This window comes from Rhinoderma darwinii, chromosome 7 (genome assembly GCF_050947455.1).
Source record: "Rhinoderma darwinii isolate aRhiDar2 chromosome 7, aRhiDar2.hap1, whole genome shotgun sequence".
Lineage (NCBI taxonomy): Eukaryota > Metazoa > Chordata > Amphibia > Anura > Rhinodermatidae > Rhinoderma > Rhinoderma darwinii.
Window position 1 is genome coordinate 106,454,626 of NC_134693.1, and position 144,179 is coordinate 106,598,804.

The 144,179-nt window shown below is 42.2% G+C and overlaps 2 protein-coding genes across 3 annotated transcripts; both read right to left on the reverse strand.

The window, feature by feature from the left end:
• Positions 1 to 10,014: 10,014 nt before the first annotated feature.
• Positions 10,015 to 16,938, reverse strand: SSTR3 (somatostatin receptor 3). Its single transcript, XM_075832335.1, has 2 exons — positions 16,667 to 16,938; positions 10,015 to 12,528 (listed from the first exon to the last, which is right to left on the reverse strand). Exon 2 carries the CDS (start codon positions 12,021 to 12,023, stop codon positions 10,809 to 10,811), a length of 1,215 nt encoding a protein of 404 aa, XP_075688450.1. The 5' UTR covers positions 12,024 to 12,528; positions 16,667 to 16,938; the 3' UTR covers positions 10,015 to 10,808.
• Positions 16,939 to 17,580: 642 nt separating this feature from the next.
• On the reverse strand, positions 17,581 to 102,815 carry RAC2 (Rac family small GTPase 2). 2 transcript variants are annotated; one of them, XM_075832336.1, is made up of 7 exons: positions 102,731 to 102,815; positions 66,257 to 66,328; positions 52,594 to 52,711; positions 43,259 to 43,321; positions 35,587 to 35,746; positions 27,956 to 28,089; positions 17,581 to 17,926 (listed from the first exon to the last, which is right to left on the reverse strand). In XM_075832336.1, exons 1-6 carry the CDS (start codon positions 102,763 to 102,765, stop codon positions 27,959 to 27,961), a joined length of 579 nt encoding a protein of 192 aa, XP_075688451.1. In that variant the 5' UTR covers positions 102,766 to 102,815; the 3' UTR covers positions 17,581 to 17,926; positions 27,956 to 27,958. The 2 variants fall into 2 exon arrangements, with proteins under 2 accessions (XP_075688451.1, XP_075688452.1); XM_075832337.1 differs by lacking the exon at positions 17,581 to 17,926 and adding an exon at positions 26,073 to 26,155.
• Positions 102,816 to 144,179: the final 41,364 nt, after the last annotated feature.

Here is a 144,179-nt window from a genome sequence, read left to right on the forward strand (position 1 = left end):
AATGCCTCCCTGCCTAGAGCGATGTCGCTTATGGATACGTTTGGTAGATTCTCTGGACTGTATATAAATTGGAGCAAATCATTTCTCATGCCTCTTCGCACAGATAACTGTGGGTGGGACGCATTTTTCCAGGGACTGCAGGTGGTCCCGTGTTTTAAATATCTGGGTGTCCTGGTTGCCAGTGACGGTGCACAATCTTATGATCTCAATATATACCGTTTGTTGATGTATTTGAAAGATAAATTTGCTATTTGGAGAGTGCTCCCCCTCTTGGTTGCGGGTAGAATTAACTTAATTAAAATGATAGTGCTTCCTAAGATGTTATACTTATTAGAACATGCAGACTCTTTGGTCCCCAAACGTTTCTTTAATTTGGTTGGTTCTTTATTCTCCTCCTTTGTATGGGGTTCGGGACGACTCAAGCTCAAAATCAGTACACTCCAGAGACCTAAAGATAAGGCTGGAGCCGCTCTACCCGACATGTTCCTTTACTATCTTGCGGGTTAGCTTAGGTATATTAAACTATGGGTATCAGAGGGTCCATTGCCTAACGCAGAACATCATTTAGCTCACTTTCTACGGATCCCTAATTTGTGACCAATACTTGAGCCTCATGGTTACAGCTCTAGGCACTCCTTACCATTACAAAAGCAGGCAAGACAGGTTTGGTCTCATGCAAAGAAAGTTTTAACATATTCGCACACTGTTGCTGAACTGCCTCTGTGGTCTCATTCTGGTTTGTCTCATTTTCTGGGCCTCAATGATTCAGCTTTTTGGACAGCCCTGGGAGTGACTAACTTGCAGAATCTGATCGATGAAGAGGGCCATACGCTAACTGCCAGAGAGATTCAGGATACGTGCCAGGTACCTGATAGAGATAAATTCAGATGTGTACAACTTCGGCATGCTTTGCATTCTCAGTTTAGGGAAGATCAGGGTCCTATTTCTTCGTTATCTCTTATAGGAATTCTCAGAACTCAGGGACCGCGGGGGTTAGTGTCGGTCATCTATACTTACCTTTTGTCTCTGAGGGTCGTTCACGCTGAGTTTACGGCTGAGGTCAAATGGAGAGGTCTTATTCCTTCATTATCCAAAGAGGATTGGGAGGAGGCTATGAAGTCACATCTCTTGGTCTCGCCTGCTGCAAATAATAAAATGACGCAACTGTACATTATACACAGATGTTATATTACACCAACTAGGCTATTCCATATGGGTAGGGCATCCAGCTCACGTTGCCATAGATGCTCCCAAGACCAGGCTGATTTTGATCACATGATGTGGTTGTGTCCAGTCATAGCACTCTTTTGGAGAGAGGTAACACACCTGCTTTCCTCGATTTTGTGCCGATTGGTTCCATGTGAACCCGGACTTTGTTTATTAGGTCTGATTTCCTAGGATGTCTGGTCGCACTATGAGGGAGTCTTCTTACGTGAAGTCTTGTTCTTAGCCAGAAAAGCGATAGCCATTCGGTGGATGGGGGATAACTCTCCGGAGATTTCCAAATGGAAAAAGATAGTCAATTCTATACTCCCATATGAGAATGTGGTATATAAACACAGAGGATGTCAACATAAGTTTCTGAGTGTTTGGGGGGGATGGCGCTCATCTCCTTGTGCCTCCTTTAGCGTGGGCGACCTTCGAGCTTCCTTACCACAAAGCGCATTGGGGGATTGATTGGCTTCCAACTGGGTAATATATCCTGTACTTCCTCTGACCTATGTAATGTTGCATGCTGGAGTCTATCGTCTTCTGTAGAGATGAGCGAACTTATGAAAAGTTCGGTTCGGCTAGTTCGCCGAATTTCACGAAAAAGTTCGATTCGGACCGAACTAGTTCTGACCGAACCTGTAATTTCCGTGCGCCGAGCATGGTACTGTCCAGGGTGCTGAAAGAGTTAATGGGCTGCACTAACTCTTTCAGCAACCTTGACAGTACCATGCTCGGCGTGCGGAAAATAAAATTTTAATGTAATAAAAAAAAAAATACGTTCATACTTACATTCCTCCTGTCCGGCCTCCAGCGATGACGTTTCATCCATGTCGCCGCTGCAGCCAATCACAGGCTGCCGCGGCCTCTCAGCGTCATACACTCCTCAACATCTGCACACTCCTCTCCTGAAATATTCTGTTCTGCTGTGAACTCTGCTCTTACCATTACGTAGCTCTCAGTCTGTTACCTCTCCTCCACTCCTGTCCTCAATAACACCTTCACATGATTGGCAAGTCACCACGTAATGGTAAGAGCAGAGTTCACAGCAGCACAGAGTATTTCAGGAGATTAGCGTGCAGATCTTGTGCGGGGTGGTGACTTGCCAATCATGTGAAGGTGTTATTGAGGACAGGAGTGGAGGAGAGGTAACAGACTGAGAGCTATGTGATGGTAAGAGCAGAGTTCACAGCAGTACAGAATATTTCAGGAGAGGAGCGTGCAGATTCTGTGCTGCTGTGAACTCTGCTATTACCATTACGTAACTCTCAGTCTGTTACCTCTCCTCCACTCCTGTCCTCAATAACACCTTCACATGATTGGCAAGTCACCACCCCGCACAAGATCTGTACGCTCATCTCCTGAAATACTCTGTGCTGCCTTAAACTCTGTGGACAGGTCAGGATCCTGTTTCTTTTAAATGCTGCTGCGGAACCCGCTCGATCCACTATATAAGGCTGCGCCTCCATCCTCTTCTGCCCCAGTCACTTATTCCCAAAAGTGTGAAAGTCAGGAAAATTAATCTATCCCTTGTATACAGCTTGAACAGTCCCTGTCAGTGTAGGAACAATATCAGGCAGTAAAAGTTTGTAATATTCTGCAGATAAGCCGTCAGGGCCTGGGGTTTTATTATTGGCTAAATTGGAAATGGCAGAGGTGACTTCACCTTCTGCGATATCATTATCTAGTAACCATCTACAGTCTTCCGACAATTTGGGTAAATTAAGTTTAGATAAAAAGGATGCAGTCTCTTCCGAGTCGTAAGACGACCACCGATAAAAGTTTGCGAAACAGTCCACAAACTCCCATCATATAAGGTCAGGATCCAAGATGTCAGATCGAGATCCAGGATTCACCAGTTTCATAATAGAATGATTGGCGTGTCTAGGTCTATGTACCTTTGCTAGTAGTGAACCAATGCGATTGCCCTATCTAAAGTATTTATTGCAGATTGCATGCACCCCCCCCATCTAGCCTGTCCTTTTACATAGGTCTCTAGTATGGATTTGGCCGGCACATAGGCAGTTTTGGAGTCTGGGGTGCGTGTCTTTACAAATGATCTGTGTGCCTTGATGAGATCCGAATTCAGAGTGTTACATTTCTTCTGGTATTCTTTTCTTTTGAAGTTGAGGTATGAGATTAAGTGTCCCTGCACAACTGCCTTGGACGTGGACCAAAAAAGGGCCACCTTATCCAAGTGGGCCAGGTTATCATCTATATAATTTGACCAATGAATGGATAAAAACTTACGAAAATCATTAGAGGCTGACAGATAAGAAGAGAAGCGCCAATTTCGACTACAAGACATAGGTGCACCTATGGTTAATTGTCCACTTTAGTGAGTGATAGGAAAAGTGAGTTTGGCAGCAGGAACAAGTCAATCCCAGTGTGAGTACTATGGACATGGGAGTAATATGTGTATTCTCTTGAGTTGGCGCGGATAATACGCCAGGGGTCACATAGTGTAAAATGTTCCATAAGTGTAAGCAGTGTAGAGGCCCTGTCTATGTCAGGGTTTAGTGTAAGATTAAAGTCACCTCACAAAATTAGGGTTTGCAATTGTCCCTGGAAAAGAAAGTTGAAAAGAGAGGAAGAAAATTCAACATTGATTGTAGGTGGCTGCATATATGTTAAGAAGACTGTATATATAAGTATTTATGGTAACATCAATGTATAGGAATCTCTCATCCGGGTCTGAGTGAGTGTCGTGTACATCAAGTGTTTGGGGTTTGTGAAAAAGGGTCGCCACCCCTCTAGATTTTGAGGTGTATGAGGCTGTGTAAGGCTGGGTTCACACTACCTATTTTCAGGCGTAAACGAGGCGTTTTACGCCTCGAATTACGCCTGAAAATACGGCTCAAATACGTCGGCAAACATCTGCCCTTTCATTTCAATGGGTTTGCCGACGTACTGTGCCGACGACCTGTAATTTTACGCGTCGCTGTCAAAAGACGGCGCGTAAAGTAACAGCGTCGTCAAAGAAGTGCAGGACACTTCTTGGGACGTAATTTGAGACGTTTTTCATTGACTTCAATGAAGAACAGCTCCAAATTACGGCCGTAATTGACGCCTCGCAAAACGCGAGTACGAGACATTACGTCTGAAATGCAGAAGCTGTTTTCTCCTGAAAACAGCTCTGTAATTTCAGCCGTAATTGTCGATATCGTGTGCACATACCCTTACAGTCTCCCAACCAAGGAGCCCTTAGAGAGCCAACCACCCCCTCGCCATTGTGTCTCTTGTAGGAATATTATGTCAGGGTGTAGACATTTCAAATGAGAGACAACTTTCTTGCGTTTGACTGCTGTGTTGAGGCCAGCAATGTTCCAACTAACCTGTAGTGTAGGTAGTGTAGCAAGAGGTGTTTCATTAGCGTTATAAGAGGTACTCATCCTATCCCTGAACGAATGGTCTCAAAGCAGGAGAGTAAAGGTGTAGAGTTTTGGGGTCCGCTGTCGCAGCAAGCAAAGGGTCCGACGACATAGTACTGGAAGGAAGGCACGCATGTCCGGGAAGAATGGGGGAAGGAAAAGTCTGGGTTAGGAGAGAGACATAAACAGTTAAGTAGAACAATCTTTGAGTTACATGATAGCAAAAGTCAGCAATGTAAAACAGTGAGAATACCAGAGGCATTCTTATGAAACGATGACAAATTTAAAGAAAAATAAATAAATAAGAGGAAGGGGGTAAGTATGGAAGTTTTCTTCTTGCCCGCTTTTCGGAAGGACGGTGCTGTGGGTTCCAGGTCGGATACGCTGTGCAGTTTTTTCCGTGGGAACCCAGCCTAAAGCAATCCTTTATGCATTGACCAGGTTTTTTGGGGCAGATGTCGGACTGATACATGGTGTCCTACCTTATGCCCTTTTTGAAACACACTCTGCACCTTTTTTGAGTACTTTCCTAGTTTGCAGTTCGGGAATTTCGTATTGCCCTGCTACAATACGGGCGGCCTCGCTTCCAGCAGAGATGAGGTTTCGGTGTAGATGTACTTGGGCCCTCCCCTTCGTGGTTCCTAAATATTACAGCCTTGATAACCACCTATTAAAACCAAAGGAATGTTCCCACACATCAGGATAGCATGTAAGTTTTATACAATTCCATCCAGACGATATGCGCAGCCTGCTTTTTCTACCATTGGACATGGCTATGCGGTAAATCAGGATATTGTACAAAATATCCACTCTCCAGTATTGCTAAGGTCCCATGCACACGACCGTGCCCGTAATCACGGTCCGTAATTACATTTGCGGGCCGTGCTCCCATTATAAAGTATGGGAGCATGGTCCGAAAAATAAAAAAATAGGACATGTCCTATTTCTTACGGAAGGTTTCTATGGCACGGACACCTTTCCGTAAATATATGGGAAGGTGTTCGTCGATCACAGAAAAGAATGGGTCCGTAATTACGAACGATTTTTACGGTCATGTGCATGGGCCTTAATCTTTGGCTTTTTTACTAGCCCCATTTGGCTCCAAAATGTCATCACCACTGCTGCATCTACGGTGTCCACCTGTGGGGTCTAGCAAAGAACGATGTGTGGTTTTAGGCAAAAAAAAACAGTTGACACCTGGGCCTTTGTTTTGCATCATTGCCTCCTGAGAGTCATACGTTTTGTTTTTTTTTACTGTTTTTTTGCGGGACAAGCTGTAGTTTTTATTGGTACCATTTTGGGGTACATGTGATTTTTGAATCACTTTTTATTCCATTTTTTGAGAGGCAAGGAGACCAAAAAACAGCAGTTCTGAAATAAAAAAAATTTAACGGCGTTCACTGTGCGCTATATATGACATGTTATTTTTATTCTGTGGGTCAATGCAATTAAAACAATACTGAATGTAGATACAGTAGTTTTTTTTATGTTTCTCTAATTTTACACAATAAAAAACTTTTTTTCTAAAAAAAAAATATCATGTTTTGGTGTTGTCATGTACTGAGAGTCAACTTTGCTGTGTCATTTTGGGGTATATGTGACTTTTTGATCTTTTAAGTCAAGGAGACCAAGAATAAGCGATTCTGACATTTTTTATGGCTATTTCAGGTTGTTACAAACACTGCGATTCCAATTATGTATAGTTTTTTGGAGGGTTTTTTTTTTTTTTTTTTCAATAATAAAAGATTTAGGGTAAAAAATATGCTTTTTGTTTATTATTACTTTTTTTGTTCTCTAAAAATTTTTTTTACCTTTATTTTATTTTTATTTTTTTATTAGGAGAATTGAAAGCATGTTCTGCTGATCACATGTATAATTGATGCACTACTTATGTAGAGGATTATATTATATTTGTCAGTTTTAGCCTATGTTCACACTGGGCAGATACGCTACGTAAAAGCAGCGCATCCACCCTGTGTGACGCAGGGAATTCCGGCTGAAAAACCACATCAAATTGTGGTGCAGTTTTCCGGCTGGAAAGTCCACTGTGGAGAAATGCACAGAAAAAAAAATACTTACCGTGGCCACACGTCCCCCCAACGTCCTGATATCAGTTGCGTTGCAGCACTGGGACCCAGTGATGGCTGCAGCCTGTAATTTACTTCAGCGGTCAAATGGGATGAAACATCATCCCAGGGAGCCGGCGTGGAAGAAGAAACACAGACATCTGGGTAAGTATAAGATTTTTTTTCTGAGTTGTGTTTTTTGCAGCCGAATCACTGCGATTCAACCGCAAAAAATGCAACATCTGCTTTTGTTGCGGGTTTTAACTCCCCATTGTATTCAAAGGGGAAAACCCACAACAGATAAGCAGCGTTTACGCGAATTCAAATAAAATCCCGCACTGCACGTCAATTTCTGTGCTGTTGTTCCGCTCAGCATTTACGCAGCGTTTAAATAAGATTTGCTCAAATCTCATCCACTTTGCTGCTACTGTATTATGCTGCAGATTATTTGCAATGAAATCGCAGTATTTACGCTATGTGTGATTTGACCCTTACACTGACAGGCAGCCTAATAGGCTCTCATAGATGGCAGACCAGGAGACCACTGTCAGGCCTTCAGTTGCCATAGAAACCCATCGGCTCCCAATGATCACTCGCGGGGGGGTGGAATACAGAGGTAGCCTCCTCCCTCCATCAACCTCTTATATTCCGCAATCGCTATTGACTGTGGCATCTAAGGGGTTAAACAGCTGGGGTTAGAGTTACCTCCGCGTCCGGCCATTGCAGCAGGGGTGCGGCTGTATGTTACAGCCGGCTCTGGCTGTTGATAATGCGGGCTCAAGTCCGGAGCTTACTACACTTGCGTGCCATAACTGAACGGCTTTTCATGGGAACCACTTCCCACCAATGACGTAAATGGACATCATGGGGCAGGAAGAGATTAAAATATTATGTTAGGGAGTTGTATGCTAACTTGGTATGCTTAGAAGAAATCTTAAACTAATACTTTATTGTCCTTTAAGGTGGAGTTCCACCATTGAATCCACTTTAAAGGGGCTGTCTTGGTTAGAAAACCCTATTTTCAATTATTCTTAGGAATTCTACATTATTAGAGGAGCTTCATCTTTAACCAAGATGAAGAGAAGTGTAGAAATTTTTTACTTTCCCTTTCCCCCCTTGGTTGAACTTGATGGACATGTGTCTTTTTTTCAACCGTACAAACTATGTAACTATGTAAGAAGTGACAAAGAGTATCTCTTGCACTGAAAGACCTGACAACTCCATGCAGTACATGGACAGCCCATTGATTTAAATGTGAACGGTGTAATGCATTATTTTCCACGTGGGGAGACTGCAGGGATGTTGAGTACTTGCTGCCAAGTTGCTCCATAGATTACAGTTGATGGTTAGGAGTCCAAGCAGCAGGGCACCCTGTTAGCAACTTATCATCAGGGGAACCTTCTAACAAAAAGCAATTGTCCAAATCCGAGAACCCCTTTAACCGGTTCAGGACCGGGCTATTTTGATCCTTCAGGACCAGACACCGTTTAGCCCTTTTTAGCACCTGTTAGTTAAACGGCTATAACTTTTTTATTTTTTTGGGCTAGCGATGTGATTTTTGTGTTGTTTTTTCCATAGACAATGCAGGTTTCTTTTTTTATCATTTTTATACACATCATTTTTGCTATTTTAGAATTTTTAGGCTTAAAGTTTGAAAATAATAGTAAAAAAATAAGCTTTTTTACTTTTTAGCTATTTTTTTCTGGTAATAACATAGTTTTACCCTAAAATAGACCTTTTACTTGTGATCGTCATTGTCTACCATAAATGTTAATATTTTAGTGTAATTGGCTCAGGGCTAGCGTTACGACAATGACTGGCGGGGAGACGTTTTATTAGGGTGGGTATTTTATGTGTATTATTATTATTCTTTTTTGCACTTTACTTTAATTTTTTTATTACTATAGTCTGTCCCTCAAAGGTCAGAAAAGACCTTTGGGGGACTTTATATTTTTTTCTTTCTTCTTTTACATCATGTTTTTTTCACTGCAACTGGGGAAGTCAGCCCTGTTATAGTGACTATTGTCAATAATAGGGCTGTGCTGGGTCTAGTAAGACCCAGCAGCAGTCTGCCACTAACGGCATCCCGGCGATCATGTGACCAGTCACATGATCACTGGGACCAAAAGAGAAAGCGACGCTGCCGCTGCCTCTATTCATATGCACAGCGTTCATTGAGCGCTGTGTAGAAGAGATCAGAGAAGATAGAAGCAACGAAAGCTGCTTCTATCTACTCCTCAGGGTCCCCAGCAGTGATTGACTGCCGGAGACACGACATTCAGCTGCCCGATCGCTTGGGCAGCAAGCCAAAACCCGCGCTGTAAATAGTCTATGGCGCGGGTTTTAAGGACCCTGACTGCCGGCCGTAAATACACAGCCAGCGGTCGGGAACCGGTTAAAGAATATATAAAAGAATTGCTTACAATGAAGCTAAAACCCTTAAACTTGTTAGCGTTGACTACTGAGTGAGTACACAGAAAACGAAAAATACATAAGCTTAAAGGGGTTGTCTGAAATTAGAGAAAAAGGTATTTTTTATTTCCCAGAAAAAGTGTCTTTCTTCTCAATGGATTGTATTTGGTATTGCAGCTTGAGCTCCACTACCAGACACAGCCCATAGACAAGAGTATTGCTGTTTCTGGGGGGAAAAAAGCAGATCCGTTTTTCTAATCTCACGCAACTCCTTTAACATAGAAAATAAAAAAAATTCATGGGTCTGCAAGCTAAGCAAAATCTAATAGTATTTGGGTAGCTTAAGACTTTTCTACTAGAGATGAACAATTCTTTAAAAAATATTATTCTCCAATATTTTCCAAAACGCAAATCATTCTGATTCGCTCCAAATCTTGAACTGGAGAATCAATTCTACCACCCATTATAGTCCTCAAGTCTTCCTTCCTCTTATCCTTCATTTCTCCTTAGTTTCTGTCCTTTGCTCGTGTAATGTTATTTTAATATTTGCCTACTTAATGCATTGATGGTCAGCTGCATTTAAAAGGGTCTGAACAAACTGGGATAATATAATAAACTCTCGTTTGATTTTCTATAGAAAGAATTTTAATAATTAGTGAAAATCTGATTAGAACACAATAAACTATTTGTCTGGGCTTTAAAAGCGATATTTACTTTTCCAGGCACAAGGAAAAATACTGGCTGCTCAAGGCCAAAGGGAAATGTCACAGGCCCTTATATTGATAAGTTGCATTTATGCACCACAGTAATTCTTTCCTGTTTTGCTGCTAACTCATAGATTTCAGTCATGTTCGGTGGTGGATATAAAAATCTTTTTGAAGAGTACAAAATAATTATCGATTTTTACAACTCCAGTCCATCAATGTGAGAAAAATGAATTCATGTCATTGCTTGGAATTTTTTTTAATTAATGACAACTTTCTGTTTTTTTACAGTGGATCTCATTGTTCAGAATATTCTACCGGCAGTCAGTGCGAAATTACAAGTGGAAAAAACACAGGATAAAAGAACATATGAGAGGACAGAGTGTGAATGGAACTGGAGATTTCTGCTAATAAAAAGTATTTTGGTCTGGCACCTTCTGAAGCAACAGTTCAAGATGTATTATTATTTTTTTGCATATTACCTTTATAAATGCAGCATAAAAAAAACAGAACAAAATCTTATTTTAGCATGTTAAATGTTATTATGTTTTTTATAGATAAGAATAATACAATAGTACTGAATTGTATGTGAAAGTTCTTTGGCTCTATACATCTCTGGCCTGCAGAGGTATCAATCTAATTTCTCGCTATAAACTTTGTTTGCCGCAAGAAATGTGAAAGCGTAATCTTCTCATTTTGTAGGCTTCTCAATCTTTTTCATCCCTTTAGTTGAAATACTTGAATGTTCTTTTAAACGCTTAAGAATAAGATGAAAGAGGTTTATACTTCAAGATGATTTACAAAGACCAGTCTGGAGTTTAAATATAAACTTTGGAAATTATTCCCAAATTGAATTTTCCAACTTTTGCTCATACAATTACCAATTTATAATTTTAAATGTTCTTTCTGCAGTCCTGAATTAAATTTAACTCTTCCAGTTTCAAGTGATTGTAATTGGTGCAGTAGGTCGAGTTATAATTGAAGACTATAGAACTCGCTTATTCCACTTCAATTTCCAAGAAATATTGGTTGTCCAGAGTGGACTTTTACAAATAACTAATTCCTAACATATTTTCTTTTTCAGAAGCACTTATCTCCTCTGGGAGAGTATTTTGTGAAGAAGAACCAACATCTTGCTGCAGTGGTTCTTCACATGTAGATATCTGCCCGTTCTCACCTACTCCAACCACTTTTGGACTTTTTCTTTCTTCAGAGATGCCACTAACTCTGCTCTGTTCCCTTTGTGCTCTATCATCTCCTCCATGCAAAACTCCATCTGCTACCCTCACAGAGGTCCTGCAGAGGACACGTCGCAAGCCGCGCTGGAATGGACGAGCAAGTAGGGCATAAATAATGGGATTCAGACAACTGTTAGCATATGAAAGAGCTACAACAAAAGAGTAAAGTCCATAAAGTCTTGGACCTGCAGGCAGAGGCCACAGAAGATTGATTATGTTTAAAGCATAAAATGGTAGCCAACATAGTATAAAGGCAGTCACTGCAAGGGCGACCATCTTGGTAACTTTACGTTCAGGTCCCTGGCGTCGAGCTGGAGCCACCCTAACGCGATTACCAGATGATCTTAGCTGAGCCACAATAAGTATGTGGCATATACAGATAACTAGCAATGGGCAGAAAAATCCAAGTGCAGAAGTGTATAAAATAAAACCAGTCCTCCATGCTTGTTGCGGCTCAGGCCAAGCAATATGACACATTCCAGAATCCTTGGGAACGCCAGCGAAGAAAACTACGGGAAGCACAACCAAAAAGGACATAATCCATACTGTGACATTGACACATTTTGCTACTTTGGGTCTTCTCCACTTTGCCGATTGTATAGGGCGAACAACAGCACAGTACCTGTCCAAGCTGAGCACTGTTAAGCAAAAAATGCTTGTAAACTGGTTTACAGCATCTAGAGTCATTACTATCGTACAGACAGGTGACCCAAAAGGCCAATAGGACAGGGCACTTTGGGCAGCCAGAAAAGGTAGGCCCAGCATAAAAAGATCATCAGCCAAAGCCAAATTTAAAATATAAAGAGCTGTGACTGAATTCTGCCCAGTAGGACTTTTCCATGCTAGGTAAATCACCAAGGTGTTACCCCACAATCCTACAGCACATACAACTAAGTACACTAAAGGGATGAGTAGCCCAGGAGCAGTCACATTGGGTGTAGAAGAGAAATTGGCATACAGTGTTGTGTTAATGTCAGTATAAGAACTTGAATAGAAGCTTGTAGGAGAAGTTGGCGTCATCATGCAGGGAGATCAAAACATGGTTCTTTTAAGTGATCCTCTTGTCATCTTATGCACACTTTAACATCTTTCCGTATCTCTGAGAAATATTTACATATCCTAATGCCAGCTGCCGCTTCATATTTTTAGAATAGGGAAATTATTGTTCTGAATAAAACTATGATGAAATTAGAAAAGGCTTTTGGTAGTTGTGTTATGCTACTTATCTTCTTGAGATGTATATTTTATATAGTGAAGAATATGTCTCTTTGGTTGAGTTTTGACATCATGTTTCTTATTAGGTTGGTAAAATTTACTCTTTAATCCCCTAGCTGAACATTAAGGATGCATTTGGTGCCTTTCGTTCCCCTAGTGGTTGGATTTTTAGCAAACTATCTAATATAATATATATAACAGGAGTTGTTACTACGTTGAAGGTCGTCACACGTTATATTTTGACATCTAGCGAATAGATTTCTTCATTTAGGTCTCTTTGCCAGGTCCAAAGCTTGTCCTTCACATCTACACTCTGACAAAAAAAAAAAAAAGATACAATTATTTATTTTATAGTGTTCGTCTCCAAATTTAAGTTTCTCACCCATACTTTTCGCCTTTCTGATATACTGTATGCATAAACAAAAAGTACTACTATAGTCCCACATTCCACATGTGTATGGGCCCTTTGGTAAGAGTTTATCCCCTGAGTTTAACTAGCATAGACTATGTTTATCCAGATCACTATGAGCCCGCCAAAACCAGTGGGCCCTGTTATCTGTGAAGGTTTGGCTGGTTCTGATGTTAGCCCTGCATGTCCTATACTGTAGAAATTCAAAATATAGACTTTGTTTTTGGTGGAATGTAAATTAAAAAAAAGTTCATTCTGCTTCAACTTAATGCAGTTGTTTTTAGTGTTTGAGTTACAAAAATTACACCCTTTGCTATTATTTGACGTGGCATACAGACATGCCAGGCAGATAACAATAAAAATGCTATGTGAGCTGAAACCCTAATTTCTAGATCACAGTTCCTGCAACACTTGGTAAATTATTCAGATCCTTTTGTAGCTTGTCCGAGATTTTCATAACTAAGAATCTCCTACAGTTTAATGATAAATGTATAAGAGCAAAAACGGGAACATACAGGCGCTGCTTGGTTATAAATGAACAAATAGATTTATTTTGGTAAATGAAGTACAGATGCTACGTGTTTCAACGCCAGACTGGCATCTGATGAAGACGCCAGTCCGGCGTTGAAACGCGTAGCATCTGTACTTCATTTACCGAAATAAATCTATTCGTCCATTTATAACCAAGCAGCGCCTGTATGTTCCCGTTTTTGCTCTTATACATTTACTATTTCTGGCAACCCCTCCGAGTGTTTGCGTTTGGGATTGGCAGCAGCTTCTTTTACATTGCAAATACCTGCCAGTACTTGCAACTACAAGGTGAGCAATTTGTTCATGAACTTGCTCTTCTACATTAATATCTGAACTGCACTATGTGGCGCCATGTCCTTTTTACTTTGTTTTACTACAGTTTAATGGTCATGTATGATGTCTTTGTTCTGGGAATCGGTGAGGGTCCCAGCTCAAGGACAACCACCAATGTTATTTTTTGGCATATCTTTGAGACATGTAGGATAGAAACAAAAGGTAGAGTTCCTCTTTAAATTCACATCATAACAGATATAATTATACCACCATGCTTGAAAAAGGCTCTGTGCAGCTGAAATTTGGAGTTGCCTTTACATGTCCTCCCTTACCAATCCTTATCTTGGAGACAGTTGAGTTTGGATATAGCTGCCAGATGTTCAGGGCTTCTGAAGACCAGCTATTTCAAATACTGATAGGACTAGTGTCATGTACTGACTTTACGACTGTCGTAGAAGCTCACATTGTGACCAATCCGGTGTGGGATTTATATTTCATATTACACCAATATTGGTGTAATTTTGTCTTTAAATTGTACACATTAAATCTATTACTTACATGTAGAGAGAGTAAAATCTTTTATGGTAATATTTAAAAAAAAAAAAAGGGTTAACATAATATAAGATGTCCATCCACTTAATGGGATTTGACAGCTCAATGGGCCAAAGTTTGACTCCTAAAATATGTTTCTCCTCTTGGGTTTTTGTTGCTATAGAGATGATGTTAGTAGTTGAATCGAGGCCTTGTTAATTTCACTGGTAAATAATTAAAAAGACAGTGTAGTGTTCTGAACAATAGCATTTATAGAGGATATGGCTGCCAATAGTTCACAAATCAATTCCATGGATTGTATTTTTAACAGTGATTTTCAAAATCACATATAGAAAATCTATTCTCCTCTACGTCTTTTTAGCTCAAATGGAAAATTGTGTCACAAAGGAGAAAGGAAACATTCCATAATATTTGATCCACTCCTCTCTTTGCTCTAAAGAACGTGGATCTCCCATACGTGATGTAAAAGGGGGTAAAGTAAGTGTTTTTGTCTTTTTTTTTTTTTTTTTTTTTTTAAAGCGTAAGGCCAAATTTGGGTGATAATATGCTAAAATAAGAAAATGAAAATATGAAATACGAAAATAATCTTTAGACCTCATGCACATGGCCATTGCCTTGATTGGGTCACAAACTACAGATCCTAGTGTCCGTATTTGGGTTCATAATGCCGCCGAGTGACCTCTGCAACCATTCCGTATGGTCATATATTACGGCCGTGTTATTTCCATATGTCATCTGTATTTCATGTTACGCAAAAAAAAAAAACAAAGGAGGAAATTGGCACTATCTTGTGCCAACCCCCTTGAAAACACCCATAAGAAGGTCACGTGATGGGATTTCCCAGGCGTTTCCTAGCAACTTATTTGCAAAATGCGAACAGCACATGGATGCCATCCATGCACTGTCCATTACTTTTTCGGACCCATAGACTTGAATGGGCGGCATAGGTCTGCAAAAACAGACAGAAATAGGACATGTTCTATTATTTGCAGAACTGAACAACGGATCCTCAAAAACCATTAGAAATGAATGGGTCAGTGTGCTATCTGCAATAAATGCGGATAGCACACAGAAGAAAAACACGGTCGTGTGCATGAGGTCTAATCCAGCATTTGATTTATATGTAATATGTGAAATTTTACAAGAGCAGAAGCAGAAAAATGTCATATAGATAACCAATATGCCATTTTCTCTGGTTAATAAAACAATTCTAGAAGCATATTTTGTCTTTACACTTAATCTTGATTTTTTTTGTTCTCTACCCCTACAAGTAAATCCTTTATACTTCTCTATGAGCATCCAATAATCCACAACTGAAAGATCCAGCTCACCTAACTCAGGTCCCAATGATGCAGGATTAAAAGGTCATACACACACATATATATATATATATATATATATATATATATATATATATAAAATTCACGTTTACTAAAATCATTCTAGGCTAAGAAAACGACAATGCTGTTTCCTATTACAGATTAAGGTTAAATTCAATTGTATTTTTTTATATATATATAGATGTGTTTGGATAAATCGTCACCTTTGGCCTTTAAAGCCTAGATATGTGCAGTTATAACCATTCCAACCACTAAAGTGCCTGATTATAATTATAGTTTTACAGCTTTTGCATCAAAGTCTGGTTTCCGGAGCAGATGTCATCAGGGACATTGATGTGGTGTAATGCTGAAAGGGTTAATATTTTATTTTCTCCTTTCTAATCTTTATCAGTAAGTTCACATGTATTGCAGTGTCCTATGGTCTATGCCACTGTGTGACTTAACTTCCTGACGTGTATTAACTGTTCTAGACAGAACATAATGTAATGTACTTGTAAGTATATATATATATATATATATATATATATAGACGCACAGAGAAGAGAATGAGATACAATGTCATATAAACTGACGCAGGCAAATAGATACAAAACACACTGTCACAGGGAAATATAAAGGGCACAAAAATATACTATATAAACAAGAAAAGAAAAAAAAAAGATCAAGGACAGCGGTGACGCAGGCACACTGAGCTATGTATGCAAAGGCACAAAGTAACACATAATGAACCACTGAATTTCAAGAGAAAGCATCGTAGTAATACAAAGCTGTTCATATAAAACTTCATAATCCGTACAAAAGCCTATACACAGTTATTATGGACTGTCTAAGACACAGGTGTATTGGCAGAGATGAAGTGTATTCCACAGTTACACAATTAAGACATGAAGGCGACTTAGACAGATGCAGATAATAGGTTGCCAATAAACATGTATACTATATATACAAACAATTAACACATAGCCTGATGCTATGTAGAGGATGCGACGCAACCTTTTGTGAAAAACAATGATACACAGTGATACAAGTTGCAAAAGGGAAATAGAGATAGAAGCACCTAAATGTCATAGCTACCCCTGGACTTTCCAATGTAGGTGCATTATGGGAAACTGGATAGGTAATAATAGCTATATATATATATATATATATATACACACAAACATATCATACCATGGTGAAGAGCTTGTGTGCAGATACAGAAACAATATAGTTCTTTATATAATTACTTAACATGAAGAGTTACATTACTCCCAGGTGTTTCTATGGCAGACAGGTAAATCTCTAACGTTCAGTCACCAGGTAAATATCTACCAGAGCAGGTCAATGTCTGCTTCATAAGTACCTACCTGATCTAGCACATTGGTCTATATACAGGACAAGCAGCCGGTTGTAGTCTCGACAGGTAGAGTAGATCTAGGTGTTGCTTGCTGCTTGGAGTGACTTGGATGAGTCAGTCTCACAGGTACAAGTGCGGATCTCAGGTGCTGCTGCCTCTTTTTCTCTGTTATCATTCATACGCCTTTTCCCCCTCTTTTAACCTGTTCAGTCTTCCTATCTTTCTATCTCTATCTCTCCGTATCAAGAATTTGTCTGTCAGTGGCACACAGGTTGCAAACCAATCAGGGGCTGAGAAGGTGGAGAGAGGGGGAGTGAGTGGGAGTGAGGGAGAGAGAGAGAGCTATAAATACATAAGGGGAGAGAGGGATGGACAGAGAAAAAGAATAAGAATTTAAAAAGGAAATTTAGAAATTGTACAGAAATAGCGAAGAAAGCTATGGAGAAAAATATTAACCCTTTTCTTAGAAATGCTGCACATTGTAATATTCATTGCCTTAATATATAGACACAATATTTGCAAGAGTTAATAATACGTGCCGCAAAAAGACTATTTACCCAAAGGGACTTATGTCTGTTACCCTTTAAGCACTGGAAATTCTCTAACATACAGCATTATATGCCTTTTGGAGTATCTTGTTAAGCAGCAAACAATGGGTTAATGGAAGTCACACAGTGACCTCCCCCCCTTTACTGCGTCATTCCTCACACTCATTCTCCCCCTCTCTGCCTCATTCATTTTTCCGCATGCATCCATCGTACCCCATTCATTCCCTCTCCTCTGCTAACCCCTGTGCACAGACACTTACATACCAATGCACCCATATTATACAGTCACATCCAACATCTCTGTGGACTGCAGACATATCACATATATTATTATCTATTCATCACAAGGTCCAGCAAGCAAAATAATAGAAATCTGTTCAGAATAATATAAGCAGACTTTATTACAAGATGTGCACCCTTAAAAGTCTTACCAAGTATTTAATCCAAGGAATCTCATGTACAGGTATATATAAAGCAAACACCATAACACATATTTATTTCAATTCTTAACATACAAGATGACAAATTCGGAAAGATTCAAGTAGGACGACCGTGGAAAGAATAGCAATGATTAATATTAAACAATGTGTTTCACAGAAGCTGGGGCTACATCAGTATTTGGAGGGGGGGGGGGTCATAGTCAATAGAAAGAGCAAGCAAACACAACTGTTTGGTGTACGGGCTACGTCATTGTGTTCTGAGACAAGTCGGGGATTCCTCTTCTGTGGAAAACAAAAGAAAGACAATTAGAAAAAGCGTAGCTGAAGCAGTATGCATATAGAGAGCCGTGTACAGGATCCACCTTGCCCTGCTAACCCGATGTCACACGAGAAATGATGCCAGTGATGTTTTCAGGATCATTAGCATTTTGATAGCATGTGCTTGTATATCTGAATAAGAAGGGAAGGGAAAGTATCGGTGGAAACCACATGTAGAAAAATAACCAACATTTGAAGTTAATAGTATAGTAGCTACAAATATATCGTGTGATCAACCATTTTGCTTTGTTAAAAAATATATTAGGCAATAGAAATTGCGCCATGAAGTGAGGTTTAAGGCTGGAGACTACTTTACTTCGCAATGTCTACAGGCGATGACAGCATGGGATGCCTCTCAGCACTTCAGCAGCGCATTGATAGACACATTGACATGGAACCTGTACAGCGCTGACGTCTGCAGGGCAGCGGCAGGGGTCTGCATCGCAGGGTTATTATCCAATCACTCCCATTGTAAAGGCGAAGATTGCAATAATGATGTTATTTAAGGAAATTGCTAGTTTTACAGTTCCGTAATATAACTGTTATATTGGCTAAAGATGTTAGAAATGCATTCAGTGGCATTTTAATAAGAATGAAGCATCAATATATGGATCAAATATATACTCAGTTACTCTACTAATGCCTTATTAGAGCATTCTGAATTATTATTGGGTTGGGACCGCTATCTATTAACCTGAGTTTAGACCACTTTAAACAGCACTTATTGCTCTTGAGTACTGGACACGACCATGCATTATATAGATAGGCCCATTTATTTCAATGGGTGCTATGTAATGCTTCATTTCTCCAGCAGGGGAACTTAATAGGGAACATAAATGGTTCGGATTTCTAACACTGCTGAGCTAACAGTCTACAGAAACATATTCTAATCCGATGATACAGATGGACATCATGTATTAATAGGTGGAATAGTTGCCCATACGACAGTGCGTGTTGGGCTCTTGGCTCACTGCGCCACCATTGAATACAACTATATCTGTATCCTGAGGACCCATATACAGGTGAAAGGTGCACAAGGGGGATGGTTTTAACAGTGTAACCCCCTTCCTTGTATGTATTTCCAATAACTCCTATTTATGTCATGATGATGTTGGTGTATTTTTACATCATGCTTCTCATGCCATACACATGGTGTATATAAATGACATTTTACACTTAATCACAGTGCAGAAGGAAACTAATGTGGGCCAAAGTGGTGTTGGTGGCCCTGCGTCCATAGCAGAGTCAAACAGAAGTCGAGCTGAGGATAAACTCTGAGCTGTCTGGTTAATACGACTAGTAAATTGAGCAAAATGAATGTATAATATTTTGTCAGCATTATATTAAAGAATAATAAATATTTTTGAGAGCATTGAGTTGTTTGAATGATTTTTAAAGGGGGATGGTAGAGGCTGTGTCCTGGTCCAGTGATGGGGGTCCCATAGCAATTGTCCTATGTGACCTTTCTCTAGAATCCAGCCGTGGATGCCCATAAGAACCAATCAGTGTCTAAAATAAACTTTTAACAGTGAAAAAAATAAAAGTTGCCCTCTGAATGAGCGATGTTGGCAGCAAGATCCAATTTTCTGACAAAATTTTGATACATCAAATCCTGTAACTCCAGCCTAATACAGGTACAAGTTCATCATAAGCATCTCAGAAATCAGACGCAAGTCCCAATGAGAAAATGTATGTGGCCACCGAAAGAACTCTCACCATCAATATGTAGAAGGGTATTTGTGAATATATTGTGCAGAGGAATAGAAATACTTACAATCAAAGAGCTATGTTAAAGTCCTGCATGGGATCAGAAAAATTACGTTTGGCAAGTGCTCTTGGTTTCCAATGCAGATGGAGAATCAGTACAATAAATGGAACCGCAGTTGAATATCAGGACTGGACCAGAAGAACCACGGGCATTTCTAGTCTAATTGTAAACATTGGTTATGTTCGGAGAATCGTCTATAGATAATCCAAGTAATAATCTCTGGGATGTCAACCCTTATGACACTTGTCAGATTTGTCAAATGTATCATTTGGGCCCAGTACCTTCTGATCTTCTAACAGCCACATCATATAAACAATAATCTTCGTAAAACAGCTATTTTCTATATCTGAACCACAGACATAGAGACTGTGTCAAGTGGAGACTATCGATGGAAGATAACACCAGTTATAATGACATAAAGGACAGTACATATTTTGTCGTAACACAACAACAATTCCCTTCCAAAATGTATTATGTGACATGTAACATCTTAGATGATAACGAAACATAAGATTTCTTCCACGTGCATCCTATAAATGCCTAGATAAGTCATTCTGTACATAAATAATGTTGATAATAATCAGAGAATTCCCCAGTTATGTCAAGATTTGCTTCATAAAATTAGTCAAGATTGCTGTCAACAAATGTGTCTTAAATTTTTTGTTGTAAATTCTTTATTTTTAAAATTTTATATACAATGGACAAAGGGAGAATAAAGTGCGCCATACAATATAAATCTATACATAATGGAGGTAGGGTTGTGATAAGGGGGTTAATGGTAATATGAGGAGTGGATGAGACTGAACTCTGAGAATGGTCATTATTAGAATTTACAATATATAATAAGATAATTATTATAAAGAGTTTGAACCTTAAACATTTCACACAAAAGGGAAAACTCCTGTTTCTGCTTCTTTATCTTATAATAAGCTCTGAGCTGCTGTGGTTTAGTTGTAAACTGTGTAATAAGAATTGTTTAAAGGATAACTTACCTTTTTAAAAACTTCTTACATGTCATAGTGACAGGTTACAGGTTTTGATCGGTGGCGGTCTGTGCACTGAGACCCCCATCGATCGCTAAGACAAAGCAGCAGAAGCACTTTGGCGAGCGCTTTGCCACTTTGTTTTTGATCTGCTTTCCTCGAAAAGCCGAGCGAGCGGTATTTGGGTGCAATACAAAGTCTATGAGTCCGTACACCACTTGTTCATTCGATTAAAACTGCTCATGTTACTATGACCTGCTGGAAGTTTTTAAAAAGTTTATTTACCCTTTAAGAATCTTGCTAATATTGTAGCGTCTCAATGGAATAAAAACTCATCTGTTTAAAAATAAAAATAATTTTTTTTTTTTGGGTGGGATCTGGACTGCAATGGGGATTACAATACGAAACTGTATTGGGGTCCGTGCAGTGCTTTTAGGGGAGAATAGGTTTTAGCATGATAATTTCTTTCTTAGATACGATTAGATATGATTATAAGGAGGCACATGGAGTTACAGCATGGGCACATAGGCTGCGTATTTGAGTTACAACAAACAAGAATCCCAAATATGCTTGTGTGCATGAGCCTCAATCTGGCAAATAATATAATCCAATGGCAAGGTTTTGACAGGAAGACATAATGCATATTCCCAAATTGCAATTATAATATGTCTTTTTGCAGCAACTTTTGCAAAACCGTGACTTTTCGCCCCGATTTAAGGCAAAATCACAACAACAAAAATTAGCAAATACACCCATGTAGTCGAGCTAAACAGTTTCGGAACAAAAAACTAGAAAATTATCAGACTTGGTACTAGTTGATAATAGAAAGGTAGCTGAGCTGCATCTAAGGTACTCGCTCAGAAGTATTGCTATCTAGAAGAAGGGAGGTGCTGGCATCAAATCCTAAAAATAAAGTTTTTATCTGTGTCTATAATTTAATGCTCATTCATTACCCTTTAGTATGTATGAAGGAAACACCTCATACACGTGAATTCCACCCATAACCTGGTCTGTCCTCTATTATAATCTCAACTATGTCTATTTTCATCTAGACCTTTAGAAACTGAAATTGCCCGTCATTTGTCCTTGAGTTTTAAAAAAATATAAAAACAATGAACGTCTTTATGAAAGTTTGTATTAGAAATGCTAATTCATGGCAAGACCTTTAACTCTAATACTTGCATCCCCAGAATGCAAAGCTGTAGTCCTAGTCTATCTCCTTAGTAGTCTTTTCTAGGTCATCTCAGCAGGCTTAAAGCAGGTAAACGCATATACCAAGTAGGATGAATAATATGCAAAGATTGAAATATTTTTGAATATTTACATGTATTTAAGCCTAGTGTACACAATCATAATGCATATGTAATGACAGGGATAGGGAAACAGACAAGTGAGCCCTAATCTACCCGCCACTCAGTCCCTGCCTACTTGCAACGACCCGCCCTAGGCGACGGGGTACAACTGGGCGACGGTCCCTACACTCAATAAGTGCACGACAGACAAGGAAACACAGAACAACAAGAGTAGTAAATGAGCCGAGTCAAACCAGGAGAGAAACAAGGTGCTAAACGTAGAGCAGGAGAGTAGTGAACAAGCCGAGTCAAAACAGGAGTGAACGAGGTACCAAATGCAGAGCAGAAGAGTAGTCAGTAAGCCAGGGTCAATACGAAGCAGGGACAAGTAGTTCAAGAAGCTGCAGCAGGGCCAGGAAACCAACAGAGAAGAATCACAAGCAAGGAGGAACAGGAAAGACAGGTATAAATAGACAGAGGGCGGGAGCTAGCTCCGTCTGGCCAGGCTGTGATAGGCTCTCCCACTCCTAAGCCTGCCATCCTGAGTGGTGGAAGATGGAGTCAGTCTCACAGACATAAAAGCAGGTTCAGACTGATTACCTATGGGCGTGGATACAGAAGCTGTGCCTGGCAGATCCTTAACAGCATATTACCAAGGACATGTCCTGTACAGATCTATAGTCTCAATCATTACAGGTTTCATACTGTATGTACATATATTTTCAATTTAGGATCATCCTTTATGAAAATTTTGTCCTGAAAAGAATGTGTTAATCATAGAAAAAAGTCAGATAAACGAATAGATACTTCTTGTATTACGAGTGCAGCAGTAATATTCATATGTTAAGAAAGGAAATGGATGAAGCCCAATACTAATAATGGCATATCTGAGAACAAGTGCATCAGTCGAAACAAGCAGTGTACCATGCACTATATCCTTCCACAACACACACGCCTGTTAGAGAATATGCCAAAATCAGCCTTACTCGGCTATTATGACTGGAAGCTTGCTCCCTTTTTTACCGGGAGAAACAAAAAATGTGGTGGCCTTCCAGCATATGGTGTTTGGAATGAATATCATTCCTATCACTGCATTTATGCATATAGCTTTGATTGCTATAGACATATTGATTATTAATACTTTTGGGCATGTGACCTCTTCTATATATTTTGTATAAATAGGAAAGTATTGTATCAGCACTACTCTCTCATCTATTGTGCACAGAGAGGTGGGGACCAAGAAGAGAAAATCAAAATTTGCCCCTGCATGTTGCTATCGAATGGAAACTCAACTACCCATCCTGAGCCTGGACACCTTGGCTCGTTCTCGCTTTTACTCACTCGGATATGGAGGTCATAGAGGGAATAAGAGCGGCCCCCGCTCTGGTGGAAATAGATTGTCTATGGCTGGCAGAGGCTTCCCCTTGCGTTAGCAGGGATTTAAAAAAAAAGCCAGACCCTCGGCGATCAGCTAATTGCCGAACCGGCTTCTTTTTGAAGGGGGTGTTTACTTCATGATAACCTTTTTGAGGGCATGATCTATGGGACCCTTTAACTTTCCATGTTTGCTAAACACGGAGACCTTTTTTCGCCAACAGATGTTTATTCCAACACCCTCATAAGCATGCATGCTTGGATCCGCAGAGCATGCATGTTTATTTCACAATGAAAACAAGCAGCTACCCGTCAACATTGTTAGCAGCTTATCTCCCAAGGATAAGGATCTGGCAATTAAACTGGCTGATAAGCTGCCCTCATACATATTAGATCATCAGCTGATCTCACCAATATTGGCATCCGGTGCCTCGGAGATGAATAAAGAAGTCTGAATTGGATATCAGGGTGTATGAAAAGTGAAGGAGATGGAGAGAATCATGACTAAACAACCTAGATCCCGCTTTGTGGTGAGAATCCAGTGATATCAGGTATATGCTCACTTCACAAAATCTATAGAGAATTAAAAATTCCACAAACAAAATTATTCGGCTATTATACAAGAAAATGTATACATTTCCTTAATATATCATAACAGCGTTCCAAAGGTAAAGCTTAAAGAATTCTACCGTAAAATAAAGATTAGAAAAGTCACCGGTTCATATAGATCTTTGATATTTTCCATATATATCTGTTTATGGGCATGCATTGTGCCAAGCAATATGGCCGTGAGCATCCAAATGGGTTATTACCCAGATATCCTGAAAGGCCAATCTGATTAGCTATGTAACAAGACATCTCCTTTTCTCATATTACTGTATAACTACCTATGATTAGTATTTGGGAGTCTGAAAAAGCTTGGTGAATACTCGTGTGGAAATTATAATGCCGATCACAATGTCAACCAGAAAGACATATAACAGAGACCATTGAATAGATTTTTTTTTTATAATTTGAAGGTTTCTAAACGTACAGATTTTTGGTTGAATATTGTTTCAAAATATAATATTAACGGGAGATTAAACAGGATGAAGCAATCACACCTAAGCTGTGCAAGCGTCTGTGTAGCCTGTCGTTTGAGTCACTATTTCATCTAAACAGCAATAAGCTGTACGGTGTACTACACAACACGCATACTAAGCCAGACATCTCAGGAAGACCGTGACTATGGAAAGAAAATAGTCTCTGCATGTTATCTGCTGCCGTATTGGGAACACAATTTATGAAAACGAACGCAGATATGAAGTGGAGTATAAAGAATGTATCTGTATGCTTTATGACATTATTTATCTGGATGCTATATACACTATTTATCTGGACACTATGTTATATGAGCATTATCTAAGTGTATGGATGATCTATACAGGTGGATATATTGTTTACGTACAAGATGGCAGATATTCAGAGTCCACATGAAAACACAGTCCATATTATAGTCTTTACTTCATATTTTCTATTAATAGGCATAAATTATATGACATTATTGGCAATGATTGACAGTAAACATATAGATAGAGATAAAAGAGCTGTATATACCTAAACGCATATGTAATATGTATTCACACGAACTCATTTGCTGACAGACGTATACAATTGTACACACAAACAACAACGAACACAGCGGACAAAACAGTATAATACTCCAGCGTTATATCAATCAGTAACCAGGTAACGGCTTCACATTGCTCAATGTCAGATTCACTTATAAAGTGTCCTTCTACTTAATTGCAAAAATCTTGTATCATGGTCTGCAGAACGAATGTTACCCTCAATGAAGGGTAACATTTATCCTGGGTATATGTGTAGTAGCAGAGAATCCTCCAGTGGGCTCAGGCTCTGACATGCTGAGCAGTAGACAAGCCCATTTGGAGTTGACTTTGGAGCCAATCACTTGAAATGGGGTTTACTGCATGTTCAATGATAACAAAAAGATTGTGATGAAATTAAAAGTGGGTCTGCAGCCTCCATCTGTATTGATGGGTGGTGGGACATAAGAATCATTCCTTTGGTGGAGCCCCAGTCCAATGCTGGCTAGGAGGGCTAAAAGGTAACAGCCACAGCAATGAAGACCAAATATAAGAAGAGATGGCGTCCCTTTTATTCCCTTAATTTCAAATGTCCTGGTCAAAGATCACCTTTAATCATTTCCCGCACTCCACCAAACTATTATGGCACGGACTCAGGAGCTGTGCCCGCGCCATCAGCAGCAGCTGTTAACTGTAACTTATACCAGACACCTTGGATTAGATTTGACTCTGATACCGGGTGTCTGATCCCCTCAGATGCCGCAGGCAATAATTTACAGGGAAAAAAAATCCTAAGAAGAGAAAATTAAAATAAACTTTTTTCCTTTTACACAATGTTTTATTGAAAAACATAAATAGAAGAAAAACTATGCATAATTGGTATTGCTGAATCCATAACAAGCCGTAATATATATATATTTTATTTATCCTGCAAAAAACAAGTCATCATGAAGCTACAATGACAGAAAAATAAAATGTTATGGCTTTTGTAATGTGGCGACACAAAAACAAATTATTTTGTAAAAAAAAAAAAAATTTATTGTTCAAAAGTAGTTAAACAGTAAAAAACTATATAAAGTTGGTATCAATATAATGCTTTGAACCGCAAATGAAAGTTAGCATATTATTTACAGATGCGTCTTTCTTTACCTTATATCTCAACAAATCCTGAGATGTGTGGTGCGAGAGAACTATTTTAAAAAAAAAACAAACATGATTTTGCGATACTCTGTCACGAGATGCCCATGCTATATGTGTCTATGTGTGGCCACCCAGTGGTCGTAATGTAAGTTGCAGCCTGTCAAGGGTTCTGCTATCATGTCACAAAATTGTATTGAATTGGCTTTATTAGAAATTGGAATCCTTAATCAAATTTAAGCAAATGTAATGGTGAACACATCTGTATAACGCATTAAATCCCAAAAATTATATGTACCCCAAAATGGTGCCAAAAAAACGAATTCTGCAAAAAACAAGCTCTTCATGTGGCTATGTCAATGGGAAAAAAAATAAAGTTGCAGAAGGCTGCACACTTTTTGTGTGACTTTTTTTGGGGGGGAAAAACGCATCTAAAAAAATTTTTGGGTAAAATAGTACATTCATTTTTTATGGTGTTTTATGTGGGATTTTTTGTAAATAGTGTGTTTGACTGATTGGGTTTCTTTCATTGAAAATCATGTGATTCCTCTTTGCAACATATTATTTATTCAGAGGAAATGCTACAAAAAAAAACGCTATAAAAAAAAACTTTTACACTTTGCATTTTTTTTAAAGAAGAAAAACAAAACCTATGGTAGTCTATGGGAGAAAAACGGCAATAACTGCTTGAAAACACATCAAACCAACCGTTGTATCGATTTTGAAAAACACTGAGCCAAAAATTGCTACCTAAAAAAACGCCATGTTTGTAGTGCGTACTTTATCTAAGGTTTGACAGCTAACATCTGGCCGCAGTGTTTCTCCCCCCAAAAAAAACCAGAACAAGAAACTCCAAGAGAAAGGCCACAAAAATCGTAAAAAGGTGTGAAGCCATCCTAACAGGGAATTACAATTAATGCTAAATTGAGTAATGTATTGGAAAAAAAAGTGCCACAATTGTATACTGAGGGTCTACAAAATGGTAAAAGTCAGAGTAATAGATTATTGGTTTTATTATTATGTTCATTATCACCATATGGACGCCATGACCCCTCTCTATGAGCCAGAGCGGAGAGCTGCTCACAAAAGAGAAGTTCTTGCTCTGGTGGACGTGGTCCATCGATGTGTTACAGGGTCAGCCATTAATGTGAATGGCCGCCATGTAATACATATCCCTGCAGTGGCTGTTGCATAGGAAATGGCTTGCCAGATTTTCCTGGGATATTTGCTAGGGGATCAGAGAAGCTGGACTTGTGTCAATCAGCTGATCACTGGGTCATCTTCTATTGAGATAACCCCTTTAAATTTGTTTGTAACCCTATAAACCTCTACGACCCCCCCAAAAGGGGTTTCCGGTCATTTGCAAATGAAAAGTTATGTAACCTTTGTGTATACTTGCAATTCTACACATTCTCTGCTTGCTATCAGTAAATGGAAAGTGATACATTTAGTGGCTGAAAAGTGTCCATGGTGCTGAAAGGCAGCTGAGCATTTGTTACAATGTATCAATCTAGGAAATCTTTCAAAACAGTCAACTGCAGCACAAATCTATCTCCCGTCCTGGTCTCCAGTTTGATAGTTTTAACCTACATAAGACTGGACAACTCTGTTTAAGAGACATGTCCTATCTTTCCACGGATCTGAGAATTGGGTCCGTTTTCACAGACCCGATTCACCCGCTAAAGTGAATGGGTCCGTGAAAACTGTCGGGTGCGACTCGGATGCCGTTAAACACGGCCCGAGTGGCACTCTGTCGTATGCTACTGCACTTAGTTTACTGATTTTTACAGTAACATAGAAAATAAAATATTAACTGACACTTTAGACATGAACAAGATATCGTTCTAGCTCACCTTTTACAGCAAGACGCATCCATGTTTCTTAGGGCGGGAGGGTGGCGGACATAACACTGCTCTAATAGCCTCATCAAACACTGTCTTAAGACCACGCTGTGTAAGAGCGGAGCACTCGAGATACTTCACAGACTCTGTAAAACACAAAAGCTTAAGAAAACGAGAAAAATAAAGTATTCTGATAATAAACGGAACGCAGGGAGGCACAAAAACGGATAAAGAAAAGAAAGAGATCGAAGGACAGTCTAGGTAAATAGTGTAAGTGAGCAGGATAGACAGCGGGCTGATGTATTATTTAGGGACCGTGGCTCTTTAGAGAGTTTACATTCAGACCTTGTCTTTGCTCAACCAAAAACAAGATCATTATCCATTCTTCTCAACAGCATCATTAGTCTTCTTTTTCAGTTTCCCACAGCTTGCTTTCATTAATCTTTTCTCCATGTGCCGATATCAAGAAGACATATAGGATTTATTTAACCCTGCTACAACCAAGATTCTTAACGTATGGCACATTCACCCCAAGAGGCATTACTAATACATTTAAAGGCGTATTGCGGTTTCAGCAAATAAAGTTTATCCATGGTATAGTGTAAATACACTTTCCGATATACTTTCTGTAACAATTCTACATGTGTTTTAAGATCTCTGCTTGGTTTCTATTGAATGAATGCAAGCAGAGATAAAAATCTGCAATGCTCATGTGATGATGTCACCAGATTCTCAAATCCCTATCTCCTATTGCATGTGATCGGTGCTGCAATGTAGATAACAGTAACGTTTTTTTTAATAAAAACTTTCATTTTTGGCCAAGTTATGAGCTATTTTATATATATATGCAAATGAGGTTTGAAATGGACAACTGTGCGTTTTGTTTTTCATTATGTCCAACTGGGCGTGTATTGTGTTTTTAACTGGGCGTGTTTACGTGTATGACGCTGACCAATCAGTGACCAGTCAGCATCATACACTCTACAGTACATTCATTTACACAGCAGCGATGTGCAGCCACATAAACAGAGATTAACGTTAATCAAGTGTCCTGATAATGAATATACATGACCTCCAGCCTGGACGTCATGTGTATTCAGAATCCTGACACTTCTGAATCTTTTCTTTGAGATTTCTAGCAAGGTAAACGAGATTTCGTTTTACTTGCTGGAAATCTCACAGAAAAGAGTCAGAAGTGTCAGGATTCTGAATACACATGACGTCCAGGCTGGATGATCATGTGTATTCATTATCAGGACACTTGATTAACGTTAATCTCTGTTTATGTGGCTGCACATCGCTGCTGTGTAAATGAATGTACTGTAGAGTGTATGATGCTGACTGGTCACTGATTGGTCAGTGTCATACACGTAAACACGCCCAGTTAAAAACACAATACACGCCCAGTTGGACATAACGAAAAAAAAACGCCCAGTTGTCCATTTCAAACCTCATTTGCATATATATAAAATAGCTCATAACTTGGCCAAAAATGAAAGTTTTTAAAAAAACAAAACGTTACTGTTATCTATATTGCAGCGCCGATCACATGCAATAGGAGATAGGGATTTGAGAATCTGGTGACAGAGCCTCTTTAATGCTTTCCAAACAAGGTAGTGTTAAAAATAGTTACGGCGCGGCAGGGCGGCGGTGCGCAAGGGGGGCCCCAGTTTGGGTAACAGCCCAGGGCCCATCTTCTACTTAATCCGCCACTGCACCGGGGTCCAGGGGCATTTCGCGTATTTGGCATTTAAACCTCCTGGCATCAATCAGGTGACTCTAAAGCAGTTGACAGACAGAATTTATGCTAGCCTGCATACACCCAAGTTTCAACCACCTTATGCAGGACATACCTGCTCCATCTCAATGGCCCTTTAGATGCTACTGATAAGAATAGATACTACGTGATTCGCTACGTGTTGTGAGTCAAGATTCCCTCCTTTGGTCTGTACTCTTTCCTCCTTTCTTTATGTGCCTGTTTTTGTGTGCTAATTAAATGTATTTTAGGGCTGCTAGTTTTCACAAATTGGCACTAGTACTTTAAGGCCTCATGCAGACGGCGGTGCCAGGAATCACGTCCGGCCGCAGCCCGCATTTTCGGGCCATTCTCCTGTACAAAATATGGGAGCACGGCCCCTAAAATACAAAAAGTAGGACATGCTCCATAATTCACGCCACAGTTCTATGGCCACGGACACCCTACCGTAGTGATACGGAAAGGTGTCTGCGGCCAATAGAACTGAACAGGTCTGTATTTGCGGACAGTATTGCGATCCGCAATTACGGAGATGTTTTACGGTCGTGTGCATGGGGTATTATTGATTGTTTCATGTTTATATGTATGTAGGAGGGTTAGGCCCTGTTCACACAGAGTTGTTTGCAGGCGGAAAAATCTGCCGCAAATTTTCTTCAGGAATTTTGAGGCAGATTTTGACCTGCCTGCACGCTGTTTGCAGCGTTTCTCGCATAGTTTTTCGGCTGTGACAATTGAGCGCCACGGGCAAAAAACGCAGCGAAAAACGCTTTCTCTGCCTCCCATTGATGTCAATGGGAAGTCAGAGACGTAAACGCCCAAAGATAGGGCAAATCAATTGGAGGCGATTTCTGCCGTTTTTTGGTGCGGTTTCTACATCAAAAACAGCGCCACAATACTCTATGTGAACTACCCCTTTTGTACTTTCCTGGAGGGATTTTATTTATCATCGGCTTGTCGTTTTCTCTTATGTTTTATTTTATTACATTTTTGATCAATAATAAAGATTTACACTATTTTATATCACATCCATTTTCCTGCCTGTTTGTTCATGGTAGGTTCACCAGGCAGGAAATTACATTGTTGTCCCTTGTCTATAGGAGAAGACACTTAAGCTTAGTCAAAAGGCAGAAAAGTGGAAATTTGAAGTGCCAAGACCCCTAAGTACTTGCTGGAGATTTCTGCAAAGTGCTAGATCAGGAAACCATTACAGGTCATGTGTGACTATTACATAAGATCTCAAGATATCCCACATGTTACAATTTCTTCTGGTTTCCATCTTCTGCTCTATTTTCCCTCCAGTCTTATAGTATGTCATGACAGTGATAAAATAGATTTTTAAACATTCAACTGTAAATTTGCATCTCCCATGTGAGTGCTATGTATAATTAATAAGAGATGTCAAAACTGTGAAATTGGGAAAGGATAAGCAGATGTCTTAAGTCATATAAATCCAGTTTCCATTAATTATCATAAATTCATTCAATTAGGCAAAATGCCAATAGAACACCAATTATAACCGATGTGTCTCAATTGGTTCCCAGGAAAATACGATTACTTTGAGCTCTTTGGGATGTGAATATTATTTATAGGACACAGGATATTTATGGCAGATCCATTATTATGCATGTAATTCAGTATTCTACATTGTATCTATTTTCCAATGTACATAACATCATTAATATAAAACTTTTTGATGTTATTTGTATTTACAGTAATGCATGGGCATGTTGCATTTCCTTCTACTGACATATTTAGAATGATTTTTACTACTTCTTAGACTCTGTTCACACTTGTGTAAGTTCTCTTCTGTCATGTGACTATTGTTTTTTGCGCAGAATGACATTCAAAGCATTCTGTGGTATTTTATCCAGTAAATAAATGGTTACCTAAAACCCTTTTAAGTCAATAGTGGTAAAAAAAACAACACAAAAAAAAACCTTTAAAATGATGCTGGTGTGACCAGTGCCTACCTGTGAATTATTGGAAATTAAAACTTATGTATGAGGCTGTAGAGAAAAAGCCTTTACTTACCCTAAATTTATAGTACGGATGTAGCGAAGTTTATCTTGATTGATAACTTGCTGCAGCGTGATATCAGACAACAAAAGCCATTCAAAAAGTCAAGTTAAAGTTTCTTGCCACTGTGTATTTAACGCGTTAAGACAAAAATGGCTACATCTGTGTATCCTATAACCTTTTATATAAGGGTATCTAGCAGTCCCCAATGAATATGTACAGTGATGACCAAACGGCAGATTGCAATCTACCAATAAAATTTCTTGGTCACCTGTTGACTTCAACACATAAGTGGGAAAACGACATCCTCAGTCCTCATTCAGACTAGCATGTGTCACATCAGTGTGCTGTCCGTTGAAATAACTGAGTGCTTACAGAGGAGAAACACGAATGAGAAAAACGTATGGTGCACGGAAACCTCACTTACAGTGATATCCATCAAAAATGGTAGAAGCAAATCTGACATGCTCATGTGAATACGGCCTCACAAGTTAGCATTTCGGAGTGCAAGTCCCTGAGAAATGCTCCGTGGAAAATAATAATATGAGGACTTGACGTTGGTGTGGAACAGTCCTTTTAGCTGGTGGGGGGTCTCCCTTACAGTAAGGGCAAAGCCACACGTGGCGGAATTGCTCTTGAATTCCGCTGCGGACACTCCGCAGCGTTAATCTGCAGCGGAGCCGTTTCTCCATTGCCTTCCACTTCTTTTTAGTAGGCTTCGTTTAGACGAGGCAGAAAATTCCGCTGCGGAGCATAGGCTGCGGAGCGGAATTTGGTGTCCGCAGCATGCAATGGCTGTTGCGGAGTTGTGGCGGACTGGTTGCGGACTCATGGCAGAATTTCTCCATTGACTTCAATGGAGATTCTAAATTCCGCAATGAAGTCCGCAGCTTTTTTGACATGACATTTCTTCATTCTGGCTGGACCTATGTATTTCTAGGTCTACAGCCAGACTGAGGAAGTCAATGGGGCTCCCGTTATTACGGGAGCGTTGCTAGGAGACGTCAGTAAATAGTCACTGTCCAGGGTGCTGAAAGAGTTAAGCGATCGGCAGTAACTGTTTCTGCACCCTGGACAGTGACTACCGATCCCAATATACAGCAACCTGTCAAAAAAATAGAAGTTCATACTTACCGAGAGCTCCCTGCTTCTGTCTCCAGTCTGGCTTCCCAGGATGACGTTTCAGTGTAAGTGACGGCTGCAGCCAATCACAGGCTGCAGCGGTCACATGGACTGCCGCGTCATTCAGGGAGGTCGGGCTGGATGCCGAAAGAGGGACGCGTCACCAAGACAACGGCCGGTAAGTATGAAATTCGTTTACTTTCACTAGGGAAAGTGCTGTCCCTTCTCTCTATCCTGCACTGATAGAGAGAAGGGAAGCACTTTTACCGCAGTCCGCAGCAGCTAGTCCGCATCAATTTACTGCACATTTTGGGCAGATCCGCCGCAGAATCTGCAACGCAGATTCTGTGCGGCATTGATGCGGACAGTTGCGGAGGAAATCCGCCACGTGTGGGCATGCCCTAATATGCACTCTGACATGTGCAGCCATGTTTTAAGAAGGAACTAACTGTAGCTGCCATCTCTGTTATTAGGGCACTCGGGCATCTGATAAAAAGAGCTGGCAAAAATTTGTAGCGGTGTCCATGTGCCACATGTGCTGGTTCTTTGAAAATTCAGACTTTGCAGAAAATAGTTTGACTACACCTGCCATGCTATATCCCCAGATCTATATGTAACTATTTATTATGGAATAAATTACAATAGATGGAGTTTGTAAGGGCGTAGTTGGGAGGAAATATTAGTACATTTCTGTGTGGTGAACCTAAGTAGATGGATGGGGTCTTATTTATCTCTGTATTTCTATCTACTTTATGTATCATCTGTCTCCCTAGAAGCACAGACAGGGTGTGGGGACAAGTTAATTTCCTGTCGCTTAAAAAGACATTTATATTACAGCTGAAATTCTCTTAATCCTGCAATAACTGGATCAGATGGATTTGGATATCAAATAATTTTTTGATTTGAGATAATAGGGTAGACAAAATTCCAGGAAGACAGAAAATATATTACTATTACTTTATTTTTTAATTAGAGGCGTCTCATAATTGGTTATGAATAGTCTGAATCGTCAGTGTTTTGTCTTGTGAGACTAAATTATTTTACATTTAGTGCTGGAAACAAATGCAGATTATCAAGTATGATCGTAAATTGAAAAAAAATTGCTGCTTCTGGATGTGCTGCAATGTCACGGAGCCCTTTGGATTGTTTGTCCCGGCGGGGCCAGCAGAGGGTGGTGTGAATCCACCTTGTCACCAAGGAATTTGCATTGGGGCTCATCTGGGGAGTGGGGTCTAAGGGAACTCCTGGTCTTCAACCTTTAACCCCTGTAAAGGGACTTTGCTGCAGGGGCACCCCAGGTCTTTACCCCTAGTATAGTCTCCCTTGATGACAGCCAACGTAACAGATGTAATGTGGTCTGGTAAGGCACAAAAATCTGGGCAGGCTGCAGAGGTTCATCACGGGTAATGTAGTAAAAGTTAAGGGCAGGCGGCTAGGTTCGTCATGGGTATCGTAGAAAAGGGTCAGGACAGACGGCAGGCACAGATGGTCAAAAGTATAACCAGAGGTCTAACACGGAAATCCAAACACTAGTAAGCAGTAGAACTTCTTGGAACACGAGATGAACCAAATGGCTCTGGCAATGAGTTCCAGAGAAAGAAGGCCTTTTATGCCCAGGGACAGCTGGGAGAAATAATTTTGGCATGTGCTGGCCCTTTAAGAAAGCACAAGGATCTAGCGTAGAGCATCGGCAGCTAGAGCAGCCGCCAGATGCTAGCTGGAAGCAGATGTGCGGCGTTGACTAGGACACCTGGGAAAGGTGAGTAAAACGCGGGTAGAAGGGGGCCTGACATGCTGCAATCAAATACACGTAATGCTGGAGATACGTATCAGCTTTTAATTATTTTATTTTATATTAGTAGGTGTACCATAACCAACCGGTTTTGGGACATCTTCATGGTATTATTGACCACGAAGAAGTTATCCTTTATGTTCAATTATTGTTCACCTACTAATCTAAAATACATTTTTTTAAAGCTGATACGTACCTCCAGTGTCACGTGGATTTAAATCTTTAGTAACCTTCTTTTGTTTCAATAACACATCACAATGACCATGAACAAAATTGTATCCACTGGATGTAAACAATGATTGTTCGTACTGAATAGAACAAGCAGAGATCTTGAAAACCGCGATGAATTAATACAGAAAGTATATTGAAGAATTGTGACAAATAATTATACAAAGAAACAACATTAATTTGTTGAAACAGGGCAGACCCTTTAACCCGTTAGTGACCGGCCCATAGTGTCGGTCACTAACGGGCCTTATTCCGATGCCACAGACTTTTTACGTCGCGGCATTGGAATAAGTAAACAGAGCAGGGAACTGTCAAATCTCCCTGCTCTCAGCTGCCAGACGTAGCTGAGGGCTGGGAGCGTCCCTGCTCTGCCGGGTGAGATCGATATTAGTATCGATCTCACCCGTTTAAACCCTCAGATTCGGTGCTCAATATCGTGCACCGCATCTGAGGGGTTTTGGAGAGAGGGAGGGAGCTCCCTCTCATCCTACTGACACCCGGTGATACACCCTACAAGAGTGGCACCTGCTCTGGCAGACACAGTGTATACATGCATTACATTATATGATAATGGTACATTCCTCTGCAGCAAGCCCCCCCGGCAACAACAGCAAATCGCCAAGAGTTAGAGAAGCCGGAAAGGGGTTGCCTTCATGAGACGACCCCTTTAATGACCTGAGCTCTCTGTACAGGATATTTCTTCAGTCCAATATCAAAGATGAAACTTACCAATCTCCTTGGCTAAAGCCAAGCCCTGTGGGTAAGAAATGGGTGCCAACTTCTTTTCTTTAAGCTTCTCAATAGTTTCTTTTTCATCACGTAGATCAAGCTTGGTGCCAACAAGGATTATCGGGGTGCTTGGGCAATGGTGTCTGACTTCTGGAAACCACTGCAAAAAATACAAAAGTTAAACCATTCATTAAACACATATCACCTGAGTTATTATTGTAAAAAAAATAATTGTAATATAGAAAATGCCGACAGCTCGATTTTTTCCAAGTTTACTATTTTATGAAATTGCAGACTTAACTCCCACTAAAACGCCTCATTTGTCAAGTCACAGAGTAGCGACTCTCGAGCTAAGCACTTGTCATCTAAATTAGTAGGTAAGCAAATGCTCCAAGGAAATATAAAAAAAATCAACATTTATTTAAGCCTGTCATAGCAGCCAATTATAAGCCTCCAAAAGCTTAATTAAAATTGGATTTTTATATATCCATGGAGCACTGACTGACCTACTAATTCTTATTTTAATGACAGTGCCATATGTTTCATTGTTGTTCATATAGACAGAGCAAATATTATTGCATGAGAATCCACAGGTTGTAATGGAGGCAATAAATGGCTGATCTTGATAGTATGGGCGCCAAATAAAAACAGCATAGTCTTCTTCTCGGTTAGGAAATCATATATCATTCACATGCAGAAAACATACATTTTTCAGTTTCTTGACATTTACATTCAAATTAATGGGATGACTAATAAAAACATTTGGGGTTAATTGTCTAACTGTCCAACCATATCATCATTGGGCAATTTCCTTAAAGGAACAGTGTCATCACATTTTTTTTTAAAATATGTTAAAGATGTTAGTGCTTTATTAAAAACGTTTATATTTATTTGTGTGTTTGTGTTTTACTTTTTCTTATTTTTACACTTTTTCTTCCCTATGGGGGCTGCCATTTTTTTTTCCCATTTCTGTATGTGTCGATTAACGACACATACAGACATGGAATACGGCAGCCACAGTCCCATAGGGACTGCGAACGGGGCCCGTTCCATCCACTAACATGTACGCCGTCTGTGTGGGAACTGCGCATGCGCCGCTCCCACACAGTCCAATTTGAAATGCGCGCCGTCCGGTGCCATTTTCCTGTGGACCGGAAGTCGCGGCCGGACAGTAAGATTACTACTTCCGGTCGCGGCTTCCGGACTTGTGCACTTGGACCAGCGGCAGCAGACGGAGCGGACGGGCCGGAGGGAGCCGCGGCAGCAGGAGCAGGTAAGAGATTTATATGTATGTTCGTGTTTGTGTACGTTTACTACTGTATGTAAACCTACTACACTGTGTGTTAGCTCAAAAAATGGCGACACACAGTGTAGGAGGTTAGACCGTTCAAACCCCTCGTTTATCCCGGCACTAGCCAGGATAAAGGAGGGGGGGGATGCTGAGAGCTCTCTAGAGCGAGGGCTTTTTACCCAATTTTGCAATGCTGCAATTTTGGGAATAGCTCCATCTAGTGACCAGCAATGGGAAATATTATAAATTAGAATTCATTTATAATATTTCCTGACTCGTGAAAAAAATGAAAAAAAAATTTGAACTATGTTTAATTACCTACACACTAAATGTTTAATTAAAAAAAAAACAACATGTTTTTCTGGCAACACATTCCCTTTAAATGTTGGAAATAGGATGACTGATTGAGGTGACAGTATATGTATTTTCATCTCTTTACTGCTCTGCATACTACAGGAAGGGTCTTCTCTCTTCACATTCCTCCTTCCCTCCCCATAGAAGCATAGCCACAGCTGTGGGGCATTAGGGGCAGGCAGTGGGGACATCTGGGGCTGAGGAGCTGAGTGGGGTATTTTAGGACTGAGGGACTGCATAAAGGCGTCTGAGTCATTTATGGTGCATCTTTAACTTGCAAACACTGTAAAGGGAACATTGGGGGTAAAACAGGCACAGGTACACCACAATAACGGGCTTCTTTAAATATTGCTGTGGTCCTTTTTACTGCTGGGGGGGAGGGATTACCTCTTCAAACAGTAACAAAAAAAAAAAAAATGGGCCTCCTTTAGGAAATCATGTAGAAAATATATTTACATAGTGTCCTTAACCCCTTAAGGACACAGCCTGTTTTGGCCTTCAGGACACAGCCGATTTTTTCAAATCTGACATGTGTCACTTTATGTGGTAATGCAGCAAATCCACAGAGAAAAAAAGGACCAAACGGCGCTGCTCGTGAAGAATGTCAGATGGAATATGATATATAAATAAATAGTAGATTTATTGAGAAGGAGTAGGCTACGCGTTTCGACGCCGGACCGTCTTGATTGATTGGCCTGATGAAGACGCCGGTCCAGCGTCGAAACGCGTAGCCTACTCCTCAATAAATCTACTATTTATTTATATATCATATTCCATCTGACATTCTTCACGAGCAACGCCGTTTGGTCCTTTTTTTCTCTGTGGATTTGCAGTATTTCTTGACAACAAACCTGTTTGATTGTGCACGGATCTGGCAGCAGCTCTTATACGTTTGTGACATCTAACCGGTGTCCATAACCCTAGGTGAGAAAATTTCTCTTTTATTGTCCCTTGGTTTTATCGCTCTTATTTTGCACTATGTGGCGCCGTGTCTGTTTTATTTGCTTTCAGTTTATGTGGTAATAACTTGGGAATGCCTTCACCTAGCCAAGCGATTCTGAGACCGTTTTCTCGTGACATATTGTACTTGATGTCAGTAAAAAAAAATTGGTCGATAAATTCAGTATTTATTTGTAAAGAAACACCAAAATTTAGAGAAAATGTGTACAAATTTTCATTTTTCTTAATTTAAATGTATTTGCTTGTAAGACAGATAGTAATATCACACAAAATAGTTACTAATTAACATCCCCCACATGTCTACTTTATGTTTGCATTGTTTTTTGAACGTCCTTTTATTTTTCTAGGACGTTACAAGGCTTAGAACTTTAGCAGCAATTTCTCACATTTTCAAGAAAATTTCAAAAGGAGATTTTTACAGCGCCAGTTCAGTTTTAAAGTGGTTTTGAGGACCTTATATATTAGAAAGTCCTCATAAATTACCCCATTTTAAAAAATGCACCCCTCAAATTATTCAAAACAGCATTCAAAAAATGTCTTAACCCTTTAGGCGTTTCACAGGAATTAACGCAAAATAGATGTGAAATGTACTAATTTCATTTTTTTTTTTGCCAAAATTAATTTGTAATAAAACATTTAGTACCACAGAAAGTTTCAGCCAAGAATTGAAACTCCATATTTATTACCCCGATTCTACAGTTTTTAGAAATATCCCACATGTGGCCCTAGTGTCCTCTTGGACTGAAACACGGACCTCAGAAGCAAAGGAGCACCTAGAGGATTTTGGGGCCCCTTTTTTTAGAATATATTTTAGGCACCATGTCAGGTTTGAAGAGGTCTTGTGGTGCCAAAACAGTGGAAAGAGCCCAAAAGTGACCCTATTTTGGAAACTACACCCCTCAGGAAAATCATCGAGGGGTATAGTTAGTATTTTAACCCCACAGATTTTTTGCTAAATTTAAGGCAATAGTCTGTAAAATTGAAAATCCGCCTTTTTTCTGAAAAAACTTAGAATTTTTACATTTTTACAAGGAATAAAGGAGAAAAAGAACCACAACGTTTGTAAAGCAATTTCTCCCGATTACGGCAATACCCTATATGTGATAATAAACTGCTGTTTGGACCCACAGCAGAGCTCAGAAGGGAAACAGTGCCATTTGGATTTTGAAGTACACATTTTGCTTGAATGATTTTCGGTGCCATGTCGCGTTTGCAACGTCCTGGAGGGGCCAAATTAGTGGAAACCACCCAGAAGTGACCCCATTTTGGAAACTACACCCCTCAAGGAATTTTCCTAGGGGTATAGTTAGCAATTTGACCCCACAGGTTTTTTTGCTGACTTTAGTGGAATTAGGCCGTGAAAATGAAAATCGACATTTTTTTCTAATAAAATGTTGAAATTTTTTATTTTTACAAGGCATGCAGGAGAAAACGCACCCCAACATCTGAAAAGTAATTTTTCCCAATTATGGCAATACCCCATAAGTGGTCATAAACTGCTGTTTGGACACATGACAGGGGTCAAAAGGGAAGGAGAACCATTTGGAGCACAAATTTAGCTGGAATGGTTTTCTGGTGCCATGTCACATTTGCTAAGTGCCTGCGGGATCAAAACAGTAGGAACCCCCCAAAAGTGACCCAATTTTGGAAACTACACCCCTTAAGGAATCTATCTAGGGGTATAGTAAGCATTTAGACCCCACTGGTCTTGTGCAAAATGTATTGGAATTAGGCCATAAAAATGAATATCAGCGTTTTTTTCACAAAAAAGTTGAATTTTTTCATTTTCACAAGGGATAAAGAGGAAAAAACACCCCAACATTTATAAAGCAATTTCTCCAGAGTACGGCAATACCCCAAATGTGGTAATAAATTGCTGTTTGGACACACAGCAGGGCTCAGAAAGGCAGGAGCGCTATTTGGCATACAGATTTTGCTGGCTTGGATTTTGGGCGCCATGTCGCATTTGCAAAACCCTGAGGTACCAGAGTACAGTAGAAGCCCCCAAGAAGTGACCCCATTTTAGAAACTACACCCCTCAAGGCATTTAATGTTTGCCTGGACATATGACAGAGCTCAGAATTGAAGAGCAACATGTGCATTTGAGGTCCATTTTGGTGATTTTCACAGCATTGCCCACAATTGCAGGGCTCTGAGGTCAAATAGCAAAACAAACCCACAAGTAGTGACCCCTATTTTGGAAACGACACCCCTTGAGGCATTTTAGGGGGTGTGGTGAGCATTTTGCCCCCACAGGTGTTTTTCCATCAGTAATTAATGCGCAGCGGATGGTGCAAAGGTAAAATTGCTATTTTAGTGCGCAATATGTTGTGCCACTGAAGACACACATCTCATAGACTCCTAAGCTGGTTCCCTCGGGTATGGCGATGCCATATATGTGGACGTAAACTGCTGTTTGGGCATGCTGTAGGGTTCAAAAGTGAGGGAGCGGCATTTGTTTTTTGGAGCGCAAATTTTGCTTGGCAGTTGTTTTGTTTGGGGTTTTGCTGGTATTTCAGTTTGTAATGTGGGGGCATATGTAAGCTGTGCGGAGAACATCAGGGTATATGTAATCTGTGAGGGGTACATCAGGGCATAATAAGAGGGTATAATAATGCGGTAAATAAATAATATTTTGGAGATATGTGTCCGAAATATTGCGGGACAGGTTGTAGTTTTTATTGGTACCATTTTGGGGTACATGTGACTTTATGATCACTTGTGTACTGTTTTTAACATTTTCACTTTTTTACCAATAATAAAAAGGTTTATTATAGGAAAAAAGGCAGTGTTTGTTTTTATTAACTTGAAACTTTTATTTTTACACTTTTATGAAACTTTTTTCAGCTTTTTTTTTTGTCCCACTAGGGGACTTGAGGTCCTTCACCTCTGATCTTTACTCTAATGCATTGCACTACCCACATAGTGCAATGCATTAGAGCTGTCAGTCATTCAATGACAGCAAGCCTATTAGGTCACGTCTGTGGACGGGGCCTAATAGGCTATCATACGTGGCAGACCAGGATGCCATTATTAGTCCTCCGGTTACCAAAGCAGCAATCGGATTAGTCACGATAACATCGTGTCGATGTCGATCGCTACAAACCACTAAGATGCCGCGATCGCGGCATCTGAGGTGTTAATGGCAGGGATCAGAGCTAGCTCCGTTCCCTGCCATTACAGCACGGTGTCAGATGTAACATACAGCTGACACCAACGGCTGATGTCGCAGGCTCAGCTTCTGAGCCTGCGACATCTTGAAATTGCGGCCGAACGCCTTTTAGGCCCCGCCTCTGGGTGGGACCTAGCAGGCTTCCGTACATGGCAGACGGGAGGCCATTGTTAGGCTTCCAGTCTGCCGGGGCAGTCATCAGAACCCCGTGATTTCATTGCAGGGTTCCGATCGACTTGTAAACAGCATAGATGCAGCTCTCGGTTTTGAGGGCTGCATCTAAGGGGTTAATCGGCCGGATCGGAGGCTAGCTCCGGTCCTGGCCTTGAAGCAGTGATAGCATTAAGCTATCACCGCTTTAAAATTGTGTCTGCAGACGTGTCTGCCGAAACAGTGCCCTGTTAATGCTGTGACGTAATAGTCCGTCAGTTTGCGTTAACAGGACAAATCCTGTGACCGACTAGTACGTCACATAGCGGGAAGGGGTTAAAGGGGGTTGTCCGGTTTCAGCAAATAAATGTTATTTTTTTGGATAATTAAAAGTTACGCAATTTTCCAATATACTTTCTGTATTAATTTCTCACGGTTTTTAAGATCTCTGCTTTTTTTTATTCAGTAGGAACATTCCAGAGAATAAAATTATGTCCATGGTCATGTGATTATCACATGAACAAGGACAGAATTTTATCCACTGGAAGTAAACAATGAATGTTCCTACTGAATAAAAAAAAGCAGAGATCTTAAAAACCGTGAAAAATTAATACAGAAAGTATATTGGAAAATTGCGTAACTTTTAATTATAGAAAAACTAACATTAACTTGCTGAATATATCTCTGGAATGGCCAATAACTTAGCAACCAGAAGCCTCAAACAGTATCTCTCATACTATCATCCCATCTGTAAAAATACTTTAAAATTAAATTAAATTAATGCATCAAAGGAGGCTTTGACTGTCATGGATGAACCATTGTATAAGATTTTTCTATGTAAAGTTGGGGGAAATGAAACATTAAATGCACCGTTGTGGCTGAAGGCAATATTCTTTATTGAATTATTAAAAGCTGTAAATCTGGTATTGTTGAAAATTTGATTGCGATTTAAATAAAAATGTCTGTATCACCTGACCAAAATAGGAGATGTGAGTGACAACGTGAAGAATTGTTCAATAACATGGTGCAGACTGCTGTAGCCAATAATAATCAATCAGATTGATTATTCCATATAGCAGTCAATATAAAATAAAAGTACATTTATGTCTGGCTGCCGTAGGATGCAGAACATATTAATTACATTTAAATTTCCCTGAGAATAAGGTCACAAAACAGGTAACAATTTTATCCACCTATAATAATTCAGAAATATCAGCAATAAATACCTCCACACAAAACACAGCATTATGGTATTACTATATGACGCGACATACAGATGTGTCCTTCCTTACCTTTCCTCATATTTTAACATATCCTGAGATGTTTAGCGCAAGATGACCAGATTTTAAAAAAAAACCACATGATTTCGCGCTACCATTTCATGCGAGGTCTATGCTATGAGTGTCGATGTGTGGCCACCTGGTGGTTGTGATGTGCATAGCAGCCTGTAAAGGATTTTGCTAGCATGTCGCGATATTGTATTGAATTTGTTGCATGAGAAATTAAAGTTTTTAAAGGTTAGCTGTCATTTCATACAAATTTTGACGTACCATGTCAAATGTTTTGATCCATCATTTTCTTATTATAGATATTGGACTTCAAGTCCTATCAAAACTGTCTCAGAAAAAAAAATATGTTTGGCTATATCAACCAATGTTTTGATGGTGTGATGTGATGTAAGCAGAGCCTAATATGAACAACATTATTATATATTTATTAATAAATTAATGTATAAAAGTTCTTACCTTTGCTCGCACATTTTCATAGGATGCTGGACTCACCAATGAAAAACATATAAGGAAAACATCCTACAGGAAAAAAAAATCACGTTAACATTAATGTGAGAATTCCTGTAGCCCTAGAGCACAGCACGTGGTATACGTAGAAGTGTTTTTCCATACCCAGTCCCCAGAAATATATTAATTTATCTTCCATATCTCGTAGACATGTCTAACGGTGTCATGTAATCTCTTTTCCATCAATCAACATTCCATGTGTGGTTTTAACTATCTTAACATTATTGAGTCACAGACCGCCTTTACGATGACAAATTAGCTTTTTATAATGTGGCTTGACCATCCCTCATAAAACTGACTAAATAGCTTTTTCTGCTTATTTGCCATTTCACACCAGCTCTATAGAGTGCTATGTTCAAGGTGGAGTTAAAGTCTTCAAGGAAAACGACAAGAAATGCATAAAAACACCCTTTAGTGTACATCAAAAATGTGAAAAACAATACCTGACTACTATGCAATGAACACTTGAACCTACATGTCCGAAGCCTGGGACTGCTCTACTTTTAGGCAGGTGTATAGTTGGCTTCAATATGGGCAAACGTGTGTACTTTTCCTGAAATTTGTTCCCATTCCGTTCCGAAATCGGCGTCAGTTTCGATTCAATCAGAAATAAAAATCGCTGTGAATCAAAGTGCCCGGATTTCCCTGAAAGCTCGTGTCTGACTCTCTGGTGTCGACTAGGACTCTACGTACGTTAAATTGAACCTCTTTCAAGCGCTTTTACGCCAAGCCTGCATGTAATGTCAAAGTGACAGCAACATATTTGGGTAGTGGGAGGGATAACCGCATTGCATTTTGTGACGGCTGCCTGCAAAGCATTCTAGATAAGCCCGTCCAAGGCCTCGTGACAGTGTGCAAAGTGACTATGACTGCACACAGTTTTAGGCCTCATTTACACGAGCGTATTATACGCGCGTGCGACGCGCGTGCTTTTCACGCGTGTCGTACGCACCTATAATAGTCTATGGGGCTGTTTAGACGATGCGTGAATTTTGCGCTGCGTGAGTGCGTTGCGTAAAACTCACGACATGTTCTATATTCTTGCGTTTTTCACGCAACACGCACCCATTGACTTCAATGGGTGCGTGAAAACAACGCATGCCACACGGACGGTCCTGCGTTGCATGCGCGAAAATCACGCAAGAGCTGTCAAACTCCTGAATGTAAACAGAAAAGCACCACGTGCTTTTCTGTTTACAAACATCCAAACGGAGTGTCAAATTCGAGATGAGCGCACCGAACTTCACCGGGTTCGGCCAAACTCGTTTTGACCGAAACCGGTAAAAAATGTTCGGGTACGCGACGTCAGGAGACAGTCACTGTCCACGGTGCTGAAAGCGTTAAACTGGTTCAGCACCATGGACAGTGACTTCCGCTCCGAAAATCCATGAACCTGTAAAAAAAAAAAGACGTTCTGACTTACCGATAACTCCGGTCCGACCTCCCGGGATGACAGTTTAGTCCAAGTGACAGCTGCAGCCAATCACAGGCCAAGCACAGACTGCAGCCAATCACAGGCTGCAGCGGTCTCATGGACTGCGGCGTCATCCTGGGAGGTGGGGCCGGATGACAAGAGAGGGACGCGTCACCAAGGCAACGGCCGGGAGCCCGGACTGGGGGAAGCAGGAAGTTCTTGGTAAGTATGAAAGTCTTTTTTTATTCACAGGTTGGTGTATATTGTGTTCGGCATTCACTGTCGAGGGTGCTGAAAGAGTTACTGCCGATCAGTTAGCTCTTTCAGCACCTTGGACAGTGACGGGCGTCGACTAGCCTCATCTCTATGATGGCGGCTGCGTGAAAATCACGCAGCCGCGCATCATACACGGATGACACACGGAGCTGCCAAGTGCCTTTTGCGCGCGCAAAACGCAGCGTTTTTTGCGCGCGCAAAACGCACACGCTCGTGTAAATGAGGCCTTAATGCTGTTTCTGTGGCAGTTTTTAGCTCAGCTTTTTGAGCCAAAGCCAGAACGAAAAGGTATAAAAAATACATATATCTAATTTCTTTTGCATCCATTTCTGTGTTTGGCTCCATACCTGAGCTAAAAACTAGAAAAAAAACTGCATCAAAAATGTGTTTGTGATCCCGGCCTTAGGGTATATTCACACATAGCAAATTTCTTGCAGAAATTTCAGCGACTGTCCCATACATTTGAATGCGGTTTTCAGAAATTCATGCACATGCTGCAAAAACCTCATTCAGTCTCATAATCGCATAATGCCACCTTCCCACAGGGTTTTTGTCTGACTTGTCTGAACTGCATGAAAAATGCATATGTAAGGTCCGGATCACACAATTGCTGTTTTGATGCTGTTTTTGGGCTACATTTTTGAGCCAAATATAGGAATGAAAAAAACTATCACTGAAGATTAGGTAGAAATTCCACTGTAAACAAGTGTATCACTGAGACCCGTAGAGGAAAAATGAATATTGGGAATAATAAAATCTAACTTTTATTAGATGTGCATTAAAAGAATAAGTGGCATTCTAAGTGACCAATCATGTGGTCACCTTGGATAAACAACAGAAGTCTACCCAGATAGACACTAGTATTGAAAGTTCAGCAAGGAGTACTACAAGTCCCAGAGGAACACGTAGAAACGTTGCAATGTGCTGAATAGTCAATAACACACAAATAAGCGCACTAGGGCTAAAGTGAGGTCACCAAGAGTGAAGAAAGGGGCAATAGTAAGGAATTTGTGTCCACTATTAGGTTATGTTCACACGGCCTATTTTCGGCTGTTTTTCGGGCCGTAAACGCCCCAAAAAACGGCAGAAAAATCGGAAGCAGAACGCCTCCACACATCTGTCCATTGATTTCAATGGGAAAAAACGGCTGCGTAAAAATACGGCCGCAAAAAAGTGCAGGTCACATCTTGGGACGTTTTTGGAGCCGTTTTTCATTGACTCTATAGAAAACAGCTCCAAAAACGGCCGTAAAAAAACGCTGCGAAAATCGTGAGTGGCTCAAAAAACGTCTGAAAATCAGGAGCTGTTTTCCCTTGAAAACAGCTCCGTATTTTCAGACGTTTGAGTTTGTGTGTGAACATACCCTTAGGTTAAGGCCGCACGGTGCGTCGTTGATGCGGTTTTGTTGCGTTTGAAAACCGCATGCGGTCAACTGCATGTGTTTTTTTGTCTCTTAGGGTATGTTCACACGGCCAAATTTCAGACGTATACGAGGCGTATTATGCCTCGTTTTACGTCTGAAAATAGGGCTACAATACGTCGGCAAACATCTGCCCATTCATTTGAATGGGTTTGCCGACGTACTGTGCAGACGACCTGTTATTTACGCGTCGTCGTTTGACAGCTGTCAAACGACGACTCGTAAAAATACAGCCTCGTCAAAAGAAGTGCAGGACACTTCTTTGGACGTTTTTGGAGCTGTTTTCTCATAGACTCCAATGAAAACAGCTCCAAAAACGGACGTAAAAAACGCCGCGAAAACGGCGTGAAAACGCCGCGAAAAATGCGAGTTGGTAAAAAAACGTCTGAAAAGCAGGGTCTGTTTTCCCTTGAAAACAGCTCTGGATTTTCAGACGTTTTTGTTGACTACGTGTGAACATACCCTGTTTGCCGACGTATTGCAGCCCTATTTTCAGACGTAAAACGAGGCAGAATACGCCTCGTATACGTCTGAAATTTGGCCGTGTGAACATACCCTTAGTAAAAACGCAAGCAGTTCAGCAAACAACATTGGCAGCGCAGTCACTAACTGCATGCGGTCGGACATTATGAAGATGCAGTTAACTGCACAAAATCCACATTGTAATATAATAGCAGCAGTCTGACCATAACCAAAATTTCACCATTGACTTCTATTGAAAATTGACTTGCTGCAGTTTAAAAACGCAACATAAACGCAACATGACTACACCGTGTGGCCTTAGGGTTTGTTCACACGCAAACTCAAAAACGTCTGACAATACGGATCTGTTTTCAAGGGAAAACAGCTCCTGATTTTCAGACATTTTTTAAGCCACTCACGATTTTTGCGGCGTATTTTGCGGACGTTATTGGAGCTGCTTTTCAATGAAAAATGGCTCCAAAAACGTCCCAAGAAGTGACATGCACTTCTTTTTCGCGACCGTCTTTTTACGCGCCGTATTTTGACAGCGACGCGTAAAATAAGGCCGCGGTTTTTCAGGCATAACACACGCCTGGTTTTGAGCCGTTTTTCATAGACTATGTAGAAAAACAGCTCCAAAACGGCCGTAAAAAACGCGACATTAATTTAAAAACGTCTGAAAATCAGGAGCTGTTTTTTTCCCTTGAAAATAGCTCTATATTTTGAGAAGATTTCGAGTTTGCGTGTGAACATACCCAGACGTTTTTTAAGCCACCCGCTTTTTCAAGACGGCCGTGTAAAAAAGACGGCCTGCTGGAACGCCGTTTTTCCCATTGAAATCAATGGGCAGATGTTTGGATGCGTTCTGCTTCCGATTTTCTGGGCCGTGGAGGCCGTTTACGGCCCGAAAAACAGCCGAAAATAGCCTGTGTGAACATACCCTTACCGTGCTACTATTACCTTTATAGTGTGCTTATTTGTGTGTTATTGACTATTCAGCACATTGCAATATTTCTGTGTTCCTCTGGGACTTGTAGTACTGCTTGCTGAACTTTCAATACTAGTGTCTATCTGGGTAGACTTCTGTTGTTTATCCAAGGTGACCACATGATTGGTCACTTAGAATGCCACTTATTCTTTTAATGCACATCTAATAAAAGATAGATTTTATTATTCACAATTAGAGATGAGCGAACTTATGAAAAGTTCGCTTCGGCTAGTTCACCGAATTTCACGAAAAAGTTCGATTCGGACCGAACTAGTTCTGACCGAACCTGTAATTTCCGTGCACCGAGCATGGTACTGTCCAGGGTGCTGAAAGAGTTAATGGGCTGCACTAACTCTTTCAGCAACCTTGACAGTACATGCTCGGCGCGCGGAAAATACAATTTTAATGTAATAAAAAATTTAAAAAAATACGTTCATACTTACATTCCTCCTGTCCGGCCTCCAGCGATAACGTTTCATCCATGTCGTCGCTCGCTGCAGCCAATCACAGGCTGTAGTGGCGGTCACGCACGTCACGTGACCGCCTCTCTAGAGCCAATCACAGGCTGCCGCGGCCTCTGCAGCCAATCACACGCTCCTCTCCTGAAATATTCTGTGCTGCTGTGAACTCTGCTCTTACCATTACGTAGCTCTCAGTCTGTTACCTCTCCTCCACTCCTGTCCTCAATAACACCTTCACATGATTGGCAAGTCACCACCCCGCACAAGATCCGCACGCTCATCTCCTAAAATACTCTGTGCTGCCTTAAACTCTGTGGACAGGTCAGGATCCTGTTTCTTTTAAATGCTGCTGGGGAACCCGCTCGATCCACTATATAAGGCTGCGCCTCCATCCTCTTCTGCCCCAGTCACTTATTCCCAAGCACTGTAGCGCAGCCTTAGGCCTCATTTACACGAGCGTAATATACGCGCGTGCGACGCGCGTGCTTTTCACGCGTGTCGTACGCACCTATATTAGTCTATGGGGCAGTGTAGACGATGCGTGAATTTTGCGCAGCGCGAGCGCGTTGCGTAAAACTCACGACATGTTCTATAATCGTGCGTTTTTCGCGCATCACGCACCCATTGAAGTCAATGGGTGCGTGAAAACCACGCATGCCGCACGGAAGCACTTCCGTGCGAACTGCGTGATTCGCGCAAGAGCTGTCAAAAGGATGAATGTAAACAGAAAAGCACCACGTGCTTTTCTGTTTACAAACATCCAAACGGAGTGTCAAATTAGAGATGAGCGCACCGAACTTCACCGGGTTCGGCCGAACTCGTTTCGACCGAACCCGGCAAAAAATGTTCGGGTACGCGACGGCAGGAGACAGTCACTGTCCACGGTGCTGAAAGAGTTAAACTGGTTCAGCACCATGGACAGTGACTTCCGATCACAATATACATGAACGTGTAAAAAAAAAAAGAAGTTCTGACTTACCGAGAACTCCCGGCTTCTTCCTCCAGTCTGACCTCCCGGGATGACAATTCTGTCCAAGTGACAGCTGCAGCCAATCACAGGCCAAGCACAGCCTGCAGCCAATCACAGGCTGCAGCGGTCTCATGGACTGCCGCGTCATCCCGGGAGGTGGGGCCGGATGACAAGAGAGGGACGCGTCACCAAGGCAACGGCCGGGAGACCGGACTGGAGGAAGCAGGAAGTTCATGGTAAGTATGAACGTCTTTTTTTGATTCACAGGTTGGTGTATATTGTGATCGGAACTCACTGTCGCGGGTGCTGAAAGAGTTACTGCAGATCAGTTAAATTGAGATAGAAAAGACCCTAGAAGCTGGCAGGGATGTGTAATTCAAATAGACAGATGCAATGTGCTTGAGCACAGATATCCCAATTTCCCAGCTACTACTTGAATAGTGGCATTAAATAAAACGTAACTTTTAATATTGAACTTTAGAATTGAGGTGCCATGAGAGACGGTAAACGTACAACATTGAATTGGAATAAAAATATACTGAGTCGGTTAGCGTGGTATTAGAGATGTGAGAGGTATTAACATCTCATGGACGTAATGGGGCTCGTATGTACGGCAGCTGCAGACTGCCTGAAGAGCCTGTGTCCTCCGTAGGATAGAGTGCAAAAGCTAAACAGCGACTGAGTTAGATTTAAAAGAGCACTAGCCCCCCCGACATGTTTCACTGCTGAGCAGCGTCTACAGGGGATAATTCGGGGCTAAGAGTTACTGCAGATCAGTTAGCTCTTTCAGCACCTTGGACAGTGATGGGCGTCGACTAGCCTCATCTCTATGATGGCGGCTGCGCAAAAATCACGCAGCCGCGCATCATACACGGATGACACACGGAGCTGTCAAATTCCTTTTGCGCTCGCAAAATGCAGTGTTTTTTGCGCGCGCAAAACGCACACGCTCGTGTAAATCAGGCCTAATATAGTGGATCGAGCGGGTTCCCCAGCAGCATTTAAAAAAAACAGGATCCTGACCTGTCCACAGAGTTTAAGGCAGCACAGAGTATTTCAGGAGATGAGCACGGCCGGGCACGGCCGGCCACGGGCAGCCGGTCGTTTTTCCGAGCCGTGCTCCCATTATAAAGTATAGGAGCACGGCCCGTAAAATAAAAAAATAGAACATGTTCTATCTTTTTAACGGCACGGAAGGTACCCGTGGCTAACAGAAGTCTATGGGCCCGCTATTTCGGGTCGTAATTACGACCCGTAATAACGGGTGTTTTTACGGTCGTGTGCACCCGTCATTACGGCAGCGTTGCTAGGCGACGTCAGTAAATAGTCACTGTCCAGGGTGCTGAAAGAGTTAACTGATCGGCAGTAACTGTTTCAGCACCGTGGACGGTGAATTCCGATCAGAATATAAGTAACCTGTAAAAAAAAAAAGACGTTCATACTTACCGAGAACTTTCTGCTTCCTCCAGTCCGGTCTCCCGGCCGTTGCCTTGGTGACGCGTCCCTCTAGACATCCGGCCCGACATTCCTGGATGACGATACAGCCGATGTGACCGCTGCAGCCAATCACAGGCTGCCGCGGCCTCTGCAGCCAATCACAGGCTGCAGCGGCCTCTGCAGCCAATCACAGGCTGCCACGTCAGGAAAGAAGGTCGAACTGGAGGAAGAAGAGGGACTCGTCACCAATACAACGACCGGGTACGTATGAAATGCTTTTTATTTTATTTTTAATCAGCAGCCTCTTTTCTCTATCAGTGATTTATAGAGAAAAGTGGCTGCCGATTTGTATAATATTTTTGACCGGGTTCGGTCAAAACGTGTTCGGCCGAACCCGGTGAAGTTCGGATTCACTGCGAACCGAACTTTTCCCGATGTTCGGACCGAAACCGGGTTCGGTTGTCCCGGTTCGCTCATCTCTATTCACAATATTTATTTTTCCGCTACGGTCTCAGTGACAAACATAGGAATGGACACAAAAGAAAGGAGATGCACCAGTCTTATCCTTACACCTTTCCTTCCTTTTGGTGTTTGGTAACTATTTTTATTTAGTCTACTTTTGAACATGCATTTTTTTCTGCCATTTTTAAAGTCTTATAGACCCCAAAATCACCACAAACCAAAACACTTAGGCCTTATTCACACAAGCGCATTTCACGTCCGTGTTACGCGTGTTAAAACAACGGACATCACACGGACCTACGCAATTCAATGGGGACATTCAGTGTTTTTCATGCAGCGTGAGACTCACTGCATGTCCTATTCTTGTGCATCACGCACACCCATTGAAGTCAATGGGTGCGTGAAAATCACGAACAGCACACGGACGCACATCCGCGTGCTGTCCGTGTTTTTCACGCACCAGTTGCTACAGAAATAATGAGGAAAAATAAAACACCTTCAATTTTTTTTGCTGACGTAAAAAACGTGTGACATTTGGATGACAAATGCGCGTAAAAAACGCAGACGCGCACCGTACACGGATGCCACACGGAACTGCAAAACGGACACACTCGTGTGAATAAGGCCTTTTGTAGTGTTTTCTACAGTATATTTCACTGAAGACTTTAAAGTAACATCTGGCCGCTGCATATTTGACCTTCTGTAAAAAAAAATGCCATAAAACAAATGGCAACTAAAACACCACAAAAAACTGTGTGAACCAAGCCTAAAGGACACGGTGCATACAATTACTTATGTTCCTTATCGGAAAAAGCCCATGATAGCAAAAGTTTCCATTGCAAGGTTATGTTCACACGCTAAACAAAACACGGCTGTAAAGTGCGGAGCTGTTTTCAAGGTAAAACAGCCTCTGATTTTCAGCCATTTTTTAAGCTTAAGCATCAAGTGTTTTTAATGCCTTTTTTACAACAGTTTTTGGAGCTGTTTTTCTATTGACCCAATGAAAAACGGCCCCAAAATCGGCTCAAGAAGTGACATGCACTTCTTTTTACGCCCCGTCGGAATGAACTGCAGTTTTTCCCATTGAAATGAATGAGCATTCAGCTTCCGTATTTTCAGCCATTTTTCGGGGCTTTTACGGCCCGAAAAACTGCTGAAAATAGGCCGTGTGAACATACCCTAAATCTTCACCTAAAGGGGATGGCACTCAAAAACATTTCACACTTGCGTTAATTGCTATAGGCAACGACTCAATTTTTTTCTTGCTTTCATTTTGATAAGAAAAAGTCCTATTTATGTTTTTCCCCTTCAGAATAATTTTGATGTCAGAGAACTTGTGGTGTCCCTAGAAAAGTGATTGTCCTCCATTTTATCACGTGTCAGAAAATACTCACTGTCTGGGGGTAAGAAAGTGGCCTCAGACGATCATAGTCCTCTTGTCCTGCTGTATCCCATAATCCCAGATTCACTGGCTTACTGTCCACCATGACATTAGCTGAATAGTTATCGAACCTGTTGGAGAATGGCGATAGCTACTTATTCAACTAATATTTACACCATTTCAAAAACATTTTAGACAAAAACATTAAAAGAAAATATCATTCCCTGAGCATTGATAATGTTCTTGTTCCCTTTTTGTACAGTCCCTGTTAATTTAAGTGCATTGCCCAGCAGGGAGTTATAGTTTACACAGGAGTGAGCACTGAAGGGTAAGGCCTTATGCACACGACCGTAGCCATGTGCACGGCCGTGATTTTCGGGTCGGCCGGCCGCGGAGTTACACCCGCGAGCCACCCGCAAATCGCAGGCCGTGCACATAGCCGCGTCCATTATTACCTATGAGCCTGGACCGCAGAACACGGCCATAATAAGACATGTCCGTTCTTTCTGCGGTCCAGGCTGGAGGTAATGTATATTCATTGTCACGACACTGCAGTAATGTTATAGTGTGTGTATGTGGCTGCATATAGCGATATAGCTATATCGCTATGTGCTGTGTAAATGAATGGAGAGAAGTGCATGATACTGATTGGTCAGCCTCATACACTTCTCTGTACAACGCCCACTTGGGTCTAAAGTAAAAACACGCCCACTTGGGCATTAAGAAACTAATTAGCATAAAGCTAAAAATCGCTCATAAAGAGGTAAAAATAGATAGTTTTTCTAAATAAAAAGCATTGCTGTCACCTACATTATAGCGCCTATCTCCTTATGTAGGAGATAGGGCACTTATAATGTGGTGACAGAGTCTCTTTAAGGAGAGAGGGTAAAGTTGGTGCCAAATACCTCTGGCAGTATTTATTTCCTTAGGGACAGTATAAAATAGTGTAGTATAGTGTTAGCCAGAAACAATATGCAATGTTAAATACTTCTGTGTCAAAAAAGACAAAAGTATAGCAGGTATGATACCTTTATTGGCTAACCATAAAAGCTTGCATATAGAACTTTTATGGTTAGCCAATAAAGGTATCATACCTACTATACTTTTGTCTTTTTTGACACAGAATCAAATTTCCTTGGAGAAAAAGGGTCACTCATGGTGAAATTTAATATGCCCGATTCTTTCTCTACGGACGTCGGACAATAGGGGACAGTTGGGATGTCCCCATACATAGATTGTATTCGATTGTTGGCAGATCTTGTCGAAATTCATAAGATCTGCCAATATTTATCTAATATGTTTGGTCAACCATAATCTGCTCTGTGACAGCCATCTGTACTCTTTCCTTTGATATTGTTGACGTTAAGGGTATGTGCACACACACTAATTATGTCCGTAATTGACGGACGTATTTCGGCCGCAAGTAGTGGACCGAACACAGTGCAGGGAGCCGGGCTCCTAGCATCATACTTATGTACGATGCTAGGAGTCCCTGCCTCGCTGCAGGACAACTGTCCCGTACTGTAATCATGTTTTCAGTACGGGACAGTAGTTCCACGGAGAGGCAGGGACTCCTAGCATCGTACATAAGTATGATGCTAGGAGCCCGGCTCCCTGCACTGTGTTCGGTCCGGGACTTGCGGCCGAAATACGTCCGTCAATTACGGACGTAATTAGTGTGTGTGCACATACCCTTAGTCTACTTATCTTTTTTAGACAGTAAGGGTATGTTCACATGGGCTATTTTCCGCCAATTTTCGGGCCATAAACGGGCCGAAAATCGGCTAAAAGATCGGAAGCAGAACGCCTCCAAACATCTGCCCAGTGATTTCAATGGGAAAAACGGCGTTCTGTTCCGACGGGGCGTTTTTTTATGCGGCCGTTTTTAAAAAAAAAAACGGGCGCAAAGAAAGAGGTGCATCTCACTTATTTTGCCGTTTTTTGGAGCCGTTTTTCATAGACTTTATATATAAAAACAGCTCCAAAAATGGCCGTTGAAAACACTGCGAAAAACACAACTTTGAATAAAAACGTCTGAATATGAGGAGCTATTTTCCCTTGAAAACAGCTCTGTATTTTCAGACGTTTTTTATTTTGTGTGTGAACATACCCTATAACAGACTTGCCGTAGAGTCATGACCCTCTACCTTCTAGTAATAATGTGGTGATAACATTCACTATCACTGTAGGCTGTAAAATGAGATGTGTTTTTAAATGTTTTACTAGTGTAGCCTGTTGTGCTGACATCTAAAATAACATAACAAATGTAAAATATGCAATATTGGAAAATTTCCTTTTGCATGCATAGAGGTCAATTTTAAAAAATACTGCCATAAAGAATTCATCAGAACAGATGTGTCACTTTCTGATGATGTCCCTTTAAATTAGGATTATTTACCATTGATGGTAATATCAGTTGTATCTGCAATGCCCTTCAGGGAAAAACCAACATCATATAGCAAATCAGAAATCACTAAAAAAAAAATTCTAGTAATCACAAATTAATGAGGTGGTTTTATGGAGGAAATCTGAGCACCATAATAAAGTTGACAAATAGCACCTTTTTTCCCCAGTAATTTTGTAAGTAAAATCAATCTGAAAACTACATTTTCACCTTTCCGTCAACCAGGTATCAATTTTTTTGGTGTAAAGTATTACTTTTTCACATAGTAAAAATTACAGCTGAATATCGGTGTAAATATATTTCTGTAGACAGAACATTATTGAAAAATGTCAGAAAAGCAATTTTCTTCTAGCATTTGCAGTCAACTTGTGATTACAGCTTTTTGGCCCAGTGCATAATATACTACTGGAAGTGCTACACTTTATGTTTTTTGGTATCTTCATTTACTCACAGTGGAGGCCAGCTATAAACTATGAAATTACTGACAAGCGTCACTACACTCCACATAGGATTTGACACAGGGAGATTTTTGCTTTCGTGTCTAGCTTAATGCCAATGTTCATGTATTTTTGGGGTATATTTTGGCTGCAAATCCTTTAAATATTGACCATTAAAGTCAATGTCCACCCTTGAAATTTTTTTTGCTTTTAATCTAAATAAGCTCAAAATTCTGTGCTGATAAATATCTGAATAGTGTTTATAATATATCTTCCTAGGTGTCAGGGCTTTGTTTTCAGTAGAAAAAGCAAAAATATCTTATTACAGAAAAAGGCCTATTTCTCCCCTGATCAGACTCCTCTTCTAACCTCTCCTGCCTCGTGCACTGATCACTCACTCTCAATTCACGGATAAAATCCATCATTAGTAAGTCATTGATTAAGCTTGATTATCAACTGACTGGGATAAGAAGTTGTAACTGCTGCCCATAGAAGTCTATGGAGAGGGGAGGAGGAGGAGGGAGCAGCTGCCGAGAGAGAGATACATACAGATGGTGCTGCTTCTATTAAGTATTCTTCTGATTCCCCCAGTTCTGCATCTACATCTATATAATGTCCTCCCCGCTGCTGCTTCTGTGTGAATATCAGAGTGAGAGATAGGGGAACAGGATCTCCTCTTCTCGGTGATGCAGTGTATGGGAGACATCATAGCAACTAGTCTCCACCCACTCTAAAGCGGAGTTCACAAACAAATGAGAATTATAAATAAAGCCTGCAGAGGGGGAAAACTGCTCATAAATAGCGCGAAAAAGTGTTATTCGTCATGTACACACACGACAGCTTATTCTGAGAAATCACGTAAAACAACACTTTGGGCCATGCACACGACCGTAAAAATTCTCGGTAATTACGGACCGTAATACGGTCTGCAATTACGGACCCATTCGCTTCTACTGGCTGCGGACACCTTTCCGTATCGCTACGGATAGTTGTCTGTGCCATGGAAGTGTACCGCAAAAGATAGGACATGTCCTATCTTGCTTTTTACGGGCCGTGCTCCCATACTTTGCCTTACTCTTTGAAATATCCTGGCTGCCTGCATCTGCCCCTAGAGGGGGCATAGGAGCTTTTTGCATACTGGTATACATTGAACTTCAACTTAAACAGTATGCAGTGAGATTTTTTTGATTGTAGATTTATTTTTTATTCTATTTTCTGTACATGACTAAGGGGGCAGCGATTTTACCTGAGAACCTTTTAACAGAATTTAGAGATGTGCTTTACAGCAGCCACGTGGACCATAGGAACCGGTGAACAGGAAGGCACCCATTGACTTCTATGGGAAAGATTTCTAGGCATGCTCTCTGGCCTGTGTAGAGGTAATTATGCATGTAGGAAAGTGGAGCTGTGTCCATCACTTATTGTTACTGGTAGATCTTGTGTTATCTATATAGAGGTATTATCTGTCATTGTAATCCTGCCTGTGATGATAAAGAGATTCTATTGATAAGTGATTTTTACAGAACAGGAAGTGTCAGTCTATTGTGAGGCTCAGTGGCCAGAGTAAAAACTGCAATACTTTAGGAATTTAGAAAAATTATTTTAAAATATTTTTATCATAAACCCTTAATTTCAACAATAGGTCACCTCGTGATGACACATTCCTTTTAAGTTTCCTTTAGTGGTGACTAGGCAGAGGGCGTATTATGTCTATGCAGAGGATTTGAAGACATGTTTTCTCCATAAAGTAAAAACTCTGGAGGATTTTTTCTTAGAACTCTGAATTACTCTTGGAAATGTATGAATAAATTGACAATTGGGGGTTATTATTTAACTTGTCAGTGGGGTTTGTAATTACACAATCTGGTACTGTCCAATCCATGCAGAACACCCTATTGACAATTTGAAAAGTGGAATGGTAAATTCTAATCGTCAATTTATTCATAAATTTCCAGTAGGAACAACAGAACAGCACAACATGGAGCTCTGATAGAAAATGCTTGAGAGCTAAAGATACTTTTAGAGTATTTATTAAAACAGACATGTAAGGAGAGCCGACAGATCCTCTTTAAATACATGTAAATATAACTCCCTGACTTGTCCTTGTTTTTGACATCTTTTAACCCCTAAAGGAGGACAGCCTCACAGAGATGCAGAAGACCTGCTGAATATTCTGCATCGCTGGGAGGTTTTCCGCTCTAATTGCACAGCGTTACAGCGATGCACAAGGCAACGCCTACTGCGGAGAGATTAGGTCTCCTCCTCTCTGTCCCTTTACTCAAAATGATCATATTAGCCACCAAACGGAGCAGGGGAAATAGCAGGACACGCAGAGGCAATACATTTACAATACAAAAATATTTATGAAAAAAGATGCACCTTCAAATGAAAAAAAAGCAGAGACCTCACACGGCAACATGCGTGAAAAAATTTTATATTATAGGTCCTGGAATGCAGGGAGGCAAAAACGGAAAGATATGCTGCATCCTCAAGGCCAAAATGAGCTGGGTTCTTGAAGGGGTTGTCCACCACCATACAACTGATTACCTATCCACCGGATAGGTCATCAGTATATGAACGGTGGGGGTCCGACACCGGACCACGCGCCGATCAGGTTCTCTGGCTGCCACCGGGCACCGGACGTCCATGCCAGAAGCAGATGGCTCAGGCCACGGAATAGAGGCCGAGCTATGCAATGTACGGAGCCAACTGCTTCCAGTTCCGTACATTGCATACTGAGCAATGACTTTCGGTGCCAGCAGGCAGCCGAAGCAGCTGATCGATGCGGGGTCCCAATGTCGGACCCCCACCGATGATATACTGATGACCTATCCCGTGAATAGGTCATCAGTTGTCGGGTAATGGACAACCCCTTAACCCCTTCAAGACACAGCCTGTTTTGGCCTTCAGGACACAGCCAATTTTTTCAAATCTGACATGTTTCACTTTATGTGGTAATAACTTCGGAATGCTTTTACCTATCCAAGCGATTCTGAGATTATTTTCTCGTGACACATTGGACTTTATGTTACTGCCAAAATTTGCTCAATACATTAAGTATTTAATTGTGAAAAACACCAAAATTTAGCGAAAAATTGCAAAAATTTGCATTTTTCTAAATTTATATGTATCTGCTTGTAAGACAGATAGTAATACCACACAAAATTGTTGCTAATTAACATCACCCATATGTCTACTTTAGATTGGCATCATTTTTTGAACATCCTTTTATTTTTCTATGACATCACAAGGCTTAGAACTTTAGCAGCAATTTCTCACATTTTCCAGAAAATTTCAAAAGGCTATTTTTACAGGGGCCAGTTCAGTTGTGAAGTGGATTTTAGGGCTTAGGGTATGTGCACACACACTAATTACGTCCGTAATTGACGGACGTATTTCGGCCGCAAATCCCGGACCGTACACAAGTACATAAGTATGATACTAGGAGCCCGGCTCCCTGCAGTGTGTTCGGTCCACTACTTGCGGCCGAAATACGTCCGTCAATTACGGACGTAATTAGTGTGTGTGCACATACCCTTATATATTAGAAACCCTCGATAAGTCACCCCATTTTAAAAACTTCACCCCTCAAAGTATTCAAAACAGCATTTAGAAAGCTTCTTAACCCTTTAGATGTTTCACAGGAATTAAGGCAAAGTAGATGTGAAATTTTCACATTTATTTTTTTTTTTGCAGAAATTCATTTTTCATCTATTTTTTTTGTAACGCAGAAAGTTTTACCAGAGAAACGCAACTCAATATTTATTGCCCAGATTCTGCACTTTTTAGAAATACCCCACATGTGGCCCTGGTGCACTTATTGACTGAAGCACAGGCCTCAGAAACAAAGGAGCACCTAGAGGATTTTGGGGCCTCCTTTTTATTAGAAAATATTTTAGGCTCCATGTCGGGTCTGAAAGGCTCTTGCGGCACCAAAACAGTGGAAATCCCCCAAAAGTGACCCCATTTTGGAAACTATACACCTTGAGGAAATTATCTAGGGGTATAGTGAGCATTTTGACCCCGCAGGTTTTTTTGCAGAAATTATTGGAAGTAGGCCGTGAAAATGAAAATCTACATTCTTTCAAAGTAAATGTAGGTTTAGCTAATTTTTTCTAATTTCCACAAGGACTAAAAGGAGAAAATGCACCACTACTTTTGTAAAGCAATTTCTCCCGAGTAAAACAATACCCCGCATGTGGTCATAAACGGCTGTTTGGACACACGGCAGGGCTTAGAAGGGAAAGAGCGCCATTTGGCTTTTGGAGCTCAAATTTAGCAGGAATGGTTTGCGGAGACCACGTCACATTTGCAAAGCCCCTAAGGGACCAAAACAGTGAAAACACCAAAAAAGTGATTCCATTTAGGAAACTATACCCCTTGAAGAATCCATCTAGGGGTGTAGTGAGCATTTTGAACCCACAGGGGTTTCATAGATTTTATTAGAATTGGGCAGTGAAGATAAAAAAAATCCTTTTTTTCCAATAAGATGTAGCTTTAGCTCAAAATTTTTCATTTTCTCAACAAATAAAGGAATAAAAGAACCCCAACATTTGTAAAGCAACTTCTCTGGAGTACGGCAATACCCCATTTGTGGTCATAAACTGCTGTTTGGGCATACGGCAAGGATCAGAAGAGAAGGAGCGCCATTTGGCTTTTGGAGCACAGATTTTGCTGGATTGGTTTCTTGACACCATGTCACTTTTGCAAAGCTCCTAAGGTACCAGTACAGTGGAAACTCCCCAAAAGTGACTCGATTCACAAAACTACACCCCTTGAGGAATTAATCTAGGGGTGTAGTGAGCATTTTGACCCCACAGGTGTTTCATAGATTTTATTAGAATTGGGCAGTGAAAATAAAAAAAAATCATTTTTCTTCAATAAGACATAGTTTTAGCTGAAAATGTTTCATATTCTCAACAAATAAATGAAAAAAAGCACAGCAACCCTTGTAAAGCAACTTCTCCTGTGTACGGCAATACCACATATGTGGTCATAAACTGCTGTTTGGGCACAGAGTAGGGCTCAGAAGGGAAGGAGCGCCATTTGGCTTTTGGAGTACAGATTTTGTTTGATTGGTTTCTGGTCGCTATGTCGCATTTGCAAAGTCCCTGTGGGACCAAAACAGTGGAAACCCCCCAGAAGTGACCCAATTTTGGAAACTACACCCCTCAAGGTATTCACCTAGGGGTGTAGTGAACATATTAACCCCACAGGTGATTGGCAGAAATTGGTGTGCACTCGATGTTGCAGAGTGAAAATGGTTTTTCAATAGATATGCCAATATGTGGCGCCCAGCTTGTGCTACTGGAGACACACACCCCAAAAATTGTTAAAAGGGTTCTCCCGGGTATGCCGATGCCATATATGTGGAAGTAAACTTCTGTTTGGGCACACTGTAGGGTTCAGAAGGGAGGTAGCGCCATTTGGCTTTTGGAGTGTGGATTTTGCTTGTAGTAGTCTTGTTTTGAGTCTTACTGGTGTTTCCGTTTATAATGTGGGGGTACATGTAAGGCGGGTGGAGTATATAAGGGGCATAGTCAGGTGGTATAGTGGGGTAAAAAAAACAATAAAATAATTCATAGATGTGTTACGCTGTGACACAATCCTTTCTGCACAGGCCGGTGTCGGACTAATAAATGGTCCTGTAATGACCGGGGGGTAGGGAAACGGACAAGTGAGCCCTAATCTACCCACCACTCTGTCCCTGCCTACTTGCAACGACCCGCCCTAGGCGACGGGGTACAACTGGGCGGCGGTCCCTGCACTCAGTAAGTGCACGACAAACATACAAGGGAATACAAGCAAGGGAAAGGGGCAGTTGCCCACGGCAAAACCGTGAGCAACCAGAGTGGTGAACGAGCCGAGTCAAGCCAGGAGTGTGCGAGGTACCAAACGAAGAGCAGAAGAGTAGTCAGTAAGCCAGGGTCTGTATGGAGCAGGAACAAAATAGAAGGAGCTGTAGCTGGGCCAGGAAACCACACGAAAAAGAATAACAAGCAAGGAGGAACAGGAAATGCTAAATAGACAGAGGGCGGGAGCTAGCTGAGTCTGGCCAGGCTACGATAGGCTCTCCCACTCCTAAGCCTGCCAGCCTGAGTGGTGGAAGCTGGAGTCAGTCTCAGGGATGTAGATTCAGGTGCTGACTGATTAATTAAGGGAGTTAACCCCGAAGCTGTGTCTGGCAGATCCTTTACAGTACCCCCCCTTTTATGAGGGGCCACCAGACCCTTTCTAAGTGGACCTGGCTTACTGGGGAAATGCAGGTGGAACCTCCTGACCAATACCCCAGCGTGAACATCCCGGGCGGGTACCCAAGTCCTCTCCTCGGGCCCGTAACCTCTCCAATGGACCAGGTACTGGAGGGAGCCTTGGACCATCTTGCTGTCCACAATCCTGGCCACCTCGAATTCCACCCCCTCAGGGGTGAGGACGGGAACAGGAGGTCTCCTCGAGGGAGTCAAGGACGGGGAGCAGCATTTAAGGAGGGAGGCATGAAACACGTCGTGTATACGAAAAGACGAGGGTAACTCCAGCCGGAAGGAGACAGGATTGAGGACCTCAATGACCTTATACGGCCCAATAAACCGGGGAGCAAACTTCTTGGACGGAACCTTGAGACGCAAGTTCCTAGACGACAACCACACCAGATCCCCGACCATAAACAGGGGGTTAGCAGAACGTTTTCTATCAGCCTGAGTTTTTTGTACGCTCTGGGACGCCTCTAGGTTCTTCTGAACCTGGGCCCAGACTGTGCACAGTTCCCGATGAACGACCTCTACCTCGGGATTGTTGGAACTACCAGGTGAAACGGAGGAGAACCGTGGATTAAACCCAAAATTACAGAAAAAGGGGGAGACCCCTGACGAGTTACTGACCCGGTTATTAAGGGAAAATTCGGCGAGGGGAATGAATGAGACCCAATCATATTGACAGTCAGAGACAAAACACCTTAAGTATTGTTCTAGAGATTGATTAGTCCTCTCCGTTTGACCATTGGTTTCAGGATGGAAGGCAGAGGAGAAGGACAGATCAATGCCCAACTTCATACAGAAGGCTCTCCAAAACAATGAAACAAATTGTACCCCTCTGTCCGAAACAATATTGACAGGGACCCCATGAAGACGCAGGATGTGTTTGACAAACAAGGTAGCCAACGTCTTGGCGTTGGGTAGTTTCTTGAGGGGCACAAAGTGGCACATCTTACTGAAGCGGTCTACCACCACCCACACCACCGACTTACCTTGGGATGGAGGCAAATCGGTGATAAAATCCATGGAGATATGTGTCCAAGGTCTCTGGGGAATGGGCAATGAACGCAGTAAGCCCGCTGGTCGGGACTTGGGAGTCTTGGACCTAGCACAAACCTCACAAGCGGCGACGTAGGCCTTAACGTCTTTAGGCAACCCAGGCCACCAATAATTTCTGGTAATGAGGTGTTTGGTACCCAGGATGCCTGGATGACCAGATAGTGCGGAGTCATGATTTTCCCTAAGTACCCTTAGCCGGAATTGCAGGGGAACAAACAGCTTGTTCTCAGGAAGGTTCCCGGGAGCTGAACCTTGATCAGCAGCAATTTCAGAGACTAAATCAGAATCGATCGAGGAAATGATTATACCTGGAGGCAAAATACAAGCAGGATCTTCCTCCGAAGGAGGGCTGGCCATGAAGCTACGCGACAAAGAATAACAAGCAAGGAGGAACAGGAAATGCAGGTATAAATAGACAGAAGGCGGGAGCTAGCTGAGTCTGGCCAGGCTACGATAGGCTCTCCCACTCCTAAGCCTGCCAGCCTGAGTGGTGGAAGCTGGAGTCAGTCTCAGGGATGTAGATTCAGGTGCTGACTGATTAATTAAGGGAGTTAACCCCGAAGCTGTGTCTGGCAGATCCTTTACAGGTCCTTACTTATTCCCCTTTTGGTCCACACTCGAAATCTTTGCAGTTTGAGGAATTTTGCTGGGAAGTGTTGTCCTGGTATAATACGGGCACCCTTCCAGCGGATATGTTTGGGCTCTCCCCTTCCTGGTTCCCTAATTTTAGGGGCCTTGATAATTCGCCACTTGAAACAGAAGAAACGTTCCCCTCGGGCTGCACAACTGCATATTTTTATTTCCTGGCTTATTGGTGCCTTCGCTAATTTTATTTTTTCATAGACGTAGTGGTATGACGGCTGTTTTTTTTTTTTGTGGGACGAGCTGTAGTTTTTATTGGTACCATTTTGGGGTACATGCGACTTTTTGATCACTTGTTATCCTTTTTTTTTTGGGAGGCAAGGTGACCAAAAAACAGCAATTCTGGCATATTTTTTTAGTTCTTTTTATACAGTGTTCACCACGCGTTATAAATTACATGTTACCTTTATTCTGCGGGTCAGTCCGATTCCGGTAATACCTAATTTATAGCACTTTTTTATGTTTTACAACTTTTTGCACAATAAAATAACTTTTGTAAAGAGAATGGATTTTTTCTGTCGCCAAGTTGTGAGAGCCATAACGGTTTTACATTTTTCGTCGACGGAGCTGTATGAGGGCTTGTTTTTAGCGAGACGAGTTATAGTTTTTATAGGTTCCATTTTTAGGTACATGCGACTTTTTGATCACTTTTTATTTCAATTTTTGGAAGACAAAGTGACCAAAAAATAGCAATTATGTCAGTATTTTTTAGTTATTTTTTAAACGGCGTTCACTGTGCAGAATAAATAACATAATATTTTTATAGTTAAGGTCGTTACGGTCGCATTGATACCAAATATGTATGGCTTTATTATTTTTTTCAATAATAAATGACTTGATAAGGGAAAAAGGGCGATTGTGTTTTGTGTTATTATTTGAAACTTGTATTGTATTTTTTACAACTTTTATTTTTACTTTTTTTTTACACTTTTTTTTACACTTTTCTTTAGTCCCACTAGGGGACTTGAAGGTCCAACTGTTTGTTTGATGTTCTAATACATTGCACTACCTATGTAGTGCAATGTATTAGAACTGTCAGTTTACGGGGCCTAATCGGCTAACGTAAAGGCAGATAGGAAGCCATTGTTAGGCATCCTGTTGCCATAGTAACAGTCGCCAGCCTTGCCATCGTATGGCAGGGCTGCCGATTGCATACAAACCACTTTGATGCAGCGATTGCATTGAATCGCTGCATTGAAGGGGTTAATGGCAGGAATCGGAGCTAGCTCCGGTTCCTGGCGATAGATCGGGGTGTCCGCTGTAACATACATCGGACAACTGCTGATGACGCCGGCTCAGCTTCTGAGCCGGAAGCTGAGCCGGCGCCATCTTGCCGATGGTACCGGAAGCCTCCTGGGCCCCGCCGACGACGGGGCATAGGAGGATTCCGTTACTGGCAGACCGGGAGGTAATATTAGCCCTCCGATCGCCTTTGCAGCCACCGGCAACCCAGCGATCACGTTGCTGGGGTGCCGGTGGCTATAAACTCCTCACATGCTGCGATCTCTATTGAACGCAGCATGTGAGGGCTTAATCGGTCGGATCGGATGCTAGCTCCGGTCCTGGCCGATACCTCAGGGTGCCAGCTGTAACATACAGCTGTCACCCGGCGGTGATGTCGCTGGCTCAGCTCCTGAGCCAGCTCCATCTCTTTCACGTACAGTTACGTGGAATTGCGGGAAAACACCAGCTCCCATGACGTAACTGTACGTGAAATTGCGGGAAGAGGTTAAAGAACACGGCTCATTTTGTCCTTGAGGATGTAGCATATCTTTCTGTTTTTGCCTCACTGCATTCCAGACCTAAAACGTATAATTTTTTTCACTGACCTAGCTTTGTGAGGTCTCTTTTTTTCTTCTTCATTTGAAGGTGCATCTCTTTTCATAAATTTTTTGTCCGTGTTTAAGTTTAATTTATATAATGATTTTTAAGTGTATTGTGCATAAAATTAAATGTTACCATATTTTTTGTGCTCTTTCTGTAGTTCTTTTAATACCTTAAAGGGGTTGTCTGGTCATGGGGCGATTTTTCATACGGATGACCTATCAACAGGGTAGGTCATCAGTATATTACCAGTGGGGGTCCGACACCCAGACCTCGCACTGATGAGTTGCCTGCGGCACCATAAGCTATGCAGTGTTCAGTTCCAGAAGCAGAAGGCTCCAACCACTGTATAGCCGCTCTGCTCCTATTCACTTGAATAGGAAGAGAGCTGCAGGAACCCAGAATGGCCACTATGCAATATATGGAGTCATCTGCTTCTGGCACCAAACACTGCATAGCTTATGGTGCCGGAGGCAGCTGATTGGTGCGAGGTCCGGGTGTCGAGCCCCCACCGATCATATACTTATGAACTATCCCATGGATAGATCATCAGTATGAAAAACCTCCCCATGACCAGACAACCCCTTTAAATCGAATGTAAAGGTTGTAATGATTAAGGGGATATATAATATGAACTTATGTCACCGATACAGGTAATGTCATGGGCAGCTGAGGAGAAGGAGCCATCAGAACAAGCAAAAAAGGGGAATCTTGGGGTAAATGCATGCCTCCCAATGGTCCCGGATCGAGTGGGACAGTTCTGGATTTTCGGGCGATGCCCTGCTGACTCTTGAGGCCTGCGGCATGTACCTGTTTTAATTGCATTTGCCTCTTTGCGATCTTTGAATGTTGGGAGGTATGGGTAAATGCACAGCAACAGGAAGCAAGGTATTTTAATGTCATCGAGTTTTGCAAGTGGAATTATACATTCATTATATTAAATTATGTTGCAGCATGCATCTTTTATCTTCAGTTTAATCCGAGTTATTATGAGGTTAATCCTCATTTCTGTACTTTTGCTGGGGATCCTACTACTGGTGAGCAAAAGATTGTACTTACACAGTCGGGATATATTCTCCAGGGAAGGCATTGGTTGTATAACTGATCAGCAGACATGTTTTTCCCACCGCTCTGTATGAGAAAGACAAAACCATCATGTAAGTAGAGGAACATATCTAATTATTTTATAGTGTAGCACATTTACAGAACAAACATGACCGAAAGGAGTTTTCCGGGACATTAACATTAATGACCCATCCTTAAGATGTGCCATCGATGTTTGATTGGTGACGGTCACACTTCCGGGAACCCCACCTGTCACCACACTGAAGGCAGCTGCACCTCATCCCATTTATTGTTTCCATGGGCACATAGGCTCGTCTGTACAAGCAGCTGTATCTGGTACTACAACTTCTCCCATTCATTTGATTAATTTAACATCAATGTTAAAGTTCAGGAAAACCCCTTTAAAGCAAGGATCTATTGCTGTGGGGCAGACCATAGTTTATCAAGATGCTGATTTAAATACATGTTGCATTCAATCCAAACTTAAAGGCTATGTCCACCATTGAAAATATATATATATTTAAAAAAAATAATAATAAAAGTGTATCAGTGTGATTGGTGCAACTTTAAAAATATTTTTTGATAAAATGTAATTACACTTTTTCAGATACAACTGCATTGTATCCTGTATACAGAGCAACTCTATCCTGCACTGAAACCTGTATCCGACAGGTCAGTGGGACTGGCAAGTTCAGTGACAGCAGTTTTTTTTTTTAAATAAATAATTTTCAAAAATTTACATAGCCTTTAAGTCTCTTTGGCACTATTCCAGCTATAGATATTAGATATTTAATATGAATTTAATATTCAGGTATAAATACATTTCTAGCTTATTTCCAAATATTTTTTCAACATTTCTTAATCCCATAAAGACCTTATTTATATATTTTTTTCCATTTTCTTTAATCACTTCTGTAATACACTGCAATACTTCTGTATTGCAGTTTATTATGCCTGTTGGTGTTAAACTGATAGGCAGCCCATCTGCCATGCATGGTAGACCTGGGGGGCTATATTGGGCACTCAGCTGCCATAGCTATCCATTAGCACCCCACAATCACGTTACAAGAGGCACTGATGGAGTGACAGAGGAAGCCCCCACCCACTGTCTAATAACTGGGATGTGGTGGTCACTATTGACAGCAGCATCTAAGGGCTTAAACAGACGTAGTTATCTCCAATTCCGACCGTTGGAGCAGGGTTTCAACTGTATGTTACAGCTGACACTTTCTGCTGATGGCACAGGCACAGCTTCTGTACCCACGACATCCTGGAGCTGTACCTTTACTGTCCTGTGCGAGGAATACATCCCGCCCGCACTGTAAATGTATACTTTATTCAAAAGCTCCTTAGGTATGCATGTGGGCTGTCATGTGGGTGTTTATTCTTCAGTGCAATTTCCCATTGTTCACTTTTCCAAGCAGGCATAGCAGCCATAGAGTCATCATGGCTATGGTAGATTCAAAACAAACACACACGGAGAGAGAAGAGGTAAGGAACAAAAACGGAGGCACGAAGTGTTTTACTACTAGTATACAGGTTGCATTACTTATATGGATGACATTACAGCTGCCACTAAGCAGAGGCGTAGCTAGGTTCTCCAGCACCCGGGGCAAAGATTCAGTTTGCCCCCCCCCCCAACCTCTTTCCCGACATCTCCTTCCCCCTCGCCGTGTTTGTTTTCTCTACCAATCGACGTGTCATTTCTTTTTATGTAACGCGAGCATAAAAACATTTGTACATTTCACAAGCAATATGGTCCTATACACAACACCAGAACCAAGCTCGGTACATATATACAGCCCCAGAACAAATACAGCTCAATTTAGGGCAACCCCTGCCGTATAGGTGTGTACGGAGTAAAACTACAGCTCCCAGCATGGCCCGAACAATGGTAAGGATATGCTGGGAGATGCCGTTTCACAAAAAATAAATCCTATCATAATCATACCACCCATCATCTCGCTGCAGATCATACAGTGACTACATTACTGATTAGAGGCAGAGTGAACATTTACATTAAGTGACTCACCGGTGACGTCTCAGATTCTAGTTCTTTTTCTCCATTTGGTCCAGACCTCTATGATGACTTCTCCCGGTCACAGCCCATTTCTGCAGTTTGCCGCTCACATGTCTTCAGCTTCTCACTTTTCCAACATTTCTGCACCTATAAACAAAGATAAAGTTCTCATTATACCACACACTATGCCCCTAAATATAACAGCACCATACACTGCACCTCTAATTATAATAGCACCATACACCGTGTCCCACACACACACTGTGCCCCCTGTAGATAGTGCCTGCCATAGAGCCCCTGTAGATAGTGCCCCCATATAGACCACCCCTGTATATAGTGCCCCACAAATAACTCCCCCTATAGTGCTCTACAGATAGCCCACCCCTGTATATAGCCCCCTGTAGATATAGCCCACCCCTGTATATAGAGCTCTACAGATAGCCCAACCATGTATGTAGTCCCCCTGTAGATATAGCCCACCCCTGTATATAGTGCTCCACATATAGTCCACCCCTGTATATAGTGTTTCACAGATAGCCCACCCCTGTATATAGCCCCCCCTTGTACATATAGTCCACCCCTGTATATAGTGCTCCACTAGATAGTCCACCCCTGTATATAGTGCTCCACAGATAGCCCACCCCTGTATATACTATATACAAGGGTGGGCTATCTGTGGAGCACTATATACAGGGGTGGACTATATGTACAAGGGGGCTATATACAGGGGTGGTCTTTCTGTGGAGCACTATAGGGGGAGCTATTTGTGGGATACTATATACAGGGGTGGGCTATATCTACAGGGGGACTATATACAGGGGTGGGCTATATCTACAGGGGGACCATATCTACAGGGGGACCATATCTACAGGGCTGGGCTATACACAGGGCTGGGATATACACAGGGGGGCTATATCTACAGGGGTGGGCTATACACAGGGGGGCTATATCTACAGAGGGGGCAATATAAAGGGGGGCTGTATACAGGGGTGGGCTATATACAGGGGTGGGCTATATACAGGGGGAATATATCTACAGGGGGCTATATCTACAGGGCTGGGCTATATACAGGGCGACTATATCTACAGGGGGGGGCTATATACTGGGGTGGGCTATCTATGGAGCACCATATACAGGGGTGGGCTATATCTACAGGGGGCTATATACTATATAGCCCACCCCTGCATATGGTGCTCTATAGACAGCCCACTCCAGTATATAGCCCCCCTGTAGATATAGTCCCCCTGTAGATATAGCCCCCTGTAGATATAGCCCAGCAGATATAGTCCCCCTGTATATAGCCCAGCCCTGTAGATATAGTCCGCCTGTATATAGCCCCCCTGTAGATATAGTCCCCCTGTATATAGCCCAGCCCTGTAGATATAGTCCCCCTGTATATAGCCCAGCCCTGTAGATATAGTCCCCCTGTACATAGCCCAGCCCTGTATAGTCCCCCTGTATATAGCCCAGCCCTGTAGATATAGTCCCCCTGTATATAGCCCAGCCCTGTAGATATAGTCCCCCTGTATATAGCCCCCCTGTAGATATAGTCCCCCTGTATATAGCCCCCCTGTAGATATAGTCCCCCTGTATATAGCCCAGCCCTGTAGATATAGTCCCCCTGTATATAGCCCCCCTGTTGATATAGTCCCCCTGTATATAGCCCAGCCCTGTAGATATAGTCCCCCTGTATATAGCCCCCCTGTATATAGCCCAGCCCGGTAGATATAGTCCCCCTGTATATAGCCCCCCTGTTGATATAGTCCCCCTGTATATAGCCCAGCCCTGTAGATATAGTCCCCCTGTATATAGCCCCCCTGTATATAGCCCAGCCGGGTAGATATAGTCCCCCTGTAGATAGACACCCCCCGTAGATAAAGGCCCCCCCACAGATACAGCCGCACATTTCTATTACAATTAAAAAAAATAAAAATATTCAAACTCACCTTATTCCCGCTCCCACGCGTCCGGCAGCCATGGAGACCTGCTCTCTTCTGCGCAGGTCTCCAGGGGGTTTACACAGCGTCTATGAAAGGCGCTGATTGGCTGGGCAGGATGACTTTCCCTGCCAGTCAGTCAGCGCCTTTCATCGACAGAAGCGTCACTGGTACAAAAGGTACCAGTCGCTTTACTCGTGGAAAGGCGCTGAATGGCCGGGCACGGAATGTGCCCGGTCATTCATTGCTTCTAATTGTACCTGTGTCCTTGCGACACAGGTACAATTATAGTGCAGGAGGAGGGGGCGCTGGCGCCCCCCTCTGAACTGCGCCCGGGGCACATACCCCGCTTGCCCCCCCTAGCTACGCCCCTGCACTAAGACTGTCACTCTGTTTCCTGGGGTCCTGAATGGCAGATCTGACCATCAAGCAATAATGTGGAAGCAGAAGATATGTTGCATAACCCTTCATTGTTGGCATTAAAGATGATGGAAAAGCTGTGTAATAACCATTGTGATAACTAGTAGTTTCCATTACGTTACAATTTGACTGGATAATTCATGGGTTTACATTTACTGATTAATTTTTTTCTTCTTTTGCGGGAAATTCACTTTAAACTATTCTTAAGCATTAGATAGAAATGTCCATTTTATTTCACTCACTCATACAAAAAACAAAAAAGGATAAAACAAAATGACCGTTGTCATGTGAGTATCAGTAAAGAGCGAAATTAATCAAGAGCAGATCAGGATATGTATAAGATAAGATAAGTCTTTATCATAGCTGCTAGCAACGTAGAAAGAACAGCTGATGAAGAAATCCAATTATATGCATCTTAAATTACCCAAATTATACTAACCTGGGGTCTAAATGGTAACTATCTAAGGGGTGAATTCAGAATTCTGCTGGATTCCTGTTATCAGAAAACAGTGCATTGTGGGAACGGAGATGACAGTTACATAGTTGCAGCTCAGTAAGGTCAGATGCCTTGCAGTGGACTAGGGAGCATCTTTATATATATATATATATATATATATATATATATATATATATATATATAATATATAATGTTCCACATGTACAATATAACAATTACTCCCACTTTTAAAAACAACCCAGACCCATCAAATATGTGTGTGGAGGCAGTGGGTGTACACAAAATCTCCCTAAACATACAAATTAAAAATCTTGACAGTAGTGTAAACGTCCAGCAATTTCTAGCATTAAAATATTAGTATTTTATGCAAGTGGATCATTAACGAAATTGAACCAAGCCCCGATAATGACCAGTTCCGGAAACCAATTCAGACGATGTAAACACGGCTGCTACTATCTCCTAGCACCGACGCAAGTTTCACCACCTGGCTTCCTTGTTGTCTGTTTCCAAGGGCAACCAGAAGAATTTTGAAAGCAGCTTCTTATATGAATGAAGAGAACTAAAAGGTATTTCATTTAAATCCCTGTTGACTTTGGGCTTATGAGTCATAACTCAATGACCTGTATGAGCATGCATGCAGAGATAGCTATCAACCACTGAGTAGATCCGCTCACTAGACCCATAAGTCCAGAGTTAACATTTAGGCTATGTTCACACGCAGTGACCAAAAAAGTCTGAAAATACGGAGCTGTTTTCAGGCGAAAACAGCTCCTGATTTTCAGTCGTTTTGTAGCCACTCGCATTTTTCGCAGCGTATTTTACAGCTGTTATTGGCGCTATTTTTCAATGGAGTCAATGAAAAACGGCTCCAAAAACGTCAACTGAGAAATGGGAGTCAGACACTATTTGTATATGAAATTAGAAAAATATCAATTTTATTACAAGAGATTAAACAATGAGGAGATATAAAATATACAGAGGATCCAAAAACAAGGTTGGACTGTACATGGGCCACAGAAGTGCACAGATTAGTACCTACAGCAATATCATAATAATTAGTACATAAATGTAGGGTTGAAAAATGTATGGGACTAAAGAAGGGCAGGTAACATCAGCTGTAAAAAAGGGAAGCGAAGCTATCGAGTCTAGCTTAAATAACCCATATAAGGACAAGAGAGGTAGGTAATAGGTACAGACACGAGGATGGTAGCATCTAAAGAAGTAATTGTGGGTGTCTATGCTAGTAAATGAGTCTAAAGAGATGTCCAAAAGAGTGTATAACTGAGACTGGGTAGAGTCCCCGACAAAATGAAGTGATCTGGTATGCCTTACCCATAGATGTCAGGAATGTAGCCCAGAGAAAAGGAAGCGCCTGACACATGTTTCGCGTATGCAGCTTTTTCAATTATTAGGATATTGTCATCGTTTTATAGTTGGCTTTGTTACGGACGGGACATTTATTTATTTATTTCAAACTTTATTTAACTTTTTTTAGTCCCACTAGGGGACTTTACTGTGCAAACTTTTGATCACTATTCTAATACACTGCAATACTTCTGTATTGCAGTGTATTATTGCCGGTCAGTGTAAAACTGACAGGCACCTGTTAGGTCATGCCTCTGGCATAGCCGAACAGGCAATCACTGAAGGCAGACTAGGGGGCCTTTGTTAGGCCCCCAGGCTGCCATAGAACCCATCGGCACCCCGTGATGCATGCGGGGATGCCAGTGGGATGAGAGAGGGAGCTCCCTCCCTCTAAAATCACTCAGATGTGGCGCTCGCCATTGAACGCCGCATCTGAGGGGTTAAATATGATCGGAAAACTGTTACTAATCGCCCGGGCTTCAGCAGCATCCTGCACGATGCGGGGAAAGTTCTTCTCATGTGCCGACGTGAAAAGTCGGCGCTTCAGAAGAACTACCCTGAACGGTCGACGTACAAACACTATACGCCGGTCGTTAAGGGGTTAAACTCTATTAATAAAATTGATATTTTCCAAATTTTCTATATAAACAGTGTCAAGTATGATGTATTGGAGTTTCTATTTTGTTACTTCTCTCCTGTACTTTGCAGGTATTTTACCGTACGCAGGGATCACCTAGCCATTTGAATGTGTCCTGTGAGACTTATGTTGTTTACAGTTATATCTTTGAGGGGCCGGTGGTCTGACTGTTTGAAGAACTGATTTCAATCCATCTGTATTAGGCTTGGTTCACATGGGCGTCAGGGCTTTAGTCTGACGTTCCATCTGAGCTTTCCGTCAGAAAAGAGCCCTGACTGAAATAAACGGAAACGATAGGTTTCCATCACCATTGATTCCAATGGTGACGGATCCGGTGCCAATGGTTTCCGTTTGCCTCAGATGTGCAAGGGTTCCGTCGTTTTAACGGAATGAATAGAGTAGTCGACTGCGCTATTCATGCCATCAAAACCTAGGAACCCTTGCACAACTGAGACAAATGGAAACCATTGGCACCGGATCCGTCACCATTAGAATCAATGGTGATGCAAACGGAAACCTATGGTTTCTGTTTGTTTCAGTCAGGGTCCTGTTGTGACGGAACATCAGAACGGGACCCTGACGCAGATGTGAACGAAGCCTAATCTATTTTACTTGTTAAACAAGAAAATAAAAGTAATGTAATGACTAAAACGCTGATAGAGAACTAAATGAAAGATGCCATAAAGATAAGAATAAACAGGAAGCAGAAGTGGAATATTCCACAGACCTATACAGAAACGTAGTGATGGGGATTTTTTCTTCTAAAGGAAATAGCTAAAAGAAGACGGTTGGCACCATGTAGAACCAACCTGTATGAACTCACATTAGAAGCATTAGACATAGAGGAGCATTATAAAAACTTCCCTATAAGTATGAACGCGTGATTATAATCTTATGGGGATATCTGGACATTATTGCTTAAACATCAGAAAAGTAGAAGTTCAAGTTTGCAAAAAGCCTTTTTTTTTTTTTTTACACTTACCAGTTACTAGACTTCCATTTCATGTGACACAGTGAGCCATATGGTCAACTGTTAGTCTTATTACGTATTCTCTATCTGTTCGTTTTGGGCCCTTATGCACAAGACCATATTAAGGGTCTGTGTGGTATCTGTAATACAGCGCCCAAAGACTAGTGTTCCAATTGTATACGGAGACACCCACACAGTTGTTTTTTCAATGTATGAATACATATGAAAAAAAAATGTGGCATGCTCCATTGCGGCCGTAGAAAGGAAGGCATTTTCCCTCTTGAAGTATTACTTTTAAGGTAAAATAAGGTACCTCATGAAGTGCATACAGGTCTGTAATATTGACCCATAGGGCCAGTGTGTACCGCGGTACAGTGTCAGCGCACATAGCCAAAGGGGTTAAAGGAGTTGTCCACTATTCATATTTTTTTATTAATTTATAGAATAGGAAATCATACAGATTTCAAAATTTGGTGGATAAATTAAATATTTATTAGTGAAAAACACCAAAATGTAGAGAAAATTTGCAAAAATGTGAATTTTTCTAAATTTAAATGTATCTGCTTGTAAAACAGATAGTAATACCACACAAAATAGTTACTAGTTACCATTTCACATATGTCTACTTTATGTTGGCATCGTTTTATTTTTCTAGGACGTTACAAGGCTTAGAACTTTAGCAGCAATTTCTTACATTTTCAAGAAAAATTCAATATGCTATTTTTACAGGGGCCAATCAGTTCTGAAGTGGTTTTGAGGGCCTTATATATTAGAATCCCCCAATAAATCACCCAATATAAAAAAAACTGCACCCCTCAAAGTATTCAAAACAGCATTCAGAAAGTTTCTTAAACCTTTAGGCGTTTCACAGGAAATAAAGCAAAGTAGAGGGGAAATTTAAAAATGTCTATTTTTTTTGCCGAAATTCATTTGTAATAAAAAAAAATTGTGTAACACAGAAGGTTTTACCAGAGAAATACAACTCAATATTTATTGCCCAGGTCCTGCAGTTTTTAGAAATATCCCACATGTGGTCCTAGTGTCCTAATGGACTGAAACACCGGCCTCAGTAAAGGAGCACCTAGTGGATTTTGGGGCCTGCTTATTTTTAGATTATATTTTAGGCACCATGTCCGGTTTGAAGAGGTCTTGTGGTGCCAAAACAGTGGAAACTCCCCAAAAGTGACCCCATTTTGGAAACTAGACCCCTCAAGGAATTTATCTAGGGGCATAGTTAGCACTTTGACCCCCACAGGTATTTTTTCTATATTTATTGGAGTTAATCTGTGAAATTGAAAATAGACTTTTTTTCTGAAAAAACATAGAAAATTTTAATATTTACAAGGAATAAAGAAGAAAATGCATCCCAACATTTGTAAAGCATCTTCTCCTGATTAAGGAAATACCCCATATGTGGTAATAAACTGCTGTTTGGACCCACAGCAGCGCTCAGAAGGGAAGGAGCGCCATTTGGATTTTGGAGCGCAGATTTTGCTGGATTGGTTTTTAGTGCCATGTCGCGATTGCAACGCCCTGGAGGGAATAAAACTGTGGAAACACCCCAAAAGTGTCCCCATTTGGGAAACTACACCCCTCAAGGAATTTTTCTAGGGGTATAGTAAGCATTTATACCACACAGGTTTTTTGCAGAATTTAGTAGAATTAGGCTGTGAAAATGAATATAAACATTTTTGTCCACTAAAATGTTGAATTTTTTCATTTTCACAAGGGATAAAGGAGAAAAAGTCGCCCTAAATATGTAACGCAATCTCTCCCGAGTATGACAATACCCCACATGTGGTAATAATTTATTCTTTTAATAGAAATTAAATAACCTTTGCAGGACTGATCCTTTTTTGCTTTTCCATTTTAGTTTTTTACTCCCCGCCTTCCAAACGCCATAACTTTTTTATTTTTCCATGAATTGAGCGGTGTGAGGGCTTCTTTTTGGCAGGACGAGCTGTAGTTTTTATTGGTACATGCAACTTTTTGATCACCTTTTATTGCATTTTATTTAGAGCTTTGGTGACCAAAAACAGTGATTTTGGCGTTTTAAATTCTTTATTTCTTACGGTGTTCATAATGCGCTATAAATGACAATTTTACTTTATTCTGCGGGTCGGTACGATTACGGCGATACCATATGTATATAGTTTTTTTTATGTTTTGCAGCGTTTGCACAATAAAATCACTTCTTTATAAAATAATTTATTTTCTGTGTCACCATATTCTGAGAGCCGTAGCTTTTATTTTTCAGTCAAAAAAGCGGTGTAAGGGCTTGTTTTTTACGGGACGGGTTGTAGTTTTTATTGGTACTATTTTCGGGTACATGCGGCTTTTTGATCACTTTTTATTCTATATTTTGGGAGGGGTGGTGACCAAAAAATAGTGATTCTGGCATTGTTTTTAGTTTTTGTTTTTTTTCGGCGTTCACGGTGCGGTAAAAACAACATTATAGTTTTAGAGATTGGGTCATTACGAACGCGGTGATACCAAATATGTGTACTGTTTAACTGTTTCATTTTTTCCCTATAATAAGAGACTTATTATAGGAAAAAAAAAATCTTTTATTTTTACACTTTTGTAAAACATTTTTATTATTTTTTTACACTTTTTTTTTACCTGCAGCTCTGATCGCTGCTAGAATACTTTACACTACCTAGGTAGTGTAACGTATTCCATCTGTCAGTGTGACGTCACAGTCACTCTGACAGTTAGTCTACGAGGAACAGCCAGAGGCTGATCCTCATAGGCTTCCATACATGGCAGACCCGGAGGCCGTTGTCTGGCCCCCAGGTGCCATCACAAGCATCAGCAGCCCCCACAATTGCATGGGGGCTGCTAGTGTGCTACAAAGCCCCTACATGCGGAGATCGCAATCAAGCCCCGCATGTAACAGGTTAATTGCCGAAATCAGCGGCAATGAGCTGCTGATCTGCAACAGTGGAGTGTCAGCTGTCAGGGACAGCTGACCTCCCGGTTCCCGATGCACACTGTCGTCGACACAGTCACAGACACTGTCGCCGACAGTGTGCATCGCGAACGGCAGTGACGTCATGTCACTCTGACAGGAAGTCTATCCGGAGGCTGGTCCTGATAGGCTTCCGTACATGGCAGACATGGAGGCCATTACTTGGCTTCCGATTGCCCTGCTAGCCATCTGCAAACCTCACGATTTCATTGTGAGGTCTGCCGATGTGCTAGAAACCTCTGAATGCGGTGATTCCAATCGATCACCGCAATTAAGGGGTTAATTACCGAAATCAGCGAAAATAAGCCGCTGATCGGCATACAGTGGAGTGTCAGCTGTCTGGGACAGCTGGCCTCCCGGTTCCCGGTGCACACTGTCGCCGACAGTGTGCACCGGGAACCACGCAGTAACTGTACGTCCCTGTGCGCTAAGACACTGGCCACATGGACGTACAGTTGCGTCGTGGTGCGCCTAGGGGTTAAGGGGGTTCTCTCCTCTTTCCACTTCTGGCCTCAAGGTTGGAGCAAACCACTGGGTGTTCATTTATCTTTTCATCTATTTTGGTTACATCTGTACCAATATATGGAGTATAGCACAGGTAAAGATCTTTCCCTCCTCTTTTAAACATACCATTATAAACCCATTACCGAAAAAAACAAAAACTCTTGACCCATTCAGCGCCGCTAACTACCGACCTGTCTGTATTCTCCCCTGCATCTCCAAACTCCTGGAACGCTTGGTCTACTCTCGCCTTATCCGCTATCTCTCTGCTAACTCAATTCTTGACCCCTTACAATCTGGTTTTTGCACTCTACACTTTACAGAAACTGCCCTTACTAAAGTCTCAAACGATCTCTTGCTGGCTAAATCGAATGCCAAATACTCTACTGATTCTTCTGGATCTCTCTGCAGTATTTCACACCGTAGATCACCAACTCCCTACTTAACATGCTCCACTCTATTGGCCTTGAAGACACTGCGCTCTCTTGGTTTTCTTCCTATCCCTCTGACTGCTCTTGCTATTGGGGTTCCTCAGGGATCAGCCCTAGGTTCGCTTCTGTTCTCTCTACGCAGCCATTATATTGGACAAACCATCAGCAGATTTGGCTTCCAGTACCATCGCTACGCTGATGACACCCAATTATATACCTCTTCCCATGGCATCACCCCTGCTCTAATACAAAACACCAGTGATTGTCTGTCCGCTGTCTCTAACATCATGTCCTCTCTCTATCTGAAACTGAATCTTTCTAAAATTGAGCTCCTTGTGTTCCCACCATCTACTAACCTACCTAAACCTGATGTCTCTATCTCAGTGTGAGGCTCTACCATAACTTCTAAGCAGCACGCCCGATGTCTCAGGGTTATTTTTGACTCAGATCTTTCCTTTACTTCACACATTCAATCACTTTCATGCTACTGTCATTTTCACCTCAAAAACATCTCCAGAATCCGTCCTTTTCTTACTGTGGAAACAGCCAAAACTCTCATTCACTCTCGTCTTGACTACTGTAACTCATTACTAATCGGTCTTCCACTCACTAAACTCTCCCCTCTCCAATCTATCCTTAATACAGCAGCCAGGCTCATCTTTCTGACCAACCGCTACACCAACACCTCTACACTGTGCCAGTCACTGCACTGGTTGCCCATACACTTCAAAATTAAATTGAAAATTATTACTCTCACCCACAAAGCTCTCCACAGTGCTGCACCTCCTTACATCGCCTCCCTCATCTCTGTCTACCACCCTACTCGCGCTCCACATTCTGCCACCGACCTTAGATTAAAATCCACCATAATCCGAAACCCCCACTCCCGTCTCCAAGTTTTTTTTCGTGCTGCACCCGTCCTCTGGAATGTGCTACCCCAGACAATCAGATTAATTCCCAACATCCACAGTTGTAAACGTGCCCTGAAAACACATATTTTTAGACAGGCCTATAACATTCCCTAATCTGACTCCTTTCCCTGGCCCCCTTTTTACAATAGTCATGAGGACTTAACCTCCTCATTCAGCAGTATCCCCCACACTCTTTGCTCCCTAATGCACTTCATGTCTGTCATACACGGATACTGGCTGTTGACCGACTCATGCAGCTTTATGTGTACCACCCCATGTGTATAAAAGATGGCTGTGATTTGTTTTAAAAAACGTTTATTATTTGCAAAGTTACAAGTTATTTTCTAAATCTGCTAATGTGTCTCTAATAGCCAAATGGATGGTGACTCTTTCTTTTCACTCTGGGCAGTATAATGTTTTCTGTATGACGCTGTCCAATCAGCATACAGCTGCTCTCCCTTCCCTGCCCAGCAACACAGTGTGATCATATAGTATACAGTCTCCATTCCCGACTGTGTATTCAACTGACGAAATCTCTGGTTGTGTTACAGCTAGAACTGAGATCCTGGTGTCATATGAAAGATTAGAATCTCATCTTTCATATGCCACCAGAAGTACTAGGTGGTCCACAGCCAGAGATATGGCTGTTTTAAAGAGGCTCTGTCACCAGATTATAAGTGCCCTATCTCCTACATAATCTGATCGGCGCTGTAATGTAGATAACAACAGTGGTTTTTATTTAGAAAAACGATAATCTGAGCAATTTATGAGCAATTTCAATTTATGCTAATGACTTTCTTAATAGACAACTGGGCGTGTTTTTACTTTTTACAAGTTGGGCGTTGTACAGAGAAGTGTATGACGCTGACCAATCAGTGACCAATCAGCGTCATACACTTCTCATTGTTCCAGCCCATTGTTACAGCGTGATTGTGCAGTGAAAGAAGCTGGGCTGGAACAATGAGAAGTGTATGACACTGATTGGTCACTGATTGGTCAGCGTCATACACTTGTCTGTACAACGCCCAACTTGTAAAAAGTAAAAACACGCCCTGTTGTCTATTAAGAAAGTCATTAGCATAACTATAAAATTGCTCATAACTTGCTCAAAAATTATAGTTTTTCAAAATAAATATGTAGGAGATAGGGCATTTATAATCTGGTGACAGAGCCTCTTTAAGTGATCCCCCTTCCCTCCAGACACAGTCTCTCACAATGTGTGTGTAGCAGCTTCATGCTGATAGAACAGATCAGAGGCTATGATGTAGCTCCACCTCAGGACAATCGCTGCGGTTACCCACCGGTTGTCTAATAAAGGCTCCGTTACATAAAAAAAAATGGTCATAACTTTGCAAATAATAAACATTTTTTAAAACAAATCACACTGTAGTTATCAGCAGCAATGCGCCTATTAGATTAGTTAGGAGACAGAGAGTTGATAAACTGGTGACGGAGCCTCTTTAACAAGCACTTTTTTTTACATTTTGTGCCTCCCTTATTTCCTCATAGATTGTAAGCTCTTGCAAGAAGGGTCCACGCTCCTTTTATTTGAATTGTAAATTAGTTTTGTCAATATGTAATGTCTGATATTGTCTGAACATGTTCCCTCTAAATTGTAAAGTGCTGCGGAATATGTTGGCGCTATATAAATAAAGATTATTATTATTATTAAAGATGATCTACCAACATATGACATGTCCTCTGGAAACCTGAATATAGGGGAAGATATGGACCACCATCAGGTGGGAAACACTGGTGTCCAGGAGGCTCTCTTTAGGGGCCCACAAAATTCCTACGGAATCAATCCAGCACAAATAGGAACATTTTATAGAAGAAAAATAGCCTATGTACCTTCACAGTACAATTTGATAGCATCAATACCCTATTGTCAAATTGCTGCAGTCAGCCACCTTAAGATTTAGGTGACAAGGGTTTGCAGCTCCAAATGTTACGACTTTAAGAATAATTTGTCAGGCTCCTGCATTTTTATAATTTTTCCGCTCCTTGTCAGATAGCATCTGATTCACAGGCAATCTGTAAAAGGTGATTTCCATCCAATTTCACGTCAGTGCTTGCATACTAATACCACCCTATTGTGGCTATACATAGTGTTCCTTTGAATCTGTTGAATTATGATAGCTTTTATGTATATAAATAAATTGAGATATGCAGATATATAAGGTTGCTCATGCAGCAGAAGAAATCTGCCCATAAAATCCTTTGCATCCAGACATATGTATTGTAGAGAATCCAAATGGAAAATAAAGGCTTCTACTGCCCCCTTCTGTTTGATTATATATATATTTATTTATGCAGCTACTTTAGTTCTTAAAACTGGCAGCTGCGATTGAATGAATGAATCCTTGCTTCATTAGCAATAGTAATAGTTTGGCAGTTGTGGCTTTACAATTGCACTTGGGGGAAGGACAGAGGCTTTATAACTAAGACATTGTGGATGATACTTTGCATAACGCGGCTGTTAGATCACAGACAATGACAAGTACTAATAGTCAAATGCTTCCACGGAATATACAAGGGATGCGGTGTAGAATTTAATTCACAGATATGATATAATATTAAAAAAAAACGTGCCTGTAATGTCGGGGTAGGGAGACAGACAGGTGAGCCCTAATCTACCCGCCACTCAGTCCCTGCCTACTTGCACGGCCCGTCCTAGGCGACGGCGTACAACTGGGCGACGGTCCCTACGCTCAATAAGTGCACGACAGACAAACAGACAAGGGTACATAGAAGCTAAGGGAAATGGGGCAGCTGCCCACGGCAACACCGTGAGCAACCAGAGTAGTGATCGAGCCGAGTCAAACCAGGAGTGTACGAGGTAACAAACGCAGAGCAGGAAAGTAGTCAGTAAAGCCAGGGTCAAATTGAAGCAGAGGTCAATAGTCTTAGCAGGAACAGCAGAGCCAGGAAACCAGACAGAATCACAGGCAAAGGAAAAGCAGGAAATTAAGGTATAAATAGACCGAGGGCGGGAGCTAGAAACGTCTGGCCAGGCTGTGATAGGTTCTCCCACTCCTCAGCCTCCCAGCCTGAGTGGTAGCAGATCGAGTCACTCTATCAGACCTAGGAGCAGATGCAGACTGATTAATCACGGGCGTCGACACAGAAGCTGTGTCTGGTAAATCCTTTAGAGTGCCTAAATGGAAGGGCACATTTGTCTTAGGGCTTATTTAGACGAACGTGATATACGTCCGTGCAACGAGCGTGATTTTTCACGCACCTCGCACGGACCTGTGTTAGTCTATGGGGCCGTGCAGACTGTCCGTGAGTTTCACGCAGCGTGTCCGCTGTGGAAAACTCACGACATGTCCGATATTTGTGCGTTTTTCGCGCATCACGCACCCATTGAAGTCAACGGGTGCGTGAAAATCATACTTCCGTATGACGCGCGTAAGTCGCGCAACAGCAGTAAAAAGTATGAATGAAAACAGAAAAGCACCACGCGCTTTTTGGTTTACAAACATACAAACAGAGTGTCATAATGATGGCGGCTGCGCGAAAATCACGCAGCCACGCATCATATGGTGGTGATACACGGAGCTGTTAAGTGCCTTTTGCGCGCGCAAAACGCACACGCTCGTGTAAATCCGGCCTAAAAATATGTGGCTTAGCTGCTTGTAGTTTGTATTAAATCCTTGTGATAACTTTCCACGTACTGACGTCCTGGAGAGATTGTGCATGCTCGTGTTTATATGCAGCAGCTAATCTGAACAGGCAGAGATGCAGTGTAAAGCATTGCGGACACAGCAGCCTCACAGACTACAGGCTGTTATATTCTAAAGTCTATATAGCTTGCGAATGGCTATTTATGGCCATTTATAATTTCTTAGGCAGTAATTACAATATTAAATGAACAATTAAAATATTAATATTACAATAAGGAATTAATATTTACACAATCCTATAATATAGTCTTACAAATACCATCAGATGTATTATTTAAAGTGTACCTCTCCTGACATGCCTATTTTAGTAAATACTTGTATTCCCCATGAAATAAAAATTCTGGACACATCACGTTTTCTTAGAACTGTTTATTGTCCTGTTTCCTTGTTGTTAGTGCTCCTAGAAATTTATGTATAAATTAACAACTGGGTGTTACCGTTCCCCTTATCAAATTGGTGTGTCCCTACACAGTCTTAGGCCTCATTTACACGAGCGTATTATACGCGCGTGCGACGCGCGTGCTTTGCACGCATGTCGTACGCACCTATATTAGTCAATGGGGCTGTTTAGACGATGCGTGAATTGCGCTCAGCGCGTGTGCGCAGAAAAAAACTCACGACATGTTCTATAATCGTGCGTTTTTCGCGCACTCACGCACCCATTGAAGTCAATGGGTGCGTGAAAACCACGCATGCCGCACGGAAGCACTTCCGTGCGAACTGCGTGATTCGCGCAAGAGCTGTCAAACTCCTGAATGTAAACAGAAAAGCACCACGTGCTTTTCTGTTTACAAACATCCAAACGGAGTGTCAAATTCGAGATGAGCGCACCGAACTTCACCGGCTTCGGCCAAACTCGTTTTGACCGAAACCGGTAAAAAATGTTCGGGTACGCGACGTCAGGAGACAGTCACTGTCCACGGTGCTGAAAGCGTTAAACTGGTTCAGCACCATGGACAGTGACTTCCGCTCCGAAAATCCATGAACCTGTAAAAAAAAAAAGACGTTCTGACTTACCGATAACTCCGGTCCGACCTCCCGGGATGACAGTAAAGTCCAAGTGACAGCTGCAGCCAATCACAGGCCAAGCACAGGCTGCAGCCAATCACAGGCTGCAGCGGTCTCATGGACTGCGGCGTCATCCTGGGAGGTGGGGCCGGATGACAAGAGAGGGACGCGTCACCAAGGCAACGGCCGGGAGCCCGGACTGGGGGAAGCAGGAAGTTCTTGGTAAGTATGAAAGTCTTTTTTTATTCACAGGTTGGTGTATATTGTGTTCGGCATTCACTGTCGAGGGTGCTGAAAGAGTTACTGCCGATCAGTTAGCTCTTTCAGCACCTTGGACAGTGACGGGCGTCGACTAGCCTCATCTCTATGATGGCGGCTGTGCGAAAATCACGCAGCCGCGCATCATACACGGATGACACACGGAGCTGCCAAGTGCCTTTTGCGCGCGCAAAACGCAGCGTTTTTTGCGCGCGCAAAACGCACACGCTCGTGTAAATGAGGCCTTAGGATAGGAACACACACAGCGTATTCAGGGTGGATACACTGCGTCAAGCTGCACAGCGTATCCGCCCTGAACACCGCAGAGAATGCCCTCCGAAATCCTTCACTGTAAATTCCGCTGCGTAATTGATCACACATACTTAGCCCCTCCCTCCTCTGACGTCCTATGATTGGCTGCAGCAGTCACATGGCCTGCAATGTCATCCAGGGAGGCCGGACTGGAGAAGAAGCAGGGAACTCTGGGTAAGTATAACATATTTTTTTTTCTTACCTGCGATTTTTGCAGTGGAATCACTGTGATTCCGCCGCAAATATCGCAACACACACACACCACTTTGTTGCAGATTTAAGCACCCCATTGAATTTAATGGGAAAACCCGCAACAGAAGAGCAGCGATTGAAGAAGGTTGAAGAAACTGGCCCGCAGGTCAATTTATGTGCGGTTTTTTTTGTCGACATTTTTCCACAGTGTGGGGATAAGATTTGTCCCACACACACTGCTGCTACTGTAATACGCTGCAGATTTAAATTAATCCGTTGCAGAAAATCTGTGTTTACGCTGTGTGTGTTCGTACCTTTAAGGTACTTTTACACCGGCCCATTTTGGCTTGTTGATCGGCGCTCATTTGCTCCTATCAAAAGTAGCTATTATGGGGACGAGCGCTTTTTACTCCGATCGCTCGTCCCCATACCGTTGTATCATGTCAGCAGCATGTCCCCCTGTTTACTTAGGGAGATATGCTGCCAACAACGGTAATATTTTTCACATTTAAAACGATATGATCGGAAGATGAACACTCGTTCATCTGCTGATCGCTGCCCTGTTTACACAGGACAATTATTGGGAACGAACGTGTCTTTGAACGCTCGTTTGCCTGATAATTGGCCAGTGTAAAAGGGCCTTTACTCTGTCAGCACTGATTAGACATTGTGAGTCAGTGTAGGGACACACACCCAACAGGTAAAACCCAGTTGTCAATTTATTTATACATTTCTAGGAGGAATAACTGAGGAACAGCACAACGTAAAGTTCTAAGAAAGGATACACAAGAATTGGTATTTCATGGGGAAAATAATTATTTGCTAAAACCGACGTGACAGATTAGATGACAGGTCCCCTTTAGGCTGGGTTCACACAGAGCTTTTTGACGAGTTTTTTTGACGTGGAAACCGCGCCGCAAAACTCGCCAAAAACGGCCAAAAAATGCCTCCCATTGATTTCAATGGGAGGCGGAGGAGTCTTTTTTCCCGCGAGACGGACATGCCCTATCTTCGGGCGTTTACGCCTCTGACCTCCCATTGACATCAATGGGAGGCAGAAAAAGTGTATTTCGCTCAATGGCCGCGGGCAAAAAACGCAGCAAAAATCGGCGTGCAGGGAGAGGAAAATCTGCCTCAAACTTCCAAACGGAATTTGAGGCAGAATTTCCGCCTGCAAAAGACTCAGTGTGAACCCAGCCTTAAATGGTAAGAATCCTGTATAGAAGACAGTGAAATGTTGCAGGAAATTATGCAACCTATAATGTTTAGGGATGTGTTTTTAGGTAATAAATATATAGACAAACAAATTATGCAACAGAAACAAGGACAATTACAAGTACCTAACTTTTCAGGTGAATTTCTAGAATAAGTTGACATATGTGTGTACATAAGGAATGACATGGTTTCTGGCCATTATATGATTTGTATTCTGCATTTCTTAGCAGATTCCCCCTCTGTAGGCTCTATCTTTAATTCTCAAGTGTCTCTGAGCTAGGGGACAGAGCCTAACGCCTATCATGTCTTCTATACACCGAACACAGAGATAGGAGAGCAGGATTTTCCTATTCTATCTATCACATATATATCGAAGCTGCAGAAGCATGGAAGACATTATACAGTAGTAATGAGCAGTGTAGCTGAGAATCCAGCACTGGGGTGACATAGAAATCTTACCATCACTTCTGTGTCTTTCTTACTCTCTCACTCTACTTCCTCCTCCTGCTCCCCTCTCCATAGACTAGTATGCAGCATGTCTGACTTTCTCTCTCTGCATCTGCTTCCTCCAGCTGCTCACCCCTCCCCTCTCCATAGACTTTGTATGCAGCATGTCTGTTGATGACTTACTCTCTTTCTCTCTGCTTCCTCCGCCTGCATTTAAGAGGTTCTTCCAGAAGATTACAAGGATGTCACATTCAAGTTGCTCCTTTGTTTGACAATAACACATGCTATATTGAGCGGTCCTAAACCGGGGTTTGGGACCTCGACTCCGCAGGAGTTTCCACTAAGTCGGGCTCCTCCAAAGTAAATGCAGACTATGTAGCCTGTCCCAACTATGCTATTACGGGTAGCTTGGGACTACCCTTTACCACACAACTTTCTTTGTTGAGTGTAGGGTGCACTAGTCACTTTGTGGGGAGGAATTTTCTGCTCCTCCGTGCAACACGGTGGCCGCCATGCCACTACCTTCACGGATCCCGACTCCCCCATGCATGCACATGCAAAGTGTATGTTGCTTTCTATCTGTGCAACATAGAGAACAGCCCCAAACCATGCTGTTGCATACACACACAGTACTTTGTCCAATTATTTTTAGGTGGATGCATGCACTTCAATGACAGTTTTGAACATTACTGTGCACAATATCTCTTTAAATATACAGTGCCAGGCACTCACAACAGCATGGTAAATTATTACAGCAACTTGTAGTACTTAACTTTTCCTACATCTACTCAGTGCACAGGCCACTCTGTTCCCAATAGCAACACTTTACACTGTCTGTCCTCTTGGCACTTATCTCCAAGGCAGGCACAACTTCCTACTTATGCATGACACCCTACTCTGCACATAGCACTTGCTCTTCTAGTTATTTCCTACATCCTTCTTCCCTTGTATGTATTTTCAGAATCGCCGCCAAGCTGTCCTCTGTGCACTTGCTCCTCTGCACATCGTAGGAAAGCTTCTCTCCACCCCTCTGTGCTTGAGTGTCGCAGTCATAATGTGACAATATCACCATGGCTATACACTCTCCCCCAGTTAGGCAGCCCAGGGCTCCCCGGCTCCCTTACCAGCTGCTGTCATTATTGCTCTACCCAGCGCAGCGGGGAATACCGAGGGACACACACACCGACACAGGAGGAGCACTCGGCTGTTTCCATCAGTCCTATAGACATTGAATGGTGCAGCGGACTCTATTCAAGCTCCTCCGCACTGCAGGGGGTGCAGTGAGGAGGAACTGGGTTTCAGAACCTCCCTTCTTACGATACAAGAGGCCCCAAGCGATAAGACAATTATCACCTATCCTGTGGACAATTGTGGATTCTGGTATAAAACCTAATCAACATACTACACATTTTGAAGTCAATCTGACATCTTCCTTAGATACATCTAGTACATGCGGAAGAAGTAAACGCGTATTACTGTATGTTGTTTAAATATACACTACCGTTCAAAATTTTAGGGTCACTTAGAAATTTCCTTATTTTTGAAAGAAAAGCGCAGTTTTTTTCAATGAAGATAACATTAAATTAATCAGAAATACACTCTATACATTAAGAAAGGGAGGAAACCCCCAGCTCACCAGTTTGATGCGTCTCTGGACTCTCCGCTCGGATCCCCGCTACGGCTGGCGGTACACAATAGCAAAAACAGGAGAAATGATCCAGCGCTGAGTCGTGCTTTAAGTTAAAAAGGAAGCAGTATTCCCACTTTTATTGGGGTATTGAGATTAAAATCGAAGGGAGACGCAGTCCCAAGACATGTGTTGGTAGTAGGCGGTTTGCCCTGGCCTACGCGTTTCAAGCACGTACTGTGCTCTTAATCATGGCAAAGAAATGTGAAAGCACTTCCTACCTTGCCTGCTTGATATACGTAAGTAATGAGTGTAGAAAATTCAGGTGAGTGAATAACCCTGAGTGCTGATTGTTACTGCAGGTGAGATATACCTGCGAGGAGAATCAGCAAAGGTATATATAATCAAAAAGGTATATGCTATGTACTAAAAATTAATGGACATATCCATTCCGTACAAAAAACAATAACTATATTTCGATGAAACTACACAAAATATTAGATATTACATGCAGTACCTTAAATCGTATAACTCATGTAGCAGGCAAAGCAGTGTTGGCCTCACAATGCATTGAAGATTATCACAGATGTTATATTTACGAAACATAAAATTAAAAACAATATAAATTGCGCAATTCTAGTCTGACTTGATTCTGATTGTTGCATATTTAGTCGCGCATATAAGATATTTATGATATACGACATTATCATGCAAACAAGTCTGAAATGTAATTAAAAACTATTGGGGGAAGAAAATTAATTGTTCCCAACATAATAAAAAAATATATATATACACGTACATGACCAGAGGAACCCTGTGTTAACTGTATATGTGTAGTAGTTATATACTACAAGAACACTTGAGTTCGTCACTGAATCCCAGTAGATTGAATCTTATGCTGTAGGTGCTTTATTAGGAGTAGTCAGAGAAACCCGACGTTAGTGAGGTGTGAATGAGGGTATAAAAAGTTTAATGCGATTTGTTGCAAGTATATATTTGGGGGAGCTTGGGTTGGTGGAGCGGGTGTTTCGTGTCCTTTTCTGGGTGCAGCTGTGTCTTCGACAGCATTCATTCCGAGCATTCTAAACATCCAAAGACTGAATGAATGTAATGCACTCTCAGAAAAACAAATAAATATTGGAAAAGCATATACCTCATTTCAATAGGTAACAACTCCGGAACAAATGGTTACGATATACAGCAGGTTCTACTAACTAATCGAAATCAGAAGAATCGTTTCCATAATTAACACACTATAAACGAAAAACGTAAAAAACACCAAGAAAAATCTCGTACATACTTGCAACAAATCGCATGAAACTTTTTATACCCTCATTCACACCTTACTAACGTCGGGTTTCTCTGACTACTCCTAAATATCTTATATGCTCGACTAAATATGCAACAATCAGAATCAAGTCAGACTAGAATTGCGCAATTTATATTGTTTTTAATTTTATGTTTCGTAAATATAACATCTGTGATATATCTTCAATGCATTGTGAGGCCAACACTGCTTTGCCTGCTACATGAGTTATACGATTTAAGGTACTGCATGTAATATCTAATATTTTGTGTAGTTTCATCGAAATATAGTTATTGTTTTTTGTACGGAATGGATATGTCCATAAATTTTTAGTATATATCATAAACTTTTTTGATTATATATACCTTTGCTGATTCTTCTCGCAGGTATCTCTCACCTGCAGTAACAATCAGCACTCGGTTATTCACTCACCTGAATTTTCTACACTCATTACTTACGTATATCAAGCAGGCAAGGTAGGAAGTGCTTTCACATTTCTTTGCCATGATTAAGAGCACAGTACGTGCTTGAAACGCGTAGGCCAGGGCAAACCGCCTACTACCTACACATGTCTTCGGACTGCGTCCCCCTTCAATTTTAATCTCTATACCCCAATAAAAGTGGGAATACTGCTTCCTTTTTAACTTAAAGCACGACTCAGCGCTGGATCATTTCTCCTGTTTTTACACTCTATACATTGTTAATGTGCTAAATGACTATTCTAGCTGCATACGTCTGTTTTTTAATGCAATATCTACATAGGTGTATAGAGGCCCATTTCCAGCAACCATCACTCCAGTGTTCCAATGGTACATTGTGTTTGCTAACTGTGTTAGAAGGCTAATGGATGATTAGAAAACACTTGAAAACCCTTGTGCAATTATGTTAGCACCGCTATAAACCGTTTTGCTGTTTAGAGGAGCTATAAAACTGACCTTCCTTTGAGCTAGTTGAGAATCTGGAGCATTACATTTGTGGGTTCGATTAAACTCTCAAAATGGCTAGAAAAAGAGAGCTTTCATGTGAAACTCGACAGTCTATTCTTGTTCTTAGAAATGAAGGCTATTCCATGCAAGAAATTGCCAAGAAACTGAAGATTTCCTACAACGGTGTAATGACGGGGGTGGGGAGACAGACAAGTGAGCCCTAATCTACCCACCACTCAGTCCCTGCCTACTTGCAACGACCTGCCCTAGGCGACGGGGTACAACTTGGCGACGGTCCCTACGCTCAATAAGTGCACGACAGACAAACAGACAAGGGTACACAGAGCTAGGGGGAGAAAGGGGCAGTTGCCCACGGCAACACCGTGAGCAACAAGAGAAGTGAACAAGCCGAGTCAAACCAGGAGAGTACGAGGTGCCAAACGCAGAGCAGAAGAGTAGTAAACAAGCCGAGTCAAACCAGGAGTGTACGAGGTACCAAACGCAGAGCAGGAGAGTAGTCAGCAAGCCGGGTTCAATATGAAGCAAGGACAATGGTACAAGAAGCTGCAGCAGGGCCAGGAAACCAAACGAGAAGAATCACAAGCAAAGGAGGAACAGGAAAGGCAGGTATAAATAGACAGAGGGCGGGAGCTAGCTCCGTCTGGCCAGGCTGTGATAGGTTCTCCCACTCCTAAGCCTGCCACCCTGAGTGGTGGAAGATGGAGTCAGTCTCACAGACATAGAAGCAGGTGCAGACTCATTATCTATGGGCGTTAACCCCGAAGCTGTGCCTGGCAGATCCTTTACAAACGGTGTGTACTACTCCCTTCAGAGGACAGCACAAACAGGCTCTAAACAGAGTAAAAAGAGAAGTGGGAGGCCCCGCTGCACAACTGTGCAACAAAACAAGTACATTAGAGACTCTAGTTTGAGAAATAGATGCCTCACAGGTCCTCAACTGGCAGCTTCATTAAATAGTAGCCGCAAAACGCCAGTGTCAACGTCTACAGTGAAGAGGCGACTCCGGGATGCTGGCCTTCAGGGCAGAGTGGCAAAGAAAAAGCCATATCTGAGACTGGCTAATAAAAGGAAAAGATTAATATGGGCAAAAGCACACAGACATTGGACAGAGGAAGATTGGAAAATAGTGTTATGGACAGACGAATCGAAGCTTGAGGTGTTTGGCTCACACAGAAGAACATTTGTGAGATGCAGAACAACTGAAAAGATACTGGAAGAGTGCCTGACGCCATCTGTCAAGCATGGTGGAGGTAATGTGATGGTCTGGGGTTGCTTTGGTGCTGGTAAAGTGGGAGATTTGTACAAGGTAAAAGGGATTTTGAATAAGGAAGGCTATCACTCCATTTTGCAACGCCATGCCATACCCTGTGGACAGCGCTTGATTGGAACCAATTTCATCCTACAACAGGACAATGACCCAAAGCACACCTCCAAATGATGCAAGAACTATTTAGGGAAGAAGCAGGCAGCTGGTATTCTATCTGTAATGGAGTGGCCAGCGCAGTCACCAGATCTCAACCCCATAGAGCTGTTGTGGGAGCAGCTTGACCGTATGGTACGCAAGAAGTGCCCATCAAGCCAATCCAACTTGAGGGAGGGGCTTCTGGAAGCATGGGGTGAAATTTCTCCTCATTACCTCAGCAAATTAACAGCTAGAATGCCAAAGGACTGCAATGCTGTAATTGCTGCAAATGGAGCATTCTTTGACGAAAGCCAAGTTTGAAGGAGAAAATTATTATTTCAAATAAAAATCATTATTTCTAACCTTGTCAATGTCTTGACTATATTTTCTAGTCATTTTGCAACTCATTTGATAAATATAAGTGTGAGTTTTCATGGAAAACACAAAATTGTCTGGTGACCCCAAACTTTTGAATGGTAGTGTAGTTTTTAAGATCCTGATGATTCACGATTCCTATTTTCTATTCGGTGGTGGCATGTGATCTTGCCTTTTTCGGTTTTCATGAAGGGCATATGGGAATCAAGCACTGCTCAAGGGCCAACAGCATTATGAGAGCCAACAGCCATCCACCTAGAAACTGCACCATATATCAAATAACATCCCCTAATCTAGAAGGAATTCACTTCTGTATGGGGAAAGAGATATGGCAATGTATCTTTAAAAAAAACAAAAAAAAAAAACAAACCCAGAGTGATTGTCCCTTTTAGCCTCAACAACTGTTTTCTGAAGGGGCCCCTAATGCCAATCAAATTGCACAGTCTGCACCAACTCATAGCATAAGCCTTGCCGTATGTCTTTCAATATAGAGGATAATTGCACTACAAGGGTGAATTTACACGTCACATAACATAATTTGTATAGCAAAAAAAGCAGCTGCGAAAATTTACACCATGTATTCCCATTGGTTGAGAAAAAATCTGCAACATATACATTTACTTTTCGAAGTGTTATCTATATGTTTCATGGATTTTGTATTCAGTATTTCAGCATAGACTTTAGTACAATGTGAAATTTAGCACCGAAATCTGCAATAAATATCTGTAGCAAATATGCCACAAAATCTGCAATCTGCAATCTGCCTTATTTGCTGCAAAATTACTGTTGCAGATTTTGTGGCATATTTTTATACAATATGTGAATCCACCCTAAAGCTTCGCATTGGATCCTGTATTGTGCAACACAGGGTCCCTACCATTACTTACTATTGAGCCACAGACACTCCATGTGCCTTAAGGGGGTTTTCCCACAAACTAAAATACAGTAATGTGTCCATAAATGGCAGTTATACATTTGTGCAATTAAATGTCATTTTCTAAAATGGACTGTTATAAAGATATATTATTACCATGCCTCTGTCAGAAGTTTTGTTGTGTTACTGGTTGACCATGGATCCGACCATAACCCATTCCTCTGGCTATGGTCGGGAAAAGACACATCCCGACCATAGTATGGCTTTGTGGTCGCTTTCAATGTTCTCATGAAAGCGCTTTATTTCGTTTGCACTCGGTTACTTCCGATTATTCCCGAGTGCTTGGTGTAACTACAAGCCTGTAGCTGCTACTGCGCATGTGCAGCAGTAGCGCTGTCAAAATCCCCGCCTGCACTCGGGAACTGGCAACTGTTCCCGAGTGCTTCTGCTAACCCATTAAATAGCTTTTGAGGTAATGGTCCAATTACCTTTGGTCCCTTGAAAAAGAGGCAGATCCTTATTAAGAGCTGTAATTCCTAAACCCTTCCTCGAATTAGGATGTGAATACCCTCAAATTAAAGCTGAGAGTCTGCACTTTAAGCCCATATTGGCTATATAACTGTATATTCAATATGTTTTGGTAAACAGCTAAAATGCCAAAACTTGTGTCACTGTCCAAATAATTCTGGACCTAACTGTATGTGTATAGTAGCATTAGCTTGGCTGAGTTTCTTTTTATAGACTTATTTATGCTACAATAAATTGTTGGGCTTTATTTAGGAATTTTTTTGGAGCTGTTTTTTTTTTTTTGTTCCAAACATACATAGCATAACATGACCAAATGCAGATTTATTCACCAACTGCTGTCCTTATTACTATTTGTTCTCGTTTCCCCACCATTTATTTTCATATATAAAAATCATATCCCTACAGACAATCTGCTATAGAATACTTTAGTTCTGCATTTAGTATCACTATATTTGGATGTATTAGGATGATTAGTTGCCAAATTATGCCCACCTAGACACAACTCGGTGTGATAAAATGGCATGTGTCAAAACGGATGCAAACACCATTCATATGCATTAGATGAATCCACCTACATATGTGTGATTTGCATCTTAAAAAGAAGCTATTGCATTATTTACATGTTGCTCATGTCTGGAGCGGAGATGCATGAAACCTGTAAGATTAGTAAGAAATACCCGATGTATGGTAGTAGGCCCATTTAACAGATTATATTTAGAAGCTATAACTGTCTTACAAATTGACTTTGAGACTTAGAGTTTATATAAATAACGCTTAACCATTGTATAATTAAAACGTATTCAACTTTCTATACTTTTTGTTTTTCAATATTCCTCTTGATTTTTAAGGTCTTTGTTTGTTGTTGGGGAATGGAACGTTCTTGTTTACATCCGAACAGGGGTGGGACCCGACCTATTCTTCCCGGTTCTCCGGAGAACCGGTTGTTAAAATAACAGAAGGTATGGAGAATCGGGGAGAAGCGGGATCCCGACCCAATCCTCCCTGTACTTCAATTGTATTTGCCTTCTTTAGACATAAATACATTTGAAGAGTTTAACTAGTGTTAGCAAGACAGGGGAACTAAAAGTTCCCTGCCATTCAGAACTTTTTCTATGATGCATGCATGATTCTTCAGGAGCAGGCCTGGTTACAAGAGGCCTGGCCTACATCACTGCTTGACGGTGTGGGAATGGGGACAGGTGAGTACTGTATGTTTATTTGTTTTAAGGGGCACTGTGGAGCTTCATCTTTAGAGGGCACAGACTGAGTCACTATATACATGGGGCACTGTATGCGGAGCACAATACACAGTGGGCACTGTGACACTATCTACAGAGGGCATTGTGTGTATATGACACTATCTGCAGAAGCACTGTGTGTGTGAGACATCATCAACAGGATCACTGTTGCCGATGCTCTGGCTGGGAATTCCGCTCCTGAAGGAGCCCCTGGCGTCACAATGCATATATAAACAGTGATGTCAGGGGCTCCTCCAGGAGCAGAATCCCTGCCAGAGCATCTGCAATGCTCTGGCTGGGGATCCACTCCTAGAGGGAACCCCAAATGGCGCTATATACGGGGGGCGGTGTAGCCCTATCCACAGGATGGGGTGTGTGTGTGGCGCTATCTACAGGGAGGGGGGTGTGGCACTATCTTCAGAGGGCTGGGTAGCACAATCTACAGAGGGCTGGGTGGCACTATCTACAGAGGGCTGGGTGGCATGTTCTGTCTTCAGTGCCTGCGCACACTTATTAGGAGCGGGGCAATGGCTGTATTACACAGCCGCAGCCCCGCTCTAACGCGGAGATCAGAGAAACCTCTCATCTCCGCTGCTATTCTCCTGAATGCTGCGATCAAAACTGACTGCAGCATTCAAGGGAAAAATGAGAAGGGGAATGCTCCTTGGATCGCGTCACAGGAAATCCTTGTGACGCGATTGAGGGACATACCATACATGGGCAGACAGCCCAGGGTCCATTGATGGACACCAGGGCTGTCTTACAATATTTCTTGTTAGGGCATACTTAGGTATGTCCTAACAACTGCCTGTGTACTATCCGTACACAGGCTAATGTACTGGCATATAGATATATGCCAGTACATTAAAGTTTAAAAGTAAAAAAGTAAAAACTTAAAGGAATGTTAAATTAAAAAAATACACATACACTTTTTTTACAATAAACATTCAAATAAAAGCCAAAATACATAAAATATACACATATACGGTATTGGCGCGGCCATAATAACCTGCACAACAATTTTTTGCGTCATTTATGATGTGTACACTGTAAAAAATAAAAAATAAAAACTGCTTTCTTTCACTTATTAATGTAATTCACAAGGTGTGATGAATTTAACCTCCATGTGCCTCACATTAATAGTAATTAACCCCATCATGTTACTCACACATTAACCCAATGTTGTCCATTATGACTGAGAAACATGATGGGGTTAATTACTATTAATTTGAGGCACATTCAAAATTCATCACACCATGTTCCTCACATCAGAAAATGGAATAACTTATTTTTTTTCATTACTGTTGGCAAAGTATCGTTTTGGTATCGAGAATCGCAATACTACACAAAGTATCGGTATCGAATTCCAAATTCTAGTATCGTGACAACCCTAACCAGTAGTGGTCAGCGCATATCGCCTAGCCCTAGTGATAAAGTGAGACATCACCTACCTGTATACAACCAGAAAACCAGAGAGATATTGGCCACCATAGTAGTTGTCAGCCAAACTAGTGCAGACATATTTGTTTGTTTATTTGTATGCAGAAATTATTGGAATAAAGCCACGCCCCTTAGCCCCACCCACCAGATAAGTCACGCCCCATAAGACACACCAACCAAAGAAGCCACACTCAAAGTGTCCCTGGAGAACAAAAAAAAAATGTCAAATGTTGACAAGTACCAAAGTTGCAAAATAATTCTCTATGCATGAGATATGCTGGATATGGCCAGAGGACTATGGAGAGCCACTTTTACAAGCATTTTTTTTTTGTAGGGCTGTGAGATCTGGAGTTAGGCTACATTCACCCAACAGTGAACAAAAATGGGCATTTTCATGGCCATTTTGCATCAATGTCTCCAAATTTTCATCCATTTCAAGTCCATCTGACCGTTTTTAATGGCCATTTGTCATCCATTTGCCATCCGTTTTCATGGTTGGATTTCATTTGTCAGGGTTTTTTTTTCCCAACCCCCAAAAATACTACACTGGGCTGCCTACAGGGGGCTGTGTGGCACTACCTACAGGGGGCTGTGTGGCACTACCTACAGGGGGCTGTGTGGCACTACCTACAGGGGGCTGTGTGGCACTACCTACAGGGGGCTGTGTGGCACTACCTACAGGGGGGTTGATGGTCATTTTACTGTGAGTGGCGGGTTAATGGTTGTTTTACTGTGAGTGAGGGGCTTATGGTCTTCAAGTGGTTTCCCCCTCTGAGCTCCAATTGAAATTAATAGGAGGCAGAAAATACCTGTGGCACCCGTTTGGTGTGCTTCTTTTGCATTAGCTGCAACGGCTTAAAAAAAAAAAAAAAACGCAAAAAAAAAATAAAAAATGAAGGAATTTTGAGAACGATTTTTGCCTTACAAAGAACACTGTGTGAATATACCCTACGAGTATAGTACTCGTTTTTAGCCATTTTATGTCTCTCTAAACAGTTTTTGGTAAGGGTGCCATGAGGAAATGTTGTTATTTTTCCAGTGCTGCCTCGTGTCCAAAAAGGTTGGGAAACTCTGTACTAGGCTACAGGATCACGCCGGCCTACACAAGGATCCCGTCGTGGAGCAGCTCAGTTCCTCGTAGGAACGGAGCCTAGGTGAGTAGATTTTTTTTTTGTTTGGGGGCACTGTCTACAAGGGGGAGGTGGGGGCTGTATGGCACGATCTACAAGGGGGAGGTGGGGGGATGTATGGCACAGTCTACATGGAGGAGGTGGGGGATTATGGCACTGTCTACAGGGAGGCTGTATGGCACAATCTATAGGGGGCACTATCTAGAAGGGGGGGCTGTGTGTGGCAGCTAGGGGAGGGGGGCATTATACTGTGTGGGGGCCACTAAGCGGACATTATACTGTATAGCGATACTACAGAGGGTCAATATACTGCGTGTAGCACTTACGGGGCATAATACTGTGTGGGCACAATTAGAGGACAAAATACTGTGTCCTTGAAAGGGTTATAATATATTATTATTATTATAATACTGTATGGGGCACTAAAAGGGCATTATACTGTGTATAATTTTGCACGGGGCGCCATCTATCCTAAGGCCGGCCCTGGCATAAAGCTACTGTGCATGAGCTCATTCTGATCAGGACGTCACAGTCACAAAGGAACTGGGACAGCTAGGTTAGACACAGACATCGACTGCACATGTGCCAAACTCTGGCACAGGTTTAGTATATCTTATAAGAATACTGCAGTTCTAAGAATATTCAACACAGAGTACCACACACTTAACGGATATAATCTAATGTGGAATCATATATGAGTGGCGTCAAAAGAAAGAGCAAATCTATTCCCAACCTGGGAACATTTAAAGAGGCTCTGTCACCACATTATAAGTGCCCTATCTCCTGCATAAGGAGATCGACGCTATAATGTAGATGACAGCAGTGCTTTTTATTTTAAAAAAACAATCTATTTTTACCACTTTATTAGCGATTTTAGATTTATGCTAATGAGTTGCTTAATGCCCAAGTGGGCGTATTTTTACTTTAGACCAAGTGGGCGTTGTACATGGGAGTGTATGACGCTGACCAATCAGCCTCATGCACTCCTCTCCATTCATTTACTCAGAGCATAGGGATCCTGCTAGATCCTTATGTGCTGTCTTATACTAACACATTAACAATACTGAAGTGTTTAGTTAGTGAATAGACATTCCACGGGATGTCTATTCACAATCTCTGCACTTCGTTACTGTTTCTATGGTAGTTACAGCAGAGGAGGCGTAATCTCATTGTAACCTGTCATTTACTGCGTAATCTCGCGAGATCACGCTTCCTCTGCTGTAACTACCACAGACAGAGTAATGAAGTGCAGAGATTGTGAATAGACATCCCGTGGAATGTCTATTCACTGTCTAAACACTTCAGTATTGTTAATGTGTTAGTATAAGACAGCACATAAGGATCTAGCAGGATCCCTATGCACTGAGTAAATGAATAGAGAGGAGTGCATGAGGCTGATTGGTCACTGATTGGTCAACGTCATACACTCCTCTGTACAAAGCACACCCTGTCTAAAGTAAAAATACGCCCACTTGGACATTAAGCAACTCATTAGCATAAATCTAAAATGACTAATAAAGTGGTAAAAATAGATCGTTTTTTTTAAAATAAAAAGCACTGCTGTCTGCTGTCATCTACATTATAGCGCCAATCTCCTTATGTAGGAGATAGGGCACTTATAATGTGGTGACAGAGCCTCTTTAAGTCAAACTTTATAGACAATATACGTAAAAGGGCACACAGAATTAGATGTAGGTGATGTTGGCTCTAATGTCATAGAAATATTTATAAGGGCAAGGTGCAAGTGAGGGTCATTGTGCGGAGTAAAGTATTCGATGTGAATGAACAAATTTAGTGGCTTTTCTCTCTCTTAGGGATTCCTCTACCAGAAAGCAGCCAAACAATCACATGGCATGCTGTTTGAGGTCTCACAGTGTGCCATGTGCTCTGTGGGCACTACTGCATTCACAAGCATCTGTGCACACATTATGGTATTTTCGCCCCTGTGTGTCATTTTCCGTTGCACAGAAATACACACAGAGGATACCCATGAATAAGTGTGAGGAGGATCTATGAAAAATTATCTTTACAGGAGTGCCATGGCTAAATTGGCGCTCGGCCTTATAGCAACTACCATGATCAGTAGAAGGTCTACCATTACTGCAGGTATCCAATATGTATAAAGATAATAAGCCACAATAGTGAGAATATTAAACACAAGCAGTTATTCTGCCCGTTTACGAGCGCCGATCGACAATACAACATGATGATCGTCGCTTATTTGCTCCACTCAATAAGAGTAATGATTGCAAGCGATTAAATTTTTCATCTTGTCTGCAACACATGGAGATGGTCGCTAGTCGGTTTCACATTTTCTTAAGATCCCATCAGCCAACGAGGCATCTTCTTATTCATCGGCTGATCGCTGCCCTGTTTACACAGGGCAATGATCGGGAATGAGCATTCGTATACACCTTCATTCACCTAATACTTGGCCCGTGTAAAACGGTCTTTAGGAACTATCTGTTAGAGATAAAACTGAAACAAAAGAAGTCTCTTTGAAGATCGGCAGTGAAACAGGAACTAGCCTGAAATAAAACATGTACTGTATATCTGGGCAGAGCTCTCACATCTTAGGGGGAAGGTCATTTGCATAAACCCTAAGAGAAGGAAGGATAAAAGAGGTACAACCACAAGTTCACCTGCGTCATGCATATAGTGCCTCCCATAGAATACATTCAGTTCATGTGTGACTGGGATAGTTGGACTATTTGTAAGGGTACTAGTAACGCAAGAATACATATGGGGGGAAATTTACTATTGGTGCTACACTGAATTCTGGCCTAAGTTGCACCATTTTTTGGCACAAATCATTTTCGACAAATGTATTAATGTAAAGAGCCAAAAAGAGCAGATGCTTGCGACTTGCTGGACAATGTGGCGTAGCTTAGCTGAAACGGGGGCCTGGCTTAAGTGGCATCAAATTGCTCTTAAAACTAAAATAAGCCAACCAAGAGGCAGTACAAAGATAGACATGAGTCACTGTGATAAATGTGGTGCATCCAGTCTAGTTCTATACTGTCTGAATTTAAGAAAGTATTCATAAATCTGCCCCATTATGTGTCTGATCTTACCGCTATTCACATTTTATAATGTAGGTTCTTAAAAGGATCGTCCTAACTGGACAACTCCTGACGATGTGTCCTGCTAGAGTATATAGACATCAGAGGGAGGCCCCAACTCAGAACCCCCTCTATGTTTTGGGACAGAATTGATGCAAATATCGGCTCCTACACAGACGGACCTAGTGCAGCCATATATTCCACTTCTGTTCTCGTTTGTCACCCAGCGAAGGCTGCTGTTTGCTGAGGGTTTCAGCAACAGGACCCACGCGATCAGATTGGACAAACCCTTTAAGAACTTATTCCCCAAATCTCTTTATTGCAGGGTCCTTATCTAATATATATTTTTATTGGGTTTTATTTGGTTAAAATTATATTAATTTTAGACGCTCACAAGTCTCTTGCTCACTTAGCCCTATTTTAGGTATGTTAGGCATTTGTATTACCATACGTCTTTCTTCCCACCATGTGTATGTTCCTATTAGTGTGCTAACCAATAAGCTCAATCAGAAATTGGCTGTGCTTTTTAGAGTATGTGCACACAGTGTGGATTAGCTGCAGATTTTCTGCAACGTATTGCATTGTGGAAAATGGGCTGCGTATTACAGTAGCAGCAAAGTGGATGAGATTTCAACAAATTTCATGCACACGCTGCTGAAAAATTATGAAGAAAAGATGGGCGGAAATTAATCTGTAGTGCGGATTCTCAATCTGCGAAAATCTTGCAAAAACACTGAAATTTCCACACAGAAAATCCGGTTGGGAAATACTCGGCGCTTGCGCTTCGTGTGAACATACCCTTAAAGTGCTGACAAGTAGGTTCACCCTGCTCTACAGAAACGCAAATTGTAGAAATACAGTATAGACCTAGAATTATGTTGTTTCCTGCTACACCTACAGGCCATCTTTACAGCTTACACTTATGTGGACCAGAATATGTCTGTTTCATAAAAACGCATGTATGTTGTTCCACACATTGGAATGAAAGAAGAAATATGAGATCACTTAAAAATAAACTGCCATGTTTCAGATAACACTTTAACGCGGATAATAATTCTCACAAAACCTGAGCACGTCAGCACCACTTCCTCTACCAGCCTGGGTGTGGTGGTTTAGTGGCATTCGTTTTCCACCAATCTGCCTTGCTCTGTTCTTGGGAATATATGCCTATCAGACGCAAAGTCACAGAACCTTCTAAATGATGATGATGATGATGATGATGATTGGCACCATGAGCCCAAAAAGACAAGTACTGTTACGTAAACCGCTTACATAAACATGATTATTATCATATCATAGGTTAATTGTGCCTCTATCATATAGTTCATTTTCAGGTCTTGCTTCTTTGCTAGTCAAGTGGCATACTGTATTTATAATCCCCTACCTGGTTTTGAGCTCTTTTGTAAAGGCTCTGTTCACACTTACGTTCAGAGCCTGGTTTGTCGACCTTTCCTGTATTTTTGATGGCAAGGATAGCTCAGTTTGCATCACTATTCTTGCTGTCAAAAAATACTAAAATCCTGATAGACTGTTTTAAATTTAATGGGGTCTATTGGGGGTTGCCAGTATCAGTTTGGAAACGGATCTGTCATGTTTCAATACATACTTTTCTTCAATGTTTGCAGTTAACTAAATCTGTCTCTCTAATTGCATGCTATGAGGAAGGAAAAAGTCCAGTAACTACGAGGTATAAATAATAGGTTTCAGTAATAGTAAACCATAAAGAAGAAAACAGGTGATTTTCGTAAGTTGTTATCTAAACTCTAGGTACTAATGACGTCTAATCATTCTGGCAGCAAATGAAAGAATGGCCTACAGCCCAGTATTTAATAATCCGATGAATGTGTGTCGATAATGCCACACGTATTCAACATGTAGAGTGCAACTTCAATTAGTAAAGATTTGTTTGAAAACATGTCGAGACAAACAGTGACATTAGGAGAACATATGGTGAAGGTTGGTTCCAGTTGCACTGATGCTATAATGAATGCGCACTTCCACCCGAAGGCCTGGGCTACACCTAGACTTTTTATAGTGCTGCTAAATGATTATAACTATTGAGCCACAGCTGCAGTCCAAATGAACACATTGAGTTGAATGCAATCTTGTGGACTGCAGCTGTCACTCAAGAATTAAATTCAATAATTAGCACTACAAAAAATCTAGGTGTAGCCCTGGCCTAAGAGCACATTCACAGTAGTGACCAGATCTGTTCTCCGATCCATCATCATTGACCAAACTTGGATCCCTCGAACGGCAATTGTCATTAACAAAATCAGTCCAGGAGTAATCTTAATATACGATTCTGTCAGAGTTTTGAATTCCCTATTATGAGCTCCCGTCAGGAGGCTGATGATTATAGTCTATAGTCTACCAATGGGACACCTATCCTAATATAGACTATAGTCTATAGTCTACCAATGGGACACCTATCCTAATATAGACATTTCATAAGTCTGCATGGAAACTGCATTTCCCTGACTGTCCAACAATATTTTCACCAGGGGTAAGTAATCCATTAATAATATATTAGGGAATTATTGTTTATTGCATATTCTTTTCTGTAGAAAACCACCGAATCGGAGGGACAATTTAAATAAATAGCCATATAATTATCACAGTACATCTTCTAAAAGAGCAGACACCCATGAGATTCACAGCATAAAACACATATACGGGGAGTAGGTTGTAAAGCATTAAAAGCAATTTCTACAAATTTTACCTGAAGTACTCAGTTTTGTCAGTATATGTCTAGCACAACGTATATCCCTATATAGATATAGTAAGATCACTTTACTTACCCATCTCCCACCACGACACACTTTATGGCCTGCATGGCTGGTAAAAGAAGTGAACTTATGTTGAAAGCACTTGTCACTGAAAAAAAGGAACTTAAAAAATAGAGAGAGGAGGAGGAGGGCGAGGAGGATGTCTACACAGAGAATAGACCACAAGTGCTCGATGCTGTAAAACAGGAAAAGATATTTCCCCAGCTATACAGGAACTAAAAGTTGTAACCCTTCAGACGACAAATAACTGTCATATATATATATATATATATATATATATTGTAATAGGATTAGGGAGCGGGACAGTCGTCTCCCGGGGTAGACGGGCACTCGGTATCAATCACGCCAGTAAATTTCAGTCCGCACAGCAAAGATGTGGTACTACTGGCCTCAGCCAGTTTTATTTACAGGTTGTACATGAATAAAACGAAAACAAACGAAAAGAAAACCTCTATGCCTGTCCGGCACTAACTATACAGTCAGGTATCCTAACTAACACAGTGCAGGCCTAATGCCTGGCACCATAAACCATGCAGACCATACAAACTGTTATGAATGCAGTCGGTTCTCTCTCACAAGCTCCTCTCCCCAGGCTGAGAGAGAGTGTGACTGAACTGCAGCCTTTTTAAAGGGCTATCACACCTGACCCCTGATTAATAGCTAGACAGCCCAAGACCAGGACTGTGTGGATGGAGTGGTGGCATGCTTTCTCAATAATAGCATATTTTTTCTCATGGTCGTTCAGCTTCCTACTCAGATATAGTATGGGATGTTCTTCCCCATTTTGTACCTCTGACAGTACAGCCCCAAGGCCCACATTAGATGCATCTGTTTGTAGAATAAATTCTCTTTTAAAATCTGGGGCAATCAATACCGGCTGAGCGCACAAAATGTTTTTAAGAGCCTGAAATGATTGTTCAGCCTCTGGTGTTCACTTGACCCTTACGGAGTCTTTCCCTTTAGTCAGGTCTGGTAAAGGGGCTGCCAGTGAAGCAAAGTTTGGTATAAATCTTCTATAGTAGCCTGTGAGCCCCAGGAAAGCACGAACTTGCTTTTTGTTTACAGGGTGAGGCCAACCTTGGATGGCTTCAATCTTATTTACTTGGGGCTTCACCAAACCACGGCCAATTGTATACCCCAGATACTTGACTTCCTCCAATCCAATTGTACATTTTTTGGGATTGGCAGTAAATCCCGCCTCAGCAAGGGAATCAACAACTGCCTGTACTCTAGGTAAATGGGATTCCCAATCTGGACTTTGGATGACGATGTCATCAAGGTATGCTGCTGCATACCGCATGTGGGGTCTTAAAATTGTATCCATAATTCTCTGAAAAGTTGCTGGTGCCCCATGTAAACCAAAGGGCAGGGCAACATAATGAAACAACCCATCAGGCATGGCAAAAGCTGTTTTTTCCTTAGCGTCTTAAGAAAGAGGTATTTGCCAGTACCCTTTAGTTTAGTCTAGGGTTGTTATACACTACCGTTCAAATGTTTGGGGTCACCCAGACAATTTTGTGTTTTCCATGAAAACTCACACTTATATTTATCAACTGAGTTGCAAATGACTAGAAAATACAAGGTTAGAAATAATGATTTTTATTTGAAATAATAATTTTCTCCTTCAAACTTTGCTTTCATCAAAGAATGCTCCATTTGCAGCAATTACAGCATTGCAGACCTTTGGCATTCTAGCTGTTAATTTGCTGAGGTAATCGGGAGAAATTTCACCCCATGATTCCAGAAGGCCCTCCCACAAGTTGGATTGGCTTGATGGGCACTTCCTGCGTACCATACGGTCAAGCTGCTCCCACAACAGCTATATGGGGTTGAGATCCGGTGTCTGCGCTGGCGACTCCATTACAGATAGAATACCATCTGCCTGCTTCTTCCCTAAATAGTTATTGCATAATTTGGAGGTGTGCTTTGGGTCATTGTCCTGTTGTAGGATGAAATTGGCTCCAATCAAGCGCTGTCCACAGGGTATGGCATGGCGTTGCAAAATGGAGTGATAGCCTTCCTTATTCAAAATCCCTTTTACCTTGTACAAATCTCCCACTTTACCAGCACTAAAGCAACCCCAGACCATCACATTACCTCCACCATGCTTGACAGATGGCGTCAGGCACTCTTCCAGCATCTTTTCAGTTGTTCTGCGTCTCACAAATGTTCTTCTGTGTGATCCAAACACCTCAAACTTCGATTCGTCTGTCCATAACACTTTTTTCCAATCTTCCTCTGTCCAATGTCTGTGTGCTTTTGCCCATATTAATATTTTCCTTTTATTAGCCAGTCTCAGATATGGCTTTTTCTTTGCCACTCTGCCCTGAAGGCCAGCATCCCGGAGTCGCCTCTTCACTGTAGACGTTGACACTGGCGTTTTGCGGGTACTATTTAATGAAGCTGCCAGTTAAGGACCTGTGAGGCGTCTATTTCTCAAACTAGAGACTCTAATGTACTTGTCTTGTTGCTCAGTTGTGCAGCGGGGCCTCCCACTTCTCTTTCTACTCTGGTTAAAGCCTGTTTGTGCTGTCCTCTGAAGGGAGTAGTACACACCGTTGTAGGAAATCTTCAGTTTCTTGGATATTTCTCGCATGGAATAGCCTTAATTTCTAAGAACAAGAATAGACTATCGAGTTTCACATGAAAGCTCTCTTTTTCTAGCCATTTTGAGAGTTTAATCGAACCCACAAATGTAATGCTCCAGATTCTCAACTAGCTCAAAGGAAAGTCAGTTTTATAGCTCCTCTAAACAGCAAAACTGTTTACAGCGGTGCTAACATAATTGCACAAGGGTTTTCAAGTGTTTTCTAATCATCCATTAGCCTTCTAACACAGTTAGCAAACACAATGTACCATTAGAACACTGGAGTGATGGTTGCTGGAAATGGGCCTCTATACCCCTATGTAGATATTTCATTAAAAACCAGACTTTGCAGCTAGAATAGTAATTTAGCACATTAACAATGTATAGAGTGTATTTCTGATTAATTTAATATTATCTTCATTGAAAAAAACTGTGCTTTTCTTGCAAAAATAGGGAAATTTCTAAGTGACCCTAAACTTTTGAACGGTAGTGTATATATATATATATATATATATATATATATATATATGTATATATATATACATATAGCAGACATAGAATGGTGACAGCACACTGCGACACTAATGCCACCTAAACCACTAAATATAAATAAATATGCACTAAAGCTAAATCTACTTACAAATAGGGAGGTTCTTAGTGCACATTTTGATCAAAAAGTGTTAGCCCACCTGCCACGACAAGGCGACCTCTGTAAGGTGGGAACCTACGCTGCACATACACCCAGAACTGGGACTAAGCCTACATATATACCTGGGGATGGTAGGATCCAGCATTGAACTGATTAAAATCACCCAGGGCAGAATGGGAGGAGTGCAAGAACAACAAGTGGAGGCAGTCACTAACCCCACATATATGGATCCCATAAACACAACAAAAATTTGAACAGCACATTCCAACTAAATGATACAAAATGTATGCAGGTGCAAGAACACCTGTGACTGCAGATATACAGCAGACATAGAATGGCGACAGCACACTGCGACACTAATGCCACCTAAACCATGTATATATATATATATATATATATATATAAAATGATAATCTACTCTTCGCAGGTTAAATTATTGTAGTAGTAGTCAAATGTTCCTTGAAGGAAAGGTCCTAATTTATTTTGTTCTTTTGAATCTATTGTCCTTGTGAACAAGCCAATATTTGGGGACATTTGGAAGGGGGCAAATACTTCTCACAATCTTTATTCCTACTCTAGGAGATGTACATCATAAAACAAGAACAGACACCACTGCTATCTCTGAGTCTGTATCTTGTTTTTATAGTATATATTGATCACAGAAGTGTAAGGCTGGGTTCACACGACCTATTTTCAGACGTAAACGAGGCGTATTATGCCTCGTTTTACGTCTGAAAATAGGGCTACAATACGTCGGCAAACATCTGCCCATTCATTTGAATGGGTTTGCCGACATACTGTGCAGACGACCTGTCATTTACGCGTCGTCGTTTGACAGCTGTCAAACGACGACGCGTAAAAATACAGCCTCGTCAAAAGAAGTGCAGGGCACTTCTTTGGACGTTTTTGGAGCTGTTTTCTCATAGACTCCAATGAAAACAGCTCCAAAAACGGACGTAAAAAAACGCCGCGAAAACGGCGCGGAAAACGCCACAAAAAATGCGAGTTGGTCAAAAAACTTCTGAAAAGCAGGGTCTGTTTTCCCTTGAAAACAGCTCTGGATTTTCAGACGTTTTTGGTCACTACGTGGGCACATACCCTTACTCTCTTCAGTATTATCTTGAGTTGTATTTGTATATTGTACAGTACAGCAGAACTGTGTGAGTGCGAAATGATAAGGTTTTGCTTATTGGAACAGAATGGGGCAGATTTACTAATAATATTCGGGTTTTAGACCGTGTAAATTTAGACAAGACAGTCAGAAAATGTGCCAAATTTATTACAGGGGCGCACGCTGTATGGTGCATCTAGCTAGCCATGCAATACACTTTTCTCATCCTTATATCAACTATTAGTTGGTTAAGTTCAAAGAGGCTCTGTCACCACATTATAAGTGCCCTATCTTCTACATAATGTGATCGGCACTGTAATGTAGATTACAGCAGTGGTTTTTATTTAGAAAAACAATCTATTTTCAGCAAGTTATGACATATTTTAACTTTATGCAAATTACTTTCTTAATAGAAAACTGGGTGTGTTTTTACTTTTGTCCAAGTGGGCGGTGTGGAGAGAAGTGTATGATTCTGACCAATCAGCGTCATACACTTCTCTCCATTCTTTTACTCTGCACATAGTGTTCCTGCGTTGTTCACTATGTGCAGTCACATACAGACACATTAACGTTACTGAAGTGTCTTGACAGTAAATAGACATCGCGTCCAACCAGGACGCGATGTCTATTCACAATCTCGACACTTCGGTAAGGTTTGTGTGTGACTTACTCACACAACACATCGAGATCACGCTGTGCTGTCATTTACGGCGAGAACTCGAGAGATTACGCTTGCTGTGCTGTAAGTCTCACACAAACGTTACCGAAGTGTCTGGATTGGAGACACTGGAGCCTGAAGAAATACACAGCCTCTTATCTTAATCTATATTTGCATCTATATCTATGTATTTTAATCTTATTTGTATCTGCAACAAGGGAAAAATTACTCCAAAATAAAACTAACTGCGGATATTAAAAATAAAAATACCAACAGAATACATACATAAATATAGACTTACATACAGATAAAACATACTCATATGGGTCTAGTTTGCATTTCAACCATATTTCAGTGAGTTCATATTAATGAGGCCGTGGAAGTGATAGAGCAATTGCCCAGAAATGCCATTTTATTTTATGAATTCAACAAAGCATGAAAAAAACAGCTTCCATCGGGGAAACAAATACCTCTCCATAGACTTCTATATGCGGGAAGCAGCTGAACTGTCACGATCACAGGGTATGTGGACCCACTAGGCCGCTCCGCCGTAGCAGAGAGGCAGCTAACCAGGTCACAGTCTATCTGAAAGTGAATAGTAGCTAGTAACGCTTGGATACCTGAACTAGTCCAGACGGTGGCTGTGGCTATAGCACGGATGGAGGCCGGTGCAGCAGGTAGCACCAGACGTGGCGGGCAGTATCCGATGTGGCAGAAGACACGACGTGGCAGAAGACACTGGTTGTGTCAGAAGACGCTGGACGTGGCAGAAGACACTAGACATGGCAGAAGACACTGGACGTGGCAGAAGACACTGGACGCTGCAAACGACAGCAGGTGCAGTAGACACGACTCCAACACTGGTAGGCACAGGAACAAGAACAGTACGGGATACAGGAAAAGGTAACAGGGCACGGGTAACAACTGGAACGGATAACACTAAGGGACCATTTGCAAGACAAACTGGGATAAACAAACAACGCTCAGGCAAGGATCAGGGGGGCTGGGGCCTTCTTATAGACCAGGAAATAATGGTCCGTTGATGATGATTTCCTGATGTGCGCACGCTGGCCCTTTAAGGACGGGCACGAGCATGCGCACGCACCCTATGGGACACAGCAGAACGGAGCGGAAGAGAGCGCTGGCGTCTCCTAGGAAGGAGATGGGGACTAGCGCACACGGATCCATGGCTGCGAGCGTCGGGAGGTGAGCCAACCCCGTGGCCATGGATGCTACATGAACAACCCCTATAGATGCCACAACATAGCACCCACAGTGGTTGTAAGAATGTATTTGTCCCTATTGTGTCATATACACTACCGTTCAAAAGTTTAGGGTCACTTAGAAATTTCCTTATTTTTGAAAGAAAAGCACAGTTTTTTTCAATGAAGATAACATTAAATTAATCAGAAATAAACTCTATACATTGTTAATGTGCTAAATGACTATTCTAGCTGCAAACGTCTGGTTTTTAATGCAATATCGACATAGGTGTATAGAGGCCCACTTCCAGCAACCATCACTCCAGTGTTCTAATGGTACATTGTGTTTGCTAACTGTGTTAGAAGGCTAATGGATGATTAGAAAACACTTGAAAACCCTTGTGCAATTATGTTAGCACCGCTGTAAACAGTTTTGCTGTTTAGAGGAGCTATAGAACTGACCTTCCTTTGAGCTAGTTGAGAATCTGAAGCATTACTGTACTGACGGGGGTAAGGAAACAGACAAGTGAGCCCTAATCTACCCACCACTCAGTCCCTGCCTACTTGCAATGACCCGCCCTAGGTGACGGGGTACAACTGGGCGACAGTCCCTACGCTCAATAAGTGCACGACAGACAAACAGACAAGGGTACACAGAAGCAAGGGAAAAGGGGTAGTTGCCCACGGCAACACCGAGAGCAACAAGAGTGGTGAACGAGCCGAGTCAAACCAGGAGTGTACGAGGTACCAAACGCAGAGCAGGAGAGTAGTGAACAAGCCGAGTCAAACCAGGAGTGTAGGAGGTACCAAATGCAGAGCAGGAGAGTAGTCAGTAAGCCAGGGTCAATATGAAGCAGGGTCAAATAGATCAAGAAGCTGCAGCAGGGCCAGGAAACCAAATGAGAAGAATCACAAGCAAGGAGGAACAGGAAAGCCAGGTATAAATAGACAGAGGGCGGGAGCTAGCTCCGTCCGGCCAGGCTATGATAGGCTCTCCCACTCCTAAGCCCGCCATCCTGAGTGGTGGAAGATGGAGTCAGTCTCCCAGACATAGAAGCAGGTGCAGACTGATTACCTATGGGCGTGGATACAGAAGCTGTGCCTGGCAGATCCTTAACAATTACATTTGTGGGTTCGATTAAACTCTCAAAATGGCTAGAAAAAGAGAGCTTTCATGTGAAACTCGACAGTCTATTCTTGTTCTTAGAAATTAAGGCTATTCCATGCGAGAAATTGCCAAGAAACTGAAGATTTCCTACAACGGTGTGTACTACTCCCTTCAGAGGACAGCATAAACAGGCTCTAACCAGAGTAGAAAGAGAAGTGGGAGGCTCCGCTGCACAACTGAGCAACAAGACAAGTACATTAGTCTCTAGTCTCTAGTTTTAGAAATAGACGCCTCACAGGTCCTCAACTGGCAGCTTCATTAAATAGTACCCGCAAAACGCCAGTGTCAACGTCTACAGTGAAGAGGCGACTCCGGGATGCTGGCCTTCAGGGCAGAGTGGCAAAGAAAAAGCCATATCTAAGACTGGCTAATAAAAGGAAAAGATTAATATGGGCAAAAGCACACAGACATTGGACAGAGGAAGGTTGGAAAAAAGTGTTATGGACAGACAAATCGAAGTTTGAGGGGTTTGGATCACACAGAAGAACATTTGTGAGATGCAGAACAACTGAAAAGATGCTGGAAGAGTGCCTGACGCCATCTGTCAAGAATGGTGGAGGTAATGTGATGGTCTGGGGTTGCTTTGGTGCTGGTAAAGTGGGAGATTTGTACAAGTTAAAAGGGATTTTGAATAAGGAAGGTTATCTCCATTTTGCAACGCCATGCCATACCATGTGGACAGCGCTTGATTGGAGCCAATTTCATCCTACAACAGGACAATGACCCAAAGCACACCTCCAAATTATGCAAGAACTATTTAGGGAAGAAGCAGGCAGCTGGTATTCTATCTGTAATGGAGTGGCCAGCGCAGTCACCAGATTTGAACCCCATAGAGCTGTTGTGGGAGCAGCTTGACCGTATGGTACGCAAGAAGTGCCCATCAAGCCAATACAACTTGTGGGAGGGGCTTCTTGAAGCATGGGGTGAAATTTCTCCCGATTACCTCAGCAAATTAACAGCTAGAATGCCAAAGGTCTGCAATGCTGTAATTGCTGCAAATGGAGCATTCTTTGACGAAAGCAAAGTTTGAAGGAGAAAATTATTATTTCAAATAAAAATCATTATTTATAACCTTGTCAATGTCTTGACTATATTTTCTAGTCATTTTGCAACTCATTTTATAAATATAAGTTTGAGTTTTCATGGAAAACACAAAATTGTCTGGGTGACTCCAAACTTTTGAACGGTAGTGTATGTATTTGATATATTTAATAGATTTATAAAACATCAGTATTACCAATGTGAATAGTTAAAGGCATTGTCCAGGATTAGAAAGAAGGGCCTGCTTTTCCCCCCAGAAACAGCACCACTCTAGCACAGGCCGGACTGATCCTGGCACAGTGGAGGGTAGGCCAGACATGACGGGGATAGGAGGGAGTATTAAAGGCCCAGCAGGAGGGGCAGGGTTAGTAGAGGGGGTGCTTCACGAAAAGGGAGGGATCTGGGGGTATTTGAGGCCGTGCTGCTGGTTTCTAGGTCTTTTGGACGGGAGCAGCACACAATAGAGACATCCAGGCACACCTGAGGTTAGGCATCATCGGCATGGCGTCGGCGCAGATTTTCATCGAGCAGTTGCGCGCTGCTGCCGCTGCACCTGGCCCCGTTTGGTTGGAGGAGCAGGTAGCTGCGGTAGTTAATGCTCCAACAGATGTCTCTCCCCCACACCTTGCCTGGCGTTTCTCGCCCGCGAGGCTGAGCCCTGACATGGCTCAGAGGACTAGGCACCACAGAGGAAGCCCTTGAAGGGACCCTCCGTCTCCGGCTTCTGGCAGCCAGGGCCAGGGCCGGGAGAAATATCCCGATACGCGGCGGAGTCCAGCGGAGGTGGAAGGGTTGAGGCCTACACTCCCGGTCACCCCTCCACTCTCCAATTCTACCCCGAGTTCCACGGCCCGGACGGCCACCCCCGGTGATGTTCCGGCTGGGGGTGGAGCCTCACGCGGATCGCGAGATGGAAACAGCAGTGGGTCTGCCTGAGGCCACAGGCCTCGGTCATCTGTGTCACAGGTGACGCCCGGGTGGCAAGCAGCTGGCCCTCCTGCAGTTATCGGCTGTCAGACTCAGAGCTTGGTGGTCCGCCCCTCTCCCACCTCGGTTCCGGCCATCGGACTGTGCGTGCTGCTATGGATTTAGAACCAGATCTACAGAAGACCTTGAAGACAGTGAGCTTTGTGAACACGACGTTCCAGCCGGTTTCACCATCTTTACCTTTTCCTGCTATACTTATGCCTCCCTTTTCTTGGGTGGGTTCGGGAGTTATGGGTCATGGGGAAATTGTGCATGATGGGGGTTCTGGGTTGTTGAATGTTGGGGAGGGGGTGATAGTCTGCGGGATTTGGTCAGTTGCGTTAAAGAATTGTTAGGCAGGCTTGACGGGACGGGCGTCGCCAGATCACCTACCCTGTCACCTCTGGCGACGTGGGTTGGTGCGTCCAGGGCGGGTGGCGGGGGGTCTTACTGCTACGGCGGGGGCTGCAGTTGGTTTAGGTGGGACTACGGAATCGGTGGCTGTTTCAATTCAAACCGAATCGGCGGCGGTGGTCGATAGGGTTCGTCTGGATGACAAAGCCAGAGTGGAGGTTTGTATGTGCTTTGAGGGGCCTTTAAGGGCGCATTTAAAGCGGGAAGTGAGGGAAAACATTTGGAAGGATCAATACGTGGAGATTTTCCTTATTGCCCCTTGAAAAATGTAATCTGGATAAGGGAAAACGCAACGAAAGTAAGAAAGAGGAAGAGGAGAAAAGTCGTTATCGCCTTATACCTAAGACTTTTGTTAACTGGTTACAGGTGTTCGCCATTTTAGCCAGTGTCATAGGGGAAAAGGCGCCAGAACATTGTTCCCCCCTTTTTTGCTATATGGACTCCATTGGTGAGGCGCATAGGGTTTATGGCGGTTTGGCTTGGCTGCGTTATGATGAGCAATTTAGACAAAGGAAGGCGATTCGGGCCAGTATTAGGTGGGATCACAAGGATATTGCCCTTTGGTTGCGAGTCACGGCTCCGGTTAGACCGGGTCAGTCCTTTTCCGGGAGTGGAGGGTCAGCGGGTCAGTCTGCTTAATCTGGCTCAGGAGGTAATGCAAAGCTCGGACTTTGCTGGCAATACAATGAGGGCCAGTGTAAATTCAAGCACATTTGCTCTCAGTGCAATGGTTCGTCACACAGGGCATCTAAATGCTTGCGGAAGGGAAAACGAGGTGGGGGAGGGGGTTTTATCTCCAGTCATGGGGGTGACACCGGTGAAACTGGAAAGGATAGTCAGGTTTCTAAATAGTTATACTAATAGGCCCGAAGCGCAATTGTTGTTTGACGCTTTTAACGTGGGTTTTCGTATCCCCCCTCATATGGTCCTCTTTTAAATAAAAATTTTGAAGTCAGCTTACCAGCATCCCGAAGTGATTAGGGACAAATTGGTTAAGGAGGTGGAGTTGGGGCGTATGTCGGGGCCATTTTGTTCCATCCCCATACCGGGTTTGGTCGTCTCTCCGCTGGGGGTTGTCCCTAAAAAGGAGGCGAAAAAATTCTGTTTGATTAACCAAGATGCTCTTCGGTTAATGACGGGTGCACTGGGTGTGTTACCACGGTACGGGGGCATTAATGGCAAAAATGTATGTCGAGGCGGCTTTTCCACTGTTACCAGTGCATGCAGATAGTCAACGGTTATTGGGTTGTTTTTTGGGGGGATGGTTTTTATATGGATCGCTGTCTCCCTATGGGTTGTTCCATTTCTTGTACGTATTTTGAGGCGTTTAGCTCGTTTTTGGAATGGGTGGTCAAATCGGCGGCGGGGGTGGATTCGATCATACATTATTTCGATGATTTCTTGTGCGTCGGGCTGGGACAGTTGAAGGTGTGCGCAAATTTGTTGCACGCGGTACACAGTGTGACGCACGACTTTGGGGTTCCGTTGGCTCCTGACAAGACGGTGGGTCCAACGACATCCATTGAGATTTTGGGCATTCCTATTGACTCAGTGGCGATGGAATGCCGACTCCCACTTGACAAGTTACTGGCGTAGCGATCAGAAGTGGCCAGGGCCTGTCTTCTTAAAAAAATCACCTTGAAGGACCTTCAGTCCCTTCTGGGGAAGCTGAACTTTGCGTGTCGTATAATGCCGATGGGCAGGGTTTTTTGTTGTCGTCTGGCTACGGATTCAGCGGGTGTGCGTGAACCTCACCATTTTAAACGGCTGTTGGTGGAGCTTAAGGCAGATTTGAGAGTATCGGGGGATTTTCTTGAGCGCTATAATGGCCGTTCCTACTTGATAGGTTCCGTGGTTGATAATGTGGATGTGGATTTATTCACGGATGCATCGGGAGCTTTGGGTTTCGGGGCTTTCTGTCACGGGCAGTGGTGTAACAGGTCATGGCCGGTTAAGGGGGTGGAATCGGGATTCACGAGGAATTTGGCCCTGCTCAAGCTGTTTCCCATCGTGGTGGCAGTAACCATTTGGGATGACAGGCTCAGGGACAAGAAAGTGAGGTTCCATTGCGATAATTTGTGCGTAGTCTTGGCTATAAACAATATTTCGGCTTCTTCCCCTCCGGTGGTGCGCCTACTACGTTATCTGTTATTGGTATGTTTGGATTTAAATGCTTGGTTTGTGGCAGTACATGTGCCGAGTGTTGATAATTCCTTCTCTCTTGTTTACAATGGGATCCGGTTGTTGGTGCCAGATGCGAAGGAAGTGAGTATCGCTTGTCTGAGCCATCTATGGGAGTTGGTGTTCGAGCGGCGGGAGAATTGATTAGGCATTCGTTGGCAGACAGTACATGGACGGCGTATATACGGCTAACTGGAGGTATTGGGAGCAGTAGTTGGAATCGTTGGGTGTTGTCGGGTCAGAGGAGAACAGGTTGGTGACTCTGCTTTTCCTGTTAGGCCATGCGGCTGACTGAAAATGGTCTGTCGCTTGAGTTAATCGCCTGATGGCAGCACTCGCTTTTGGTTTTAAATTGCGGGGTTTGAAGGACGTGACGAAAGACTTCTTAGTATGTCAGGCGTTAAGAGGTTTTCGCAAGGGATCAAGGAACAAAGACACTAGGCGTCCAGTTTAGTTTCAAATGTTTGTACAATTGGGGGGAATGGGTCAGTTTAGTTTGCAGTTCGGCCCATGAGTCTCGTTTATTTCGCCTAGTTTTTTCTCTAGCGTTTTCTGGGGCCCTCCGGATCTGGGAACTAGTTTCGCCCATCTCTCGGCGCCCCCGGGGGGGCTTTTGGACAGGATTGTGGATTGTGTTTAGACTTCGTTGTTCAAAGACGGATAAGTTTGGCAAAGGTAAGCGGGTGGTAATTTTTGCGGTTCCTGGGATTGCGGTCTGCCTGGTGCGTGTTGGCTAGGCTGCAGGAGATCAACGGGCACCCATGTTATGTCATAAGGATGGTTCATTTTTGTCGAAATTCCAGTTCACTGCTGGTTTTAAAAAATGCCTGGTGGTTGGGGGAGTTGACATGGATAACTTTTCATCTCATTCATTTCGAATCGAGGCGGCGACGGAAGCAAGCAGGTGGGGTCTTGATGAGGCGGGCGTGCGGTGTATTGGTCGCTGGGAATTTGTGCGGTTCTGCTCGTACATGCGTCTTCACTTGTTATCCAATGTATAGTTGTCTAATGCTGTTATTTCGATGTATGGTGTTGTCTGAGTATGTTTGTGTGTGAATGTTTTTTCCTAACAATTGGTGTTGTCTTGTTCTAGGTACCAGACCTGGCCTTATTTGGATCCTGGGGCATTCTTATATATATTGGGGTGCTCGCAGGGCTGATGTTAGGCCAAACGGCAGGCAGCTGAGGATCCCACGTGACACCGCGGCTATACCTTGGCTCGGTTTCCGTGGGATGCCATGGTGCTGGGTATTGCACAAGTTCCACATCTATGTGCAGTTGGATCGTACCCCGGACATCCTTGTTCTCCATGTTGGGGGCAACGACCTCGAGGCCCGCCCATTCCGTGAGTTAGTTCGGGATATCAAGCACGATCTGTTGCACCTGTGGTCGTTATACCCGAGCATGATCACTGTGTGGTCGGATATTGTGCCTAGGAAGTCCTAGTCCTAGTTCTGCTCCTCTGTCGGAACAGAATAATGGAACAGAACAACCGAACAGCACCAAGGCAGGTGTGATCCCAGCCTTAATGGAGATGTTTTGGATTTCAGCACATTCCATTTTTTTCTTGTGCTTTGTGTAGATAATGAAATGTAAGAACAACCTTAATTTTTCTTGTGCTTTTTGTGTAGATAATGAGAGGTATGCAGGCAGTAGGCTCTTGATGTTTAAGGAAGGATTATGAAGAAATTGTATAGACAACCATTTTGTATTATGTACTTTTATGAAATATTGCTTTCAAATTTACCTGTAGTAATTTGTTTAGGAGAAATAATTTTCATAAAACTGAATAAACTGATACATTTAAGAATGATATGGTAGAATGAAAGATAGAAATGGCGCCTAGCTGCAATAACTACCTATAAATTCCGGCTAGTAAAGGGTTTTTCCAGGCTTTAACAATTGTTTACAGATGGATCAACTCTGTAAGGCTGTGTTCACATCCGCGTCGCATTCTGTTGAGGGGTCCCGTCGGAGGTTTCCGTCGGGGGAACCCCTCAACGGAAATGCAAAGGAAACCTTAGCTTCCGTATGCATCACCATTGATCTCAATGGTGATGGAAACTTTGCTAATGGTTTCCGTTTGTTACCATTGTGACAGGTGTCCGTTGTTTTGACACAATCAATAGCGCATTCGACTGCACTATTGATACCGCCAAAACAACGGAACCCTGTCACAAATGGAAACGGAAGCTAAGGTTGATGCAAACGGAAGCTAAGGTTTACGTTTGCCTTTCCGTTGAGGGGTTCCCCCGACGGAAGCCTCTGAGAGAACCCCTCAACAGAAAGCGACGCTGATGTGAACAGACCCTAACTGAAATGCTTGTCAGCCAGTCTCACGTGCAGCCACATAACCTTGCTTCTGATGTTTATCTCTTGCTTGTGTGACGTCTTGTACCCTGAACACTGGTTATCTCGCCTCTCCACCCTCCCTGAAGTACAAGACCTCAAACATCAGATGCCTCTTATCTCTACCGCTCCATACTCTATCCCTCCCTCATTGAATCTGGAGGGATCGTGTTTCACATGCTGGGCAACAGATAGTGTAGAGTGTAAGGCCCTATTCACATGACAAGGAAACTCGGCTGTGTGGCGGCTGTTTATTTAACGGCCGCAGTAAGAACAATAGGCCCCAAATGGGGCTATTCACATGGCCGATTTTTTGACGGGTCGCATGGCTCCCTTAGAAGTCTATGGGCTGTGTAAAACACGGCTGTCACTTAGATGTGATCTGAGTGACGGCCGTGCTTTTTGCCGCTCGCTCGCTCTCTTCTCCTCCTCACAGTGCGAAGTGCATGTGAGAACGCCTATGGGTCCTTACATCCTAATCGCCACATGCACAATAGTGCTGATTAGAACAGTGACTTAAAGGTTGTACAGCGCATGCGCCGATTAAGATGTAGGGACACGCGCGCGTTCACTACAGTACGGGGCCAGGCATGAACTTACCTAGTACGCTGCCTGGCCCCTGTCAATCAAAGGAAGCAGGGAGGGAGGGGGGTTGAACGAGAGCGCATTTTGGAGCTCCAAAATGCTCATATGCATAATTGTAATAAAAGCTTTTTCTATTCAAAGGAGGAACTCTGGGGAAAAACATAATAGGTTAGCCTAATTTATTATAGCCTTTTGGTAGTTCATTACGGACATCGCTAAGATCTATGATGTTGTTTGGAAGGTTCATCACATCTGAGATCCAGTTTAGTGTCATAATGCCAGCTGAGAATGATGTGTACCCCCTGTATTACCAATGGACTTTGCATGTAGCTAATCTGGGGAGCGGAGTTTAATGGATTCCTAGATTTTCACCGTTTAACCTCAATCCGGAGATTTTGTCCTGGCTGTTAGGAATCTTCATGTTGCTACCCACAAAGTACTCTCCTTTGGCAAAGACTGATGAGAACACAGTATCAAAGACAGTAGGCAATATACAGGGTCAGGAATAGCAGTAATCAGGGTAGACAGCAGTTGTTTACTTATGGTTAGACAGGCTGAAGGTCAGGGCAGACGGAATACGGTTGTAATGGTAGATAAGCAGATGGTCAGGGCAGGCAAGATGTGGTCAAAAATCAGTCAGTAACGGTAATCCAATAACTAGTTCAAGTAAAAGCACAAGCAAACAATTAGTACCCAGTTGATCAGGCCCAGATCAGAGAGGGAGGGTACCCTGGAAAAAGTTGGGTGGATTTAAGGGAGGAGTCGGCACGTGTACTAATATCAGGCCATGGACTAGTAAGAGAGAGGAGGAAGGGGGAGGCCTTCAAGCCGAATTACCAGGAGGAATGGCGTGGCGATGTCCTGGACATAGGAGATGCCGGGGACAGGTGTGTACCCGGTGGGAGGGAGATGGCCAGGGACGCGGCCATGACATTTAGCTGACCGACATAGAGGAAAAAGTGTTATCAAGGATATTTTTCTCCTGTCTAACAAAATTGTAGCTCCGTAGTGTAAAAAAAGTAATGTTATATTTTGGATACTGTGGAAACACTATTTTGTTAGCCAGGTAAAGTAGTGAACTGGTGGTCAGATTGGTCATTTCATGTCAGATTCGCAGACAGAGTGTCTCCTATGTGAGTACTCTGCCAAGAACAGCACAGATCACAACTTTCACAAAGATCACACCTATGAGAATAACTTTGTGAGCAATAAACGATTGAGGATAACTGCACTCAAACTTGTATTTAAAAAAAAAAATTGTTTTTAACAGCTTTAACCCCTTAGTGACCTGCCTATTTTAAACCTTAATGACCAAGCTATTTTTAATGTTTTTCCATCGTCGCATTCCATGAGCTATAACTTTTTTATTTTTCTGTCGACATAGCTATATAAGGTTTAGTTTTTTCTGTGACAAGTTGTATTTTTAATAGCACCATTTTGGGGTACATATAATTTATTGATTAACTTTTATTAACTTTTTTTGGAGGGGAATTAAAGAAAAACAGAAATGTTGACACTTTTTTCCATTCTAAATCTACGCCGTTTACCGTGTGGTATAAATAACACAATATCTTTATTCAGCGGGTTGTTACGATTGCAACGATACCAAATTTGTAAGTTTTACTACTTTTACACAGTAAAAATCCTTTTTTTCAAAATTATTTGTTTTTGTGTCTCCATATTTGAAGAGCCGTAACTTTTCTGTTTTTCTGCCGATGCAGTTGTATGACTTTTTTTTGCGGGACGACTTGTATTTTTCATTGGTAGAATTTTGGAGTAGATGCGACTTTTTGATCACTTTTTATCACATTTTTTTGAAGGCAGGATTCACAGAAAACAGCAATTTTTCCATTGTTTTTTATTTTATTTTTTTACGGCGTTCACTGTGCAGGTTAAATAATGTAATAGCTTTATAGTCGGGGTCGTTACGGTTGTGGCGATACCAAATATGTATAATGTTTTTACTTTATTTTATTTTTTTTTTAATAATAAAGCATTTTGTAAGGGGAAAAAGTCGGTTTTTCATTTTTATTCTACATTTTTTTAATTAACTTTATTAAACTTTTTTTTTAAACTTTTTTACTAGTCCCACTAGGGGACTTTAATATGTGATCCTCCGATCGCTTTTAGAATACACTGCAATACTTTTGTATTGCAGTGTATTACTGCCTGTCTGATCTTATCGCCGGGTGTCGATGGGAGAGAGAGGGAGCTCCCTCCTTCTCTCCAAAACAACTCAGATGCATCTGAGGGGTTAAACGGGTGAGATCGATACTGATATCGATCTCACCTGTTCGAGCAGGGATGCCCACAGCCCTCAGCTACCTCTGGTAGCTGAGAGCAGGGAGATTTAACGGCTCCCTGCTCTGTTTATTTATTCTGATGCAGCGCCGTGAAAAGGAGTATGAATCAGAATAAAGCCCATTAGTGGCACTGTGAAAGGGGTGTATTGGCGGCCACTAACGGGTTACGATTCCTTTCTCTAAAACCGAACTGAATTTTCATCATTCCATGCAACTTAGCTTCTATAATGAACGCATAATAAATAAAAATACCAGTAAAGTGAAATGCCCACTGGGAATATCAGCTGAAGGTCATTACGCAACTGGATCTTGCGCAGAATCCACTGGAATTAGAAATAACTTTTTGCTGACATGACATTAATATATTGAACACTCATTGCACTTTATGATCAACATGATATAACCTGATTAAAAAATCCATGCCTGCATCTTACTAGTTTCTTTCTTCTTTCCCTGCAAGAGCAGAATCTATGAAATAAAAGATGCTTTCTGGGGCTTCTATCTTTTTTAATTGATTTTTTTACTGGGATCTAACTGGTGTAATGTAATTTTACTTAAGCTGGCCATACACATAAGATAAAATTTGGTGAAACACACCGTTATTGGTTTGTTGAACCGATGACAGGGGCGTAGCTATAGGGAGTGCAGAGGTAGCAGCCGCACCTGGACCCTGAAGGGGCCAAAAAGACCTTCAGCCGTATTAAAAGACACCAGTATTATAAATGATATATGGTAGGTAGGGGCCCTGTTTTAGATTTTGCACTGTGGCCGAGGTTCTTCAAGTTACACCTCTGACCGATGATTTATGTATGTGGGCCTACCGACATGTAGAGGGAAAGATGGTTTGGGCATGCTGGATTTCAACATGCCCGATTCTTTGTTCCCATGGAGCCTGTAACTTGCAGTTCTCACGGAGGTGTCTGGCAGTGGCTTATTCTCCTCTCCCCATTGAAATAAAAATGCACGCTTGACTAAGTGTGCATATTTATGGTGATTGCTGTTTGCCTGTTACTGTAACCAGTCCTTAATGAATACTTTGAAGGGTGCGCAGCTCTACTTAGGACTGGATTTGGATTCACTATTGGCCTAGTAGCCTTGGTTGACAGTGACTCCAACTCTCCCTGAAGAAATGTGCTTCTGGGGCTGGGCTCAGTCAGTCCAGTGAGTCCACAGACATGCTAGCACCACTGTCTACCTGGCAATGACTGATAGAGAGATACCTTGTAGATTCAGTCTATTTCATACTAATTGTGGAATGGAGAATAAACCAGGAAATGGTGGCAGGTGGGCAAAGATCATAAGAGGACTGACATGGGATAGAATATATTCACAGTGACAAATAACCCTTGAAACGATAAGCAATTGTCAGAGGCAGAGAACATTTTTAATAATTTTGTCAGAGATTTACAATGAGAGTGTAACAACCAGACATAATGAAATCAAAATCTTTTGTTTCACCAATAAACGAAAGCGAAATGCCAGGCTACTTATAGTGATGGGCTAGTAGCAAACTAACATAAACTGCAAGGGCTGCTTTGACAAGTTGTCACCATCTTAGCCTCCATCATATAAAAGCCCTTCACTTATTCCCACTTTTAGTGCTCTAAAAGTTCCATGGCAATGACGGCATGCACTAGTAATATATCCTTTGACTGCCAGACCAACAAGATCTACCATGTTTACTCATCATCAAACTGTGTTGAGTGGTCACAGTATGATGGTGAGTGAATGTAATGTATGGGGACTGAATCCCCAAGTAAATGGGGGTTATTGTATGGCCTGCTTATTGCCCTAGTGACCACCGAGGCCAATATACACTAAATAGCCAATTTATTAGACATCTAGTGGAGCAGTCGACCACCTTTGGTCTTTAGAACTGCAGTGATCTGTAACCGGTAATGTTTTGAAACATTTGAAATGGTAATCAAACTTTCAGAAAACTTCTGACATGTAATAGTGACATGTCAGAAGTTTTGATCGGTGGGGGTCCGAGCACTGAGACCCCACACTGATGGCTAAATCGAAGCATCAGAGGCGCTTGATGAGCGCTGAGCCGCTTGGTTTCTGATCGGCTTTTCTCAGAAAGCCGAGAAGTTGGTGTACGGACTCAATAGAAAGTCTATGGGCCCAAACACCAACTGCTCAGCTTTCCAAGAAAAGCCGATCAGAAATGAAGCGGCACAGCGCTCACCAAGCGCTTCTGCCACTTTGTTTCAGTGATCTGTGGGGGTCTCAGTGCTTGGACCCCCACTGATCAAAATTTCTCACATGTCACTATGACATGCCAGAAGTTTTCTGAAAGTTTAGTTACCGCTTAAGTTTATCCCAGATTCACAACATCAGAGACGTGGTGGCTACACAATCAAGGGGGTCTGTCAAGGGGCCCAATCTCTACCAGGTATAGTTGCGCTCTGCCACTTACAGATAACGGTAGCTTGCACCACATATTGACTTCTTGTAAAAATCTCTCCAACAAGTTAAGAGCATTTTAGTCCTGAGGATGAAAATGAACAGGAGTATTGGTACCATTTCAAGAGTTAAGGATCTAACGGGAAAATAATTGATTTGTCCCCATTCTTGGGCAAGCCAAAGTGGCGCCCAAAGTTCGCAGTCAAGCTCATGACGGGAGCCAGTGAATTCTAAATAGCCACTTTATTAGAGACATCTAGTGGAGCAGTCATCCTCCATTGGCCTTCAGAACAGCAGCTATTCATTATGGCATAGATTCCACTAGGTGTTAAAATCATTCTGCAGGAATATTGGCACATGTGACAGGATAGCTTCATAGGGTAAACAGCTACCATGGAGGCAGAGACGTAGCTAGGTTCTCCTGCACCCGGGGCAAAGATTCAGATTGGCGACCCTCCCCCCTAACTTATTTCCTGACATCTCCCTCCCCTCACCATGTTTGCTTTCTCTACCAATCAATGAGGTGTCATTTTTTTTTTCCACCATTTTTTGATCATAAAAGCATATCTACATTTTATATAACGTAGTTAACATAAAAATAAATTAAAAGAAAATAAATTAAAGAGGCCACACACAGCCCCCTGTAGATAGCGCCACACACAGCCCCCCTTGTAGTTAATGCCACACAGCCCCCCTGTTGTAGATAGCGCCACACAGCCCCCTTGTAGATAAGGCCACACAACCCCCCTTGTAGATAGCGCCACACACAGCCCCACTTGTAGATAGTGCCAAACACATCCCCCTTGTAGATAGTGCGACACACAACCCCTCTCTTGCAGATAGTGCGACACACAACCCCTCTCTTGCAGATAGTGCGACACACAACCCCTCTCTTGCAGATAGTGCGACACACAACCCCTCTCTTGTAGATAGTGCCACACACATCCCCCTTGTAGATAGCGCCACACACAGCCCCCTTGTAAATAGCACCACACAGCCCGCTTCCCCCTTGTAGATAGCGGCAAACTCCACCCCTTGTAAATAGCGGCACACTCCCACTTGTAGATAGTGGCGCACACACAGCCCGCTGCCCCTTTGTATATAGCGCCGTACTCCCCCCCCTTGTAAATAGTGCCACATTCCCCCCCTTTCAAATAGCGCCACACTCCCCCATTGTACTTAGCGGCACAATGTGACCAGAGCGGTGAGCGGTAGCCTACCGCTACCACTCTCTGCTCTGCCTGACGTGACTTACCGGAGGAGCCGAGGAGGTAATGCGGCGCAGGCAGCGGCGGAGTTCCTTCTGACTAGGGACGGTGACAGCCAGGGCCGGCCTTAGGTTGGATGGTGCCCTGTGCGGGACTCTCTATTGCCGCCCCCTACACAAATAAAAAATTAACCACATATATTGACACGCACATACTGGAACATATATACTGTACATACATAAAAACAGATATTTAGAGATACAGGCAAATATACATACACACATTCTGGAATATTTACGTACAGGTAAATATATGGACGTACAGACACATATACACACACCCACCGGCAGATAAATACACAGACAGGAACATATATAAATACATAAAAGGCATGTATATACAAGCAAAAAGACACATTCACAAACAGATCCATATATACCCAGTATAGATAATGCAGTAGATTTCACGTGAAGCCCTATGTAACACCACAGATAACACACAGTAATAACTGAGTACATATAATGTAGTAGACATTACCTGCAGTCCTATGTAACACCACAGATAACACAGTGATAACTCTCTGAGTACAGATAATGTAGTGGATGTAAACATACACAGAGAAATATATATATACACAAAGTGCAGATAATGTAGTAAATGTTACCTGCAGTCCAATGTAACACTGCTGATAACACACAGTGATAACTCTCTGAGTACAGATAATGTAGTAGATGTTACCTGCAGTCCTATGTAACACCACAGATAACACAGTGATAACTCTCTGAGTAAAGATAATGTAGTAGATGATAACTATACCCACAGACACATATAAACACACACACACACACACACACACACACACACACACAGAGGCATATATATATAATGGCAGTAGAGTATATAAGGGTCAGCAAGGTATATAGGGGCAGCAGGGTATATAGGGAGCAGCAGAGTATATAAGGGGCAGCAGGGTATATAGGGGCAACAGGGTATATAGGGGCAGCAAGGTATATACGGGACAGCAGGTTATATAAGGGGAAGCAGGGCATATAGGGGCAGCAGGGTATATAAGGGGCAGCAGGGTGTATAAGGGGCAGCAGTGTATATAGGGGCAGCATGGTATATTGGGGAAGCAGGGTATATAGGGGCAGCAGCATATATAAGGAGCAGCAGGGTATATAAGGGGCAGCAGGGTATGTAGGGGCAGCAGAGTATATAAGTTGCAGCAAGGTATATAAGGGGTAGCAGCGTATATAAGGGCAGCATGGTATATAGGGGAAGCAGGGTATATAGGGGCAGCAGCATATATAAGGAGCAGCAGGTTATATAGGGGCAGTAGGGTATATAAAGGGCAGCATGTTATATAAGGGGCAGCAGGATATATAGGGGCAGCATGTTATATAAGGGGCATCAGGATATATAGGGGCAGCAGGGTATATAGGGGCAGCAGGGTATATAGGAGGAAGTAGGGTATATAGGAGGTTGCACAGATATATGCATTTTATCTGTTCTACTTTAATATTGAACACACACTTTTACAAAGAGACAAACACATGCAGAGACATATACACCCACAAACACACACACTGTAACATATACACATACAAACACAGAGAAACATACTGTATACACACAGAGACACATACTGTTTACCCACTACACACACATATACACACAGACACACATAGACACTCACCATGTATCCTTGCTAACAGGATCACAGGTTTCTTGCAGGATGGGCTGTGGGCGGAGCTTCCTCCTCTGCTTCTCGGCTGTTATTTACTCCATGTGTTTAACAGAAGAGCACAGAGTAGAGGCAGAGCCTAGTGGCGCCCCCTACATGCTGGTAGGGTGCAGCACGGGAGTGGACCAGTCCAGTCACCTGACCTGAGTCACCTGACCTCACTGACGTGAGGTTAGGTGACTCGTCCACTCCCTGGCCATCACAGACCCCAGTCAGAACGCCGCTGCGTGATCTCCTGGCTCTTCCTAAAGCTGATCGCTGCTGCAGGTGTCCGACATACAGGGCGCCTATAAGCAGCGATCAGCTGCTCTGCGCCGCCCAGGACACATGCCCCGCCTGCCCCCCCTAGCTACGGCCCTGCATGGAGGGATGAACGTGGTTGGCCACAATGCTGAGGTAAGTCCTACTGTTTAAACGTCCATCCACAGGTATCAGAGGACCCAGGGTGTGCCGAAAAAAAATAATTCACACACCTTCCCTCACCTCCAACAGCCTGAACTTTTGTCCACAGGAGTCTTGCTTTTCTGTTTCCCTAAGATAGCAATAGCACTCGAAATGGTCATCTGCTTTTATAACCCATCCGTGCAAAGCAAGGATAAAAAGTGCATTCAGACACATTAGTTGGAGCACAAACTTTGTATCTGACTGAAATTTGCTTGACTGTGTACCGCCTGTTTGCCAGAATAATTCTGTACAACCTCCTTTGACACCTTTAGCTGACAAAGTGTTGACGCGCACAGGATTCCATTTCACTGGATGTTTTTCCTCGATCTACCATTATCGGTATATTTTAATAAACAATTTGTTTGAGTAAAATGCAATACATTTATTAAGAGGCAAACGTCTCTTAACCCCTTAGTGACCACTAATACGTGTTTTAACGTGATTCACTACTGGGCTTTAGGCTAGGCTGACGCCTTTTCACGTCAGCCTAGTCTAAGTCCTGCACGGGTCTCCCGTGCAGGCAGGAGCCGGGGCTCTGCTGTCTGATGACAGCTGAGCTCCTGCTCCAACGCCCGCGATCGAAGTTTACTTCGATCGCGGCCGTTTAACCCGTTAAATGCCGCCGTCAATAGCGACCGCGGCATTTAACTTTGTTTACAGAGGGAGTGCGCTCCCTCTGTCACCCATCGGCGGCCCGCGAATGAAATCGCGGGTCTCCGATGGGGTGTCATGGCAGCCGGGGGACTGATAAAAGCCCCCAGGTCTGCCCTGGACATATGCCTGTTAGGACGCGCCGGAGGCACGTCCTAACAGATTGCCTGTCAGATTTAAACTGACAGGCAATAATGCTCTGGTATACGAAGTATACCAGAGCATTATAGCAGCGATCGGAATATCGCACAGTAAAGTCCCCTAGTGGGACTAATAAAATCAGTCATCAAAGTGAAATAAAGATTATTAATAAAAAGTACAGTAAAAAAATAAATAAAACCATTTTTTTCCATAAAAAGTGGTTTTATTTAGTAAAAGTGTAAAAAAAAAAAAAAAAGTACACATATATGGTATCGCCGCGACCGTAATGACTCCATTAATAAAGTTAATATGTAATTTAAACCGCAAAGTGAACACCGTAAAAAAAAAACGCCAAAAACTATGGCGAAATTGCAATTTTTTTCCATTGCCCCCCAAAAAAGTCATAATAAAAATGAATCAATAAGTCCCATGTACCCCAAAACAGTACCATTCAAAACTATGTCTTGTCCCGCAGAAAACAAGCCCAAAAAATCACTACATTGATGGAAAAATAAAAAAATTACGGCTCTTGGAAAGCGACGATGCAAAAGCAAATAATTTTAGTTCAAAAGTGTTTTTATTGTGCAAAAGTCGTAAAACATAAAAAAACCTCCACATATGTGGTATCGCCGTAATCGTACCGACCCATAGAATAAAGGTCACATGTTAATTACGTCGCACAGTGAACGGCGTCAATTTAAAAACGCATAGAACAATGGCGGAATTTCAGGTTTTTTTTATAATCCCCCCCAAAAAGGTTAATAAAAGTTAATATAAAAATTATATGTACCCAAAAATGGTGCCATTAAAAAGCACAACTAATCCCGCAAAAAACAAGTCCTCATACAGCTATGTAGACGAAAAAATAAGAACGTTATAGCTCTTTGAATGCGACTATAGAAAAACGAATAAAATAGCTTGGTCATTAAGGCCTAAAATGGGCTGGTCACTAAGGGGTTAATAAATGTTTCCTATCTTCCGACTGGCCGTACACCACATTTATTTCCCCATTCCCATCGGACATAAATAATCCTGGATCCCTCTTAGGCTGCCACATCAGGTGCCAGCAAAAGTCTGTCCCGAGTGGCATACAAGGACATTGTAGGCACCGCAGCACTAATCTTTGCCGGTACTTGATGTGGCAGCCTGAGGGGGATCTGGGGTGGGCACCCTTTGGGCCCCCTTCCCCTCTGGGCCCGTTCGCTTTTGCACTGACTCCATTAGTTCTAATTCTTACCTTTCGGGAGGTACAGATGTAGCAAGCGCCAACAGTACAGACGGCAATGGTAAATCCTTTCCTGGGTTCAGTATTACAACTACAATGGCTTACAACTACATTTAGTGTCTACTCTATGTTGAAGTGTTCCAATTAAGTCCCTACACGTGTAGTTATGTCTACTGATATTCCTAACCAGCAATCCCCCAATCTATGCCTTCTGATTTCACCTAGGAAAGCAAAGATTAACTACCCAAAGCCAGATCTATCCTGGACAAGGAATTAAGTGAACTGGAGTAGCAGGAGTACAACCTCACCGCAGGATGGCACAATCACCAGATATTACAGAGGCCAACTTCACCCAATACCCTTGTCCAATCGTTTCTGGATGGATTGACCACTATAGAGCCCCCGGGAAAACATTAAAAAAAAGTAGTTATTATTTATAATCACCAATTATCATTGCTGGAGCATCAGGGGATGCAGCCACAAACACCAACGTCTTCTTCAAAACTTCTCCCAAGTAGGGAGGGGGGATTTAACCTAAGATCATAATACACATTTGACATTAAACACCATACACAGCAAACAAATATATCTGCTATCCGGGTCCACAGAGGAGTTTATACAGTTAAAGAGTATGTTTGCATGCACCAGAACACTGATGCCTTTGTAAAGGGCTGTAGTTCGAAAGGAAGGATTTCATTTTAGAACTGCCATGGAGTCCCTCGCAAATGTGTCTCAAAGAGACAAAGAATTGCTGTTCGGTACTGCCATATGAGATTATAAATAGAATAGTGCTCAGATGCATCCCCCCATAACCCTTACATTCATTGCAACCACAATAACAGTAGACATCATGATGTCAAATGATAAACAGTGCTGTGAAAAAGTATTTGCCCCTCACCCGATTTCTTCTACTTTTGCAAATTTGGCACATTTAAATGTTTCAGGACATCAAATTAATTTCATTATAAGATAAAAACAACACGTTTAAGTACAAAACACAGCATTTGATGGATCATTGTATTTATTGAGGATAAAGATTTATTTAAAACCTAAATCGCCCATGTGAAAAAGTAATTGCCCCCTAAACCTAATAATTGGTTGTGCCACCCTTGGCAGTAACAACTGAAATCAAATATTTGTGATAACTTACATTGAGTCTTTTACATCGTTGTGGAGGAATAATAACCCACTCTTCTTTGCAGAATTGTTTTAATTCGGCCACTTTGGAGGGTGTTCGAGCATGAACTGCTCAGCCTGGAGGCGATGTCTGGTCATACTCCCGTCGCTTGTGAGAAGGAACAACAGGAGAAAGTGACAGCACAGCGTGATCTCGCGAGATCACGCTGTGCTGTGGATTAAGCTGGACATGAATGAAGAGAAGTGTATGACGCTGATTGGTCAGCATAATACACTCCTCTTTACTACGCCCACTTGGTCAAGAGTAACAAAATGCCCACTTGGGCATTAAGAACAAATTTGCATAACACTTAAAATGCTCATAACGTTGTCAAATATAATTTTTTTTAATAAAAAACAAACCACATTATTTATCTACATTAAAGCACCTATAAGATTAGGTAGAAGATAGGGTAGTTATAAACTGGTGACAGAGATTCTTTAACCCCTTCCCGACATTTGCCGTATGGGTACGTCATGGAAAGCATTGACTTCCCGCATCTTGCCGTACCCATACGCCGAATGTTTGGGACCGGCTCAGAAGCTGAGCCGGTGCCATCATCACTTGATCTCAGCTGTATCTTACAGCTGACATCTGGCTGTAACGGCGGGGACTGAAATTAGCTTCGATCCCCGCCATTAACCCCTTAAGTGCAGCGCTCAAACGCGATCGCTGCACTTAAGGTGTTTGCAGCTCATCGGAACCCCAGCAATGAAATTGCCGGGGTTCCGGTGGCTGCAATGGCAACTGGAGGCCTAATACTGGCCTCCCGGTCTGCCTAGCACCGAAGCCGGTAAAGATCCGCCCGGCGGCGGAGCCTGATCGGCTTCCGTAGCTGCCGGCAAGATGGCGCCGAGTCAGGAGCTGATCCGGCATCATCAGCGGTGGAAGTCAGCTGTACTGTACAGCTGACATCCACCTGTAACGGCAGGAACCGGAGCTAGCTCCGATCCCTGCCATTAACCCCTTCAATGCAGCAATCCAAAGCGATTGCTGCATCGTAGCGGTTACTAGCAGATCGCCAGCCCTGACAGGCAATCAGGACTGGCGACTTCTGTTATGGCAACAGGAGACACAATGGTCTCCTGCTCTGCCATTACGGAAGCCGATTTAGGCCCCGCCGGGAGGCGAAGCCTAATCGGCTTGCTGCCAGTGAATGACTGACAGATCTAATACATTGCACTACGTAGGTAGTGCAATGTATTAGAAAAAAAAAAATCTGACCGTTGGACCTTCAAGTCCCCTAGTGGGACTTGAGAAAAAGTGTAAAAAAAGTATAAAAAAGTGTCAAAAAAAAGTGCAAAAAATAAAAGTTTGAAAACAATAAAAGTTTCAAGTAATCAAATAAAACACAATCCCCCTTTTACTCTTATCAAGTCCTTTATTATTGAAAAATAATAATAAACAATATGTATTTGGTATCGCCACGACCGTAACGACCTGAGGTATCAAAATATTATATTATTTATTGCACGCGGTGAACAGCGTAAAAAAAAAAACGTTAAAAACTTTACCAGAGTTTCGGTTTTTTGGTCACTTTGCCCTACAAATATTAGAATAAAAAGTGATCAAAAAGTCGCACGTATCCAAAAATGGTACATAGTTCGTCTCGCAAAAAACAAGCCCTCATATAGCTCCGTCGACAAAAAAATAAAAAAGTTATGGCTCTCAAAACTTGGCGACAGAAAAAAGACATTCTTTTTACAAAAGTAATTTTATTGTGCAAAAAGTTGTAAAACATAAAAAAGTGCTATAAATTAGGTATCGCCGGAATCGTACTGACCCGCAGAATAAAGTTAACATGTAATTTATAACGCATGGTGAATGCTGTATAAAAAAAACGAAAAAAGCTGTGCCAGAATTGAGTTTTTTTGTTTACCTGGCCTCCCAAAAAATAGGATAAAAGGTACCCCAAAATGGTACCAATAATAACGACAGCTCGTCCCGCAACAAACCAGCCCTCATACCGCTACGTCTATGAAAAATAAAATTAGTTATGGCTCCAATAAGTCAGGAAATAAAAAAATATGGAGTTGTGCCCAAGGGGAACATTTCTTCTGTTTGAAGAGGCAATTTATCAAAAACCTAATATTAGGGAACCAGGAAAGGGAGGGCCCAAACATATCCGCTGGAAGCGCCTGTGTCCGTATTATACCAGGACAACACTTCCCAGCAAAATTCCCCAAACTGCAAAGGCGCGGAGTGTGGATCAAAAGGGGGATAATAAAGGACGCCATATATCAGTGCGACACCGGCCTGTGCAGAAAGGATTGTGTCACAGCGTAACACACATCTATGGATCATTTTATTGTTTTTTTTTTACCCCATTATTATACCACCTGACTATGCCCCTTATATACTCCGCCCGGCTTACATATGCCCTACATTATAAACGGAAACACCAGTAAGACTCCAAGCAAAATCCACGCTCCAAAAGCCAAATGGCGTTTCCTCCCATCTGAACCCTACAGCGTGCCCAAACAGCAGTTTCCTTCCACATATATGGCACCGTCATACCCGGGAGAACCCTTTTAGCAATTTTTGGGGTGTGTGTCTCCAGTGGCATAAGCTGGGCACGGCATATTTGCCACTGAATGGCATATCTAGGGAAAAATATAAATTTTTAATTTGCACCATCCACAGAGCATTCATTTATGGAAAAGACCTGTGGGGTGAAAATGCTCACTACACCCCTTAATAAATGCCTTGAGGGGTGCAGTTTCCAAATGGGGTCACTTCTCAGGGGTTTATTTTTATTATTTCATATCTGAGCCTCTGCAGTTGTGAACCAATACTTTGTAAATCGCCAAATTAGGCCTCAATTTTACATGGTACGCTTTCACTCCTGAGCCTGGTCGACTGTCCAGGCAAGAGATTAGGGCCACATGTAGGGTGTTTCAAAAACCAGGAAACCCAGCATAATAATTAGAGAGCTTTCTTGTTATGGTGGCACAAGCTGGGCACCACATATTGTCCACATATCTGTGGAAAAAATCCCATTAGTTCACACTAATTTCTACAAAACACCTGCAGGGTTAACATGCTCACTACACCCCTATGTAAATGCATTGAGGGGCGTAGTTTCCAAAATTGGGTCACTTCTGGGGGGTTTCCACTGTTTTGGGCCCACAGGCGCCCAGAAACCAATCCAGCAACATCTGCACTCCAAATGGCGGTCCTTCCCTTCTGAGCCCTGCTGTGTGCCCAAACAGCAGTTTATGACCACATATGGGGTATTGCCGTACTCGGGAGAAATTGCTTTACAAATGTTGGGTTCTTTTTTTTCCTTTATTTGTTGCGAAAATGAAAAAATTTGAGCTAAAGCTACGTCTTATTGAAGAAAAAGGATTGTTTTTATTTTCACTGTCCAATTCTAATAAATTCTATGAAACATCTGTGGGGTCAAAATGCTCACTACGCCCCTAGATGAATTCCTCAAGAGGTGTAGTTTCCTAAATGGTGTCACTTTTTGGGCGTTTTCATTGTTTTTTCCCCTCAGGGGCTTTGCAAATGTGACATGGCCTCCGCAAACCATTCCTGCTCAATGTGATCTCCAAAAGCCAAATAGCGCTCTTTCCCTTCTAAGCCAAGCCGTGTCTCCAAACAGTCGTTTATTACCACATGTGGGGCATTGTTTTACTCGGGAGAAATTGCTTTACAAATCTTGTGGTGCTTTTTCTCCTTCAGTCCTTGTGGAAATGAGAAAATATAAGCTAAACCTACATTTTCTTTGAAAAAATGTAGATTTTTATTTTCAGGGCCTACTTCCAATAATTTCTGCAAAAAAAAGTGTGGAGTCAAATCGCTCACTATACCCCTAGATAATTTCCTCAATGGGTGTAGTCTCCAAAATGGGGTCACTTGTGGGGGGTTTCCACTGTTTTGTCTCCTCAGGGACTTTGTAAATGTGACAAGGCCTCCGCAAACCATTCCTGCTAAATGTGATCTCCAAAAGCCAAATGGCACTCCATCCCTTCGAAGCCCTGCCGTGTGTCCAAACAGCCGTTTATTACCACATGTGGGGTATTGTTTTACTCGGGAGAAATTGCTTTACACATTTTGCAGTGCTTTTTCTCCTTCAGTCCTTGTGGAATTGAGAAAAAATTAGCTAAACCTACATTTTCTTTGAAAAAATTTAGATTGTCATTTTCAGGGCCTACTTCCAATAATTGATGCAAAAAACCTGTTGGGTCAAAACGCTCACTATACCCCTAGATACCCCTAGATAATTTCCTCAATGGGTGTAGTTTCCAAAATGGGGTCACTTGTGGGGGTTTCCACTGTCTTGTCCCCTCAGGGGCTTTGAAAATGTGACATGGCCTCCGCAAACCATTCCTTAAATTTGAGCTCCAAAAGCCAAATAGCGCTCTTTCCCTTCTAAGCCCTGCCGTGTCTCCAAACAACCGTTTATTACCACATGTGGGGTATTGTTTTACTCGGGAGAAATTGCTTTACAAATTTTACAGTGCTTTTTCTCCTTTAGTCCTTGTGGAAATGAGAAAAAAAATCGGTAAACCTACATTTTCTTTGAAAAAATTTCGATTTTAATTTTCACGGCCTACTTCCAATAATTTCTGTAAAAAACCTGTGCGGTCAAAATGATCACTGTACCCCTAGATAATTTCCTTGAGGTGTGTAGTTTCCCAGATAGGGTCACTTTTGGGGGATTTTGACTGTTAATGCACCGCAAGAGCCCTTCAAACCTGACATGGTGCCTAAAATATATTCTAACAAAAATAAGGCCCCAAAATCCACTCGGTGCTCCTTTGCTTCTGAGGCCGGTGCTTCAGTCCAGTAGCACGCTACGGCCACATGTGGGATATTTCCTAAAACTGCAGAAACTGGGCAACAAATAATGAGTTGCATTTCTCTGGTAAAAGCTGCTGTGTTATAAAAAAAAATTATTAAAAATGTATTTCTGCAAAAAAATATGAAATTTGTACATTTCACCTCTACTTTGCTTTAATTCCTGTGAAATGTGTAAAGGGTTAAGACATTTTATAAATGCTGTTTTGAATAATTTGAGGGGTGAAGTTTTTAAAATGGGGTGACTTTTTGGGGGTTTCTAATATATAAGGCCCTCAAAGCCACTTCACAACTGAACTGGCCCCTGTAAAAATGGCCTTTTGAAATTTTCTTGAAAATGTGAGAAATTGCTGCTAAAGTTCTAAGCCTTGTGATGTCATAGAAAAATAAAAGGATGTTCAAAAAACAATGCCAATCTAAAGTAGACATATGGGGGATGTTAATTAGCAAAAATTTTATGTGGTATAACTGCCTGTCTTACAAGCAGATACATTTAAATTGAGAAAAATGCTAATTTTTGCAATTTTTCGCTAAATTTTGGTGTTTTTCACAATTAAATACTGAACATATCGAGCAAATTTTGCAAGTAACTTAAAGTCCTATGTGTCACGAGAAAACAATCTCAGAATCGCTTGGATAGGTGAAAGCATTCCGGAGTTATTACCACATAAAGTGACACATGTCAGATTTGAAAAATGAGGCTCGGTCAGGAAGGTCAAAAGTGGCTAAAGAGGGAAGGGGTTAAGGTCTTGTCACAGAATGTCTATGGGATTCAAGTCATGACTTTGACTCTCTAAAACTTTAATTTAGTTTCTCTTGAATTAATCAGATGTGGACTTGTTTGTGTGCTTCGGATTATTGTCCTTCTGTATAAGCCAACTGCGCTTGAGCTTTAGGTCACAAACTGACTGGTGGACGTTCTACTTCAGCATTTTCTGATAGAGAGCAGAATTCATAGTTCCATTATTTAAGTTTTCCAGGTCCTGCAGAAGCAAATAAACCCCAGACCACCACACTACCACCACCATGTTTGACTGTTGGTATGAAGTTTTTATGGTGACATGCGGTGTTAGCTTTACACCAGATGTACGGATGTAGCCATCTTTAACTTGACTCTGATAAATTACTGCAGCGTGATATCACACAGCAAAAGCCATTGAAACGTCACTGAAAATGTCAAGATAAGAGATCTAGCCATTGTTTATTTAATATGTTAAAGGTCAAGGTAAAGACGGCTGTGACGAGACCCATGTCTTCCAAAAAGTTCCACCTTTGACTCAGTCCACGGAATATTATCCAAAAGTCTTGGGGGTCATCTAGATGGGCAAATCCGAGACAATCTGTTGTGTTGGTCAGCAGTGGTTTGCGCCTTGCAAATTTCCCATGATGCCATTTTTGCCCATTGTCTTTCGTATTGTAAAATTATATGCTTTCACCTTGACTGAGGCAAGTGATGCCTGCTGTCCTTTAGATGTTCGTCTGGGTTCTTTTGTAACCACCTGGATGAGTCATCGATGGGTTCTCGGTGAACTTTTGGTAGGCTTAGCCACTACTGGAAAAGTTCACCATTCTGCAAAGTTTTCTCCATTGGATAGAAAGAGGGGGGCGGCCCCCTCCAACAGCCCATCGTCCTCCCACCCACGTGTCATGCTCGCGGGGTGCCGATGGCTGTCATGGCAGCCCGGAGGCCTAATGAAGACCTCTGCCTCTGGAAGGGCTTAAGAGGAGCCTGTGAAAATGACAATGCACTGTGATACATTAGTATTGCAGTGTACTGTACCAGCGATCTGATGATCGCTGGTTCAAATCCCCTATGGGGACTAATGTTAAAAATAGTTAAAAAAGTTTTGAGTAGAGTACAAAAATAAAAAAAATTAAAAGGTAAAAAAAAACACAATATTTTTCCATTACCCCTTTGGGACGAAGCCATTTTTTTATTTTTCCTGTTAAGGATCTGCCAGGCACAGCTTCTGTATCCACGCCCATAGGTAATCAGTCTGTACCTGCTTCTATGTCTGTGAGACTGACTCCATCTTCCACCACTCAGGATGGCAGGCTTAGGAGTGGGAGAGCCTATCACAGCCTGGCCAGACGGAGCTAGCTCCCGCCCTCTGTCTATTTATACCTGCCTTTCCTGTTCCTCCTTGCTTGTGATTCTTCTCTGTTGGTTTCCTGGCCCTGCGGCAGCTTCTTGAACTACTTGTCCCTGCTTCGTATTGACCCTGGCTTACTGACTACTCTTCTGCTCTGCGTTTGGTACCTCGTACACTCCTGGTTTGACTCGGCTTGTTCACTGCTCTCCTGCTCTACGTTTGGCACCTCGTACTCTCCTGGTTTGACTCGGCTCGTTTACTACTCTTGTTGCTCACGGTGTTGCCTTGGGCAACTGCCCCGTTTCCCTTTGTTCTGTGTTTCCTTGTTTGGTTGTCTGTCGTACACTTATTGAGTGTAGGGACCGTTGCCCAGTTGTACCCCGTCGCCTAGGGCGGGTCGTTGCAAGTAGGCAGGGACTGAGTGGCGGGTAGATTAGGGCTCACTTGTCTGTTTCCCTATCCCTGTCATTACATAATCACAAGCCCATATACCTACTCTACCCTGGTCCCTCACACCACTATGGACCCCCTTGAGACCCTGGTTCAGCAAATGCAGGGTCTCTCCCTACAGGTCCAGGCCCTGGCTCAGAGGGTCAACCAGCCTGATGCTACCATGGTAGTACCCCTCACCTCACCTCTTGAACCCCACCTCAAGTTGCCTGACCGGTTCTCAGGGGACCGGAAGACTTTTCTCTCCTTTCGGGAGAGTTTTAGGTTCTTTTTTCGTTTAAAGCCCCACTCCTCAGGTTCTGAGAGCCAGCGGGTGGGTATAATTATGTCCCGGCTCCAGGAAGGGCCCCAAGAATGGGCCTTCTCCTTGGCTCCTGATGCCCCTGAACTTTCCTCCGTTGATCTTTTCTTTTCTGCTCTCGGACTCATTTATGACGAGACTGACAGGACTGCCTTTGCCGAGAGTCAGCTGGTGACCTTACGTCAGGGTAAGAGACCTGTTGAGGAGTATTGTTCTGACTTTAGGAAGTGGTGCGTAGCTTCTCGGTGGAATGACCCTGCCTTAAGGTGCCAGTTTAGGTTGGGTCTGTCGAATGCCCTGAAAGACCTGCTAGTTAGCTATCCCTCTTCTGACTCCCTAGACCAGGTTATGGCTTTAGCGGTACGACTTGACCGACGTCTCAGGGAACGACAACGTGAACGTTTTTGTGTTTTCTCCTCTGACTCCCCCATGATGCCTCCCGAGGTTCCGTTGCTTCGTTCTACCACGGAAGACTCGGAGGTACCTATGCAACTCGGGGCCTCCGTGTCCCCCCAACAACGTAGAGAGTTCCGCAGGAAGAATGGTCTCTGCTTCTATTGTGGGGATGACAAGCATCAAGTGAACACCTGTCCTAGGCGTAAGAATAAGCAGCCGGAAAACTTCCGCGCCTAAGTGATCATCGGGGAGGTCACTTGGGCGCACAGGTATTTCCCCGTAAATATGAAACGTAATAAAATCTTTCTTCCCTTTCAGGTCTCTTTTGGTGGTAGGTCTGCTACCGGCAGTACCTTCGTGGATTCAGGGTCGTCTGCTAATATCATGTCTGTGGAATTTGCTATGTCTCTAGCTATGCCTTTGATTGATTTGCCTAAACCTGTCCCGGTAGTGGGTATCGACTCCACTCCACTCCTCTTGCTAATGGTTATTTTACACAGCATACCCCTGTTTTTGAACTCCTTGTTGGCTCCATGCATTTGGAGCAGTGCTCTGTACTACTCTTGTTGCTCACGGTGTTGCCGTGGGCAACTGCCCCGTTTCCCTTTGTTTTGTGTTTCCTTGTCTGGTTGTCTGTCGTGCACTTATTGAGTGTAGGGACCGTCGCCCAGTTTTTTCCCCCGTCGCCTAGGGCGGGTTGTTGCAAGTAGGCAGGGACTGAGTGGCGGGTAGATTAGGGCTCACTTGTCTGTTTCCTTACCCCCGTCATTACAGTAATGCTTCAGATTCTCAACTAGCTCAAAGGAAGGTCAGTTTTATAGCTCCTCTAAACAGCAAAACTTTCTGTTTCCCTATCCCTGTCATTACATTTCCTTTTCATTTTTCACTCCCTGCATTCCAAGAGCCATAACTTTTTTATTTTTCCATCAATAGAGTGGTGTGAGGGCTTATTTTTTGTGGGAGGAGTTGTAGTTTCTTGTGGTAGCATTTATAGTTCCATATAATGTACTGGGAAACGGAAAAAAAATTCTCTGAGGGCTGAAGTTGGAAAAAACTGTGATTCCTCAATTGTTTTTTGGATTTTATGGCTTTCACCGTGCAGTAAAAACGACAACTTATCTTTATTCTGTGGCTCAATACAATTACAGTGATACCAAATTTATATAGTTTTTTTTTTATATTTTACTACTTTTACTGATGATAAACTCTTTGTTAAAAAAAAAAAATGTTTTGTGTCACCACATTCCGAGAGCTATAACATTTTTAATTTTTCACCGATTGAGCGGTGTGAGCGCTTATTTTTTGCGGGACGAGCTATAGTTTTAATCGGTAGCATTTTTTGGTACATAGAACTTTTTGATCATTTTTTTTCAATTTCAATTTTTTATTGTTTACGGCGTTCACCGTACGCGTTAAATAGTTACATAGTTACATAGTTACATAGTTAGTACGGCTGAAAAAAGACACATGTCCATCAAGTTCAACCAAGGGAAGGGAAAAGGGAAGGAAAAATTTCTACACATAGGAGCTAATATTTTTTTGTTCTAGGAAATTATCTAACCCTTTTTTAAAGCCATCTACTGTCCCTGCTGTGACCCGCTCCTGCGGTAGGCTATTCCATAAATTCACAGTTCTCACTGTAAAGAAGCCTTGTCGCCTCTGCAGCTTGAACCTTTTTTTCTCCAGACGGAGGGAGTGCCCCCTTGTTTTTTGAGGGGGTTTTACAAGGAACAGGATTTCACCATATTTTTTGTATGTGCCATTAATATATTTATATAAGTTAATCATGTCCCCCCTTAGTCGTCTTTTTTCAAGGCTAAATAGGTTTAATTCTTTCAATCTTTCCTCATAACTTAAATTCTCCATGCCCCTTATTAGCTTCGTTGCTCTTCTTTGTATTTTTTCCAACTCCAGGGCATCCTTTCTATGAACTGGAGCCCAGAACTGAACTGCATATTCTAGATGAGGCCTCACTAATGCTTTGTAAAGTGGCATTATTACATCCCTGTCCCGCGAGTCCATGCCTCTTTTAATACACGACAATATCCTGCTGGCCTTTGAAGCAGCTGATTGACACTGCATGCTGTTATTGAGTTTATGATTTACAAGTACACCCAGATCCTTCTCAACAAGTGAATCCGCCAGTGTAGCGCACCCTAGGACATATGATGCATGCAGGTTGTTGGTACCAAGATGCATAACTTTACATTTATCTACATTAAACTTCATTTGCCAAGTGGACGCCCAAACACTTAGTTTGTTTAAATCTGCCTGTAATTCATGAACATCTTCCATAGTCTGAACTATATTACATAGCTTGGTGTCATCTGCAAAAATAGAAATAGTGCTATTAATCCCTTCCTCTATATCATTAATAAATAAGTTGAATAATAGTGGTCCCAGCACTGAACCCTGGGGTACACCACTTATAACCGGTGACCATTCAGAGAAGGAATCATTGACCACAACTCTCTGGATACGGTCCTTGAGCCAATTCTCAATCCAATTACAAACTATATTTTCTAAACCTATAGTCCTTAATTTACCCATTAGGCGTCTATGGGGGACAGTGTCAAATGCCTTTGCAAAGTCCAAAAACACTAAATCCACAGCGGCCCCTCTGTCTAGACTTCTGCTCACCTCTTCATAAAAACAGATTAGGTTAGTTTGACAACTTCTGTCCTTAGTAAAACCGTGCTGGCTGTCACTTATAATGCTATTTATTGTCACATAATCCTGTATATAGTCCCTCAATAGCCCCTCAAACATTTTCCCCACGATGGATGTTAAGCTTACTGGTCTATAATTACCCGGGGAAGACCTAGAGCCCTTTTTGAAAATAGGCACCACATTTGCCCTGCGCCAGTCCCTTGGCACTATACCAGTCACTAGAGATTCTCTGAATATTATGAAAAGGGGGACAGAAATAACTGAACTAAGCTCTTTAAGAATTCTAGGGTGTAACCCATCTGGTCCCGGAGCCTTGTGCACATTTATTTTATTTAATTTAGCTTGGACCATCTCTACATTCATGCAATTCAGTATATCAACTGATATATTAACAGCACTGGCACCGGCTACATCAGCTGCTCTTTCTTCTGTTGTATATACAGAGCTAAAGAACCCATTTAGTAACTCTGCCTTCTCTTGATCCCCTGTGATCAACTCCCCATTACCATTATCTAGGGGTCCTACATGTTCAGACCTTGGCTTTTTTGCATTTATATGCTTGAAGAATATTTTAGGATTTGTTTTACTATCCTTGGCCACCTGCCTTTCATTTTGTATTTTTGCTAATTTTATTACATTTTTACAGATTTTATTAAGCTCTTTATATTTTACAAAGGCTACAGCTGTACCCTCAGATTTGTATTTTTTAAATGCCCTTTTTTTGTCATGTATTGCCCCTTTCACAGAAGGTGTAAGCCATGTGGGGTTTAATTTGAGTCGTTTATACTTATTACCTGTAGGAATAAATTTTGCACTATAATAACTCAAAGTAGATTTGAAAATCTCCCATTTATCATTTGTTCCATTATTTGACATTAGTTCTTCCCAGTCTATATCCTGAATTGCAGCCCTCATCCTGGGGAAATTGGCTTTCTTAAAATTAAATGTTTTTGCCCTCCCAGCCTGCGTTTGTTTTTTACAGTATAGGTAAAATGTAACTATATTGTGATCACTGTTACCGAGGTTCACGAACATTGACATTCCCAACAAGATCTGCATTATTAGAAATGACCAGATCCAACAGAGCTTCACCTCTAGTCGGGTCTTCCACAAACTGGCCCATAAAATGTCTCCCCTTTGCAGTTGAAGCCGTACCATGACACCAATTAATATCCCGGAAATTAAAATCTCCCATTATCACTACAGTACCCGCCTGTGCAGCCCGCTCCATCTGTTTATATATCTGACCTTCCATCTCCTCAGTTATATTGGGGGGTCTATAGATTACACCAAAAGTAATTTTTTCAGTGTTTACCTCCCTTTCTAGTTCCACCCACAAGGTTTCAACCTCCTCACAGTCTTCACCCACTATTGTCTCTTTCACACTCGCCTTCATATCACTTCTCACATACAGACATACACCACCACCTTTCCTATTTGTCCTGTCTTTACGAAAAAGTGTAAAACCCTGTAGATTTACAGCCCAGTCATGTGAAGAGTCCAGCCATGTTTCAGCAACACCAACTATATCTATATTTTCTTCCAGTATCAAGGCCTCCAGCTCCCCCATTTTGCTTGCTAGACTTCTGGCATTTGTGAACATACACTTTAACTTGCCTGTCAGTTTTTCACTTTTATTATCAGAAATGTGATTTGACATTAATCGGTCCTTTTTATTTACACTGATGTTTTGTAACGAAAGGATCTCCTTATCTTGTTGTCTAGTCCTCTCCCCACATTCTGTTTCTCCCCCCACCAATATAGTCTGACCCCTCTCTAACCTGGCTACCCCTTTTTTTTCTACATTGACCTCCCTCCTCAGCCCTAGTTTAAATACTCCGCCACCCCAGCTAGAATTCTCTCCCCCAGCACAGCGGACCCCCTTCCATTTAGGTGCAAATCATCTGCAGAATACAGTTTGTACCCCAATGAAAAGTCAGCCCAGTGCTCTAGGAACCCAAATCCTTCTCCTCTACACCAAGACTTCAGCCATGCATTTAACTTCCTAAGCTCCCGCTGTCTTTCCTGTGATGCGCATGGCACAGGCAGTATTCCTGAGAATACAACCTTGGAGGTCCTTCCCTTCAGCTTGTAGCCTAGTTCTTTAAAATTATTCTTAAGGCTCCTCCACCTACCATTTATTCTGTCGTTGGTACCGACATGGACCACGACAGCTGGATCATCACCAGCCCCTCCCAGCAATTTGTCCACCCGTTCCACCACATGCCGAACCCTGGCACCAGGGAGACAGCAAACCATTCGGTTGAGGCGGTCTTGGCGACAAATTATTTTATCCGTCTTCCTGATTATAGAATCCCCTACAACTATCAATTGTCTTGGCTTACCTGCATTACCATCCCGCCGACTACTAGCTGGGCTGTTCTCCCGGCTGTTAGGGAGATCAGTATCCACTAGGGCTGCCTTTTCTGAGACCGACACCCTCGCATCATCACCCAACCTGGCAATTTTGCTTGGAATGCCAGAAACCGGATCGGCCTTCCTTGTCTTTGACCCCTTTCTACTGCCCCTAACTACATTAACCCAGCTACTTACCTGATCCTGCTCACCCATGTCTTCACCCTCCAGTTCTAACCCACTAACTGCATGCTCTGTGAGCAGCAAGCTCCGCTCAAAATTGTCTATCTTCCTCAGTGTTGCATTTTGCTCCTCCAGATCTCTAATGCGAGCTTCCAGGTGAACAACATGCTCACATCTGCCACAGAGATATTCACCCTGGAACTCCGGCTCCAGTCGTGTATACATATGACAAACTGTGCACTGAAGAAAACCTCCAATCTTGCTATCCATTATCCAAGTTACACCAAAACAGCGAACAATTGACAAAGAAAAAGAAAAGAGTACTTACTGGGGCTTCAACTCCTCTTTTCAACTCCGGTTTTAGAACTCCACTTAGTTCACAAGCCACTTAAACCACAAAGCTCAGAAAGAGCAAATAATGCTATATTATAAAAGTTCAGACTTTTACGGACGCAGCGATAACAATTTTTTTTACTTATTTTATTTTTTACATTACTTTAGGGGAAAAATGGGAAAAGGTTTTTTTTTTTACTTTTATATATTTTAATTTTTTTCACTACTAAAACCTTTTTTTCACACACTTAATTAGCCCCCCTAGGGGACTTGAACCAGCGATCGTTAGATCGCTGGTACAATATACTGCAATACTAACGTGTTGCAGTATATCGTCATTTCTACAGGCATCTATTAAGCCCTGGCAAAGTCAGGGCTTAGCAGAAGCAGAGTGAATGCAGCCCTGGGGGGGGGGGGGCTCAATGCGGAGCGGCCATGAGCTGTTGGAGGGGGCCGCCCCACTCTTTTTAACACCTCAGATGCTGTATTTGAGGGTTTAAACAGCCAGGAACAGCTCGATCGCTGCTCCCGGCTGTTAGTCCAGGGTGTCCGCTGTAAAATACTGCCGACACCCGCAGTATATGGAGTGCGCTCAGCACGTAAACGTGCTCCAAACGTCAACCCCCGCACCTGGACGTAATGGCACGTCAGGGTGCGCAAAGGGATTAAAGTAATGTAAAAAAATGTAAAACAAATAAACAAAATTGATATTGCCTCTCACATCCCTGATTAGGCCATGACCCACACCAGTACACACATTTACACAATGTCGAGAATCTTTACATATGCTTTCAATTTTTAAACCATTATGCTCTGAATTATTTTTAAAATAGCGTGCCCATAGCTTCTATTTCTGAGTAATACATTTTAGTGGACTATACAGTTGTAGTATGCTATATAACATATGACATAAAGTCTTGAAAATATGCAATTTGTTCATGTAGTGCTTTTAATGACCACCAGGAGTGCTACTAGACAAGCAAATATAGCATTTTTGGCTCGGCTGTATGTCAGACAGAGAACTAGTATTGCATTATTGCATTATTAATAATAGTATTGCATTTAACATTTAGAGTACCGTGGGGAATAGTTATTTGCAAGGTACAAGATAACTTATGAGGATAAAATAAGAACTAGTAGACAAGACTGAATGCAAAGGTCTTTCATGCTGGGATATATTATGCTTAAAGAGGCTCTGTCACCAGATTTTGCAACCCCTATCTGCTATTGCAGCAGATAGGCGCTGCAATGTAGATTACAGTAACGTTTTTATTTTTAAAAAACGAGCATTTTTGGCCAAGTTATGACCATTTTTGTAGTTATGCAAATGAGGCTTGCAAAAGTCCAAGTGGGTGTGTTTAAAAGTAAAAGTCCAAGTGGGCGTGTATTATGTGCGTACATCGGGGCGTTTTTAATACTTTCACTAGCTGGGCGCTCTGAAGAGAAGTAACATCCTCTTCTCTTCAGAACGCCCAGCTTCTGACAGTGCAGATCTGTGACGTCACTCACAGGTCCTGCATCGTGACGGCCACATCGGCACCAGAGGCTACAGCTGATTCTGCAGCAGCATCAGCGTTTGCAGGTAAGATCGACTTACCTGCAAACGCTGATGCTGCTGCAGAATCAACTGTAGCCTCTGGTGCCGATGTGGCGGACATGAT

What these genes read in the sequence shown, in the direction of transcription:
- SSTR3 (XM_075832335.1), bottom strand. Translation starts at nt 12,023, where the DNA reads ATGATGACGCCAACTTCTCCTACAAGCTTCTATTCAAGTTCTTATACT.
- RAC2 (XM_075832336.1), bottom strand. Translation starts at nt 102,765, where the DNA reads ATGCAGGCCATAAAGTGTGTCGTGGTGGGAGATGG. An exon ending in CACTTTCTTACCCCCAGACA is followed by an intron (nt 43,322 to 52,593) that starts GTGAGTATTTTC and finishes TTTTTCCTGTAG; the next exon opens with GATGTTTTCCTTATATGTTT. An exon ending in GGCTTTAGCCAAGGAGATTG is followed by an intron (nt 28,090 to 35,586) that starts GTAAGTTTCATC and finishes TGTGTTTTACAG; the next exon opens with AGTCTGTGAAGTATCTCGAG.